Below are 144,179 nucleotides of genomic sequence, written 5' to 3'. Positions count from 1 at the left end.
AGTGCATATAACTTCAGTCTTGGGTGCATGGCCTTTGGCCATGCAACCAAGACTCTAGGCCTTGGCCACAACCACTGCAGCATATCACACTCATGGTGGCATATAAATTTGTGCTTATAACTTCAGTCTTGGGTGCATGGCCTTTGGCCATGCACCCAAAACTCTAGGCCCTGTGTAAAATCACCGCAGCATATTACACCCATAGATCACACCCATAGAATCAAACATTTTAACTGTCTATATGAGCCCACCCATATCACACTTTTTACAAAGTTTAGTGAGGATTCATCCAGGGAGAGCAAATTTATAACCCACCCATAGTGTCTTATAACTTGGGTCGGCCAAGAATCTAGGCCCTGGCCACAACCACCACAGAATATCACACCCATAGAATCATACATTCTAACTGTGGCATATGAGCAATGTTTATGTCCGCGGACACCGCGCGTGTCCTTAGAACAGTTTCAACTTGTCTGCGACCAGCACGGACAGGAATACTGTCCTTAGGACACCTCTCATTTTCACTAATTACAAACATCCCGGACAGCGCGGTCGTGGCAAATAAATCAGAGGCACCTCCCACCTAAACAAATACAGTATTTGATCCATCTCTTACTCCCCAAACCTCCCCAAGCACTCTTGCACACCAAAACACTCTCCAAAACTGCATTTCGCCTCTGTTCGCCCCCGAGCTGTCGGTGGATTCAAGATGGCGGGCGCATCGGAACAATCTGACGCATTTCACGCTCTTCACCATCCAATCAGCGAATGCGTCACATGTCCGCGGACATGACGCGAGTCGATTGGCCAATCGGTGTCCTGTCCGCGGAGCCAACAGGGAAGTGTGTCCGCGGAGCGGACATAGATATCACTAATTTTTTTAGACCTACTTTTTGATTGTTTTAAGAAAAATACTGGATGGATTTTCACCGAATTTACAAAAGCATGCTTTTGGGACCAAGCCGCTGCTCCTGCCACAAATCTGGTGAAAATACGTCCAGCGGTTTGGGCTGTAGGTGTGTGCAAAGTTTTTTCCCCATTCAGTCTATGGGAAAAAAGAAATTTTGGGACCCCGCCTATAACTTTGCCCCCCCTAGACCAAACCTCATCAAACTTTGCAAAAAGAATCAAAGTGGGCCCTATACTTTTTTATCAAAGTTTGGTGAGGATTCGACCAGGGAGAGCGAAGTTATAAGCCACCCAAAAAGTGCTCTTCCTATGGGATTAGCAACTGAACCATACCTACAAAGCCACTACCGTGGCTGTGTAATGTGTATATATATATATATATATATATATATATATATATATATATATATATATATATATATATATATATATATATATATATATATACACAGTTTGGTTTGTTTGTACCATGTTAGAGAAGAGTTGAATAAAATGTTGATTCAGAAGGAAACGATGAGTTGATAGCTTAATAAGGCTAACACAGTCATTTATTTTGCAAATTTGTGAGCTTTTGTGAAATGTCTCTACTTCCTTTTGGAATGAAACCTTTGAAAAACATCACAGCATTACAGCTTATATAGACCCTCCTGAATATACCCTGTTATCTGTGCCTGTCTCGACTGATTTGTAATTTTGCTCAGAGAGTCATGTATTGGATGTTCAACTGCCCCACACATTGCAATATATATATATATTATTATGCATTTGCGCAAGCATAATTATGTTTAAAACAAAGTATCTATGGAGAATAACTTTTCTGAATAGCTTTCGGTCAGTAATATTCCATGGCAGCTGCCCAAGCATGCAAATGTCAGAACTGTACATTAAAGTCTTCATAGTTTAGAAAATGTTACTTTATTCATGTTTGAACAGCTTTTAACATTATCATTTAGTCCATATATATCAAAATTGGCTGCAATGTTTGTCATGTGCCTAGATTTCATCAGTAATTGGTGCACTGAGCTGTGCCAAGAACATATGTGTTTCACAGTTTGTACATTACACCATTGCATTTTGGGAAGACAAATGATATGATATGGCATTTGTAACGCGCCTATACACAAGTGTTTCAAGGCGTGACGAGGCGTGGGGGGAACAAGGGGAGACAGACAATGATCCTACTAGGCCAGGTGTCATTCAGATCGTGCAAGTGCAAGGGTAGAGGGGAAGGGAAAGTGCAAGGGGGAAGTGGAGAGGGGAGAGTGCAGTACATGGTTAATAGCATACAGGATAAATAACAAGGGCCGGCTAGTGACAAGTGCGAGATAAGTGCAGACAAGTGCTGGGAAGGGGGGCTGTAGGGAGACAGACACAGTCCCGCAGTGAAGGGGGTAGCCTGGAAGGCAGTGCAGGGGAGAGTGACTGGGCAAAGGACCGGGAACGGTGAGTGGCCAGTTGCAGATTCAGTGCAGTTTCAGAGGTTTAGCAGGGGAGGGTGGGAGAGAAAGCGGAGGCAAAGAGGAAGGTTTTGAGGTGCTTCCACGTCAGGGTTGACGTTCATGTCCGTTTTCAGATGTGATTGCATAATGTATGAATTGTGAAACTCATAGGCCTCTTGCTACAGTTTGTGCACATTCATTCACATACAAAATAAATCGTACTTACAAAGTGTGCTAAGAACATGAGTTTCATAGTTCATACATCGCACTATTGCATTTTCTGAAAACTCACATAAAATGTAGGGCTCTCTTTGATGTTACTTTTTAAATGTAATTAATGTGCTCAAACTGTAAAAACTGACATATGAGATTTACAGTTCTTACATTAAGCAATTATAATCTCCTGAAAACTCACATAAAGGTGAGGTCTAACCTTGATGTCAGTTTTCTCGAGATTTCAATTGTGTGATGTCTGAACTGTATAGTTTGTGCACATTAATTCAAGTACAAACTGAGGAAGTCATACATCTACATATTGAAAACATGCATGACATTTAGGTTTTACATTAATGTGAGATTTCACACAGATAGGAGGCGTATAATTCATTAGCAGAATAAACGTACATGTTATATTAAAAGCCTACACATTTGTGTGAGATAAATATTTCATTTACCTACACAAATAACACACTCTTACTATGCATGCTCCTACCACACAAACTCCTGCCACATGTACTGATATGTGTCATGCACTGCCCTGAATGCTGTATCCTTGTGAGCGGTGGTCTGCAAATTAGATGCAGGGGACCGGGTCGATAGCTCCTGGCAGTGAAGAATGCTGGTCCATGTCCAGGGAGATTTCTGAAGGATGGGTGGGGTGGTCTCCGATGGGCGTGATGTCAGTCTCACAGAAATTCGAGCCCTCGGCAGAGGCAACTAACATGGGCACAACCATTGTGTTGGAATTGCGCATGCACAGAGGACGGGCACCCTGGCTCTGTGCATGCATGGGTGGAAAAGCATTCCCCTTAGCCTTGGCAATGCCACAGGGACAGTCCAGTCTCATTCCACTGCTGGTTGGGTATTTAAAACCTCAGCACAAATGCTGAGAGCACCTTATCACTCCTAGCGATATTTTTGCTTTCATTGGCTTGTCCAGTGCCCATTCTGTCTCCTGTTTATTATTTGCACATCTTTTGCCTGACCGGCATGCCCTGCTTGCCTTCTGGTTTCTCCATTGTCCATCTTGAATCTTCCTAGCCCTGTCCTGCCTGCCTCCTGGTTTTTCCCTTGTCCATCTTGTGCCTCAGCAGCCATGACCTAACTCCATTCTGCCTCCTAGTTTTTCCAATGCTCATTTTGTGCCTCGCCAGTACTGACCTGCCTCCCTCCTGCTTCCTGGCTTTTCCCTTGTCCATATTGTGTCTTGCCAGACTTGAGTGGCATTCTGGTTCCCTATGTGTCCCTGCCAGCCTGTGTCTTCCTCATGCCTGCCTGCCCTAGTCTGTTTCCTTACTCTTTGCCTTCCTCATCTGAGCATGATTTCTAAGTACCTACCTGTGTTTTTGGATAACAGCATTGACATCTCAGAGCTTCCTGAAAACTCTTGGCATCCCTGTCTGTATTCACACTGTCTTTACACCACGTAAGTCAGGGAAAATCCAGGTGTGGTGCAGGGAGATTACTGCCCAGTGTTTTTCACCATTTAGTGTGAGGATGCTTGGGGTTGTTTTATTGCATTGAGCTTTTTTCGACTGGCACCTTCCAGCTCAGAATAACTTTGTGGGACATCAAACTGGAATCAACTCATCTTTTATCAGGTATGAAACACATGCTGGATTTGACACTACGTCATGAGCTCCTACGAAACACATCACTATGACATATGCTTCAATGACATATGCTCCTGCCAAACATGCTCCTGCCAAACATGCTCTTACAACATAATCTTCTATGACACACTCTTACCACACACTTCTATAACATGTGCTTGTATGCCACGTGGTCCAACAAGCAACCCTTCATCACATGCTCCTATGACACAAGATCTAACAAGATATGCACCTATGGCAAGCACACCTGACATGTGCTCCCATGACATACACTCCTATGACAAGTGCTCCTGTGACATGCGCTCCCACAACATGTGCTCCTACAAACTGTGTTCCTACAAAATACCCTATTACCACACACTCATTGTTCTCCAATAACACATTATCCTATGACACAGACTCTTATGACAAGCTCTTGGTACACAAGGTCCTATGACCCACACTCCTACCACATATACTATGACATGTGCACCTTTGACATGTGTACCTACGACACCTTGTTCCCACACACCCCTACACCATGCACTCCTACATCACATTGTCCTATAACAACAACACACTGTACAACATGCTCCCACAACAAGTGATCCTACAACACACATTGCTATGGCATGCTTTCCCAAACCACCGATCATTGCGTATAAGAGGGGACGGAACTTCAAGGACCAGTTAGTTTGGGCAGAAAGACCACCAATAGATAAACAACAGAGATTGAGTAAGAAAAAAACTGGAACATGTTCCTGTCTAAATTGCTGCAACTGTAATAACATCATGAAAGGAAGTTACATAAGACACCCACACAATGGGAACACAATTTCTCTCAGGGATTATGCCACATGTGACACATGTGCCACATGTGACACGAAATCTGTTATTTATGGACTTAGTTGCCCTTATGGCATCTTCTACGTTGGACAAACTATCAGAAAGGCGAAAGAACGCTGGAACAAGCATAAGAGCAACATCCGGACAAAAAAAGGACAAGACACTTTGAGCAAAACAAACATAACATTGCCCAGCTGAAGGTAGTGGTACTAGAAATAGTGAAGAGATCAACAAGAGGGGGAAACCATGTGAAACATATGATCCAACGAGAAATCCATTGGATAGAGAAATTAAACAGCCTCACCCCAAATGGGATGAACGAGGACTTCAATCTAGGAGTATTTCTTTGAAATAATCTGTCATCATTATTCATCTCTATTATATCCTTCTTTTCCCAAAAACTATTTATATTGAAAAAAATACGCGTACATGTACCATTATGAGCATATACAATGGATTGAGCATTCAAGGTCCTTAGAAGTATAGAAGGTATATATTTAAATATGAAAAATTGTAAGTACATCAATTTATTGGATCTCATTAGAAAATTGCTCTACTAAGTACAAATGTATGCATCATGATTAAACATTGATATGAGAAAATGAGCATGGATAATAATCAATAACCTCCTGGATATATAATCCCTTACATCACTATCTACATGAAATCTGAACAGGATTTAATTATGCCAGCTCTTGAATCGAATGATTATGTACAACCACCAATGTACTATAACATGGTACTACCTCAAGACACACAGTTTTGTTATTCTCTTGTAGAGGAGAACGTAATTAATTGTTTCAAAAAAATCGATAATATAACGATTGAATAAGTCACTTGACTTTATTCTGTCTGTGCACAAAAAGAATACTTTTTTCTGCATTTTCTTGTGCTATGTACTATGTTTTTTTAACAAGAGTACGACCTTAAATGAATACAAACTGTAAGCTAAACTATAAATCCAATATGTAGATTGCAATCGAGATACAAATTGTAAAAATGACGTCACCAAGTTACGTGACGTATAATATAAACAATGCAGGATATAAGACGCCCATTTTGATTACCACTTGAATGCGGGCCACGGCATCTTACAGATACTCGGCTTGTGGAATCAGAAAATACAATATTAAGGCTTTTACACCATGCAAAGAGAAATACACCAACACGGGCTTGTAAAGATTCCCTGAATCTTTATTGCAACACTGAGCAGTTTACAAAACAAAGTACACACATAGCTATTTGGCCGTCAGTACTTCACAGAGACCACCAGCAGGTTCAATGTGAGCAGTGAACAGGAATTGCTAGCTGGACATCAGCATATTTATGCAGTTTCTTCGTAACGATGTCCAGCCTCCTACAAGTTAATCATGTACTGGGCTTGAGTTCGCGCCAGGTTCATTCCTAATTTACATATCTCGTGCATGTGGTTTACTTCTTAATGCATTTACTAACAAGTACTATTATTCTCTGGATGTGATTTTACACTCTTTACACATTTGCTTCAATGCAGGTCAAACAGATGTTTTGCATGTCATGTTTAAATAGCATTATTGTTCTTGTATACTTGTAGGTTAACATCGCCGATTCGAGTAATCCCCTTATCCCTAGGTCAAGAAAGGACAAGGTCTACATGACCCTAACATATAGCCTGCACGCAGTTTGGTCATTAACTCGCCTACAGAGGTTGAAGAGATTAAAGTGAAAACAAGAGGACACAGGTCGTCCATTTTGGGCCACAGGGTGACGATACACCAAAATGGCGGTCTAACCTAAAATGGAGGCTTGATTAACTTAAGGTCACGACCTTGCAATACAGATTTCCTTGCAAAGCGACTGGGCATAGGCCAACATATACAATGAAGACGAAACAATATTATATCAGTTTCGACAGGCTGATACTCTACAAACCAGGTATGTTTAGTCTATAGATTTGCATGGGATACTTTGAACTGCTTCTACTGAGGAGCCAGAGATAGTAACCTAAACAGGTTCACACATATATTCCTCTTAATTTACAGAGAAATCTGTTGCAGCATTATAGACATCCTTGCCAAGTTATCCCAAACAACCTTGACAGGCTGCCTCTTTTGGTGCCAACCCGGACCATGGGACTCCACTGGGTATTCCTAGATAGGAGTGACAAATAGGTGGTAAACTCTATATATATTCACTATTACAGAATCAACTTGAGATCATAATTCTGTATCTCAGACGCATTAAACCATGACTGATCGTTTCTAATGACCTAGAGCCACACATGATATGAAAATGTGATACCTCGTACTACTTGCTTCATTGAATTTACCACAATATACTCCTTTAGGTTAGCATTCTAATTGTGGTTTTAATTACGATTAACTTCTCACAAGGTTTCCCTGTTTTAATATCTAATGCTTAATATATATCCTTCATTTTAGGTACTTCACACTCCAAAATAGAACAAGCTAATAGAAGGCCACTGAATTTCATTGATCATCGACTTATATAGGCCAACCTATACACTGCACATCGAGGTGATTATGGATTAAAACATGACAGACTTATAATTAAATAATCTGTAAGAATAAGTATTGTATTAAAACACTATATTATCAACTATATTTCCTAGGTGGAAAGAAAAGAAAGGGTGAACAACTCCTGAAGAAGGGGATTCCATCCCCGAAACACATAGAATACTTAGACACACAAGAATCATTTAATGGGCAATGTTTTTATGAACTTGTTAATTGATTGATGAATTGAAAAGGTGTGTTTATTTGTTCACCTCAACAGAACTTTGGGTTCGTTGAGTTGAATGGAAAAGTGCTAAATTAAGAAGAAACTGTATACTTGTTACTAATATGTGAATTTATAACATTGTTAGGAATTGCTGTTTATTCAAGGAAGTCTTGTATGACTCAATAATATACTTTGGAAGAAAATAAGAATCACAATATTTTTACAAAAATCAAGTTATTGTTTTCTTTACAATAAGAGGGTTAATAACTACATTCTAAAAGTAATTACATGTAAAGAAAATGTTGGTTTGTTATATACAATACTATTTGGATGTGCAGGGGACGGGAGAGTTCCACAAAACTGTGGACGACTGCTGTTGTTACAATGCTTTCCTGCGACACACACTCCTAAGAAAGGCACTTTTAGGAAATATGAACAGTTACGATTGGCAGAAATAGTCAAGCGTGTTCCCCAGTGCGTGTACAAGTTATATCATGTAGCAACAAGGCAGCGGGTGTCTGGGGAGTGTGGGTATACTGCCAGTATACTACCACATTAAAAGAGCAAAAAACAAAATGGTTCCCAAAACACACTGTGCCAAAAATGCAATGATTGAAATACAGTCTGGTATTTATTCAGAATGGTAGATCAGCCTGACACGTGTTTCGAGCTTGACTGGCTCTTCATCTGAGGCTTGTGAAATACCATTTCTGATGGGAACAGATTGCCTAAAAAGATTGTCTCCTCTCATAGATGGGGTGAATGGAGTACTGTGGTCCTTAACTCAAAAAACATTGAGACCTAAGAAACTAAAATCACAAAACAGCAATATCGATGAATGTCACACCGTTGCCAAAACAAATGATGCAGTGGAGGTGTATCTCCAGAATAGTTGCATACCTAGTGTCACTGTTATATTAATGTGTCAAGACAAAATGCAGAGTGAAAATGAAAAATTACCTGTACAAATATACTTAGACCCAAGGAAAGAATGGCAAACTGCCATAGATGAGCACACCTTACGTTTTTATTTAAAAGAGAAGACATGCAGACAGAATACTGCTCCTAGAGCAGGTTCAGAAAAGCACATTACCACTCTTGCTGAAATACACATGGAAGATGAGCAACCATGGGTTCACATTGGTATACATGACTATTCTAAAACAACAAAAGCCACTTTAGCACTTGAACAGGAAAGGAGTTTCATTAATGAGAAATTGTTGAAAAAAATAATGCAGATGGAGGAGATCCCGAACTTTAGGATTAAAAACCAGTATGTTTCTGGTTTAGACAGTCCAGACTTTGAAAACCGAATTGCAGGAAGATGCATGTTAAAAATTAGCATTGGGCAGAAAACAATTCACCATAATGTTTGGATAGTGAGCGGGACACAGAATGATTTTTACATGGGTAATGATATCATGCACAGAATGTGTATGGTGTTAGATTTCCTTAATCAAAAAATATTGTCACGCCTAGGTGGGCCTGCACCTGAATTTGAAGACAAAAGAAGGGCTTATCATTGCGCACAGCTGGTCCCATATGCATTTGAATTACAACTGAGGAAGGATACTATTATCCCTGCATTCACCAAACAGGTTGCAATAACACTGAAATGCAAAAATGGACAGCAGTTGAAAGATTCTGATGCATATGTCTGCTTGAATGAATCCATAAAACAGCAAGGCCTGGATTATGAATACATTCCATTGGTAGATATTGGTGAAGGGTCTGTAAAAATCATGATGAATAATAAAAGTTGTCAAGATATTCATTTAGAGGAAAACTCCTCATTAGGAATGGCCATTTAAAAATCACATTATACTGCAGATCTGAACAACATGGTGATTGGAAATATACCTGAAAAATATGTAGATGCAAAGGGTGAGTTGCCAGAACACCTGAATTCTCAGCCCAAAGGAATATTTAAAATTCATTCTGTGTACCCTTATGATTCAAGTGAGACAGTGTGCTGTCATCAAGAGGATTGCATAACATTTAACTTAAATGAAAATGAAATAGAAAATCAGCTCATTGAAGTGGAAGCTGATATGCCAAAACATTTTAAAGTGGCAGCTTTACAAAGAGACACAGCCACACAATTAGATGATAGCGCCGAGATTCCACTGCCTGAACATTTTCCAGAATTCCCCAAAATGGTGGAGGAGCGGATTTTATCAGTGGATGCATGTGACAACGATGAGGATAGAAATGAACTGAGGAAGATGTTTATGGAGTTTAAAGATGTATTTGCAAAAGATGCTTATGATTGCGGGCTAACTGATTTACATGTGGCCACGCTACCGGAAGGTTGTAACAGAAGTCCAAAATGTGTGCATCAGTATAGATTACCACTGGCATGTTTAGAGTCATTGGCAGAGATTATTAAAAATGTGGAGTCGTGGGGAATCATCAGGCCCATTCATAGCACATCCAATACACCTATTTTAGGTGTGTTAAAGCCAAATGGTCAATGGCAACTGTGTGCAGATTTGAGGGAGTTAAATAAAAGAGTGCCAGTATCCAGATGGCCACTGCCATTCATTGATCAGGGATTAGCTCATGTACATGGTTCAAAAGTATTTACCACATTAGATATGACCTCTGGATATTGGTGCATGCCATTGGCAGAGGAGATACAGAATTTATTTTCCTTTTCATTTGATAAGACTCAATACGCATGGGTTAGAATTCCATTTGGGTACGTCAATAGTGGGAGTGAATTTGGCATATTTTTGAGAAAAGCTATGCCTGATGCAGCAGAAAGAGGAACCATAGTTTATGTGGATGATGTGCTGATAAAAAATGAAAGCTTGAAAAGCCATTTTGATGAAATAAGACATGTGCTTGGCCAATTGCAGAAAGCAGGCGCCAAAGTAACTTTACAAAAAGCACAATGGTGCAAGAAAAAAGTGAACTTTCTAGGCCATGAAGTGACTGAACATGGACTAAATCCACAAAAGAAAAAAATAGAGCCCATACAAAAACTAAAAGACCCTAAAAATGTGAAAGGGGTAAAAAGTTTATTAGGAATGACAGGCTATAACAGAAAGTTCATTGAAAATGATGCTGAAATCACTCAACCATTGACTAAACTGCTTAAACTGAATATACCCTGGAAATGGGAAAAAGAGCAGTCTGAGGCAGTGGCTAAATTAAAGGAATGTCTTGTAAAGGCACCATGTTTAGCATATCCCATAAAGGACAGGGATTTCTTTATAGAAATAGGTTTCTCTGAACATTGTATGTCAGCAGTGTTATCACAAAAAATGATTTGAATCACAAAACCATTGCCTATGCAAGTAAGGCGTTTTCCCAAGTTGAAATTAAATTCAATGAATGTGAAAAGGCCTTATTAACCACTGTGTGGGCGCTACAGCATTTCTGCCCCATTGTTCAGGGAGAAAAGATGATTATTGAGATAAATCATCAACCTTTGCAGTTTTTAGAGAGTAAAAGAATTAGGTCAGGTAATCTAGCACAGTCCAGAATCACTTCATGGATGCTGGCATTACAGGGTTTTCCTGTAGAAGTGAGATATGGCCAAAATAAAAAAAGCCCAATTGCCCAATGTTTAGCAGATTTACATGACTGTGCAGCTGAACAAGTATCAAACGAAACGGAAGTGGAACCTAATTTACAGGAATTTGAACAATCACCACACAAAGCTTTTGATGAAAAGACATGCAAGGCCTTGCCAACTGTATATGTTGATGGTTGTGCTTTCACATTGAAAATTACAGTAATAAACAATTAGTGTCAGGAATAGGAAATGTCTGGTTGAAATGTGAAGGCGTCCCTAGTATAGGGATAAGAATTGGAGCTAGGAGCAGTCAAGTAGCAGAATTGGCAGCCATTTATAAAGCAATTGCTACTGCGTTTGATAATAAATTCAGTGAAATTGTCCTGGTGACTGATTCTGACTGTGCACGAAAGCCACTTAAACATGGAAAAATGATACAAGCCATAGACAAATTGGTGTCAGAGAATGATTTAACAATATACTGGAGGAAAATTCGTGGGCATTTAAAAACTCCAGGAGAGGATAAGGAGGGGAATGATAAGGCAGATAACCTGGCTAAAACTGGGGCTGTGATGGGAGAATTGCTACCTATTGAACATTTACTTGGTGAAATACAAATTGATGCAGTAACACGTTCTAAAGCACCAAAGGAGGTAGATGAACCAGTAGCACAATGGAGTTATGATACATCAGACCAAGATCTGTTTGAGGCACAAAAGGATGATATAATTTTGGGAATATATTATAATCATTTGATAGATTCTGAACAAAACCCTTTAACAGAAAATGATTTAATAGGAGAAGAAGAGTTGAGGGTGCTATTAAAGATTACAAAATGAATTAGACTACAGGATGGACTCATGATTAGAGAGTCCATAACAGGACAGATACAGTGGGTGGTACCCCTTTCATTCAGAGGGCTAATGCTACACCATGCACATGATGCAATAACTGCAGGCCACAGAGGTTCACAAAAAACATTGGAAATACTAAAAGATTATGCTTACTGGCCACATATGTCCCAAGATGTAGAATTATATACTAGAAGATGTCTAGTATGCGCCCAATTTAAACCTGCTTCACCAATGCATAGAGCTCCATTAATGAAAAGAGGCCTAACTCTTCCATGGTCAGATTTGCAAATAGACTATGTAGGGCCTGTAAAGAGGTCGAGCAGGGGGAACTGTTATATTTTAAGTGTGGTGTGTTTGATGTCAAAATGGATTGAGTGTATTCCTGCACCAGATTGTAGTGCGCAAACAGCAGCCACATTACTGGTGAGTCATGTGTTTTCAAGGTTTGGGTTGCCACAAAGAATAGAATCAGACAGAGGAAGTCATTTGTTATTGTTATTGTTATTGTTATTTTGCATTTATATAGCGCCTTATATACCATTGGTATGGTCTGAAGGCGCTGGTAGGTTGAACGCCCTTGGGAACCGAAGTTCGGGTCAGTAGAGAGAGTAGAGAGAGTCCAAAAGGTGCGTGTGCGCACCAGGTATGTGTGCAGCTGGTGCAGAGTTCAAGTGGTAGCTGCTTCTTAGCGGTAGGTGTGGTGATTGAGAGATCAGGAGTATGTGTTCGCTCTGGCCGGCTTTATCCAGAACGAGTGTGGCTGCGTTAGGCCTGAGGAGAACGCCTGGCTGGGGGGTGTGAAACCAGCAATGTTTATTTAGAGTGATGTGGAGTGAGCGGGAGATGTAGATATGAGAACAGTTATACCGAATGGTGTCATAGTATCTCTGTGTTCTAGTTGAGTGGTGGTGTAAGGGAGAGAGTAAGCGTGGGGTGTGGTATGATGTATGTTTTTCTAAGTGCAATTGGGTACACTTCTAAATGCAAATGCAATTGGGTACGCTTCTAAATGCAAGTGGGAACAAATTCTAAATTTAACTTTCTCAGAGAGGCTATTGGGTGCAACTTCAAATGCAATTGGGTACACTTCTAGATTCAACTTTCTCAGAGAGGCTATTGGGCGCAGCTTCTAAATGCAATTGGGTACACTTCTAAATGCAATTGGGTACACTTCTAAATGCAAGTGGGTACACTTCTAAATTAAACTTTCTCAGAGAGGCTATTGGGTGCAACTTCAAATGCAATTGGGTATACTTCTAAATGCAAGTGGGTACAATTCTAAATTAAACTTTCTCAGAGAGGCTATTGGGTGCAACTTCAAATGCAATTGGGTATACTTCTAAATGCAAGTGGGAACAATTCTAAATTCAGCTTTCGCAGAGAGGCTATTGGGCGCAACTTCTAAATGCAATTGGGTACACTTCTAAATGCAAGTGGGAACAATTCTAAATTCAACCTTATCAGAGAGGCTATTGGGCGCACCTTCTAAATGCAATTGGGTACACTTCTAAATGCAATTGGGCACACCTCTAATTGCGATTGGGTACACTTCTAAATTCAACCTTCTCACAGAGCCTATTGGGGGCAACTTCTAAATGCAAGTGGGAACAATTCTAAATTCAACCTTCTCAGAGAGGCTATTGGGCGCAACTTCTAAATGCAATTGGGTACACTTCTAAATGTAAGTGGGAACAATTCTAAATTCAACCTTCTCAGAGAGGCTATTGGGCGCACCTTCTAAATGCAATTGGGTACACTTCTAAATGCAATTGGCTACACTTCTAAATTCAACCTTCCCACAGAGGCTATTGGGGGCAACATCTAAATGCAAGTGGGAACAATTCTAAATTCAACCTTCTCAGAGAGGCTATTGGGCGCAACTTCTAAATGCAATTGGGTACACTTCAAAATGCAATTGGGTACACTTCTAAATTCAACCTTCTCAGAGAGGCTATTGGGCGCAACTTCTAAATGCAATTGGGTACACTTCCAAATGCAAGTGGGAACAATTCTAAATGCAAGTGGGTACACTTCTAAATGCAAGTGGGAACAATTCTAAATGCAATTGGGTACACTTCTAAATTCAACTTTCGCAGAGAGGCTATTGGGCGCAACTTCTAAATGCAATTGGGTACACTTCTAAATGCAAGTGGGAACACTGCTAAATTCAACCTTCTCACAGAGGCTATTGGGGGCAACTTCTAAATGCAAGTGGGAACAATTCTAAATGCAATTGGGTACACTTCTAAATTCAACTTTCGCAGAGAGGCTATTGGGCGCAACTTCTAAATGCAATTGGGTACACTTCTAAATGCAAGTGGGAACAATTCTAAATGCAAGTGGGTACACTTCTAAATGCAAGTGGGAACAGTTCTAAATGCAATTGGGTAGACTTCTAAGTGCAATTGGGTACACTTCTAAATGCAAGTGGGAACAATTCTAAATGCAAGTGGGAACAATTCTAAATGCAAGTGGGAACAGTTCTAAATGCAATTGGGTAGACTTCTAAGTGCAATTGGGTACACTTCTAAATGCAAGTGGGAACAATTCTAAATGCAAGTGGGAACAATTCTAAATGCAAGTGGGAACAATTCTAAATTCAATTTTCCAGAGAGGCTATTGGATACACTTCTATAATTAACTTTCACAGATGCTATTGGTAGCGCTTCTAAATGCAACTCTCACAGAGGATATTGGGCCCATATCTAAATTCAATTTCCAACAGAGAGGCTACTGGGCGCACTATTAAAATCAATTTTCCAGCGAGGCTATTGGGAACACTTCTAAATTTCACACAGGGGGTATTGGGTACGCTTTCTAAGTGCAACTTTCATATGCTAACATTCACAATTCCATCCAAGAGTGGACATGCTAACATTCACAATTCCATCCAAGAGTGGACATGCTAACATTCACAATTCCATCCAAGAGTGGACATGCTAACATTCACAATTCCATCCAAGAGTGGACATGCTAACATTCACAATTCCATCTAAGAGTGGACATGCTAACATTCACAATTCCATCCAAGAGTGGACATGCTAACATTCACAATTCCATCTAAGAGTGGACATGCTAACATTCACAATTCCATCCAAGAGTGGACATGCTAACATTCACAATTCCATCTAAGAGTGGACATGCTAACATTCACAATTCCATCCAAGAGTGGACATGCTAACATTCACAATTAGTCAAAGCAGTAAGCCAACAAATAACCAACAGCAAAGATTTTGGCACAATTGAACCCCCCCCTCCCCCTCTGTGTGGTGCCAATGGAAGGGGTGGTCTTCGTCTTTGGCAAAGTTACACCTTTGCACTGGATTGCTGAATGGACAAAGCACTTCTTGTACAGTGTTTTGATGTCAGCTGCATTCATGTTATCAAGAAGTACCACAGTGTAATGCATTTCTTCAAGGCAACTATACTCTTCAGCTTCACATCTTGCCTCTAGGCAGGCGAGAGGCCTCGTAATGGGACACCTGCCTGCTAGTCATCCTCAGACGAAAAAAACAATGTGCACAAAGCATGCTTAGCTATGCCAAAATGTATATACGTTATGGAGGCAAGCCCCAGCACGCTCACACCAGACAAAATAATAACCCGCAGGGGAAAAGGTCCAAGACACCGCTAGCAAGAACAACAAGTTTTTATTCCAACAAAATAGGAGCACACCAGCAAAGCGCACTGCTGCTGCAGAAAGTTCAGCCAAATTGGGGGTGCACGGTAAGCTAACAGACCCCCTCGAGTCATCATGGTGGTTAGCACAGTGAGAAACCACGTGGCTGGTTGGCGAGACCCTATACATGTGTGGCCCACTCCATAGGGGATGCTAGGCCATCGGTCACAAGTGCTCTAATGAGTAAGGTATGGCAAATACTGGGTGTGAAAAGAAAATAACATATTGCATATCGGGCGGCTTCTTCGGGTGGAGTTGAATGCAGTAAAAGGTCTGTTGTGGACATATTAAAGAAATTTGTGGCAGAAGCAGGTTCCAGCTGGGATTTACGTTTACCTTTGGTTTTGATGGCAATCAGATCAACTCCTGCCAAAGCAACAGGTATTAGCCCCCATGAGGTTTTGACAGGTAGGAAATTAGTGTTACCACAACACCTGCTATACAGAACACATGAGCAGACACTTGTGAGGGTGTCGACAGTTCATGAATACATTGATGAACTGAGGAAGCATTTACAACATGCATTTGCTTTTGTACAGATAAATCTAGAGAGAGCTGCTGACAGTGCAAAGTCATATTATGATAAAAAAAGACATCAGTGAGAGAGTATTGTGTGGGCGATCAGGTGTATAAATTTCATTTTGGAAAAAGTAAACAGAAAAATTCCAAATTTCTAGCAGCATGGCAGGGGCCATTCCGAATTGTAGATAAGATCTCTCCTGTGGTTTATAACATTTTGAAGACTCAAGGTGAAACAGCAACAGAACAGTTTGTTCATGTGAATCAAATTAAACAATGCCACCCCAGACATGAGATTAAACAACTTGAGCGTGTAGAAACCGATAAAGTCCCTTGAACATAAAAAGGTAATGTAAATGGGTCTAGTCAGAAGGCAGCGGCAGAGAAGTTAAATAAAGATGGTTGATTATTATAATGGAACATAAATACTGTGATATATATATATATATATATATATATATATATATATATATATATATATATATATATATATATATATATATATATAAAAATAATGGAAGCTGAAATTAATGGAGTTGGTTTGCAAAATGAAAATATATTAAATATTGAATGCTATTTTTATGTATGTTTGTTTTTTCTTTAAAATGTGCTTAATTTCAGAAGGCGAGAGAAAAAGGGCAAAATGTTTTGCAAAGTATGTTTTATTTTTGGAAAAAGGGTGAAGTTAGTATTGTGCTAAGTACTTAATTTGTTTCTTTTCTATTTGATTTAGAATATTAACACATTTTGGCTTGGAGGTTACGGGACCGGAGGACACGGGAGGCGATGGAGTCCTGGAGCCCATGCGGACGGATTCCGGAGAAGCCCCGGAAGGGGGCGAAGACCAAGGCTGCAAAGCAATCAGCATTGATGATGACGCCAACAATATGGATAATTATGATGATATTCAGAGGGAACTTCAAAAATTTAGAAGCACAGGTTGTCATTGAGCCTGGACCAGCATCTGGTATTGCGGTAGAAGAAGCACCAGGATTCATCATGAGGGATAGAAGGATGATTTTGGAGAACATTTACATACCATTAAATCCTGATACTCTGATAGAAAAACATTTTAACAATACTGGAATTAAAGCTGAGCAGACTAAAGAGTGGCTGGAACTAAGAAAAGAGGACGCTAAGCAGTCAATAAGAGATATATTGATGCAATTGGAGAAAACATTTGTGAATTCAGCAGACATTAAGAAGAGGAGAGGAAAAAGAGGAGCAGTGATGCTTGCGATCTCATTGGTAATGTCTATAGTTGGAGCCATAATAGGTAGCACGATATCAACAGCCAATGCCATTTCAGTAGGGAGGCTGAGTACTAAAGCACAACAACTGAGTGTTGACCTGGAAACAATACAAAACACATTAGATGGGTTTAGAGGGGGATTAGATGAACAAGTAAGGTTCATAAATGAAACTGCGGTCATATTGAATGAACAAGTGGATGTAATGCAACAAGCTACTAAATTGATTATTAAGCATGGGAGAACACTTAGTGAAATCTTGAATATAATGAGCCCTGGTGATAGATTGTTAACCAATTATATGAGAGAAGTTCAAACTGCAATTTCACAATTGATTCAAGGAAATATACCATTGTACTTCGTTTCACAGGATATTATTCATCAAATGATAGAAAGGTTTACCAGGATGGAGATTGATGTGGTACAGGTAAAAATTGCATTTGAAATGACTTGGAAAGATTGGAAATAGGGTTTTTACTATGCATCCCATAAGTAGCTCCTGAACTCATTTATCAAACCAATTGGGTGCACAATGTGGGATTTTGGCAAGAGGACAAATTTATTAAGATTAAGACTCCAGAAGTGGTGGCATTTCAGTCATGGGAGCCTGAGGTTTACTTGATACCAAATTTGCAAACGTGTGTCAAATTTAAAGAACAAAATTATATGTGCCCAGGTAAACTGTTTATTCCTGATGCTACAGACGCTATTTGTGGTTTGAAATCTGACCCAAGTATATCAGAAGGATGTGAAGTAATTATTAGCAATATGGGGAGTGAAGAATTGGCACAAGCTAAAATGGTCATAGGTAAATGGTTGGTCAGCACCTGTTTAAAAAACTTGACAGTAGTACAGTTGAATCATGGAACATTTGTGGTCAAACAGGTGAAATATAATGTATTTTACTTACAGGTTCTAAAGGACACAATTGTGTCGATTGGAGGATTAACATTATTTCATGTTACGAATGACATTTGGGAAAGCCAAGTAGAAAATATTGATTTTTTCAAAGGGATGCATTTCCAATAGATCCGGATCTGGAGTTCTTATTGAATCATAAAGAGAAGCATGTAGTGAACATGAATCTAAGAAAGAACAATATTACAGTTAGTAACCTGGGTATAATAGAAGTGGAAAAATGTAATTGGGGAATCTGGGTGGAACGCTCGATAGTGGGTTTAGCTGTCCTGCTGCTAATGATGGGTGGATGGTTGATTGTTTTGTCAGTGAAGATGAAGATGTTGATCATGTTAGTAGATACAACGGGGAGAGAAAGATATCCCAATACGCATACATTTTAAAAGAAGAAAGAGAGCAAGTTGGGTTTCTTCCAATTGTGGCTTGGACCATGGCCAAATTCTCAGAAAAATGAGGGGATATGTAGTATAATTTAGCGTGTTTTGGAGAGCAGTGCCACTGCATGGGATCACATTATAGCTGTAAGGTGGTACAGCAAGTCATGTGTTGCCAGGGTAACATATGGACAGGTATATGAAGACAGGCTATCTATGAACATCATTTTTTTTTTCCATTTTTCAATACTTATTTTAAAAAAACACCATTTTTTTCTCAATTGAAAATGCCTCAATTACAGGAGACACATTAGATACTTGGGGGGTAATTCATAGAATCCAGCGCACAAGTGGCGCACACGGCTGGCGCACAGTGTGCGCATGCGAATCCCTGCGCCAGCCGCGTGCGCTAAAATCCAATTCCGCGCACAGCGTATTCATGGATTCCAGCCACCAAAACCAGCCGTGGCGCACAGTGGCGCAGCGACCCTGCAGCAGCGCCAGATACGCCCCCAAGAACGCCTTCCGCGCAGGTAAAAGCCATCAATATACCCAATCCAGCGCAAAGGGCTGCGCTAACCCTGTACCAGCACAGGAAGCGGGCTACGTGTATCACTGGGGTGCGCGGGAAGTACCTCACGCAATTCCATCAGGGTATGTGTATTTCGGGGTGCATGGGAAGTTCCACACGCGATATCAGCAGGGTACGTGTATTTCAGGATGCATGGGAAGTTACACACGCCATTACAGCAGGGTACGTGTATTCCAGGGGTGCGTGGGAAGTTCCACACGCGATTCCATCAGGGTACGTGTATTTCAGGGGTGCGCGGGAATTTCCACACACGATTGGGCCCGTGTGAGCAGGGTACGCGTATCTCAGGGGTGCGCGGGAAGTTCCACACGCGATTCCATCAGGGTACGTGTATTACGGGGTGCGGGGGAAGTGTCACACGCGAAATCAGCAGGGTACGTGTATACCAGGGGTGCGCGGGAAGTTCCACACGCGATTCCATCAGGGTACGTGTATTTCGGGGTGCGCGTGAAGTTCCACACGCGATATCAGCAGGGTACGTGTATTTCAGGGTGCAGGGGAAGTTACACACGCGATTACAGCAGGGTACGTGTATTCCAGGGGTGCGCGGGAAGTTCCACACGCGATTCCATCAGGGTACGTGTATTTCGGGTGCGCGTGAAGTTCCACACACGATATCAGCAGGGTACGTGTATTTCAGGGTGCAGGGGAAGTTACACACGCGATTTCCGCCGGGTACGTGTATTTCACGGGTGCGCGTGAATTTCCGCACGCGATATCAGCAGGGTACGTGTATTTCAGGGTGCAGGGGAAGTTACACACGCGATTACAGCAGGGTACGTGTATTCCAGGGGTGCGCGGGAAGTTCCACACGCGATTCCATCAGGGTACGTTTATTTCGGGGTGCGCGTGAAGTTCCACACGCGATATCAGCAGGGTACGTGTATTTCAGGGGTGCGCGGGGAGCACCACACGTGAATTGCACGTTTGGGTCCTCCCAGGTGTTCCCTCTACACCCTCCATGGCCCCTGCAGGTGGCTCACACCACAGGGGCCTACCCTGCACATGTCCTGCAGGCACCCCATCCACCATGGCCATGCCCCCCAGCCAACCCACATGTCAACTTGCACTACTGCCCACCAACGCATGTCCCCCTGCACCCCCAGCCACCCGGGGCACCCTCTACAGGCCCCCACCCATGTCTCCCAGCACCCCCACCCCCCAGCACTGTGGGGCACCTGCCAGCAGGCCCCCACCCATGTCCAACTCATTTTCCCCACCCCCCCACCACCCAGCACCGTGGGGCACCTGCCAGCAGGCCCCCACCCATGTCCAACTCATGTTCCCCACCCCCCCACCCCCCAGCACTGTGGGGCACCTGCCAGCAGGCCCCCACCCATGTCTCCCAGCACCCCCACCCCCCAGCACTGTGGGGCACCTGCCAGCAGGCCCCCACCCATGTCCAACTCATGTTCCCCACCCCCCCACCCCCCAGCACTGTGGGGCACCTGCCAGCAGGCCCCACCCATGTCCAACTCATGTTCCCCACCCCCCCCACCCCCAGCACTGTGGGGCACCTGCCAGCAGGCCCCCACCCATGTCTCCCAGCACCCCCACCCCCCAGCACTGTGGGGCACCTGCCAGCAGGCCCCCACCCATGTCCAACTCATGTTCCCCACCCCCCCACCCCCCAGCACTGTGGGGCACCTGCCAGCAGGCCCCCACCCATGTCTCCCAGCACCCCCACCCCCCAGCACTGTGGGGCACCTGCCAGCAGGCCCCCACCCATGTCCAACTCATGTTCCCCACCCCCCCACCCCCCAGCACTGTGGGGCACCTGCCAGCAGGCCCCCACCCATGTTCAACTCATGTTCCCCACCCCCCACCCCCCAGCACTGTGGGGCACCTGCCAGCAGGCCCCCACCCATGTCTCCCAGCACCCCCACCCCCCAGCAATGTGGGGCACCTGCCAGCAGGCCCCCACCCATGTCCAAGTCATGTTCCCCACCCCCCCAACCCCCAGCACTGTGGGACACGCACCTGCCAGCAGGCCCACACCCATGTCTCCCACCACCCCCACCCCCCAGCAGTGCAGGGGCAGCCTCCACCAGGCCCCCACTCATGTCCCCCTGCACCCAGGTCCTCACAATCCCCAATCATGTGCGTCATGGTCAGCCTCCACAGCCAAAAGGCCCTACCAAGTAACCCATTCACCCACATGGAAATGGAAATTACATGTTACACCCCCAATGTTCATAAAGCAAATGAACCCATGTCCGTCACACACAATGGTTGCAAATGAATGGGAAAACACCCAACTAGACATGCATGAAACCAATGAGATGATACCACACAGTGAAGTATGAAAACAAAATTGTATTAAAAAAAATTGAATGCAAATGAAATGAAACAATCTACAATGGCAATGAAAAAAAGATAAGCTGCATGTCCGTCCAAAAAAATCAAAACTACAAATCCAAATCCAAAAAAATGTTGTTCAAAGTCACATTAAAAATAAAATCAATCCGAGAGATAAAAATAAATGCAAAGAGCATTGCTCCATGGAGAATAAATCAAAAATAAAAAAATAAAACAATCCAATGAAGAACTATGTACAAAAAATCCAAGGGTCCATGAGCCCAACTGAACAAAGGAAACCTACAAAAAACCCTAACTAAAATGCAACTATATACAAAAAGTGGTGCTGTGTCCGTTGACTCCAAATCATAAGAAGAAACAAATGAAACCTAAAACTAAAGAACTATATACAAAGGCGGCGGGCAAGTCCAGCGGCTCACTCCGTGGTGTTCCGGGCCAGGGCATCATCAAACTCCTCGTCTATATCCCGGAGGCGGTCCTGTTCCATGGCCCCGAGGGTCCGCAGGGACGACGCCATCTGCTCCTCCAACCCCCTGCGGATTGCCTCGAGGCACTCGGCCCGCCTCAGGGCCCTCCGCATGGAGTTCTCCGCCCTGACCATCGTGAGCCGCGCCTCTTCTGCCCGCCGCCGCTCCGCACCTATCTGCTAGCCCAACCGCAGCCACATGGAAGACACTTCCTGTCCTGGGTCCTCCTGCCCTCCAGCCGATGCCTGCCCCTCCGATGTTGATGGCCCCGAGCCATGATGCCTCCCACGTTGACTCTGCTGCTGCCTCCGACGCAACTGCCTCTGCCAGCACAACGGCATCCAGGCTGATGGAATCCACTGACGCCATCATGCACGTGCCCTGCCTGATGATGCCGGCACATCCTCCATCTGCTGGGGTACAGTTGCTGTGGTGTCCACCCCTGCTGGACCTCCGACTCCCGACTGTGGCAGGGATGGGATCCCCACCGAGCTGGCTGCATTGGTCAGGGCAGGTCCACAGGGGGCCCTGGTGACATCTGGGCCGGAAGAAGGCAAGGAGAACGACTGGCGTATAGTCTCCACAGAGGAGGAGAGGGCCGCCAGATTGGCCGACACATGCAGGAAACCCCCGAACATGGACGATCCCAATTGGGCCACATCGGCACGGTGCTCTTCGTGATGACGTGCGTGCTCCTCCTGGGAAGCACGCACGGCATCACGAATCACAGCCGTGCGCATCGCGACCCCAATCAGGACCTTCTCCATACGGCCAGGGGTCCCCTCGTCCGCAGGTGGAGGGGAGTCAGATGACATGGACATCCCCTCTACCTGCGGACGGGCCTGGGACGGGGCATCCCTGCTGGTGCATGGTGGTGCACCCACAGGGTCAGGGACAGCGACATGCACAGGCCCCTCCACGGTGACCTGTGCTGCCTCCTGCCCCTGCCCCTGGACTGCACCACTTGCATAAGCAGGGATGCCCCCACCAGGCCCCATGTGCGCCTCAGTGGCGGCCTCCTCCTCCTCTGTGGAAACCACCAACCTGGATGGCTCCTCACCATCTTCCGCTGTAGCAGGCCCCTGTGGGGGCTCACCCACCCCTTCCGCTGCAGCCATGGGGGCATCCCTGCCGCCTTGCTCCACAGCGCCGTCTCCGCCCTCTTCTTCACTAGCCGCTGCGTAGAGGGAGACATAGAACACAAGCATCAGGGTACTGTACAATGGTCCCCTAGACAGGAAGCAATAGCAGATGAGTGCCACTGTCAAAGTACACTTCCATCATGTCCCTCCACAACACATGTGTCAGTCCAGGCAAAACACACACAGTGACAGTCATGGTGCATGCCATGGACATTTCCATACATGTCCAATGGACTCTCGAAACATACAATGTAATGGAACTCACATGCATCATGGGTCATGCCTATCACATGCACACACTTCACCTCAGTCACATCCATCTGGCCACGTACACCCCAATCACAGTGGATACAAGGATTACTTGTCAGTGAATCTGTACATTGTCACAGACATGTGTCATGCATCCATGGCATTCACAAGTCACAGACACGCAGGTCAGGCACACAGACATGCATACCATATATGTACCTGGCATCAGCACCCATCCCTCACCCCCACCCATGTCCAGGAACAGAGACTGCCATGCTCTCATGTGTACAATCTGCATAGGGCTCCCCATGTCGCATTTAAACACATGCAACAACCGTGCGGTTCACACATTACTGGTCGCACATGCATTACCATGATGTCCCTGCACACATACATGCGTACATGGCCTATTTCACACATACAGGCAAGTATCAGACAACCAGCACACTGCAACATGCCCTGTCTCACACAGCAATGCTTGGCCACTTACCGCTCAACTCCAGACGGGTCTCCCTCTCAAGTACCTGGGCGTGGAGCGCTGGGTGTAAGCGTTCCAGGACCCTCATCTGGATGGAACTCATGCGGCCCCTTTATGAGGGTCCTGGACCACAAATCCTCCCAGCGCTTCTTGACCTTCTGGATGGTGCGGGTTGCCACCCCCTCCGCGTTGATGGCAACCACACAGTCGGCCCAGATCCTCTCCCGTCCTTCCTTGTTGGCGCGGGATGATCCGAAGAGGGCATCATACTGCCCCAGGACTTGTTCCACCAGGACACCAACTTCGGTGGCAGTGAAGCTGGTGCCCCTCTGGCCGGGGGTTGCCACTGGTGCCAGATGTTGATGTGCCCGACATGGCAACCCCAGGGGCAGGAGTGGGTGGGCAACTGGGCCCTGGGGCTGGGCTGTGGAGCGATGTTATCCGAGTCGGGAGTCTTCTGTTCCAGCAGGGGTGGACACAGCAACTGGACCCCTGCAGATGGCTGATGTGCAGGCACCAAATGGCAGGGCACGGTGGCAGCAGGCAGGCAGGCAGGCAGGCAGCAGCAGATGGCACGTGGGAGGCTGCTCGGGGCACTGGGGGGCAGTAATTCGGCCTTCTGGGCAGGAGCGTGGTCTTCCGTGTGTTTTCGCGTGGCCAGCTTGATACGGAGTGATTTGGCACGTGAAATTCCTGCACGTTAGCGTGATATTCGAGGAAAGGCCCTTAGCGCGTAAGCGCGTCAGCACGTGTACGAGATTTCATTGGACCAAAGGCCCTTACAGTGTAAGCCCGTCTGTGACGTTTCGCGCATGGGCGTTGCCCTGGCAGGGCTTGGAGATCCTGCGTGCCTTTGACCTGCTCTGTACGTGCTTTTCGTGCGGTGCGTGTGTTTTCCATCCGTTGGGGTTCACACGCTATTACTTCACAGCGGGTGTTGGCTACGCGTTCTTCTACACGCAAGGCAGACGGTGAATGGTACCCCGCTCCCCCCCAGGCCCGATCGCGTGAAAAACTTCACGCGAACCCCTGAAATACACGTAGCCCGCTCCCCCAGGCCCGATCGCGTGAGAAACTTCACGCGAACCCCTGAAATACACGTAGCCCGCTCCCCCAGGCCCGATCGCGTGAGAAACTTCACGCGAACCCCTGAAATACAAGTAGCCCGCTCCTCCAGGCCCGATCGCGTGAGAAACTTCACGCGAACCCCTGAAATACACGTAGCCCGCTCCCCCAGGCCCGATCGCGTGAAAAACTTCACGCGAACCCCTGAAATACACGTAGCCCGCTCCCCCAGGCCCGATCGCGTGAAAAACTTCACGCGAACCCCTGATATACACGTAGCCCGCTCCCCCAGGCCCGATCGCGTGAAACACTTCACGCGAACCCCTGATATACACGTAGCCCGCTCCCCCAGGCCCGATCGCGTGAAAAACTTCACGCGAACCCCTGAAATACACGTAGCCCGCTCCCCCAGGCCCGATCGCGTGAGAAACTTCACGCGAACCCCTGATATACACGTAGCCCGGTCCCCCAGGCCCCACGCGAACCCCTGAAATACACGTAGCCCGCTCCCCCAGGCCCGATCGCGTGAGAAACTTCACGCGAACCCCTGAAATACACGTAGCCCGCTCCCCCAGGCCCGATCGCGTGAAAAACTTCACGCGAACCCCTGAAATACACGAAGCCCGCTCCCCCAGGCCCGATCGCGTGAAAAACTTCACGCGAACCCCTGATATACACGTAGCCCGCTCCCCCAGGCCCGATCGCGTGAAACACTTCACGCGAACCCCTGATATACACGTAGCCCGCTCCCCCAGGCCCGATCGCGTGAAAAACTTCACGCGAACCCCTGAAATACACGTAGCCCGCTCCCCCAGGCCCGATCGCGTGAGAAACTTCCTGCGAACCCCTGAAATACACGTAGCCCGCTCGCACAGGCCCAATTGCTGTATGTTGCCACTTTTGTAATGCGCAGGGACGCTACCGCCTGCCTTCGTGTGGCGGACGTGTTTCGGCTTGTGCGTGTCTTTGGCTGTGCGTGGCTTTGCCCTATTCGATTCCATGAATACGTGTGGTTCGAGTGCGTGTGGGCGTTCCGTCTGCTTCCCTGCAGTACATCCCCAGTTATGCCCTTATTTTTGCGCGTTGTTCCCCATTCCGCGCGTTACGCCCCGTGTCCCGCCCACTTTCTGGTGTATGCGCCGAGGTTGTGCGCTTTCACTGTGCGCGTCGCGCACGCCTTTCGGGATGTTGCAGTGACTTGTGCGCCATGCACGGGTTTGGCGCACATCCCGGGGTGTACACGCGCACGTTTGTTCCATGAATCGGCCCCTTGATTAATTAACTTAACAAATACTAATCACTAATACTAATCAAATAACATCATAATGTGATCTCCATATGAAAATGAGGTAGATCATTTTTTTTTCTCTGTTCACTGTGTTAGCTGGATGCAAAATCTGCATGCCAGGAAATGAATAGATACAGTTTCTAAACTGTATAAGCCAAGCCATTGTTGAAGAAGGAGGATAGCTTATTGTGTATTTTGATTGGTGACACGTCACCTAAGGGGCTGTAACAGAGGTTTCCTGAAGCAGCTCGGGGAGAGGGAGATTATTAGACATTTGGCGGTGCTGCAGTGAGTACTTGGCTGAAGCTGCTGAGGTCGCCTGGCTGGGCTGCTGACCTTCAGAGACTGGGGTTCCCCTGTCAATTAGCACCGGCTTGAGAACAGAGGATTGCAGATTGGAACTGTATGTTCTCGCTGGGGGCTTTAAAAAGAAAACCCAGGGCCACTTCTCAGAGGCAACAAGCCAGGAGATCGCGTGTGGGAGAGCTACAAATAGCTGGTAAATATACGAATGGAGTGAGTTTGCTGTGACGGACAAATGATTTATTATTAGGCAGGCAGTGTAGTGATAGTCACTATTGGGGAATCACTGTGTGTTTAAAGTCAATTGATGTACTGTTCTTTTTATTGTTGCAAAGAATTTGATGAAATGCCTTGAATTTTTGCAATTGTTTCTCTTCTGTTTATTCTAGAAAAGACTGCCTCGCAAAGCTGGTAATGTATGATTTTGAAATGAAACTGGTATAAATCACAACCTGTGTAAAGTTTTTTTTTTTTTTGCTTCTGTCTTTCTCTGGTGCATTTAACCCATATCACATAATAAAAGGGGAGGTTATTAGGTAATATATGTGCCAAACTGCCTATGTAGATAAAGTAATGTTATGAGCAATTATAAATAGCTGTGTGCGCGGTTCCACTCAGTGTATATGTATGTGTGTGTCTTCTGAGTGGAATATAATACAATAGTCTGCTTGGCGTATATGAATCAGCAGAGAGAGGCCTCTGGAAACATAGTCTCACTTATGTAAATAAATTAGTGATAACACCACATGTTATTGTGAATACTTTATGGAAGCATAGCTCACTGGTGTAGATAAATCAGTGATAACAGACATAAGTGGCACTCCATATGAAAATGTGGTGTTTTTGAATAATGTAGAAGCCTGAGGCCTCTAGAGATCACAAGAACAGTCTAAACAAAAGAAAGGGGTTTTGTACGTTGGGGCCACAAATAAAACAAAGAAATTATGCTCACCACTATACCACAATGAAATGTATACCAACCAAATGTATCTGTGTACTGAAATAATGCATAGCCACTATACCACTATAATACCAAACCCAATCTAAATACAAGGAGTGGTTATTACTAAATTATTTTGTTTTTGGCTGTAAGAAAATACCGCTAGGTCCCAAATCTACACAAAATATCCAACAGGCTTGTGATTGAAGTAGTGATTTCAATTTGTAAGGGCATAAATTGCCTATAATTGCTCTAATGCTTTGCATATGCGGTACAGGCTGAATCAGGTTGGAAAAGCAACAGGAAAGGGCCTAAATACCAAACTGTATTTCAATCATTGCATTTTTGGTGCAGTGTGTTTTGGAAACCATTTTGTTTTTTACTTTTTTCAACATGCTCTATCTATATGTGGTGCATGCCCAGAATGAAATTTCATCTTTCAAACCAACTGTGCTAAGAACGTATGAGACGCACAGTTCATGCATTACACCATTGCATCTTGTAAAAACTCACATGAAAGTCAGGGCTGACTTTGATGTCAGTTTTCAGATGTCATCAATATGCACAATCTGTACAAAAAGGTGTAGAGGTTTTACAGCTTTTACATTATATAACTTTAATCTCCTGAAAACTGTGAGGTCTGACTTTAATATCAGATTTCATGTCAGTCTCCAGATTTAAATTGCGTATTGTACAAACTGCAAAACTCTTACGCTTCTTACAGTTCATGCATATTAATTCAAGTACAAACTGTAAAAGTTACATATGCCTCCTGTACATTTTGAAAATGCACACCAAAGTTAGAATGAATGCATACATTATATCTAAAATGTACATGAACATGTAGCGTATGCACATTACACATGCACAGAATTAACATACAAATTCTATCCAAGATGTCCACAGAATGTACAGTATGTGCATTATGCATGCTCAGAATAAATATACAAATTCTATTTATAATATGTAAAGACATGTATTGTATGTATGTTTCACATGTTCCGAATGAATATACTTCTTCGATACAAAAGGTACACAGACATGTCCAGTATGTATATTACACAAACTCAGAACAAATGTACAGCTTCTATTCAAAATATAAAATTAAATATAGAGAACATACAATACATTTGCTCAGAATTAATTACAGCTTCTACATATAATGGATGTGTAGTGTGTGTGCAATACAGAAACTCAGAATAAATGTACAGCTTCAATACAAAATATACATGGACATGTAGAGAATGAACGTTACACGTCCTCAAAATGAATTCACAGCTTCTATATAAAATGTACATGGATGTGTAGAGTATGTACATTACATGCACTCAGAATAAGTATGCAGCTTCTATACAAAGAGGGAGGTTATTAGGTAATATATGTACATTATACCTGCTCAAAATAAATGTAAAGCTTCTATACAATATGTTGATGAACATGCAGAGTATGCACATTACACAAACTCAGAATGAACTTACAGTGTTTAAACAAAATGTACATCGATATGGGGAGTGTACATTACAAATCAGAAACAATCATGCAACAGTAAAATAAAAAAGTTGGAATTAGTTCGAAAAACACGATTTTACAAAATGTTTAGTGTTAAACCAACAAATACTTAAAGTCTAGCATCAGAAATTATAACGTTAAGGTAACAACATAATTAATTTTATCTATAAATTAAAAAAAATATTTATTAAAATCAAATATGGTAACCTTAACTCACCCATACAGGTATGCACACACAAGTTGCTTCTTAAGGTGCTGTTTGCTGTCAGGAGACGCTGACTCTGATACACTTGCATTTCGATTCTTGAATACTTGGAATCATGTGGACAGTTTTTCTGTTTTCCAGTGATCCCGCCTTCTTGTTTGGGCAAGCCCATATTACCCAGGTGAACACGCTTCAACATGCGCTTCACATGTTGCTTCTTAAGGTGCTGTTTGCTGGCAGGAGACGCCGGCTACGAGACACTTGCATTTCGATTCTTGAAAATATGGAATCCTGTGGTACAGAAATCCTTATAGACTTACAGCATCTTGAAGGATGATACAACTTTGTGGACTTTATGTTAGCTAACGTTTTATGTTAGCATTTTGCTAATTCGCTGTTGTTTGCCTCATTAAAGGACTGTTTTTCTGTTTCTCAGTGATCCTGCCTTCTTGTTTGGACAAGCCCATATTACCCAGGTGAACGCGCTTCAGCGCACGCTTCACAAGTTGCTTCTTAAGGTGCTGTTTGCTGTTCACTGCTCGCGGTCAGCCGCAGCCCACTTCATCCTAGTCCAATATAGCATAGTTACAACAATGGGAACTATTTTCAGACATGGCTCTCTGAACTATTCGAGCGTTAACACATCTTTTTATACAAAGTAAGTTGTTATATGAGGTTGTGAGCGGGCTTTTGATGCATTGTTAATACAAATGTTTTTATTTTTTGGCAAATTATCACTGTTTTGCTTTGTTGTTTTTTAGTAGTAAAAGCGACACTTGTATGAGGGTTATATACAAAATGTCTAAGAGACAAATGCTACCTGGCCCTTACACACTTAAGTCCAATATGCCTGGACAAGTAGGCTCTGTGTTGTTCTGTCCTAAACAAAAACAAATGGGCAGTACTCCATGAAAGCTTCCCATCGCACAAACACAAAGCTCTACGAGTGTTTAAGCAAATAATTCCCCCTTTACTGGAACCACTAAACAAACTTCAAATTGGGACATTAGACCTTTTTGTCACGATTTGGCAGCTACAACACCAATATACAAATTCAATTTTTCCATCTCTGCTCAAGAACAACGGATTACTAATCCAGCCTTTATGTCAGATATCACCTTGATGAAAGGCTGCAAAATTCCTCTTTTTACAATGAAACAGTGCGGGTATACAAACGAACTCTGTATTATTGTTGGTTCTCCTGCACCAGATCTATGTTCAGAATTCAAGACCATAGGATCGGTTACTTCCATGCCTGTCTATTCTGAAATAACCACATTACCTACTACTGAGCATCCACCTTTACACCCAATAGTCTCAGAACCAGCAGAAACAGAGCTGAAATCTAATTTACAGACAACTCCTTTTGAACCAGCTGTGATAGATTTGAACTCTAATTCTTCATTTGTTCTAGTTGGTGAAGAGAACGACTATTCTATGCATGATTCGGTGGTCTCCCATAGCCAAGCGGACAATGACTCAATTTTGGCAATGTCTTATGGTGTGCCAACACCGAGGAGAAATCTCCATTGCTCCCCATGTGCATCCACACCAACCCCTAACATCTCTTCTACTATTTTGATAGAGACTACTCTCCCCGCAATGAATTTGGCCATATCATCATTATTCAAACTATTTGAAAATCCAGATAGTAAGTTAAAGACTCAAGCCACGGAAGTTGACAAACTTACGAAATGGCAATTAAAACTATCTAATTCTTATTTAAATCACAATCCAAAAAAGTGTAACAATGTTGGTGTTGGTACAACTTCTATCTTTGAATTAGCACACAATGATGCTGCATCCGAACAAATTAATGTTGGCAGTGCTTTACCTTGTTTTGGGCAAATAATGAATGATGTGTTTTCTGAATCACACAGGGAGTCTGTCCAGACAGCCCAATCAGTATCCAATGTAAAGGTCCTCTCTGCCCCTGCAGAAATGAACTTGCTTAAGCAAATGTGTACAATATGCACTCCTCTTGAGCAAAATAAAATGGTCAGTAAAAAGAAGTCTAAAGGCTCATTACAAACAAAAAAACTAAAAACTCTAAAACACCCTCAACTAATACGCATGCTGCAACAAGACACTTCTTAAAAGCGATAACACTGCCTAGAAAGAATACAACAATGGCATCTGATGCGGTACAAAAAAATTCCTTCTCCTTGCCCAAACTAAAAGAGATCATCAAAAACAAACTACTAAAGAGGTTACGCACTATGATCCTCTTAATGTGCTGATCGAAGCTGCCATCAAATGCAAATGATGATCTTGCACAAAGACAATATGAAATTCACAAGGAGGTTGATAGTTACATGGCCTCCCAGAGAATACAGTCTACCTTAAAAAGCAGCCACTTCACCATTGATCTATCTGTCAACTCTACAGCTACTAACAAATAGGAGCACAATCAAGATGCTGCTCCTTCTTTGGAAGACTCTGGAAACAAACAACAAACAAAAAACATGATATCCAATTTTGATTTACCACATGATGATAAAAGACAAACAAAAGCAATTACCCTGGCAAACTTACCAGAAGCTCAATCTCCAAAGCAGGATCTAATACGGCAGGGTGTTGAACAATATATGTCCAATCAAAATACTACACTACAGACATATAAACTGCATAATGACAAGCTCAAAAGCGCCCAAAACGATATGATGGAAACTGTTTACAACAAACATTAGCCATTGCCCTTATTGGACCACACGAAAAGACACATAGGTGAATCCAGTAACCCAAGTATGAGACATACAAACAACGGTCATCACAACCAAGAAGTATCTCAGAAGGGGGGCCAACAAAAAGATCTTTACTACTTCATTATTAGATGTTGGCGGCCCCCTTATTCCAAATATGATCTTAATAGAAGCAGTTTTCTTGCAATCTTGGCGGAAATTGCCTCTTTAGAGGATATATAATCTCTTGATATTGATCAGATTAAATTTGTTAATAACAACAACCTATCCACTTCAAGAATTTGGAGACGTTCTAGAGTAGTCCTAAATGCTATATGGTTAGCTAAAAAAGAGTTGTTTGTATTGTGGTTTGAATTATTCCAGGATGAAATGGTTTCAATTAATCTAAATACTCCTAACATCATTAGAATTGAGAGCGGTGATGCAAGACAAGTGATGCGTAGTGGATCTAAAGTAACTTTTGATAAACCCCAAACTACCCGTATTTGTGGCCAATCTCAAGTATAACGAGAGGTGTAGTCTGTCACCTCATCCATTATCCAGCCCCTGGACAAAAGCACCACGAAAAAAGGCGCCTGCCCGAGCCTGTCTTCAGTGTGCCATTCCCATTCAGCCTAGGAAGGCTGCATCCGAGGCCAGCTGCAGCAGCAGCCCCTCACTCCAACACCTTGTATACCAATAAGGTAAACCATCAGGGCTATTGTGTCATTGACGTGCCCCGCTAGATACAAATCCTGCTTTGATGCTGATCCGACCCTAAAATTGCCTGCATTGTGGCCACCGTACTCTGATTGTGATTAGATGCGTACTTGCTAACAAGGAAGCCACTGCCGGTGCAATATCTGTATTCATCATCCAGCAACACACGGTTTTCCATGTCCAAGATGGCTGCCTAATTGGTCTACTCTGCGACCAACACCTTCTACCACTATTTCCCTGACATGATTGGATCTGAACCTGCCCATTAACCAATTGGGAGAACCGGTAGGCGTAAGCCACCCCCCCTACGAAGGCACCACAAAAAAGGCGCCTGTCCAAGCATGCCAGAGCTCGTCGAGTGCAGTGAGCCCACCACTTACCAGCCTTCTTTGTACAACGTAGCTCCCGACCCTGATTCAGCTGAATTATCCCAAGGTATACACCAACATGGTGAGACTCTGCCATGCACTCCATTGACTTTTGCTAATACAATGTTGTCCCTGCTGTGCCATATGCCTATTGCAAATCCGACCTTCGATAACTGTATCACTGAAGTTCTATTCGGTACCTGCTAGCCTAATATCCCTCCTCTACTTTAGAAGTATTTGCTTACTTGTGCTTGCGTTACTATCTACCCCACTGTTACAAGATATATGCATATGTTTGTGCATTAGCCACTAGACTCCCCCCTACCTGCTTTTACTGTCCGCATTACCCGTGATATGTTAAATGCTAGTAACTGTCTAATGCCTGAACAAATCCTGACCACTCACCCAAAGGCACTTGAGTCTTAAAATTACACCCGATAGTCACCTAGCGTACTGACTTCCCCAACCACCAAAGGTACACCTGCTACAGCCGCTTCAATGGTGCCTTATGTTTCATTTCTAACCGCTGATGATAATACTAGTTTCTCTGAAAGCAGACAGCATAACCAACCAAATATGTCTTCAATACCGCTCCTTTCCAGGCCTACTTTTTACCGACTATTAACTATATATCATTCCTGTTGTAACGTGCCAATACCTGTTGTGACCTGAATTTGCCTGTACTTCATTACTTTGCTTGCCACCTTGCATTGCATTGTCACCTGAATTGCTTGTAATGAATCACTCTGCTAGCCACATTGCATCATACTTAGCTGACCTGAACCACAGCTCTGATACTACAATATTAATGACAGTAGTCAAGCTTCACTTTACATGGTACCACACCTTCACTAGCAAGCTTACTAAGCCACTACAATGGCCCAACACGGCACAAAATATACACTATATTCCCAATATTGTTACTAATGTTAGGTCCCTCCAGGACTGCCCACCAGCATAGTCAACTACTACCCTACATAAGGGTTACCCTTGTCCAACCATGACTAAAGACTATGCAACTGAGATCAGAGCCACCCCTTTTCTACCTTCCTTAAATATCAACTCATTTAATACATAAATTAGACCTACCACATTCTTACCCAAGCTAAATCTTGACCAATATACTGCTATCAAAAATATCACACCTAATCCCATCACGCCAGCGTTGCCTACTAAGGACCCTACCATAGTGTTACATCTGACTGAGTCCACCACTGTATATTTGCCCAACTAACCTATCCATGATCAAGCCTTAATAACTCTCATTCACAGCCCATGCCCTACTTACTTCAGAAACTATAGACGCAGAACTAGATTAACCAGATGCAATATGCCTACATGTAACACCAACTTCAATAAATCCAAATCCAGGCCTATTATTTCAACCAGTCACTCGACCATGAATTTAGCTGCAAATAAGCTCATAAATAACCAGATGCAGCAACTTAAAAACCCTCCATGTAGTGTCATCACCTCCAATGACCCCACCCTAATGATTAAAGGAGCATTAATACATGCTAGGTTGTTGATAGCTCATGCTACTGGCATAGCAGACATCATACTAACACAAAATTTAGACTTTCTAGCGGTAACAGAATCATGGCTGCACGCAGCTGCAGGCCCCTCGCTACTACTCGCAGTACCAGACAACTATTCTATCATAAGAACGGACAGACCCGACTCCAGAGGAGGGGGTATTGCAATTATCTCCAAAACCAACCTCGACATCAGACTAGTCTCCTCACTGCCATTATCCTCCTGTGAACTGCTAACAGCCAAACTGCAGACCTCCCACACCAGCACAATCACAATACACTTAATCTACAGACCACCTGGGGCTATAGGCTCGTTTGAAGAAGACATGGTGACTCTACTCACTGAAAATTTTAAAACGACATCACAAATTTGAATACTTGGCAATTTCAACTAAGGTTACAATGACCCTCACGACCCCAGCGCACTAGCCCTAGCAAATGCTATCTCTGAGCAGGGCTTTGTGCAAAAAAATACCCATCCGTTTCAGGTAAAAGGGAAAACCCTTGACTGGGTAGTAGACTTGAATTGCAACATCGCCATCACAAGTATCTCACCTTTAATTTGAACTGACCACTACCTTATTTCATTCAAGTTTGCCATCAATAACCTACCAAACAAACCTACATTCACAGTACCACCATGCCCTACTAGAAATAAATGACTCATTAGTGCAGAGGCGGTCATGCCTCTGGTGATCCCTACTTTAAACTCTCTTCAGAACATTACAGACCCTAACTTACTGGTGGATGCCTACAATCAAACAGTGACCAAAGCCTTAGATGCTGTTGCCCCACTTAAACTACTCAAAGGTAAACCTAGAGGACACCTAAACTCCCGGTTCACCCCAGAGATAAAAATTGTTCAAACAGAAAAAAGAAAATTGGAAACTATCTGGAAACTCACCCCATCATTAGAGAATAAATATAACCTTATCATTTTCTCTGCCAAATACAAAGCCGAGATTATCAGTACCTAATGGGACACCTACAACAACAGGATAGACCAAGCAAGCTCCAGTACTAAAGAGCTCTTCAATATCCTAAAAGAAATGGAGACGCCCAAACCACCCACTGATCTGTGCACCAAAGACAAACTCTGGTGCATGAATATTCAAAATGCCAGCGCTAATACAATTGTCACACTGCAAACGGAAATAAATGACATTCAACCTAATTAATCTAGACTTCATTCCCCAGCCCCAAGAGCCTTGCACCCAACATTCCCAAGGTTTTAAGTTTTCAAAAGTGTCAGTAGTAGAGGTCCAAAAAATCATTGCCTCCCTGAAACCGTCCAATTGTCAAGAAGTCAGCTGTCCTGCACAGATCATCAAAGACGCAGCCAGAGACCTAGTCCCATTCAAAACAAAATTAATAAACCTCTCTTTCACCGCAGGCATTGTCCCCAGTAACTTGAAGGAATCATTGGTCCTACCACTACTTAAAAAACAGACATTAGACCCTTACATTCCTACAAATTACAGGCCAATCACCACAGTCCCCTTTCTATTGAAGATCTTGGATAGAATGCCTAGAGACTAGAAAGTTATTGGGGATTCGACAATCTGGCTTCAGACCTCAACACGGGACGAAACTGCCTTGATTGATCTAAAAAGCCAGATTAATGAACTCAGAGACAAAGGTAAAATTGCAATTGTTTTTCTACTCCTAGACCTAGTGGCCGCGTTTGACTTGGTGGACCACAAAGTTCTCTGTAATCACTTGGCCTCAGCAGCCCACTTCTCCCAATCGGCTACCACTTGGATAGAATCTTTCCTCAACAACAGGGCTATGCATGTATTCTCACCGTCAGCAGCAGCAGACCCCATACCTATCACATGTGGAGTGTCTCAGGGATCGTGCGTATCACCGACCCTGTATAACATTTTCACAAAGCCACTATCCGACAAGCTGGACCGTCTGAGTGTCACCTACACAAGCTATGCCCAGATACTCCTCCCTATAACTGGCATTTATGACACTGACGTAAAACTTGTGAACAGAGTATGTCATCATTCTGGCATGGATGGCCACACATTGCCTCTGCCTGAATGATGACAAAACCGAACTCTTGTTGATAGGCTCGCCAGCTAACATCAACAAGATCAGCCCAAACTCTGACTTACTCAACATAGACGGACATAATATACGAGTAGCCAAACAAGTAAAAACACTTGGTTTTTACCTTGACACCACACACAAGTTACATAAACAAATTAACATGACCACATCAGCTACCGCCTACACCATCAAGCTCATCAGAGCCTGTAGAACATTTGTCTACAAACAGTTGTCTCACCTTAGCTAGCGCACTCATACTGTCCAAACTTGACTACTGTAATGGACTTTAGTTAGATGCTAGCAAGTTTGTGCCCAATAAATTACAAATCATGCAGAATAATGCACTCAGAGTCGCATTAAATATACCTGGGAATGAGCATATATCTGCAATAAGAAAACAACACAAATGGCTCTCTGTCAAGGAAAAGATTGAGCTAAAAACGCTGTGCCTCAAATTCAAATCCTTGAACAACAGTGCCCCTCCCTACCTGACTGAAAAGTTCACTGTCAGATCTTCCACTCAGGTCACCAGGTAAGCTAACAAATGCTCTCTAGTGGTCCCCAGATATAAACTAAAAAAAAAAAACAGGAGGGAGCTGCTTCCCTGTTTTAGCAGCCCAACTTTGGAACACACTCCCACCCTCCATTAAGAACACTCAGCACTTTACCAATTTCATGTGTAACCCCATCTTCTGTTAGTCAGTAAGAATTAATCTACTTCCAATCTGTATATATCTTCTAATGCTTATGTATGTAATTATTGTACTACTCCTATGTCTCATTCAAATGTAAATGTAACCTGACTATGCACCCATGTCTGTAACGTTCCTCTATGCGCACAGATCCCTTAGGGTCAGGTGGCTATAGAAATAAATAAAACAAACAAACCTACTTGACAATATTGAAAACCCATACAATATAAAGTATTGTACATGCAGCCAAACTAACCTACATAATAACACAGAAAACCCAGATAGCACAAAGTATTATGCATATAGCCAAACGTACCTGCATAACAACACTAAAAATGCATATAGCCAAACTGCTATGCATGACAATACTGAAAAACAAGATAATAGAAATTATTGAGCAGGTAGCTTGAAAGATGGTACTGTAACAAAGAAGATGGCCTGGAGTACAAATATTATTCACTAGCAACCAAACAAGAGTTCTAGTTTCCAAAGGAGAGCGAGTTTCTCTAAGGAATACATCAGTCCAACGCATGAGTTCCATCAGAGTTCAAGCTCAGGCTCAAAGAAAAGCATCAGGGAGACGCGAGAGAGGGAGAGATGTCCCCCCAAAGAGGAAAAGCGGTAGTCAGAACCGGATGGGAGACAAAGTGCAGAAGGAACAAAATGTGCGACCAGAGAGAAGTCTTAGTCTGCAGGGAGGCTGTAGAACCCACATGATGCCCGAACGCTGCCGGGGCCTCCTGGAAGGAGACAGCTGCCTACTGACTGCTGCAACTGCCAAGAAGGAGGCATGTAGATACGCGTGTCACCCAGTAGCATTAAGAGGTCCAGGGAAGCATAGGGATGAGCTAAGAAGCTGGAGTAAGAGAGTATGGGACCCTACACCAAAGAAGAGACCCTTGTATACTTGACTGACAGGAGAGTGAACCAAGCGGACACAACTGAACAGTGTGAGCCTGGGACACACACCCACGAAAGAGAGAGGGTCTGCGACCCTGAAGTGAATAAAAGACATTTGAATATTTGGCAGGTGAGTGAACCAAACAGATACAACATAACTGTGTTAGTCTGGGACCCACAACAAAAATCTAAGACGGTATGGGACCATGAAACGTATGAGAGAGAGAATTGCATAGTTGGCAGGAGAGTGAACCATGTGGATACAAGACAACGTTGCAGGTCTGGGACTCACACCCACAATTGAAAACTAACTTCAAAGCCAATATGGTCTTGGACCCCAACAGAGAAGAAAGATAAAAGTGTCAAGAACCCTAGGAATGGGTACAGAGGAATCCTACACTGGTAGGATACAAGAAATGTGAGCCGAAACAATAGTTCCTCAACTGTTATTCAGCGACTTAACATAAGAAGGAAGCTAGGAGAATGGAGTACATCCCTATTATTGGAATTTTGGAACACTATTTTTGCAGTACACAAAAAACACGTTTTCCTTTGAAAAGAGGTCAACCTTCCAGACTTATATTACATTGTTAGTATTAGGGACAGAAGTAGGTTTCTGGGACATGACAGTGACAGACAGACTTTTTAGTTTTGGATTTCCTGACAATCTCATTCATTGACTTTGAGGTAGGGAAACCTCTCTTAGCTTTAGGAATAGAGAGGCAATTTCCAACCCACTTATTAATAAAAGTCTATATCCAAAAACATGCCACCATTGTGTTTGAGCCTTACTTCTGCACCCTTACAATAACCATAAATATTGAAAATGTATACCACATACCCAAAGGATATATTTTTTTTTACAATAGTGTTGAAGATGGTGATTCTGCAGTGGCATAAAAAAGACGGAAAATCCTACATCCCTAATATCCATGACTATGCTCAATATGATACCATACGCCATGATCACATTAGGATTTATTTGCAGGCACGACTTGGACTGACGTGAAAAGAAGAATTATTTGTGTGGTTGATAGTAACTGTATATCATGGTGTGGCCTTTAACAACGCAGAGCAAATAGGCTGACAATATATGGCTTTTATCATGCAGAAAACACACACTTTATTTTAAAGTATGATGCAGATTAGTCACATTGCAACGGCATGGAGGCACTGAAGTGGTACAGACTAAGTGTTCCACAAATCTTCAATACGTCTATGGCAAAAAGAAGTTATTTGTTTTTATATATAGTGATCTCAATCTATGTCTGTCTCTATATATCCACCCACCTTTTTTTCTCTGTCAGTATCCATGCATCTGTATATCTCGCTGTATCGATTTGCTGTCCTTTTCGATCTGTGTTTGTATGTCTCTGTATGAACACTTACATCGCACTCCATCGTTTTATCTGTGTATATCTCTATTGATGTTTACAGATGTATATGAATCCCTCCATGTACCTATATCCATCTGTGCCTCTGCATCGTATGCATACTTAGGTCTCTATCAATTTGTCATGTACATTTGTCCTAAAAGGCCATACGCATATTTATATTCATCTATCTTTTTGTTTCTCTGTATAGACTGACATCGCTTCACATCTGTATATAATTTTTCTATATATTCTGTATGTCTATATGCAGGACCAGCAATGCTTCTCTCATTTATACCTAGTTTTCTATGCATTTATCTATCCATCTGCCTCCTTTACCCCCAACTCGCACAGGTGAGTGCTGCCCCTGTTGGGACCCCCAATTTTGGCCCCGATTGTGAATAAAAAAAAAGGAACTTCAGCCACACGTGCCCGCATCCCCTCCTTCTCTCCCTTCCTGCTTTCCACTTGCTCCTGCCTCCCCAGCCCACCCTGTGACCTGATTGGTCAATCTGTTCCAAGTATGTAGGTCTAGTGTGCCATGCTAGCCTTCCTGCCTTCTTTACCTCCAACTCGCACAGCTGAGTGCTGTGCCTGTCGGGACCCCCATTTTGGCCCTAATTGTGATTTTTCTTTTAAAGTATGTTAGCCCTGTGTGCCCACATCCCCTCTTTCTCTCCCTTCCTGCTTCCCACCTGCTCCCGCCTCGCCAGCTCACCCCGCAACCTGATTGGTCAATCTGTTCCCAGTATGTAGGTCTAGCGTGCCGCGCTAGCCTTCCTGCCTCCTTTACCTCCAACTCGCACATGTGAGTGTTGTCCCTGTTGGGACCCCCATTTTGGACCTGATTGTGAATTTAAAAAAAAAGTATCTTTAGCCATGTTTTCCACAACCCCTCGTTCTCTCCCATCCTGCTTCCCACCTGCTCCCGCCTCCCCAGCCCGCGGCGCGACCTGATTGGTTCTCCAGCTAGGACATTACTGACCACTCCAGGGCAGCCCTCTGTGGCCACGGCCCCCAAGGCAAAGGGCGGCTCCAGAAAGTGTCAGCAGGTGTCCTCAGGGGAAGCCAGTGAAGGCAGCAGCAACCCAAAAGTAAGTGTGGTATGGGCGAGGAGTAGCGCAATTAGTTTACTCCGGAAAACCCTGCCACTTAACATTACCCCTTACCCCAGAATTATGAATGTGAGCAATGCCGTTAGATTTGTTAAGACTTAGTTAGACTGTGAACATCAGCCTGTGTCGCATCTAGATAGGATTGAGATTGTTACCAATACCTCAACTACTTAGAATTGTGAACACTAGCCTGCATCGCATCTAGATAGGATTGTGATTGTTAGCAATGCCACACTCAACTCGAATTGTGAACATTAGCCTGCGTCACTTCTAGATAGGATTGTGATTGTTAGCAATGCCCTGCTTAGTTAGAATTGTGAACATTAGCCTACGCCAGACCCAGACAGGATTGTGATTGTTGGCAATGCCACACTCAGCTAGAATTGAGAACATTAGCCTCTGTCACATCTAGATAGGATTGTGAATATTAACAATGCCACACTCAACTAGAATTGCAAACACTAGCCTGTGTCACTTATTGATGGGATTGTGATTGTTAGCAATGCCACACTTAGTTAGAATTGTGAACATTAGCCTACGCCAGATCCAGACAGGATTGTGATTGTTAGCAATGCCACACTTAGTTAGAATTGTGAACATTAGCCTGTGTCACATCTAGATAGGATTGTTATTGTTAGCAATGCCACACTTAGTTAAAATTGTGAAAATGAGCCTGTGTCACATCTAAATGGGATTGTGATTGTTAGCAATGACACACTCAGCTAGAAATGTTAACATTAGCCTGCGCCGGACCCAGACAGGATTGTGAATGTTAGCATTACCCCACCTATTTAAAACTATGAATATAAGCCCGTGTCGCATCTAGATAGGATTGCGAATGTTAGCAATGCCACACTTAGTTAGAATTGTGAGCATTAGCCTACGCCAGACCCAGACAGGATTGTGTTTGTTAGCAATGCCACACTTAGTTAGAATTGTGAACATTAGCCTGCGTCGCATCTAGATAGGATTGTGATTCTTAGCAATGCCACACTTAGTTAAAATTGGGAACAATAGCCTGAGCCAGACCCAGACAGGATTGTGAATGTCAGCAATGCCAATTCCGCATTTAGTTAGAATTGTGAACATGTCCCACAACTTGGGTGGAGCTGTGAACATTAGCATGAATCAAATCTGGATAGAAATGCACATTTAAATGTTAACATGCCCCTCACGTTGCTTTGTATCACTGTGTACACTGCTTTCCTGTTCCCCATGCAGTTGCTATTTATCCGTATCCCCCCTCCTGTCGCTGCAAGCCCAGACCCATGTCTCTGTGTCTGTGTGTCACCCTGTTCCCTGCCATCTGGTTCACCTGCCTGATCACAGGCATTTTAAAGATAGCCATCATATCACATCACTACGCTTAATCTCTACCATACACCATCATTCACTAGAGCACAGCTATACCCGTGATTAATTCGGCCTAGCTGTTCACATACGAACATGGCCCCATGAACACCTCATCACCCTAATAAAACGCAGCTAGCCAAGCACATTCTAACATAGCTTCTCACATATGCGTCCTTTAGGCTTAACGCAGCCAGAGCCGTATCTGGGCGTCCACCCACCAGTCTGCACACATCCAACTGATATCTTCAGTACCACACCTAATGCTAGGATGCAGCTACCATCCAGCAATTACATCAGCTGCCCACATATCTGGTGCACCCACGCACCCTATGTCACTATCTCTCTCTACTGACCAGAACTACGGTTCCTGAGGGCGTTCAACCTACCAGCGTTTTGAGGTCATACCAATGATCTATAAAGTGCTATATAAATGCCATGTAACATAACATTTCCCTGGTGAGTTTGAATACCAGGCATTTTTCATATTTAATAAAGAATTCAACAACCTCTCTGGAACAGCATGCTATTGTCCTACTTCAGGAGATATGGTTAATGAATAGCCCTTCTTGGAATAACTACAGTGTAATTTTAAACCCTGCTATATGCTCTGACAAAGGACGGCCTATGCCGGGCCTTTTGGCTGCCCTAAAAATTAGCGCTGGAATTTCTGTGGAAGCTAGCCCTGCTCCAATTCCATTTATGCAACTAGTCCAAATCAAAATCAAAGAAGTTAGGTTCTCTATACTTATCATCCGGTTGCGATTACAGTAGACAGCAAAAAAGAATTCCTTATCTTTACCCGAAGAGCTAAGATGGTCTGCTTTGAAATTGGTTAAAATAAAGATATAAAAACTGGATTTGGGCATACAAATCTACCTTATATCAAAAAGATGGAGAATGTATGTTAAATGCAACATGTGGAAAAAATTCTGCTCAAATATGGGCCTTAATTAACAGTGTCAATCCTGACTACCAGAATTTGTCACAAATTAACAATGTTTTTGCAACACAGTGGATCGCCCACTTCTCTAAATTATACGGTATTCCATAATCCTTTGTGCAACCAAATCTAGCCGTTCTTGTGCTCCTGGGCCCGGTCGTTTATCTAATGTGATGTTGAAACAATTTCCCAAATTGTGGGAAACAATTCTATATAATCTATTCTTGCAGATCCTACAAACTCAAAAATTACCTAAATTGTGTCAACATTCCATCGTCATCCCAGTGTTGAAGAAGGGCGATAGACAAAATCCATCTAATTATAGAACTATCACCCTTCTTGATACGCCGGGTAAAATTGTTGTCCGTATTATTCTAAACGATCTGCAAGGGTGGATTAGAACTTCTGGGAATCATGACCCCTCTCAAACGGGATTTGTAGTAGGTAAGGGAACTGCGATTAACATTATAACTATCAATACAATCAAATCTCTCTACCAAAATCAGAAACAACCATTATATTTGGCCTTTGTTGATTTCAGGGCAGCATTTGACTCCATTGATAGATCACTGCTAATAAGCAAACTGAATAACCTCAATTGTCCATGCTCTATAGTCAATTTGATTGCTCTTTTACATGCAAATACATCTATGCAAGTGAGATTGACACTTGACTATCAAATGATGTCGATTTTTCCAACTTTCCGTGGTTTAAAACAGGGGTGTATACTCTCCTCTACTCTATTTAATTTATTCATATTAGATATTGGAGAACGATTTAGCAATATAAACGCTGATGCTCCTAAAATGGGATCTCAGCAAATCACTTGGCTTCTTTATGCTGATGATCTCATTCTCTGATCTAAAACTCATGGAGGTCTTCAGAGATTAATTGAGGGACTTAGCCTACACATTCAAGATAATCGAAGTTGGAGCGAAATGTCTGAGAATTGTCTTTATTTCCGGCCAATTTCAGAGACATTTCCCTGTGGCCACTCACCGAAACACGTCGTCAACAGCAGATGTCCTACCTTCTCGTGTTCCCACAGGTGTCCCGACGAAAAAGGTACCTCGCATGTGTGGGTGCACCTACCGGGGGCGCAAAAGGAAAAGGGTAACCCGCTGGTAACCCCAAGCCTTTCACCACTGCCCATTTTGTTCATGTGGGTAACCTACAGATTTGGGCCTAGGGTGTCGAAGCCAGCAAGGAAAACAGGGAACCCCATGCATTTCCCAAAAGAGGACCCCAGTGGGAATGCACAGAGGTCTGACTTGCGTGAAGCGGCCCAGAATTTACTACCCAGAACCCCAGACAAAGTGAACATTGTGTTTTTTCCCCACCAAATATCACACTTTGTCGGGGATTGTGGCTAATAAAAACTGGGGCAATTTGCGCAAGGCAGACCTCTGTAGATTCCCACGGGTGTCCTCTTTTGGGAAATGCATGGGGTTCCCCATTTCCCTTGCTGGCTTCGACACCCTAGGCCCAAATCTGTAGGTTGCCCACATGAACAAAATGGGCAGTAGCGAATGGCTTGGGGTTCCCGGTCGGTTACCCTTTTCCTTTTGCGCCCCCGGTAGGTGCACCCACACATGTGAGGTACCGTTTTCATCGGGACACGTGTGAGGACGCGTGAAGGTAGGCCACGTGTTGTTGGCGGTGTGTTTCGGTGGGTGGCCAGAGCAAAATGTCTGAGAATTGTCTTCATTTCCGGCCAATTTCAGAGACATTTCCCTGTGGCCACTCACCGAAACACGTCGCCAACAGCAGATGTCATACCTTCTCGTGTTCCCACAGGTGTCCCAACGAAAAATGTACCTCGCATGTGTGGGTGCACCTACCGGGGGCGCAAAAGGAAAAGGGTAACCCGCTGGTAACCCCAAGCCTTTCGCCACTGCCCATTTTGTTCATGTGGGCAACCTACAGATTTGGGCCTAGGGTGTCGAAGCCAGCAAGGAAAACAGGGAACCCCATGCATTTCCCAAAAGAGGACACCCGTGGGAATGCACAGAGGTCTGACTTGCGCGAAGTGGCCCAGAATTTAATACCCAGAACCCCAGACAAAGTGAACATTGTGTTTTTTCCCCACCAAATATCACACTTTGTCGGGGATTGTGGCTAATAAAAACTGGGGCAATTTGCGCAAGGCAGACCTCTGTGGATTCCCACGGGTGTCCTCTTTTGGGAAATGCATGGGGTTCCCCGTTTCCCTTGCTGGCTTCGACACCCTAGGCCCAAATCTGTAGGTTGCCCACATGAACAAAATGGGCAGTGGCGAATGGCTTGGGGTTCCCAGTCGGTTACCCTTTTCCTTTTGCGCCCCCGGTAGGTGCACCCACACATGTGAGGTACCGTTTTCATCAGGAAACGTGTGGGGAAGCGGGAAGGTATGCCACGTGTTGTTGGCGGTGTGTTTCGGTGGGTGGACAGAGCGAAATGTCTGAGAATTGTCTTCATTTCCGGCCAATTTCAGAGACATTTCCCTGTGGCCACTCACCGAAACACATCGCCAACAGCAGATGTCATACCTTCTCGTGTTCCCACAGGTGTCCCGACGAAAAAGGTACCTCGCATGTGTGGGTGCACCTACCTGGCTGGCAAGGGGCAAGCCGAAAATGCAAGCAACCCCCAGCCTGTTTGCAGAGGGGAACCTCAGCCATTCTGCCGACCGGCACAACGTACAGATATGGGCCTCGGGTGTCCAAGCCACCGAGGAAAACAGGCAACCCCATGCATTTCCGAAAAGAGGACACCCGTGGGAATCCGCAGAGGTATGATTTGCGCACATCGCCCCAGATTTTATTACCCAGACAGCCCTGGAAAGTCTGAAATGTGGGGAAAAAAATGCTTTTTCCGCACATTTCGCTCGACGCACCCATCGAAACACGCCCCCAACAACACATGGCCTACTGTCACGCATCCCCACAGGTGTCCCGATGAAAACGGTACCTCACATGTGTGGGTGCACCTACCTGGCCGCCAAGGGGAAAGCCTAAAACACAAGTAACCCCAAGTCTGTTTTCAGAGGGAAATCTCAGACATTCTGCCGACCGGCACAACGTACAGATATGGGCCACGGGTGTCCAAGCCACCAAGGAAAACAGGGAACCCCATGCATTTCCAAAAAGAGGACACCCGTGGGAATCCGCAGAGGTATGATTTGCGCACATCGCCCCAGAATTTATTTCCCAGACATCCCCGCAAAGTCCGAAATGTGGGGAAAAAAACACCTTTTCCGCACATTTCGCTCGACGCACCCATTGAAACACGCCCCCAACAACACATGGCCTACCGTCACGCATTCCCACAGGTGTCCCGATGAAAACGGTACCTCACATGTGTGGGTGCACCTACCTGGCCGCCAAGGGGAAAGCCTAAAACACAAGTAACTCCAAGTCTGTTGTCAGAGGGAAATCTCAGACATTCTGCTGACCGGCACAACGTACAGATATGGGCCTCGGGTGTCCAAGCCACCGAGGAAAACAGGGAACCCCATGCATTTCCGAAAAGAGGACACCCGTGGAAATCCGCAGAGGTATGATTTGCGCACATCGCCCCAGAATTTATTACCCAGACATCCCCGCAAAGTCCGAAATGTGGGGAAAAAAACGCATTTTCCGCACATTTCGCTCGGCGCACCCATTGAAACACACCCCCAACAACACATGGCCTACCGTCACGCGTTCCCACAGGTGTCCCGATGAAAACGGTACCTCACATGTGTGGGTGCACCTACCTGGCTGGCAAGGGGCAAGCCGAAAACGCAAGCAACCCCCAGCCTGTTTGCAGAGGGGAATCTCAGCCATTCTGGCGACCGGCACAACATATAGATAGGGCCTCGGGTGTCCAAGCCTCCAAGGAAAACAGGGAACCCCATGCATTTCCAAAAAGAGGACACCCGTGGGAATCGGCAGAGGTATGATTTACGCACATCGCCCCAGAATTTATTACCCAGACACCCCCGCAAAGTCCGAAATGTGGGGAAAAAAACACATTTTCCGCACATTTAGCTCGGCGCACCCATCGAAACACGCCCCCAACAACACATGGCCTACCGTCCGGCATTCCCACAGGTGTCCCGATGAAAACGGTACCTCACATGCGTGGGTGCACCTACCTGGCTGGCAAGGGGCAAGCCGAAAACGCAAGCAACCCCCAGTCTGTTTGCAGACGGGAAACTCAGCCATTCTGCCGACCGGCATAGCATACAGATATAGGGCCTCGGGTGTCCAAGCCACCGAGGAAAACAGGGAACCCAATGCATTTCCGAAAAGAGGACACCCGTGGGAATCCGCAGAGGTATGATTTGCGCACATCGCCCCAGATTTTATTACCCAGACACCCCCGCAAAGTCCGAAATGTGGTGAAAAAAATGCATTTTCCGCACATTTAGCTCGGCGCACCCATCGAAACACGCCCCCAACAACACATGGCCTACCGTCCCGCGTTCCCACAGGTGTCCCGATGAAAATGGTACCTCACATGCGTGGGTGTACCTACCTGGCTGGCAAGGGGCAAGCCGAAAACGCAAGCAACCCCCAGTCTGTTTGCAGAGGGGAATCTCAGCCATTCTGCCGACCGGCACAACATACAGATATGGGCCTCGGGTGTCCAAGCCACCAAGGAAAACAGGGTTTCCCATGCATTTCTGAAAGAGGACACCCGTGGGAATCCGCAGAGGTATGATTTGCGCACATCGCCCCAGAATTTATTACCCAGACAACCCTGCAAAGTCCTGGGCACATTTCGGACTTTGCAGGGGTGTCTGGGTAATAAATTCTGGGGCGATGTAGGCAAATCATACCTCTGCGTATTCCCACGGGTGTCCTCTTTTCGGAAATGCATGGGGTTCCCTGTTTTCCTCGGTGGCTTGGACACCCGAGGCCCATATCTGTACGTTGTGCCGGTCGGCAGAATGGCTGAGATTCCCCTCTGCAAACAGGCTGAGGGTTGCTTGCGTTTTCGGCTTGCCCCTTGCCAGCCAGGTAGGTGCACCCCCACATGTGAGGTACCATTTTCATCGGGACACCTGTGGAAACGCGTGACGGTAGGCCATGTGTTGTTGGGGGCGTGTTTCGATGGGTGCGTCGAGCAAAATGTGCGGAAAAGGTGTTTTTTTCCCCACATTTCGGACTTTGCGGGGGTGTCTGGGTAATAAATTCTGGGGCGATGTGCGCAAAAAATACCTCTGCGGATTCCAACGGGTGTCCTCTTTTCGGAAATGCATGGGGTTCCCTCTTTTTTCCTCAGTGGCTTGGACACCCGAGGCCCATATCTGTACGTTGTGCCGGTCGGCAGAATGGCTGAGATTTCCCTCTGAAAACAGACTTGGGGTTACTTGTGTTTTAGGCTTTCCCCTTGGCGGCCAGGTAGGTGCACCCACACATGTGAGGTACCGTTTTCATCGGGACACCTGTGGGAACGTGTGACGGTAGGCCATGTTTTGTTGGGGGCATGTTTCGATGGGTGAGTCGAGCAAAATGTGCGGAAAAGGTGTTTTTTTCACCACATTTCGGACTTTGCAGGGCTGTCTGGGTAATAAATTCTAGGGCGATGTGCGCAAATCATACCTCTGCGGATTCCCACAGGTGTCCTCGTTTCGTAAATACATGGGGTTCCCTGTTTTCCTTGGTGGCTTGGACACCCGAGGCCCATATCTGTATGTTGTGCCGGTCGGCAGAATGGCTGAGATTTCGCCATGAAAACAGACTGGGGGTTGCTTGCGTTTTCGGCTTGCCCCTTGCAAGCCAGGTAGGTGCACCCACGCATGTGAGGTACCGTTTTCATCGGGCACCTGTGGGAACGCGGGACGGTAGGCCATGTGTTGTTGGGGGCGTGTTTCAATGGGTGCGTCGAGCGAAATGTGCGGAAAAGGTGTTTTTTTCCCCACATTTCGGACTTTGCGGGGGTGTCTGGGTAATAAATTCTGGGGCGATGTGCGCAAATCATACCTCTGCAGATTCCCACGGGTGTCCTCTTTTCGGAAATGCATGGGGTTCCCTGTTTTCCTCTGTGGCTTGGACACCCGAGGCCCATATCTGTACGTTGTGCCGATCGGCAGAATGTCTGAGATTTCCCTCTGAAAACAGACTTGGGGTTACTTGTGTTTTAGGCTTTCCCCTTGGCGGCCAGGTGGGTGCACTCACACATGTGAGGTACCGTTTTCATCGGGACACCTATGGGAACGCGTGACGGTAGGCCATGTGTTGTTGGGGGCGTGTTTCGATGGGTGTGCCGAGCAAAATGTCTGGAAAATGCGTTTTTTTCCCCACATTTTGGACTTTGCGGGGGTGTCTGGGTAATAAATTCTGGGGCGATGTGCGCAAATCATACCTCTGCGGATTCCCACGGGTGTCCTCATTTCGGAAATGCATGGGGTTCCCTGTTTTCCTTGGTGGCTTGGACACCCGAGGCCCATATCTGTACGTTGTTCCGGTCGGCAGAATGTCTGAGATTTCGCCATGAAAACAGACTTGGGGTTACTTGTGTTTTAGGCTTTCCCCTTGGCGGCCAGGTAGGTGCACCCACACATGTGAGGTACCGTTTTCATCGGGACACCTATGGGAACGCGTGACGGTAGGCCATGTGTTGTTGGGGGCGTGTTTCGATGGGTGCGCCGAGCAAAATGTCTGGAAAATGCGTTTTTTTCCCCACATTTTGGACTTTGCGGGGGTGTCTGGGTAATAAATTCTGGGGCGATGTGCGCAAATCATACCTCTGCGGATTCCCACGGGTGTCCTCTTTTTGGAAATGCATGGGGTTCCCTGTTTTCCTTGGTGATTGGACACCCGAGGCCCATATCTGTACGTTGTGCCGGTCGGCAGAATGTCTGAGATTTCCCTCTGAAAACAGACATGGGGTTACTTGTGTTTTAGGCTTTCCCCTTGGCGGCCAGGTAGGTGCACCCACACATGTGAGGTACCGTTTTCATCGGGACACCTATGGGAACGCGTGACAGTAGGCCATGTGTTGTTGGGGGCGTGTTTCGATGGGTGCGCCGAGCAAAATGTCTGGAAAATGCGTTTTTTTCCCCACATTTTGGACTTTGCGGGGGTGTCTGGGTAATAAATTCTGGGGCGATGTGCGCAAATCATACCTCTGCAGATTCCCACGGGTGTCCTCTTTTCGGAAATGCATGGGGTTCCCTGTTTTCCTTGGTGGCTTGGAAACCCGAGGCCCATATCTGTATGTTGTGCCGGTCGGCAGAATGGCTGAGATTCCCCTCTGCAAACAGACTGGGGGTTGCTTGCTTTTCGGCTTGCCCCTTGCCAGCCAGGTAGGTGCACCCATGCATATGAGGTACCGTTTTCATCGGGCACCTGTGGGAACGCGGGACGGTAGGCCATGTGTTGTTGGGGGCGTGTTTCGATGGGTGCGCCGAGCGAAATGTCTGGAACATGCATTTTTTTCCCCACATTTCGGACTTTGCGGGGGTGTCTGGGTTATAAATTCTGGGGCGATGTGCGCAAATCATACCTCTGCGGATTCCCACGGGTGTCCTCTTTTCGGAAATGCATGGGGTTCCCTGTTTTCCTCGGTGGCTTGGACACCCGAGGCCCATATCTGTACGTTGTGCCGGTCGGCAGAATGTCTGAGATTTCCCTCTGAAAACAGACTTGGGGTTACTTGTGTTTTAGGCTTTCCCCTTGGCGGCCAGGTAGGTGCACCCACACATGTGAGGTACCGTTTTCATCGGGACACCTGTGGGAACGCGTGACGGTAGGCCATGTGTTTTTGGGGGCGTGTTTCGATGGGTGCGTCGAGCAAAATGTGCGGAAAAGGTGTTTTTTTCCCCACATTTCGGACTTTGCGGGGCTGTCTGGGTAATAAATTCTAGGGCAATGTGCGCAAATCATACCTCTGCGGTTTCCCACGGGTGTCCTCTTTTCGGAAATGCATGGGGTTCCCTGTTTTCCTTGGTGGCTTGGACACCCGAGGCCTATATCTGTACGTTGTGCCAGTCGGCAGAATGTCTGAGATTTCGCCATGAAAACAGACTTGGGGTTACTTGTGTTTTAGGCTTTCCCCTTGGCGGCCAGGTAGGTGCACCCACACATGTGGGGTACCGTTTTCATCGGGACACCTGTGGAAACGTGTGACGGTAGGCCATGTGTTGTTGGGGGCGTGTTTCGATGGGTGCGCCGAGCGAAATGTCTGGAAAATGCGTTTTTTTCCCCACATTTCGGACTTTGCAGGGGTGTCTGGGTAATAAATTCTGCGGCGATGTGCGCAAATCATACCTCTGCGGATTCCCACGGGTGTCCTCTTTTCGAAAATGCATGGGGTTCCCTGTTTTCCTTGGTGGCTTGGACACCTGAGGCCCATATCTGTATGTTGTGCGGGTCGGCAGAATGTCTGATTCCCCTCTGCAAACAGACTTCGGGTTGCTTGCGTTTTCGGCTTGCCCCTTGCCAGCCAGGTAGGTGCACCCATGCATGTGAGGTACCGTTTTCATCGGGACACATGTGGGAACGTGGACGGTAGGCCATGTGTTGTTGGGGGCGTGTTTCGATGGGTGCGCCGAGCGAAATGTCTGGAAAATGCGTTTTTTTCCCCACATTTCGGACTTTGCGGGGGTGTCTGAGTAATAAATTCTGGGGCGATGTGCGCAAATCATACCTCTGCGGATTCCCACGGGTGTCCTCTTTTCGAAAATGAATGGGGTTCCCCGTTTTCCTTTGTGGCTTGGACACCCGAGGCCCATATCTGTACGTTGTTCCGGTCGGCAGAATGTCTGAGATTTCGCCATGAAAACAGACTTGGGGTTACTTGTGTTTTAGGCTTTCCCCTTGGCGGCCAGGTAGGTGCACCCACACATGTGGGGTACCGTTTTCATCGGGACACCTGTGGAAACGTGTGACGGTAGGCCATGTGTTGTTGGGGGCGTGTTTCAATGGGTGCGCCGAGCGAAATGTCTGGAAAATGCGTTTTTTTCCCCACATTTCGGACTTTGCGGGGGTGTCTGGGTAATAAATTCTGCGGCGATGTGCGCAAATCATACCTCTGCGGATTCCCACGGGTGTCCTCTTTTCGAAAATGCATGGGGTTCCCTGTTTTCCTTGGTGGCTTGGACACCTGAGGCCCATATCTGTATGTTGTGCGGGTCGGCAGAATGTCTGAGATTCCCCTCTGCAAACAGACTTCGGGTTGCTTGCGTTTTCGGCTTGCCCCTTGCCAGCCAGGTAGGTGCACCCATGCATGTGAGGTACCGTTTTCATCGGGACACGTGTGGGAACGTGGACGGTAGGCCATGTGTTGTTGGGGGCGTGTTTCGATGGGTGCGCCGAGCGAAATGTCTGGAAAATGCGTTTTTTTCCCCACATTTCGGACTTTGCGGGGGTGTCTGGGTAATAAATTCTGGGGCGATGTGCGCAAATCATACCTCTGCGGATTCCCACGGGTGTCCTCTTTTCGAAAATGAATGGGGTTCCCCGTTTTCCTTGGTGGCTTGGACACCCGAGGCCCATATCTGTACTTTGTGTCGGTCGGCAGAATGTCTGAGATTTCTCTCTGAAAACAGACTTGGGGTTACTTGTGTTTTAGGCTTTCCCCTTGGCGGCCAGGTAGGTGCACCCACACATGTGAGGTACTGTTTTCATCGGGACACCTGTGGAAATGCGTGACGGTAGGCCATGTTTTGTTGGGGGCGTGTTTCGATGGGTGCTTCGAGCGAAATGTGCGGAAAAGGTGTTTTTTTCCCCACATTTCGGACCTTGCGGGGGTGTCTGGGTAATAAATTCTGGGGAGATGTGCGCAAATCATACCTCTGCGGATTCCCACGGGTGTCCTCTTTCCGGAAATGAATGGGGTTCCCTGTTTTCCTAGGTGGCTTGGACACCCGAGGCCCATATCTGTACGTTGTGCCGGTCGGCAGAATGTCTGAGATTTCCATCTGAAAACAGACTTGGGGTTACTTGTGTTTTAGGCTTTCCCCTTGGCGGACAGGTAGGTGCACCCACACATGTGAGGTACCGTTTTCATCGGGACACCTATGGGAACGCGTGACGGTAGGCCATGTGTTGTTGGGTGCGTGTTTCGATGGTTGCGTCAAGCAAAATGTGCGGAAAATGCATTTTTTTCCCCAAATTTCGGACTTTGCAGGGGTGTCTGGGTAAAAAATTCTGGGGCGATGTGCGCAAATCATACCTCTGCGGATTCCCACGGGTGTCCTCTTTTCGGAAATGCATGGGGTTCCCTGTTTTCCTTGGTGGCTTGGACACCCGAGGCCCATATCTGTACGTTGTGCCGGTCGGCAGAATGTCTGAGATTTCCCTCTGAAAACAGACTTGGGGTTACTTGTGTTTTAGGCTTTTCCCCTTGGCTGCCACGTAGGTGCACCCACACATGTGAGGTACGGTTTTCATCGGGACACCTGTGGGAACACGTGACAGTAGGCCATGTGTTGTTGGGGGGGTGTTTTGATGGGTGCGTCAAGCGAAATGTGCAGAAAATGTGTTTTTTTCCCCAAATTTCGGACTTTGCACGGGTGTCCGGGTAATAAAATCTGGGCCGATTTGCGCAAATCATACCTCTGTGGATTCCCACGGGTGTCCTCTTTTCGGAAATGCATGGGGTTCCCTGTTTTCCTCGGTGGCTTGGACACCCGAGGCCCATATCTGTACGTTGTGCCGGTCGGCAGAATGTCTGAGATTTCCATCTGAAAACAGACTTGGGGTTACTTGTGTTTTAGGCTTTCCCCTTGGCGGACAGGTAGGTGCACCCACACATGTGAGGTACCGTTTTCATCGGGACACCTATGGGAACGCGTGACGGTAGGCCATGTGTTGTTGGGTGCGTGTTTCGATGGTTGCGTCAAGCAAAATGTGCGGAAAATGCATTTTTTTCCCCAAATTTCGGACTTTGCAGGGGTGTCTGGGTAAAAAATTCTGGGGCGATGTGCGCAAATCATACCTCTGCGGATTCCCACGGGTGTCCTCTTTTCGGAAATGCATGGGGTTCCCTGTTTTCCTTGGTGGCTTGGACACCCGAGGCCCATATCTGTACGTTGTGCCGGTCGGCAGAATGTCTGAGATTTCCCTCTGAAAACAGACTTGGGGTTACTTGTGTTTTAGGCTTTTCCCCTTGGCTGCCACGTAGGTGCACCCACACATGTGAGGTACGGTTTTCATCGGGACACCTGTGGGAACACGTGACAGTAGGCCATGTGTTGTTGGGGGGGTGTTTTGATGGGTGCGTCAAGCGAAATGTGCAGAAAATGTGTTTTTTTCCCCAAATTTCGGACTTTGCACGGGTGTCCGGGTAATAAAATCTGGGCCGATTTGCGCAAATCATACCTCTGTGGATTCCCACGGGTGTCCTCTTTTCGGAAATGCATGGGGTTCCCTGTTTTCCTCGGTGGCTTGGACACCCGAGGCCCATATCTGTACGTTGTGCCGGTCGGTAGAATGTCTGAGATTTCCCTCTGAAAACAGACTTGGGGTTACTTGTGTTTTAGGCTTTCCCCTTGGCGGCCAGGTAGGTGCACCCACACATGTGAGGTACCGTTTTGATCGGGACACCTGTGGGAACGCGTGACGGTAGGCCATGTGTTGTTAGGGGCGTGTTTCGATGGGTGCGTCAAGCGAAATGTTCGGAAAATGCGTTTTTTTCCCCAAATTTCGGACTTTGCGGGGGTGTCTGGGTAAAAAATTCTGGGGCGATTTGCGCAAATCATACCTCTGCGGATTCCCACGGGTGTCCTCTTTTCGAAAATGCATGGGGTCCCCCGTTTTCCTTGGTGGCTTGGACACCCGAGGCCCATATCTGTACGTTGTGCCGGTCGGCAGAATGTCTGAGATTTCCCTCTGAAAACAGACTTGGGGTTACTTGTGTTTTAGGCTTTCCCCTTGGCGGCCAGGTAGGTGCACCCCCACATGTGAGGTACCGTTTTCATCGGGACACCTCTGGGAACGCGTGACGGTAGGCCATGTGTTGTTGGGGGCGTGTTTAGATGGGTGCGTCGAGCGAAATGTGCGGAAAAGGTGTTTTTTCCCCACATTTCGGACTTTGCGGGGCTGTCTGGGTAATAAATTCTAGGGCGATGTGCGCAAATCATACCTCTGCGGTTTCCCACGGGTGTCCTCTTTTCGGAAATGCATGGGGTTCCCTGTTTTCCTTGGTGGCTTGGACACCCGAGGCCTATATCTGTACGTTGTGCCGGTCGGCAGAATGTCTGAGATTTCGCCATGAAAACAGACTTGGGGTTACTTGTGTTTTAGGCTTTCCCCTTGGCGGCCAGGTAGGTGCACCCACACATGTGGGGTACCGTTTTCATCGGGACACCTGTGGAAACGTGTGACGGTAGGCCATGTGTTGTTGGGGGCGTGTTTCGATGGGTGCGCCGAGCGAAATGTCTGGAAAATGCGTTTTTTTCCCCACATTTCGGACTTTGCGGGGGTGTCTGGGGAATAAATTCTGGGGCGATGTGCGCAAATCATACCTCTGCGGATTCCCACGGGTGTCCTCTTTTCGAAAATGCATGGGGTTCCCTGTTTTCCTTGGTGGCTTGGACACCTGAGGCCCATATCTGTATGTTGTGCGGGTCCGCAGAATGTCTGAGATTCCCCTCTGCAAACAGACTTGGGGTTGCTTGCGTTTTTGGCTTGCCCCTTGCCAGCCAGGTAGGTGCACCCATGCATGTGAGGTACCGTTTTCATCGGGACACCTGTGGGAACGTGGACGGTAGGCCATGTGTTGTTGGGGGCGTGTTTCGATGGGTGCCCCGAGCGAAATGTCTGGAAAATGCGTTTTTTTCCCCACATTTCGGACTTTGCGGGGGTGTCTGGGTAATAAATTCTGGGGCGATGTGCGCAAATCATACCTCTGCGGATTCCCACGGGTGTCCTCTTTTCGAAAATGCATGGGGTTCCCTGTTTTCCTTGGTGGCTTGGACACCCGAGGCCCATATCTGTACGTTGTGCCGGTCGGCAGAATGTCTGAGATTTCCCTCTGAAAACAGACTTGGGGTTACTTGTGTTTTAGGCTTTCCCCTTGGCGGCCAGGTAGGTGCACCCACACATGTGAGGTACTGTTTTCATCGGGACACCTACGGAAATGCGTGACGGTAGGCCATGTTTTGTTGGGGGCGTGTTTCGATGGGTGCTTCGAGCGAAATGTGCGGAAAAGGTGTTTTTTCCCCCACATTTCGGACCTTGCGGGCGTGTCTGGGTAATAAATTCTGGGGAGATGTGCGCAAATCATACCTCTGCGGATTCCCACGGGTGTCCTCTTTCCGGAAATGCATGGGGTCCCCTATTTTCCTTGGTGGCTTGGACACCCGAGGCCCATATCTGTACGTTGTGCCGGTCGGCAGAATGTCTGAGATTTCCCTCTGAAAACAGACTTGGGGTTACTTGTGTTTTAGGCTTTCCCCTTGGCGGCCAGGAAGGTGCACCCACACATGTGAGGTACCGTTTTCATCGGGACACCTGTGGGAACGCGTGACGGTAGGCCATGTGTTGTTGGGGGCGTGTTTCGATGGGTGCGTCAAGCGAAATGTTCGGAAAATGCGTTTTTTTCCCCAAATTTTGGACTTTGCAGGGGTGTCTGGGTAAAAAATTCTGGGGCGATGTGCGCAAATCATACCTCTGCGGATTCCCACGGGTGTCCTCTTTTCGGAAATGCATGTGGTTCCCTGTTTTCCTCGGTGGCTTGGACACCCGAGGCCCATATCTGTACGTTGTGCCGGTCGGCAGAATGTCTGAGATTTCGCTCTGAAAACAGACTTGGGGTTACTTGTGTTTTAGGCTTTCCCCTTGGCGGCCAGGTAGGTGCACCCACACATGTGAGGTACCGTTTTCATCGGGACACCTGTGGGAACGCGTGACTGTAGGCCATGTGTTGTTGGGGGCGTGTTTTGATGGGTGCGTCGAGCGAAATGTGCAGAAAAAGTGAGTGTTTCTATGCACTCCAATCCGCTCCATGCGCTCCAGTCCACTCCATGCGCTCTGCTCCAGTTCACTCCACGCACTCCAGTCTGCTCCACGCACGCCAGTCCGCTCCACACACTACAATCTGCTCCACGCACTACAATCTGCTCCACGCACTACAATCCGCTCCTCGCACTACAATCTGTTCCACGCACTCCAGTCCGCTCTATGCACTCCAATCCTTTACATGCATTCGAGTCTGTTCCATGTACTCCGATCCGTTCCGTGTATTTTAAGTTGTTTTATGCACTCCATCCACATATTTCACCTGTACCATCCACATACTTCATCCATTCCATCCACATATTTCACCTGTTCCATTCACATACGTCACCTGTTCCGTCCACATACATCACCCGTTCCATCCACATACATCACCCATTCCATCCACCTACATCACCCGTTCCGTCCACATACATCACCCGTTCCATCCACATACATCACCCATTCCATCCACATACATCACCCGTTCCATCCACATACGTCATCCGTTCCATCCACATACATCATCTGTTCCATCCACATACATCACTCGTTCTATCCATATACTTCACCAGTTCCGTCCGCTCTATGCATTCAGCGGCTCTACGTACTCATCGGCTCTACGCTCTCATCGGCTCTATGCTCTCATCCGCTCTATGCTCCTATTCACTCTAGGTACTCATCCACTCTAGGTACTCATCAGCTCTACATGCACTTCCGCACACATCTACCTCTTGGGTTGCCAAACAAAGCCTAAGTGGAGAATGCAGTATGACTTGTGTTTGCAAGAAGAATTAAAAAAATAATGTGCCCTGTAGCATAAATCCCTTAAAGTTTCCAAATTGGCTTATTTCACAAATTTTATCCAATCTTCAGTTCACACACCAAATAAATGTTTTCAGATAGTGAAAGAGCTCTCCAACCCCAGCATGTCTCCTGCAGCCTTAAGCTACCAGGTGATGTGCAATCATTGGTCTGATAACTTTATTAAGAAAATTGAAACTAACGGGCCAATATTTCTAATATTACAGTGAATAATCCAGTGAGTACTCCATCTGAAGTTCTCCACGAAACACCACTACTTAACAGTAGGGCAGCTAGTTCTTTTTCTTTCTTTGAGTCCACCAATGTCTCTTATTATATTTGTGTTTGGACAGGTCTGAAACATGCATCACCTCTTGATGACATTCCCCTGCATTTGTTTAAATCGGCTTCTGGGAGCCATGATGAGGTTATCTCAGAGGCCGTCAATTCCTCTTTTTCTTTTGGATAGATCCCTGCTATATTGAAGAAGGATTTAGTGATCCCTCTATTAAAGAACAGGTAACTGGAGGCTTCTGCTTTTCTAATTACCGTCCAATTTCATTGCTCCCATTCCTAATGATGGTCCAATAAGCTGTTGTTATCCCCCAGTTAAGATCCTTTCTGGAAGAACAGAATGTTCTGGATCCATATCAAATGGGCATTCACCCTTTGATGGGGACACACTCAGGCCTTGTTGCGACAATGGATGATCTCACCATGATCAAGGATAAAGGTGGTACGGCATATCTTATTTTACTGGACCTGTTTCCCGTCTTCGATACTGTTGATCATGAGATCCTTGTTTCAAGGTTGTAGTACACAGGAATGTCAGTGTCAGTGCTGGATTGGTTTTGTGCATTCTTGGCCTCCCGAGTACAAATGGTCTCTCTCCCACCTGATAAGTCGCCACCAGCAGTTGTGACCTGAAGGGTCCCACAGGGCTCAGCCCTGTCCCTGCAGATTTTCTCCTACGCAGACGATACCAAAGTGTTGTTTACAATGGACCTTGACCAGTCAGGGACTGCTGCCAAGCTGAGACTGTGCCTTGATGCTATCAGAAGCTGGATGGAGGACCACTATATAAAGCTTAATGGAGAAAAGACTGAAGTTTTAATCATAAGTTCCGCCGGGGCCTCTGATAGCTGGACCTCATATTTTTGGCCACTGTCACTGGGCTCATTGCTGGTCCCGGCGTGTGCAGTCTAGAATCTGGGTGTAAAAATATCTTTGCCTTTAGTGATGGAGAGCCACATGCGCTAGGCTTCCTTAAACTGAAGCAGCTCAATAAAGTCCTTCCTTTTATTCATGAGGATCTTCACGCTGAGGTGGTTGCAGCTTTCCTTAATGGCAGCATGGATTAGTGTAACACCATTTATCTTTCACAGCATACATACCTAATTCACTGTCTACAGGTCTTGCAAGATATGGCTGTTTGCCTGGTCAGGGGCATTCCTTATGGTCATCATGTCACGGCAGCTCACCAATCCCTGCACTGGCTACCTGTTTCAGAACAAGTCATTCTTAAAACCCTGTGTATTATCCACAGGGCCTTAAATGGGAAGGGTTGACTGGCTATCGAGGACAAACTACAACGCTGCTGGCTGGGGTGTTCGCTTAGATCTACAGATGCAGTGCTACTGAAGAAACCTAGCTATCGCAGAGAATTAGTGGGAGGTACAGCATTTTCCATCACTAGCCCAAAACTCTGGCATACACTGCCGGTGGTACTACGGCACACTAAAGATTTAGAGTTATTTAAAGGTAGAATAAAATCCCATTTGTTTGCTCGAATTGACGTCTCTCTTCTAGAATCTGTGCTGCATCATGATGCCTTTGGTAATAGTGCACACTGTAAATACATGATTGATTGAATGATTGAATGATTGATTGATTGATTGATTGATTGATCGATTGATTGATTGATTGACAAAAGCATGTGTATATTTGGTACTCCTCTAAATTGATATTCTTTTCTCCAAAAGAAGTGCTCCACTGCTCTGAATGGAGGTGCCATTTTATTGCAGATGAAGTACAGCATAGCAATGAAGTTTGGGTGAAAGTACCTTGATACATTGACAGGGTCAAAAGAACGTAGTTCTGTTGGAGTTTTTATATCTATTCCCTCTTTATTTTGGTTTGCACTGCAAGTCATCCCATGCATATTCTTCACAACATAAAGTAATAAATCATGTGGGTGGACCTTGGTTCCTTAGCATAAAACGTACATCTGCATGACGTTGGAGCCAGTATTCTTTTGTTGCACACATTTTTGCCAAGAGAGGTGTTGTACTTGACTGCAAAACTTCATTTTAGTCTTTCATCTTTTTAAGCATTTGGGTAGCGGACACGTTTAAAAAAATATTGAGCCTGTATTTAATGTGTGTGCAACTCCATAACATAGAGTTGCTAATTCACTTTCAAACATGAGATGAAAAATGTATTCTACATTCTCAGCCTCATCATGAGTTGGGCGGTAACCCTTTAATGTGGCTGCCATGCTATTACCGCTGCATTTAAGGAGCCTCCCAATCACAAGTCTGGCAGCATTTACCCCCAGCTCCAAGCTGGAGATAAATGCGCCAGATGAATTCCCATTTTTGGGCGTAATTAGCGCTGCGCTATTAGCATTGGGGAATGGGGAATTACAGTTACCGCCCAACCCTTGATCTGACGCTAATAGCGCCGCACCGGTTGGCAGTAACGATATTAGCTCGGCGGTAACCCGGTGGTAATACTGCCGGTTTACTGCCTAACTCATGATGAGGCCCTTCTTCAGAATACATTTATGAAGAGCAATGTTCTGATGCACTAATTTGGGTGGATCTTTAATCATATCTACCTCCTTTTCCTATAGGAAACAGTAGAGGAAAAGATGTGCTTCTACACTTTTCTCCAAAATGCTCATTGCGGATCCTTTGGCTTGACCCATTTGATATGTTTCTAATGCATCTTCTATGGTGTCTTTGGAGCATAGTGGGTGAATTGCATACTGGTCTAAAATGTTGGTTGCAGTAACAGGATCTACACGTTCAAATTGGCCACTTTGTGGCGAATCTTTAATTATTTGGGTGGTTTCTCTTAAGTCTTCCTCTATGCTTATATCTTTGTAGTATTCATTGTTTTCTTTGAGATATTGTAGTGCTTGTCTAACTTTATTTAAGTCAACTAGTTGTTGACAAATATCTTGTCTTTTGTTGGTATGCCATTAACTGGTACAATCAAATATTGATCTATTGACCTTTGTCCTCCTAGAGCTTCTAGATGTTCTTTAAGATCTAATGGAAAATGTGCTACTTTGCCATGAATGCCTTTTAGTAACTCAGATGGAGGCAATTTGGCTATTTTCGGTTGAAGGCATATTATAACTTGAGATTAATGTACTGTTTGGATTATAATGTTTGCATACAAGTTAACTTGTTGGAGAGCTTGTGATGGTATTTGTTTATTGTCAAGCTGTGCATTGCAGTATGTGCAAACTATTGAGGGGTCCATTTCTTTTGTTTTTATTTTCTTTTGTTTGATATAAAGCTAATTGGAACCATTGGGATTCTTCTTTGTCCTCTATTTTGTAGGCCATATCTGCTCTTTTTGTTCTCTTGTTTATAAAAGGTTCTGCGACAACAGACACATTCTTGGTTTGGTATTTCACCAGATGTGTTTTTAAACTTAGCTATTTCTTTTTTGTATGTGTTTGTAAAGAGTTTGGTGTTTGTGAGGTTCTCATTCATTATTCTAAAGTTAATGAATTTTCTAAGTCGACTTCAATTCCAAAATATTTACTTTGGATCTGCTGCATGTCTTGAAGGAGTTCTTGGGCTGTTCCATGTAGGAGAATGTTATTTAAATTGTGTAGTTCTAGAGCAGGAGATTGTGCATATCACAGTCCCTGCAGGAGATTCTGTATAGCATAATGTTGTGTTGCTAAAATAGTTATGTGGTGGAAGCTGCTTTTGCAAGCAGTTCCTGAAATGCAGGCTAATGAAGGTCCTTACATTCCAGTGTGGATTTGCACTGGGTAGGAGTCCATGGTTTGTAAAGTTTTTATTTTACTTGTGTCTTTTAGTTTTACATAGTGATTGCAAATTGTTGCAAAGATTTGAAGGATTGTGGGCATACTTTACATATTTATCTGCACATCCATGTGTACACTGAACGGTTTATTTGGGCAAAAGTAACATTTGGATGAAGGTTGTTGGGATTTTATTTTTTCTATAAGGGTTTCATTTACAATAATGGTGTCTCCTACCATGTCATACTCTTGCCCATTATTGCCTATGGCAATTGTTTGTTTTTTACTTGATTATAAGCGGCATCATTGAAATATGGTTCTGTGCTGCTTGTGTGAATCCATTCACCTTCACAGAAGGTTGAAAGGTATCTATATTGACATTGTGCATGTTTAGAAGCACTTTTTGTAATGTATTGATTAATTTAGTTAGCTGCCAATTACTGCTTCGAGGATTCATTTTTTGCAGTAGTTTTTAGGGGAACTTGTGACTTTTTAGCTGTCTTTTTGAGATTGTTCAGAAATCTACAGTGGAAATTACTTTGTAAAATAATTTTTTTGGATTGCTTTTCTGTGGCTACGTTAACATTGGTAGATATAGTCTTAAGTCTGGTTTTGTTTGCACATGTTTTTTACTTTTAATTTTTACAAGAGGGGGCTTACTTTTTTGTGGTGGCTGATTTAATTTTGTTGAGTGAAGTCACTAGTTGTTTTGTTTTAGTGTTTTCTATAAATAGTTTTAGACGTGGATGGCTATATGGCTTGGTTTTATTTGTATCTGCTCTTTGTTTTCTACATAGTTGGTTTTTAGTAGGCATTCTGTTCTGTCTGTTGGGAAAAAAGAATGTACAGGTGGGGTGGGCTTGGATTAGTGAGTAAGGGAGTGGTGGTGTGATTGAATAACAGTGGTTATTATAATGGTGTGATTTAGTGTATAGGTATGAGGGTTGTGTTGGTGTAATGGAAAAAGGGTGAATAGGTGTGTGCATTTATTTATTTTTATTTATTGTTTATTTATAGAACACTTATACACAGGTGAAATGATTCATAGTGCTTCAAGGAGGGAGGGGAACACGGGAATACAGTAATAATTCTTAGGCCTTGAGAATTCTGAATGATCTAAACAGAAATAAAGCATACTAGGCCTGACGACATTTCTCCTAGTGCAAGAGCATGAAGTGGTACAGTTGAGACCAAGCTCGGGAGGGGGGTGACAATCGTTCGGGGGGGGGCAACAGGACAGACACACTAACTGGTCCTAGTACATTTAGGTCATGCATACGTACAGACAGAGGTGCAGTGGTGCAGAGATGGGGGAGGGTGGGGCTGAACAAATGTCCGGTCCAGCAGGGCCCTGGGTTGAGTGCAGGAGGTTGCCCCACTCAAGGAGCATAAGCTGAAGTGCTGTAATGTAGCACAAGATGCAGCAGCCTGAATCTCTAGGCTCTGGAGGTGACCCAGGCAACCAGTCAGCAAAAATCTAACAGAGTTAGGCAGGAGAAGGTGTGTGGAGTGTGGAGAGAAAAGAAAGTAGGTGAGCAGGGAAAAGGGAAAGAGAAGGAGAAAGAGAAAAGGAAGGTCTTCAGGAGTTTCTGGAAGTTAAGGTGCTCCAGCTCAAGACAGAGAGAGGAAGGGAGGCTGTTCCAGAGGGTAGCACCTGCAGAGGATAAAGATCTGCCCCAATTCTCTGTTTGTGAAACTGACTCACTTGCACAGAGTTGGAGGACGACGAGCAAAGGGGCTCCAGAGGGAGAGTATTTAGGAAGAGATCATTGTGGATAGTGCAGGCCCCGTCCCCAGAAAGCCTTGTGTATTATGCAGAGTGTCTTCAATTTGATCCTTGCAGCCACGGGGAGCAAGTGGAGGGATTTCAGCACCGGAGAGATGCAGTCACAGGGCTTGAGGCCAAGGATAAGTCTTGCGGTTCTGTTCTGGATGAGTTGTAGAAGACGGAAAATAGAAGTAGGACAATTGAGAAAGAGGCTGCTGCAATAGTCTGGCCTGCAGAGAACCAGCGCTCTCAAGGTAATGAGCCTCTGGGGGAAAGTAAGAAAAGGTAGAATACCTCTGAGGAGGTGCAGTTGGTAGTTGGAACTTTTGGAGATGTCTGAGATGAAGAGAAGGAGAGAGTAGAGTCAAAAATGACCCCAAAAAGTTGTGCCTCGTTGGTAGGTGAGGGCACAGGGCCAAGGGAGGCAGGCCAGTGAGAAAGTGGGAAAGCTGGAGCAGGGGTCCCAATGAGGACTATCTCTGCCTTACTGGCATTCGGCATAGATCGTTAGCAGCACACAAAGCCTGAATTGCAAATATACAGTCAGAGATGAGCGAGGAGGAAGCAGAGGGTAGCTTGAAAGAGAACTGTTTGTCATCTACATAATACTGAAAGTTAGAGGTAAAGGTTGAGATCCTCTGGGCCAATGGGGGCCATGTAGATATTGAAGAACCAGCGGGAAAGGTTAGTACAAAGTTGTTGAGTAGAAAAGAATACTCTCGGCAAATATATAGTGAAACTACATTGTTTCAATTAGAGAGATATACCTGCTATATTAATGTACTTACTGAGTAGGATGTTACGAGTGTTCTTTCTTAAGAAGCTGTCTTTGTCACACTTCTTTTTTTGTGAAACTGTAAAAGAATGTGAGTGAGTAAATGTGGTAATGGTGAAGTACTTTAGTAAGATTGTTTGTTATTTATTAATTTTGGAGGAGTTGCTGGAAAAATAGTTAATAAAGTTGTGTTATGAGTGGTGTAGTAAAATATGTTATTTATGTTGTTAGAACAATGGAACTAAGACTAGTGCTGTTTGCGACATTATAAGAAACAGGGAAAAGTAGGTGTGTAAAAAAGATGCATATCTAGGTTATTTGTTTGCTGGGGATTTTAATGAGGAGTGATGTGTTTGTGGTGCAATGTAAGAATAGACAAACTGTGGCCTATTGGTAATGCAATGGCATATTTTAGTTGGAGAAGTGTTTGGTGTCTTATAATAGTGGTTGGAAAAGAACAGTAATTTATATCTAAAGTGTAGTGTTGTATATAGATGCTTTGGCAGTATACACATGTGTGTGAGCAGGTGGTGAATGGTGGAACTGTAAGGGATGTAATGAGAAAGGTTGGAAAGTATAACATTTATATGGAATGAAAAATTTAAAATGATGTGCATTTAAACATGTTCTTTTAGGAGCATTTTGTGGAAACTTAAAAAATGCATATTTGTGTTTACAGCAGCACTATGTGTAACTTTTTTTCTAAAAAGAAAGGAAAAACAGATGCTATGGATTTGTAAGACATTTTTAAGTGGCACTTGGTGTGTGGGATTTTAAAATATTGGCAGTAAGTAACTGCCACTTGATGTGACCAGTTGCAGAATGCTGCAACACATGGCATTCGATAAAGTGGTTAAAAAAAATGTAAATGCTTATTGAGAACCTTGTTACATGGTAAGTGTCAGCAACCCTGTTTATATATATATATATATATATATATATATATATATATATATATATATATATATATAAAATGCAACTTTATGGTTACAAGTAAAAACCTCAGAAATGTGCCAGTTATGGTAAGCTAAGCAACTGCAACTCACGTCACCACCGTGCACTGCTAAGACTAACACCCAGGACATCACAAATGTCATTGATGATATCACATATCACTGATGACATCACAAGTGACATTAATTCTGCTGAAAAGTCTCTACAAGGGGTTGTGTTTATAATGTTGGTTTCATAATGTCAGGGGTGATTGTGTAATGTTAAACATGTAATAACTAGATAACAATTCAAGACATACTACACACTTGTGCTAGTACAAACAATACATATGAAGACCCACAATGCATACACATCAGAGGCACATACAGGGAAAACAGCATCATCAGAAAATGTTAATAGCATTAAAGATGATCTTCATGCATACCAATGAATTGTGTGGTTGAGGCCTGCCTATTGCCCCATGTACTTTGCACCATGAGCTGAGACCAAACCCTAAGGAAAGTACTTTAAGAACATATGAAAAGGTTAACATCTAGCTATACAGCAACTTTTGAATTTTAATATTCTGACTGTCAGTGAACAAAACCAGCTGGCCTAGATATTTCAGTGAACAAATACAAGTGATGCCACCAGTGCATGGTGGTAGTGCGAATGTCTGAGGTTTTTCGGTTTTACTTCTAACCAAAATGTCCCTTCAACAATGTTTTTTTCATTGAATTTCATAGGATTTTATTAGTGCAACTTAACCAAAACAACCCTTTAACAAAGTTTTTTCAATGAATTTCATGGGTTTTTACCAGTGCATGCTATTGTCCTACAACTTACTAATATTCTTAACCCATTATAGCAACACTTCTGTCCAATTTACAATGTTTCAACACTTCTATACACTTTTTTTCCAGCTTTTTCCACTGTTTTTGTATCCGTCGACGTCTGCAATCGTCTGATGTCATCACAGACCTTCAGGACAGTGCCACGTGACCATGCGCTCGCACGCAGCATAATGACGTGTCTGTGAAGGGGTCAGAACTTCGTGATCAGGTCTGTGCTTCGAGGACTGTTTGGAACTGCACTGTTTGACTGATCTAGGAACTTTCAAGCTCAAAATGTACCCTTGCACAGCTCCTACACCCATACTTACTCATTATCCATTAACATTCTAGTACAAAGCACATAATTGGAAGAATATTAGCAAAACTGCTATTTCTCTTAAACAAAAAAAGCCAACACCAGCTGGAGGACATACACAACAAAAAAGTGCAGTACTTCCAAAGAAATTGAAGAGGACCAAGAACATGAGGTGGAGGAAGTGCCTACCTCTAGCACCCAGAGAGAATCATGGGTGTAGCAGTTCTTTACCACTGTTGGGAGTGTACCGAAGGCTAAAGCTACCAAAGTGAAATGCAACTTTGTACTCAGTCGTGGACTACCTAGACAGTACTCCTAAGGGACCACCTCCATGCGCTGCCACACCAAATCCAACCGCTGCAATGCTCTCAGAAAGGTTGTTCCTTTTTTAGCAAATAGTAGGCTGTCGTCCTCCACTTCATCTTCCTCAACCAATACTGTAACCACACAGCCTACTTCTATGGGACACAAAATACCACCAGCTACCCTACAAGCAGTAAAAGTGGCTGTTGATCCATATTTTTCAAAGACAACAGTCCTCTGTATATACTGCAACACACCACTCTGCAGGGGAAGCCATTTCAAAGTGCTTTTGAAGTTGTAATCAAGGAGCATGCGAAATGCTGCCCCCTACCATAGAAGTAACGTACACGCAACACCTTCCCCTGTCCACCTGCCCCTCCATATTAGTGCTTGGTGCCTCTTCCCACCTTTCCCTCCCCACCTTACGTTCTAACCTCTCCAGCAAAAATAAATCAAAAAACAACAAAAGAAAGGTTCCTTTAGGAACCACCTTTCACAGTTAAAACATTGAATTAAACATTTTTTTTTTATAGACTCTATCTAATTTACATTTATCAGTAAAATACATAGACTCAATAAGATTTTCCAACATTTCCATTAACATTTTGTGCTTTGCTAATGGGAATAATGTGGCAATCATCCCCCGTTCCAGGGACAGGAATGGGGATAACGGCCAACACGCCCAAGTTATTGTCCCAAGCGAAGCCAGGCCGGATAATGAGGGCTCTGGACTATTAGTCTTCCATTCCAGCCCTTCAAATGTGGGATGAAAGGCGTTAGCACTCCAGGTTCCAAAAGCAGGAACCTATGGTGCTAAAATAAAAAATAAAAATAATTGGTCTTCCTACACTGAGGCGCCTATGGTGTCCCTCTGTAGGAAGGAAAATCCTTTTCCAAGATGGCCACCAGTGAAAGGGAAGGTGGGGCTCCATACACAACCTCTCTTCCCTTTCATTGGCAGCCTGCAGAAGGCAAAGAGAGAACACGATGTCTATAATACCACAAGCACATTTTTTATCTCATTCAAACCTATCCCACTTTCGAATAACTTTACCACATAGCTCATCCCAGGTGGACATGGCCACTTTAACCACATTTGTCGTCCCTCATGGTCATGGCCAGTAGCCAGATTTTCAGGGTCATGACTTTATGCCATGACCCGGACAATCTGGCCACTGCCCATGGCCACAGGCTACACCTCAGTCACCAAAGTTATATTACAATTTTTTGTACCTGCATTATGACACTTGTCAAAAAAGAATACATGGGCACATTTGCAAAACCATGCCTTAAGTTCCTTGCCAATGCTCCTTACATGAGTTTGCTGGAAATCCGCCCATGTTATATTTTTCTGAAAGTGTCAAAATGTATGTACATACAATAGTCATATAACTTAGCCCCCACTTGACAAAATCCATTCATTTACAGAAACATTCAAGGTTGGGTCTATATTCTTTCTGAAAACTTTCGTCCATGTTGATCAAACATCAACAAAGTTATTAGCTATCCAAAAACGGATTTTCACCAACCCTGTAATGCAGATATAGGCACAGATGTCCCAGGACATCTGAAGTGTCTTTGTACAAGACAGGACTGTCCTAGGATGTCTGGAGTGTTCACAGACACCGGCAAAAGTCGGACGCATTTCACGCTTTTCCCTATCCAATCAGTGGTCTCGCCCGATGTACCCAGACTGCACGTCGCCAGATAGGCCAATCAGATGCCGGTCCGCTGACCGAACAGGGAAATGGGTCCACGGAGCGAAGCCAGATATCACTGATTTGTTTTGATCTACGTTTTGGTTGTTTAAAAAAAAAGCTACTGGACGGATTTACACCAAATTTTCAAAAGCACACTTTCGGGACCAAGCCGCTGATCCTGCCGCAAGTTTGGTGAAAATCCATCCAGTGGTTTGGGCTGTAGGCGTGAGCAAAGTGTTTTTTCCATTATGTGTGTGAGTAACTTAACCATAACTACACGCCAGATACAGCAGGCCATGTAATATAGGTAACGCTATTGGCCGTGTAGTTATGGTTAAGTTGTTCAACTCATAGTAAGAGCACTTTTTGGGTGGCTTATACCTTCGCTCGCCGTGGATGAATCCTCACCAAACTTTGCAAACAAAGAATATGGGCCACAAACATTTTTTTTCCATAGACTGAATGGACAAAAACTTTATGCACGCGTACAGGTCAAACCGTTGCTTTTGTACATTTTCTGATACTCGGTCCAGTACATTTTTTTTTATAAATTAGGTGAAATGTACCTCTCAAAAAATTAGTGATATCTGGCTCCGCGGTCCCATTTCCCTACTCACTCCGCGGTCACAAGTCTGATTGGGCTGGGTTGTGACTTGATGTCGGCGGACATTGGACACGCCCAGTGGTTGGCTGGAGGGAAGTGTGATGTGCGCCATAATTTTCAGTAACGCCACCATGTTGTATCCGAGGACAGTGTGGTGCCGAAAAGGGGCTGCAATACATGCTTTGCGGCATCTGGTGGTGGGAAGAGGGGATGCAAAGGGTGGGGAAGTGAGAAGTGAATAATCTGATGTATTTCATTAGGTGGAAGAAGACGGCGGTGTGGCAGCGATATCAGTGTGTGCTGCTGCAATTCATGGATACGTCCTCAGGCGAGTACCTTGTGTAGTGAATGCGGATAGCCTTCGTTAAGGCTGCATAGGTGCTGAGGCAACCTCTTTCTGTTGTTACTAATGGCAGGCTCCATTGTAGATGTATTTCCATTGGTAGCAAGTACCTTTCACATGTTTGCCTTGGGTGTGTGGTTTGGCAGCATTGTACATATTGTTGTTTGGTACTGGCAGGCTCAATTGTAGATGGCGAGTGCATAGCACATGACATGAACATTTTTACATAGGGTGTAGTATGCTTTGTTGTGTGTGGTAAGCTCCTAGTGCCTTGGGTGCATGGCGGCAGGCCTTGAATGCATGGCTCCAGCCCTTGCACTGAAAAGTATGTCCATGTGTTGCAAGTATGCTTCAGATTGTTGCCTTGGGTGTGTGGTTTGTCAGCATTTTACATATTGTTGGTTGCATGGGAGTGGTGATTGTTAGCACAATCTTCAGTTTTGGGTACATGGCTGGAGACGTGGAGTGAACATTCCTGCGGTGTGTCCACTGGGCAAAGTGTTGAAGTACTGTGTGTATAGAAGTGTATAGGGTTCCAGTGGATGGTGTATGTGGTTGGGTTGTTGCCATCGTGCAGATTACTCAGTACTGAACTGTAATATGCTGTAGTGGTTCTTTCTAGTCAATAGAGTGTTGGGGCCAGGGGCAATGTTGTGAAGATTCTGTGGTTTGGTTGGAAGTAGTAAAAAGTTATGTGAATGGAAGTCAGTAGGGGTGCCAGAGACTGTATTATGTTTGTGGGTTCTGGTACCGGGTTACATGTTTGCATGCATGCTGCATTATGTTGTGTGGGTTGGGTAGGCCTGCTGGTATCTGTGCTGTGTTTCTGGATTGTGGTACCTGGTCACATGATGGCATGCATAGCTGCATTACGCTGTGGTGGGTGTGGTCAAGACCTAGGTTCTTGATTGCATGGCTGAAGGGTGGGCGCCTTTACAGAATGGTTGTGAAGGACATTTTACACTTGCTGGAGCAGTACAAATGAGCTGTTAAGCGTACAATTCTATATGGTGTAGGTTACAGTACTTGTTCCAAATTAGGGAGAAATATGGCACTACTTGCGTTTGCTGTTGTTAGTCCCTGGAGAGACCCTTAGTGTATGCAGTGCAATAGGCTATTGCGCAATGAAAGGAGTTGCTCTGTATCACACATTTAGAACATGCAAGATGTACACAGCCACCCACATATAGTTGCAGTTACGTAGAACTTACTTTTACCTACATGGAGAGAAGCTACTACCTTCCACATGATGCAATAAATGTACAGCTGCTACAGTATATCAATGTACATTTACAGGCCCTATCTGCTATCTCTATGTGAGCGGTCTTATGACTGAACGGTGTTGGTTGGCTGACTGCGTGTGCGCAATGGCTACACACATGTTGATGGTACGTCCATCTTATGCACTGAAGTGCCTTTCAGTAAGGACATTTCATGCCCTTTTGTTCACAAAAGGAAAAAACATTACTTTATAACTCATTTACCGATTGTACTTCATTTCCAATGTCTGCTTTGCAGTGAACTGCACTGATTGGGTTGCCTGTGTGGTATATTATGGCCATTGGTGAAAGGTTTTGTTGGCAAGTGGTACCTGTCAGAGTGTAAAGGTTGTAAGCAGGAAGTGATTTTTGTTTCCATCTGCATTATATGTTGAAAGCATTCTTATTATGTATTGCCTATGTGACTGTATATGTAAGGTGGAACCAATACCGGAATTGTAAGGCCTACACAATATGGTATGGTTTGCATTTAGTCCACTTGCTAAAATGACATGGAAACTCAGTTAGGCATAGATATATAGAGAAGGCTTTTGTTCAGGACTTGTTCTGGAATGACATGATTGCAGAGAGTGCATGCATGTTTCCACATGTAGGAAGTCTCAAAAATGTCATGTATCGGTATGTTTTTGTTTCCCTATATTTGTACTAACTAGATGAGAACATTCTGTGCATCCCCTTCTCTATTTAACGTGGCCTTACCATTCTAGCACAGTAGTCCAATTCCTATCTTAATCCTGAGATTCTACAACTGTGTGTAGGATTCTTTGCAGCACTTCTGTGCAGGAGTACCATTTGTAAACACAAGTGGTGAGAGCCGCTTACAGAACTGTTTTCAAAAATTGCTGACTGTGACATTTGCATAGCAATGTGCACCACTTGTAATGCAAAATTTGAATGTCCCAAGTACTTTTGTGTTTGAGTACTGTTTCCTTAGTAGACTTTACAATGGTTTGTTGCTACCAATTTCATATGGTGGAAGGTACTTTTGCAAGGTGGTTCAGAAATGCAGCTCAACAAGTGTACTGGTACTCCTGTGTATTTCTGCACTGGACAGGAGTTAAGAGTGTGTAATATTTTGTCATTTCTCGTTGCCTTTCATATGATGGTCGAGGAACTGCTGCAATGACTTAGTGGAGGTGTGCCGCCCGTTACACATTGATGTGTACTCTGGGTTGCATTTTCAAGGTGAAACGCCACTGCCTTTCAGAACAGAGGTGGTTATGGCAACTGTGAAAGAATATAGTTAGAAAATATATTTCTTAATGGCATACTGGGTGCATTTGCAGACCACAGTACTTAAAATGGTTGGGGGATGTGTTGGTAGGAAGGCGTAGGGCCTCATTACGAGGTAGGAGGTAGCCAAGGTGCTGTTATCACCATAGCTACCCCCTTATCGCATTCCGGGTCTGGGTTCCTGAAATAGGGACTTACCGGGTGATTCCAACCTTGGAGGACCCAGTAAGTCCCCATTCCCGGAACCATTCCCCATTCCCATTTGAGCCCACATAGGGCTCAATGGGAATGGGGATGGAGCTAATAACGGTACCGCAATTTGCGGTACTGTTATTAGCTCTGAAGTCCCTTGACGGGTCCCTTCCATAACGCCTGGTAAAACCAGGCATTAAGGAAGGGACCCGCTAAGGGACCTCGAATAGGGTGGTAAGGGATTACCGGCACCAGTGTCCTTACCAGTGCCGGTTATCCCTTACCACCTACCTCGTAATGAGGCCCTTGGTGTGTATATGTAATGGGATGGCTTTGTATATGAATGGTAACTTGGCAGATTTAGTACTGTTGGTGAGGGGGCAAAAGCTTAACTTGTGAATGTGTTGTACGATGTGCAGTTTAGCAGGTGTGTGCATTGCTGTACAAGTATTTCATTTGCAAACGGGTGACTTGTACTTGTAGAAGGGTCGGAAAAAGTTACGGAAAGTTGTTCAGCTTGGAAGGGAAAAGGTTTTCGTGTGTGAAATTTCATTACCTTTTTTGCTTATATATGCTTTCTACATGAGTGGAGCAATTATTTCACTTGTTAGTTTCATTTATCCACATTTACGATTGCTAGTGTTGTGGAAGCACAGATACTATTTTCTGCTTGTATACGTAATGTCATACTCTGTGCAGTGTGCAAGGTAAGTGGCAGGCACCCTGTCCTCATACATGCAATGTATGTAGTTGGTTTGGATCGGTAGGGTGCATTAGGTGCTCCTTTTCTGCAACCATTTTACAAATCTTATACGAGATATGTTAGTGCTGACAACAGTTGCACAATTGCCAGGACGAAAAGAAGAGTTAACTATTTGGATATTGCAGTGGTTGATATGGGTAAATGAAACATTTGAAAGCCCATACCATTGCAAGTAGTTTTTGATTTTAGGTGATGGGAGAAAAGCGCGTATGTTACCTGAGTAGCTTAGAGACAGTTATACCAGATGTGCAAAAGTACTGTATACAATATATTGATACCTGTCCTTTGTGCTGGTGGGTGGGGATGTGCATTAATCTGGATGCATACATTTTGCATACTTTTACAGAAGTTTCTACTGCAGGTGCTTTACAATTACACTAGACATGTACTGTGAATGGTTTATGGTACATATGGCGTGTTGCATAGAAATGATATTGTTAAATGATGAGGTGTTGTATGTGATTGGTGGATGCGTGTGTAACTATTTAACAGTACACTATGAGCGAGTGCTGGCAAAAGAGTAGTGGAAAGGGACGAAACACTGACACTGCTTCACTAGGGCACGGTCTTTGCAGTAGTTGGGGAAGCACATGTGCCACATCCTGAACTTGTCAGCATGCTGGGCATGCAAATGGGACTGTGTGGTGTATCCAATCAGGAAGTGAGGGTGTGCCACACTGGAAGGGCAGTAACACCTTTTTCATTGCTCTGTGTAGTGAGGATGGCAGAGATCACGAGACACACTGTGTTGCTAGTGGGTGATGCCTTTGTGCAAGATCTGAACAAGTATGCCCTGGAAAGAGGCATTGCTGAAAATGTCGATATGGCAATAGTGGAGGCTTTGTGGTGGGGTGTGCGTCTATGAAGCTTTGGCACTGTGGTTGCACTTTGCAGACATGTGGCCACTGTTGCTACTGTTCATGTTGTCGCTGTGCACTATGGGGCCTTGCATTTGGGTTACATGCCTTGTGCACATTTGCTGCATCAACTCAAGAAGTTGCTCAAAGCAGTAAAGTGGATTTTCCCCACTGCCACTGTCCTTTTTTCATGTATACCACCAAGAAGAGTATGGGTTTATCCAAATGTAATGTGTCTGCAGCCAGAGGTCGGAAGGTGTCTCATTAACAGAAGCATGTTTACATTTTTGTGTGCAGCTGGGATGTTCTACTGTGACAATGACATCCTTCATCCTAGAAATGTGTACTTTTGCTATGCTAATAGCATTTCTTTGACCACCATTGGAAATGGAATTTAGTTTTAGAATCTAAAGAAAACTTTGCAGAGGTTCCTGTAAGAATGTGAATGTAAAGAGAAAAAAAGAAAGTGTTTGCTTGCAAGTACCTGTATATAAAAAAAGCTCTTTTCAGAGCCACCACTACAGACGAAATCTGCTACCCTGGTTTAAATGTTTTCCCCCACACCCGTATATAGAACGATATGTCTGCGGATAGCACTGTATTTGAAGGAACGCACATGCAGCATCCAGGGTTTTTCAGGGTAGTAGACATGGCAATGGGACTGTGCAACGGATTGGTCAGTCAGGTATCTGGGTGTGGTAGGCAGTGTCACAAACTTGGCAATGTTCTCCCGGCATTTAGGGGAAATCACGGCCCCCTAGTGGCTTGAAAAGCGGTAAAATGTCGATATTTTCTGCCATTGGTTTGGAAACGTACAGTTTTTTCGATTCCTTTGCGATCACTACAAAAAAAGTAGGTCGATTTTTTGGCAGCCGTGTAGCTAGTAGTTGCCCATTGTTTCTGAGTGACTAGTGCATAAACTGCACAAGATGCATCACATTTTATTAAAAAAGGCACTTGCATGATATTGAAAAAGTCTGGCACAAAAAAGATGGAAGAGACATTGCAACTGTGGCCCACTTTTTCATTGGTGCCTGAGACAATTCTATGCCCAGTTCAAATGTGATGCTCACCTAGCAGGGTGTTCTGCAGATCAGAAGCAGATCAGAAGTAGCTAGATGAGGTGCTTGGGCAGAGCAGTGCATTGTGTCAGTACTGGAACTGTCAAATTTTTGGCTCTTTGAAGTTCCATTAGTGTTCACACCTGTACAGCTATTTAGGGCTGAACTACTTTCTGGGTTGAAAGTGGACAAGGGCCCAGCACAGGCATTTTATATGTTTTTATTGATTTCCTCCACATTACACGGCCCGTGGTAGCGGTCGTGTAGTTATGGTTAACTTGCTAATCTCATAGGATGACCACTTTTTGGGTGCCTTGTAACTTCGCTCACCCTGGGCGAAATTGTATAAAACTTTGGAAAAAATAACTATATGGCGCATTCAGATTTTTTGGGGGAAATTGGGTGACGTTTCGTGGAGGGGGGCACAAGTCCAAATGGTCCAGAAAGCGTGCATTTGTGAATTTGGTGATAATTAGTCCTGTACTTCTTATAAAAGTAGGTAAAATGTACGTGTAAAATAAATTGTGATATCTGGCTCCGCTCTGCGGTTACATTTCCCTGTTTGCCTTGTGGTTGACATGCTTTAGCCGAGGTTAATGCAGCGCTGAAAGGGGCTGGAAAACATGCGTTCTGGCATATGGTGGTGGGAAGATGGTATGGAAAGGGACGGGGAGTGTATCCATGCGTACTGCTCCAATTTGCATGGACCTCCTCAGGCAACCAGCTTGTATGGTGTCTGCAGGCAGCCTACGTTATGGCACGATACGTCCTGAGGCAACCTGTTTGTGTGGTGAGTGCTGGCTGCCTTGATTGAAGATAAGGAGTGCATTGCACATGACATAAGCATTTTGGCATAGGGTGTACTAGGCTTGTGTGTGGTAAGCACCTAGCACCTGTGATGTATGGCTGGACATGTGATTGTGCATTTCCGATATTGTGGCCATTGCGCATATTACTGATTACTGCATTGTACTATGATGTATTGATTCTTTGTACTTAATAGACTGCTGAGAGGAGTGTCAATGTTCAGAAGATGTTGTGGTTTGGTTGGCAGTAGAAAAATACTATGTGAGTGGAAGTGGGTAGAGGTGCTGGAGGCTGTTATGTTTGTCGATTTTGCTAACTAACTACATGTTTCGATGCATGGCAGTTTTTTGGGGCAGGGATTGGGTAGCAGTGCCGGTGGATGTGTTATGTTTGTGGGTTGTAGTACCTGGCTACATGTTCACATGCATGGCTGCATAACGTTGCTGTAGGTGTGGCCAAGGCCTAGGCACTAGGATGCATGGCCAAAGGCCGTAGGCCGTAGCAGTGCTGGTAGTTGGATAACATGAGTGGGTGCTGGTACCTGGCCATATGTTGACATGCATGGCTGCATAACATTGTGGTGGGTGTGGCCAAGGCCTTGGCTCTTGGGTGCATGCACACCCACTGCAATGTTATGCAGCCATGCATTGTAACTGTCTGGTACTGGTCTATGCATTTTCTTTCGAATTGCCTAGAAGGTCTACATTTGGCGCAAAACATGTGTTCCACTAAAGCCTATTTTACAATGAGCTGTACCCATGGTGATAGAAAGGTATGGCAGGGTTGCAGTTCCTGCCACCATGCAGCTAGATGGACAATGTCAGGCGGCAATGTGTTACCATGTCATTGTGAATTTCCGCTGCAAAGTACGCCGGTTAAATACACCTTCTTCATGCACTAGTAGCAAGTAGGTTTCACATTGTTGCCTCGTATGTGTGCTTTGTCACCAATGTACATATTGTTAGTTGAATGGGTGTGGTGATTTTTGTTCCATCCTACAGTTTTGCGTCCATGGCTGGAAATGACCGTGTCCACAGTCCTGCAGTGTGTCCACTATGTGATGTGTTGGAATATTGTGTTTATAAAAGTGCGTAGGGTTCCAATGCAAAGTTTATGTGGTTGTGTTGTGGCTATTGCACAGATTACAGAGTACTGCACGGTAATATGCTGTATTGGGTGTGTGTACTTAATAGACTGCTGTGCGCAGGGCCAATGGTCTGACGATTGTGTGGTTTGGTTAGCAGTACAAAAATACTATTTCAGTGGACGTGGGTAGAGGTGCTGAAGGCTGTGTTATGTTTGTGGATTTTCCTATCAACCTACATGTTTGTATGCATGGCTGTATTATGGTGCGGAGGTTGGTTAGGAGTGCCAGTGGCTGCATTACGTTTGTGGGTTCTGGTATCTGGCCATTTGTTTCTAATCACTACAAAAAAGTAGGCCATTTGTTTCCTAGGCTCTTGGGTGCATGAGCAAAGGCCGTAGGCCACACACTGAAGACGGTAGTCCTTGGCCACACCCACCACAACGTTATGCAGCTATGCATGCCAACAATGTGATTTTGTTTTTGATTTGTATCGAGCCTGTACATTTGGCACAATTCATGCTTAGCACTGAAGCCTATTTTACACTGAGCCATTCCCCTATTGATAGAGAGGTATGACAGGTTTTCATTTACGGCTACCATGCAGTTATAAAGACAAAATGAAGGCAGCAATGTGTTATTATTTGATCATGCATTTCCAAAGCTAAGTACTCCAATTATGTACAAATTCTCTTTACCTAAATGGAGACATGTTGGTACATTGTACATGGTGCACTGCATGTACAGCTGACACAATATATACATGTACATGTATGGCCCCTATCTACTATTTATATGTGCAGTGAGTTACTAATCACCAGTGCATGTTGGCAGACTCTGTGTGCAATGGGTGCACATACGTGGGTGTCAGGGCCATTTTATGGACTTTAGTGCCTTTGGGGAAGGTGATTTTTGGGCCTGAGCTTCATGAAAGTAAACTAATTCCTTTAGAACTGTTTGAAAGATTGTACGTGCTTGCTAATGTACGAAGTGTAGTGACCTGACCTGGTTGTGTTGCCTGTGTGCACATCACGGCTATTGGTGTGAACGTTTTGTTGCCAAATGACACGCGTATGTGTGTGAAGGTAGTAAGGTTGCACATACTTTTTTTCCCATCCCCATTGTACGTGGAAAACATTCATGTTATGTGTTGCCTATGGTATTGTACATGTAAGGTGGAATGATTAGCGGAATTGGAAGGCCAACACAATATGCTATGGTTTGCATTTTGTACCACCTGTTGAAATGTAATGGAATCACAGTTAGGTATAGCCACAGAGAGAATGGGTTTGTTAGGACTTCTTCTGGAATGACATGCTTAGAGAGAGTGCATGGATGTTTCCACATGTAGGAAATCAGAAAGATTTCATTTATGGGTATGTTTTTGCTTTTCAATATCTGTAGTAAGTACATTACCACTTCCTTTGGATTTACTTGTCTATTTAATCTCAATTTTCTATTAGAGCACAGCACTCCAATTCAAGCCTCAATTCTGAGCCCCTGTAACTGTTTGCAGGATTGTGTGCAGCATTTTTGTCCAGCCCTATTATTTGTAAACACAACTGGCGTGAGCCGTTTCAATACATGCTTTAAACACTTAGTGCCATTTACAATACGCCATTGCTGGGTGTCGAAGTGGATGAATCTGGATGCACACATCTTCACAGAACTGTGTACTGGGATTGCCCGAGACTTGCACTCTGAATGTCTACCATCATATATGGGGTGTTGTACAGAACTCATAGTTTTACATGATGATGTCTTTAATGTGATTTGTGGATGCGTGTGTTACTATTTAACGATAACCGAAGAGGGAGTGCTGCAAAGAAGCTAGTGGAAAGGGAAGAAGGACTGCTGCTGCTTAACTGGGGCGCCACCCTTGCAGTACTTGGGGAAGCGCACATGCCACATTCTGAGCTTCTCAGCATGCTGGCCAATGCGAATGGGACTGTGAGGATTATCCAATCAGTTACTGAGGGTGTGGTTCACAGGAAGGGGCGGTAATACTGTTGTTCATCACTCTGGGTAGTGAGGTGGGCTGACACAGAGAGACGCATTGTGTTGATTTTGGGTGATGCATTTGAGGTAGATCTGCACATGTATGCCCAGAAAAGAGACTTTGATGGGGATTTCAGTTCGGAAGGAATGGAGGCATTGTGGTGCGCTGTCCATGTCAGCAGTTTCGGTGCTATGCTTGAACTTTGTAGAGAAGTGACCAGTGTTGGAACTGTTCATATTGTTACTGTGCACTATGGCGGCATGCATTTGGGTTATGTGGCTTGTTCACGTGTGTTCCATCAACTGAGGAGGTTGATGAATGCACTGAAGGGGCTTTCATCAACCACTGTGCAGGTGGTTTTCTCAGCCATACCACCAAGAATAGTATGGGACTATCCTAATGTATGTTGTTTCCATTCAGAGGCGAGAAGGTATCTCATCAACAGAAGCATGTCTGTTTTTTGTGCACTGGTGGGATGTTCTTCTGAAACAATTACATCATTAATTCTCGAAATGCAGAGTTTTTCCATGCAAATGGCATTTCTTTGTCGAGCATTGGTGATGGTCTTTTGTTTGGCCATCTACAGGAGGCGTTGAAAAGTTTACTGTAAGAATGTGAGGAGGAGAAGAAAACAGAAAACCCTATGAAAATAAAGGTGTTTCTCCAGCAGCATCTGAAAAAAGGCTCTTTTCAGAGCCACCACAAAAGATGAAATCCCCTACCCTGGTTGCAATTTATTCCCCCAGTCCGCGCACAGCACGAAAGCCACTTCTGAAAATGGGACTGTGGAGGCTAAGGGATTGCACAATAACATTTCTGGGCGTGGTGTCTATGCAGAGGAATGATGTACAGAACTGATAGTGTTACATGGAGAGCCCTTTAATGTGATTGGTGGATGTGTGTGTGGCAATTGAACAGAATCCAATGAGGGCATGCTGGAAAGAAGATAGTAGAAAGGGAAGAAGGACTGTTCCTGCTTTACTGGGGCATGGCCCTTGCGGTACTTGGGGAAACGCACGTGCCACATACTACCATTTTCAGCATGCTCCCCATGGGAATGGGACCGTGGGGATTATCGGTACTGAGGGTGTGGTTCACAGGAAGTGCCCTTAATACTTGTCTCCATTACTGTGCGTAGTGAGCCGGCCTGACATGGTTGCCATTACTTGCAAAGGTAATGTAGCATAGCAGAATTGATCCGAAATCAATTACAGCTCAAAGCTATGTGGCCGCTACTCTGTTGTGAAAAGCTACAAATAGAATGCAGTGCAGCTCTGCGGAGTGGCCTTTTGTAGGGCTGCTGTGGAGACCTTGCAACTGGAAAAGAAGCCTACATCGATCAACCAAACACATACATGTACAATGGCATACTGTGGGGGGGTTGTAAGCATGTATGTTCCCATTAAAACTCCATAGATTGCAGAACATAGCACTTTTCTGCTGTCTGAGGGTCCGGATCGTTTCTGCAAAATAACGGCTCATGCGCTGTGTGGGTCTGGTCGTATGGTGACATTGCAAATGTTCTCGATTGGGACGGATGTTCGCAGGATGCGTTTTGGGCAGAATACGTTGTGCGCTTGTCCTATGCACAACATTGGGATCTCTGGACTGGTTAATAGTGCGACACACGTGCGCCAACCATATTGGGACACGCTGGGTGTGTGTAGGGTATAGTAGGTGGGATGTTTATGTGTACACCTACCTGTGGGACGTGGGTGGGTGCCTCAAACTACTTAAAGTGTGTCACAAGTTTCTGTGCATCTATTGGACAGGGGCGGTGTTACCAGCAGACAGAGGAAGAGATACGCATACGCGTACTTGTGCAACGGACAAACGTCTGCTCCCACAACTAATAATAGGTGGTTCAAAAGATGCGGACATGCGGTTCGTACTGGCGCTATACGGATGTCTCCATTGTGATTGCGGATAGGCCGGGCAGATGCAGTGTCCTTAGGACAACTCCCTTTGCTTAATTGTGGTCATTCCCACCAGTACTGTGTGCCGCTGAGTCATAATGGGATTTTAAAGACTAAGGAAAAGCCACATATACACTGAACAATAATTTACATATCAACCTTTGTTTCCACACATTCATAGATACCATTAGGAAAGGGAAAGGATAGCAGAAGTGGATAAATATTGTGGGGGAGGAAGGGATTGAGGTATCATCATAACGTCTCTGATCAGACAGATTTTGAGGGGATGGCGGGCTGTGAAATGGGGAAGGGGTACAGCTGTAGGTCGGGCTGTGGTATTTTTTTTTGTCCATAATATGTCCTTGAACATAATCTTTTAAGGCGGCAAAATTGTTCACCAATTCCTCCATTTTGGCTTCCTGGCTGTCCACTTTCCCATTTGCAGTTTCTTTCCTTTCCTGTGCCCGTATGCTGTTGTGGAAGGTGTGCCGCTTATGCTGCATAAAAAAAAGAAACCTTATGGTTATCTATTTATATTGTATACTGCACCACCTGTGCAATTTTCAGACAAACTTTGGTTTGCTTACTACCTTTTAGTGATGTTGTGGTGTTAGAACCTTCCAGTCGTTACTCTAGCCGTTCGTTCTTTGTTCCTATGTAAAGCAGCAGTGTGGTAAGATTGTTGAAGGCAGATGTCACTTCTCGTGTTGGTTCATTCCATTATGGTGTACTCCCTATGCCTTTGTTCTGTTTCTTTCCTAAGTACACAGTTTGTGGACCTATTCTATTTTCCCTTGCAATTCACGTACATGGTGCTGTTTGTATATGTTCTTTGTGTTTGCTGAATGGTACCACTATGTAAGAGAACCTCTGCCTTTCTGAGCAGGTTGGATGCCACCCGATGTCTGCAACCAGACGCATACTCTGTGACTGCTGTGCTCATTAACATGGTGCCAGCGGGTTCAGTATGTGTCTGGTACACCTTTACAAACTAAGGGTTTCCTGGTAAAAACCTATGCAATTGGGTGAAAAAATGTAGTTAAAGGGGCATTATGGTTAATTACACTACTTGCACAGGTAAAACTGAAAAACCTCAAAAATTCACCAGTTATGGTAAGCTAAGCAACCATAACTCATGCATGCCACCATTGTGCACTGCTAAGACTACACCCAGGACATCAAAGATGACATCACAAATCTCATTGATGACATCAATGATGACATCACATGTGAAATTAATTTTGATGAAGAGTCGCTACAAGCGGTTGTGTTTACAATGTTGGTAACAAGATGTCAGGAGTGATTGTGTAATGTTAAACATGTAATAACTAGCTAACAATTCATGAGTTACTACACACTTGTGCTAGTACAAACAATACATCTGAAGACACACAATGAATACATATGAGAGGCACATATAGGGAAACTAAAGTAAGGAAGAAAGAAACAGCATAATCAGCAAATGTTAATAGCATTAAAGTTTATGTTTATGTATACAAATGAATTGTGTGTTTGAGGCCTGCTATTGTCCCATGTATGTGCACCATGAGATGAGACCAAACCCTAAGGAAAGTAATTTAAGAACATATGCCAAGGTTAACGTCTAGATATACAGCACCTTTTGAATGTTAATATGCTGAATGTCAGTGAACAAAACCACCTGGCCTAGATATTTCAGTGAACAAAAACAAGGGAGCCAGATATGTAATGTCATCAATGACATTAGTAATGTCATCTTTGATGTCCTGGGTGTTAGACTTAGCAGTGCACAGTGGTGGCATGAGTTATGGATGCTTAGCTTACCATAACTGGCGAATATCTTAGGCTTTTCCGTTTTACCTGTAACCATAACGTCCCTGTAATACTGTTTTTCCATTGAATTTCATAGATTTTTGCTAGTGCAACTTGACTATAACGTACCTTTAACAATGTTTTTTCACTGAACATATATATTCACTACCAAAATCATTGTTAAAGGGACGTTATGGTTAAGTTGTTAATAAAAACCTATCACCTTTACTGAAAAAAACTATGCTAAAGGAACATTCTGGTTACAGTGCCCTACTAAAAACCTATGAAAAACACGGACAAAAAACGTTGTTAAAGGGACGTTATCGTTCAGTTTTCCTAAGAAAAACCTATCAAATACAGTGCAACAAGTACATGAATGGAACATTATACTTACTTTGCACTATTAACAACCTATCCATGTCATGGTTACAAGTAAAACCGAAAATCCACAGAAATTCGACAGATATGCTAAGTTAAACAACAATAACTCACACCACCACTGTGCACTGCTAATACTAAGATCCATGACATGAAAGATGACCACAAATGTCATTGATGACATCACATATGACATCACATGTGTGTGTCCCTCTTTTTTTTGTTCACTGACATATCTAGGCCAGGTGGTTTTGCTCACATACAGTCAGGAACTGAAAATTCAAAAGGTATTATAAAAAGGTAAAAGGTATTATATTTGTAGACCTTACACTTCTTACATGTTCTTACACTACTTTTGTTAGGTTTCAGTCACAGCATTTGATACATATACATAGGGGGGAAAAGGAAGGCCGAAAAAAGGTATTATAAAAAGGTAAAAGGTATTATATTTGTAGACCTTACACTTCTTACATGTTCTTACACTACTTTTGTTAGGTTTCAGTCACAGCATTTGATACATATACATAGGGGGGAAAAGGAAGGCCGAAATACAGCAATCATTTTGGTGCATGAAGATAATCAGTTAGGTTATGAACATTTTTTGGTAATAATGGTGTTTTTTTGCCTTACTTTATTTTCTGTGTATATATGCTCATATTTGAATGCATTGTGCGCTCTTTATGTTTTGTGTCTAGTAGTACAATTATGTAGTAAGTGAGGCATTATTGTGTACTTACTGTATGTTGCACAGTACAGAAAACTCTGAAACAAAATCATTCATCATTTTACTATCGAACATGACATGATTTTCAAAATGTACCCTCTATGGTGCATGCTGCAGACATTTCCTACGTTTCTACATGAGTAGGTTCATGGAATGGAAAGAACTCTTTAATGTAATGGTGTTTATAGCAATGCATTGCTTAATGAACTGTGTATGTCATTATACTTCTAGCAATGAACTCTGAAAGGTTTCTGCCAATATTATAATGGCAATCCCTTGTGGAGGCTTTTCATGAAAACCAAATGAACATATTATGTCATCAATGACATTTGAGATGTCATCTTTCATGTCATGGGTGTTAGTGTTAGCAATGCACAGTGGTGGCATGGGTTATGGTCGCTTAGCTTACCATAACTGGTGAATTTCTGTTTTTTTTTGGTTTTACTTGTAACCATAATATGGATAAAGTTGTTATTAGTGCAAAGTAAGTATAATGTTCCTTTCATGTACTTGTTGCACTTAATTTGATATGTTTTTCTTAGGACAACTGAACCATAACGTCCCTTTAACAACGTTTTCTGTCAATGAATAGATGTACTGTACAGCATGCTGAAGCCGGTGGGTCTATACTAATAAGCACAATTGTTGCGAACAGTGCGCCTGTTCGCGGACATCGGGTGGAGTCAAACCTGCCGAGAAAGGGAGGGATGGACACCATACAAATATGGGCCTCGGATGTCCAAGCCACCAAGGAAAACAGGGAACCCCATTCATTTTTTCGAAAAGAGGACACCAGTGCAAATCCGCAGAGGTCTGACTTGCGCAAATCGGCCCAGGATTTATTAACCAGATACCCTGGTAAAGTCCGAAATGTGGCAAAAAAAAACCCATTTTCCGCACATTTCACTCGGCTCACCCACCGAAACACGTCGCCAACAACACATGGCCTACCGTCCTGCGTTCCCACAGGTGTCCTAATGAAAACGGTACCTTACATGTGTGGATGCACCTAAATAGGCACCAAGGGAAAAGCCGAAAACCACCCTAACCCCAAGTCTTTTCCGACAGCTGAATTTCCAGACGGGCACACCATACAGATAAGGGCCTGGGTTGTCCAAGCCACCAAGGAAAACAGGGAACCCCATGCATTCCCGAAAAGTGGACATCCTTGGGAATCGGCAGAGGTCTGACTTGTTCAAATTGGCCCAGAATTTATTCTCCAGAAACCCCGGCAAAGTCCAAAATGTGGCAAAAAAATATTTTCAGCATATTTCACTTGGCTCACCCACTGAAACACGCCGACAACAACACATGGCCTACCGTCTCACGTTCCCACAGGTGTCCTGATCAAAACGGTACCTCACATGTGTGGTTGCACCTACCAGGGCGCCAAGCAGAAGCCGAATACCGCCCTAACCCAAAGTCTTTTCCGACAGCTGAATTTCACAATTGTTCCAGACGGGCACAACATACAGATATGGGCCTCTGGTTTTCAAGCCACCAAGGAAAACAGGGAACCCTATGCATTTCCGAAATGTGGACATCCATTGGAATCCACAGAGTTCTGACTTGCGCAAATCGGCCCAGGATTTATCACCCAGAATCCCTGGCAAAATCCGAAATGTGGCAAAAAAACAATTTTCTGCCTATTTCATCGGCTCACACACCGAAACATGCCGCCAACAACACATGGCCTACCGTACTGCGTTCCCACAGGTGTCGTAATGAAAACGGTACATCACATGTGTGGGTGCACTTAACTGGGTGGCAAGGGAAAAGCCGAAAACACCCCTAACTACAAGTCTTTTCCAACAGCTGAATTTCACGATTTTTCCAGACGGGCACAACATACAAATATGGGCCTCGGGTGTCCAAGCCAACAAGGACAACATTGAACCCTATGCTTTTCCGAAAAGAAGACAGCCGTGGGAATCCACAGAGGTCTGACTTGTGCAAATCGGCCTAGAATGTATTACCTAGAAACCCCAGCAAATTCCAAAATGTGGCAAAGAAAACATTTTCTGCACATTTCACTCGGCTCACCCACTGAAACACGCTGCCAACAACCCATGGCCTACTGTCCTGCATTCCCACAGGTGTCCCGATGAAAACGGAACCTCAGATGTGTGTGTGCACCTACCTGGGTGCCAAGGGGAAAGCTGAAAACACCCCTAACCCCAAGTCTTTTCCGACAGCTGAATTTCACAATTTTTCCAGATGGGCACACCATACAGATATGGGCCTCGGGTATCCAACCCAACAAGGAAAAGAGGAAATCCCTATGCATTTCCAAAAAGAGGACACCTGTGGGAATCCTCAGAGGTCTGACTTGTGCAAATCGGCCCAGAGTTTATTACCCAGAAACCTTGGCAAAGTCCAAAATGTTTCCAAAAAAACCCATTTTCCGCACATTTCACCGGGCTCAACAACCGAACGAAACATGCCGCCAACAACACATGGCCCACCATCTCGCGTTCCCACAGGTGTTTTGATGAAAACGGTACCTCACATACTTACGGCTTGGGGTTACCAATGTGAGGTACCGTTTTTGTCGGGAAACCTGTGGGAACGCGGGAAGGTATGACATGTGTTGTTGGTGACGTGTTTCGGTGAGTGGACAGAGGGAAATGTCTCTAAAATTGGCTGTAAATAACGACAATTCTCAGACATTTTGCTCTGGCCACCCACCGAAACACACTGCCAACAGCACATGGGCCCTCATTACGACCCTGGTGTTAAGGGGTTAACGGCACTGTAAAAGGTGTTGGCGCCGTTAAACCCTTAACGCCTGATTGCGAGGTCCCTTTGCGGCTCCAGACCTTAACGGCTGTCTGGACATGTCGTTAAAGTAGGGTCCCGCAAAGGGACCTTCGAGGTATTCACGGTACTGCAAATTGCGGTACCGTAATTACCGCCTTCCCAAGTCCCATTGAGCCCTATAGAGCAAAAATGGGACTGGGGAATGGCCAATGGTAAATGGGGAATTACCGCCCCACCAACCTTGGAATGGGGTGGTAATTCCCCCTTTACCATTGACGGAATCGGTAAGTTACTGGCGTTAACCATGGCGTTATTAGCACCATTGGTTAACGCTGGAGTCGTAATGAGGGCCATGGCCTACTGTCCTGCATTCCCACAGGTGTCCCAATGAGAGGCAGACCTCTCATGCGCAGGTGCCGTACCTGAGTGACAATGGGTAAATCATTCGTACAGTAATTTCTCTTTAGTGCGCTCAGGAAACAGTAAAGTACTGTCAGTAAGCCATTTCACATGCACCTTTCCTCACACTTCTCATACATACCAGTCACAATGCAGTTGGACAGACAAGGTGAGATTTAGCACAAGGACAAACCTCCTTGTGTAGCACAAGAAGGATCATCCTTGTGAGCAGTGATGCCACGACAAGGCACCCACCGGATCACTGTCCATTCGTATCCCCTTTGTGTCTGCAGTCAGTTGGCATCCATTTCAGCAGTCACACTTCTACCCCCACATAAGCATATCTATACACTTATACCAGGTGGACATGTGCTCACAATGCAACTGTGTCTCTGGCAATGTCTTGACCATCATTTACCAGCAATTGCATAGCAACTGTGTCTGCATTCAAACTTTATGTGCCTGCAATCATATATGGACACTTGTAGCAAGTGCATACTGGCTCACTTGGCTACCGTGCCCTACATGTGCTATCTTCCACACCAACTTCGAGTATGCCCATAGCAACTCTGTGCAAACATTCATATGTTCAACTGCACCCACACTAAACACATGCCCTGCAAAATGGCAATAATTTCTGCTGTGCTGGGAAAGTGCATTCACAGAAATGACATCTGCATGTTCTATGTAGCTTTACCTCATTCACACACCAATTGTATCCAATTAATTCCTACAGGAGACATGTCACTTACATCACACATAACATTACTTGCAGTAAAACAATAAATAAGGCAGGATGTTATGAGGTATGCAAGACACTGCCTCCATACAGTTGGTGTCCAAGTACCAATTTCATGACACTTAGACCTCAAGGGAGGGAGCCAAAATGGCGTGTATTATTTTCAAAAGACACCCCTTGAGTAGGGGGAATCTTAATGGCGTTCCGGTCTTCCCCAACGCACCCCTCGTGTAGAGGGAGCAGCACTAGCATTTCTTTGCATGCCAAACCTTAGGTGGAAGGAGCCGGATTCGGGTTCCTTTCCAATGTACGCCGGAAGCGGAGGGGGCTTCCACGATGTTTTTTACTATGGCAATCCCGAACATGAGCAAGCTGTACTAGCGTGCCTTGCCAAGACACCCCAAAGGGGAGTGACCCAGGGTGCTCTACCCTTCTTCTCCATGGCCCGCCTCAAGTGGAGGGGGTGGAGTGGCATTAATTTCAAGGTGCGCCTGAAGTGGAAGGAGCCTAAATTGCTTTACTTTTTAAGGCACACCTCGTGCAAAGGGAGCTAGACTGATTTTTCCTTTTGAGGCAGGCCTGAAGTGAAAGGTACAGGGGTGATGTCCCTTTCCCAGGCAGACCTCAAGTGGAGGGAGCATGGCTAGAATAGCCTGCCAAAGCACACCAAAGGGGAATGGCTCGCAATGGAGTTCCTTTCTTGTGCATGGCACGACTCGAGTGGAGTGATCCGTAATGATTACCATTTTGCAGGCACGCCTCCAATGGAAGGAGCCTAATTTGTGTTCCTTTGCAAGTCACGCCTTGAGCTGAGGGATCTAGACTGATGTTTATTTCATAGCCAGGCCTCAAGGGAAAGCTACGGCTGTGGTATTCTTTTCCAAGACGGGCCTCAAGTGGAGGAAGCAGGACTAGCAATGCTTGTGAAGGCACGCTAAATCAAGTGAAGTGAGTTGACATCCTGTTGCATTTTCATTGAAAGTACACCTCCAGTGCAGGGAGCAGGAGTGCCATTCCTTTATAAGACATGCACGAATTCAGAGGCTAAGGGTCCCTTTCCAGGAATGATGGAGATGTTCAGAAATCAGTTGATCTCCCAATATTTCTCCTTTGTATGATACAAAAGGAAACAAGGCTGAAAACAGAGGGCAGGCTGGGAAGAGCACTGGGGACAGTACACCCAAGTACCCTTCCTCTTTCCTTGTTTTGTACACGCCTTACATTTTTGGTAAGGTTGTGCCTTTGTGGCATTGCAAGGAACATCATTAGCAAAGTGTTGCTCTTGCAATCTGGCCACATCTTCTACCTCTGGAAAGGAGGGAATTTGTACATGAACCATAGGCAGCGATTGAACAATTGCTAATTCAAAGTTCATAAAGGAGAGGTTGTTTTGTGGAGTAGCTGCACGGTACACCACATAAGCATTATACGTTGCCATATGCACAATGTGTGTGGCTAACATTTTGTACCAGAAACGCGACTTGCATTCAGCACGGTATGACTCAAGCACTTGGTCATTTTTGTCTACTCCACCCATGTACTTGTTGTACTCCAGAATACAGTTGGGCTTCCACACTTGCCGAGTCTGCATGCCCAGAGTGACTGCTGAAGTACTTTCATCGTGAATAGTACTTAGCATGTACACATCCCTTTTGTCACAGAATTTCACTGCCAACAGTTCATCCCGCCGCAATGCCATACATTATCCCTTGGCCAACTTGTTACACACAAGCCTTTGTGGTTACTGCAGATTGTACCGCATGCCAGTGTGCCCATATTTCAACAGTGGAATTCCTGTGTAGAAATCGTCCACATACAAATGGTGACCCTTGTGGAGCCATGGTGCAAGAAAATCCCAAACTATCTTCTCACTTGTCCCCAAATGTGCTAGGCAGCCTGGAGGGTTAAGGGTAGAGTCTTTACCAGTGTAGACTCTTATGCTGCAGACATACCCAGTGGTACGTTCACACTACATGTACATTTTGATTCCATATCGTGTTCTCTTGCTTGGAATCTATTGTCTGAACAGTAGCCGACCTTTATACAACACCAATGATTCATCAATGGATATGTTCTGGCTAGGAACATACACCTCCACAAATCGGTGAGTGAAGTGGTCAAGAAATGGCTGGAGTTTGAAGAGCCTATCAAAGTTTGTGTCAGTTCTGGGTAATGCTGCCGAGTTGTCATTGAAGTGCAACATACAGCACAGTGCTTGAAAGCGATTTATGTTCAATGTAGCTGCAAATAATGGGCAATAAAGTGGAGCTACAGTAGATCAGTACATCGAGACAGACGGCTTGTGGGAAATTCCCATGAGCAGAATGAGACCCCAAAATGTTCTCATTTCAACATCGGTTGTGGGAACCCATTCTTGTGCTCTGGACTGGGTTTTCAGAGTGGGACGCCTTGACCTCAAGAACTGTGCAGCATATAACTTGGTTTGATGAACCACATCTCCAATGAACCCATCAACAAAAGTTGAAAAAATCAACAGGCTGAAACCCATCTGTAATCACTGTGCACCCTGATATACCAGTGAAAGGGGACACAACAGACTGAGCCATTGCTGGAGACTTTTCAGCCATGTCAGGAACTGTCACATTGCGTGGACATCCTGCACATCCCCTCCCCTTACAGGTCCCCTGTGTGTTGGAAGTGTGCAAAAAGGTGGATGCACCCTTTCTTCCTCTTCGTCATCAGATGATGACGATGATGAGCTGGAGGAGGAACTTTCATCAATGGACAACCCACTTCCCCAATCACTTCCCTCCTGACCCTCAGAATCACTATCTGTTGCAGGTTGCATATCCAACTCTGTGCCTTGCTCTGAGCCAGACTCCATCACTGCAGCTAAAGCCTCCATTGATCAACGAGAAGCCATGAGTGCTGTCGCTATGGAACCCTCCACTGCCCGAAAACCAGATGAAGACTGTAACAATAAGTATGTGTGCTTCTCAAAGTATGGAACATAGCAGAGTAAGTGGTATTCAGTGCCACAAACCTACTCCACACAAGTACACAAAAAGTTGAAGACTCTGCTCACAAACTGTAGCAGCCCTCTACAATATGACATACTCCCTGCACACTACAATAAACGGAGTACTACTTTGCAAACACTCTAATGCTAAAGACCAGCTGACTGTTTTCCTACAAGTGGGTAGACAGCTACAACACACCTGCACCTAAAAGAATTTGGGGTGGGGGGTGGGTGTGCCACCAAAAATTATGGGACAGGCCTCCCAGTGGGTGGGGCAGTAAGATATGGGTACCCTGGGGCCAGATTGGCACACCAATGTGCCCCTCTGCACCAAGGCAAGTTTGGTAAACAAAGAAAACAATTGAAAATAGCAGGCTGCACTTTAAGGGGTGCTGAGGGGCACCCTACCCCGCCAGGGAATTTTGTAATGTAAATGAGGGGTTCACCTCTCCACCCCCACCCCAATTGGAGGAGCAGCACATCTCATTTAGCCCTCCCAGGGGGCAGATATGGAGGGTACTGTCCTGCACTCCTCCCTGTGTTCAGGTGTCGCTTCCTAGGAGCAGATATATTCCCCCAGGGAGGGCTGCATGACATGGCCCCCACTCCATTGCTGGTGGGGGCTAGAGGGGCACCACCCCTTCCCATTAGAAAATTCCCTATCGGTTTAGGGTGCCCCACAGCCCCCCTCCCTAAAATTCTGTCTCCCATTTTCACTTTTTTCCTTTGGTTACCAAACTCCCCTTGGCGCAGATGGGCCCAATAGTGTGCCAATCAGCCCAAGGGTGCCCAAATCCTACTGCCCCACCCATTGGGGGGCCTGTCCCACATTTTGTGGTGGACCTCTCCGCCTTCACCCCAAATGGGTGGCAGGAGCACCTCATGCAGGCCTCCCAAGGCCTCTTTCAAATGGCTGCGTGAGGTACACCCCCCTTACTTTGGGGTAGGAGACGGCCACCAAAAATTGAGAGACAAGCCCCCAGTGGGTGGGGCAGTAAGGTTTGGGCACCCTGGGGCCAGATTGGCACACCAATGTGCCCCTCTGTGCAAAGGCAAGTTTGGTAAACAAAGAAACAATTCAAAATGGCAGGCACCCTTTAGGGGGGGTTGAGGGGCACCCTAAACCACTAATGTAACGGTGGGTGACCCTCTCCCCCCCACACCAAATGAAGGAGGGTCAGCTCATTGAGGCCTCCCTGGGGGGGCAGATAAGAGGGGAGTTCTCATGAAGCCCTTATTCAAGTTACATGCCCCTTCCCAAGAGCAGATAACTGCCCCCAGGGAGGGCTGCATGACATTACCCCAAGTCCATTTTGGGTGGGGGGGGGACAACTCACTTCCATAAAAAAAATGCCATTGTGGTCCAGTGGGGGGGCACTTCCCCAAAACCAGCCGTGATATTTTTATTTTTTATTTTCTTTGCCCCCCACTTCTGGGGGCAGATGGTCACCCATCTGCCCCCAGGGATCTCCATACATGTGGCCCCATGCTTTGAGGCCTCGGGGGGCAGCTTACCTAGTAAGCAAACCCCCTCCCCCACTTTCAAAAGATATCCCTGGTGTCTAGTGGCATTGCTGCCCAAGGATCGAGTGCCCTGTGCCTGATCTGGGAGCAGCAATGCTTACATAAATGGTGTCGTTGGAAAGGGGAGAACTTGCCCTTTCCAAAGACACAATCACAAACACATTCTGGTGTCTAGGGTCCCCAACACCCTCCCCCTTCCCATAGCTTTCTTTTCTGGTGTTTTTTTTTTTTTGGCCCCCCACTCCTGGGAGCAGATGGTCACCCATCCGCCCCTAGGCGTCTCCATACATGGGGCCCCATGCTTTGGGGCCTTGGGGGGGAGGGGACGCTTACCTAGTAAGTAACCCCCTACCCTGTGCTGAAAAGACATCCCTGGTGAGCCGCAATGCTTACACAAAGGGTGTTGTTGGAAAGGGGAGAATCTCCCCTTTGCAAAAACACCTGCCTCGATCTCCAGCTTGAAATACAGCCAGAGCTCGAGGCAGAGGGAGAAGGGCACACCCCTTCTCCTTCACTGCGCAGCCGAAAATTGCTGCCACTGTTAATTTACTTTCAGTTTCACGCCGACCGCCGGCCGACGTGAAACTGAAGGTAATCCCGCCCCCTGGATGTGAAGGGGGACCTCCCCCTCACATAGGGCCTCATCACGAGTTTGGCGGTAACCCTTAAATCCAGCGGTCGGGCTATTACCGCTGGATTTAAGGGTCCGCCAAATCAGGGCTTCAGAGGATTTCTCCCCAGCTCTGAGCTGGGGGGAAATCCGCTGAAAATTCACGCTATTACCGCCGGCGGGAAATCCACCGGCGGTAAGAGCGCAAAAATTCCCCATTGAGCCCAATGGGGAATAGGGCATTCCCGAATGGGCTCAGTGGGGAATGGGGAATTCCATTACCGCCAAACCCGTGATCCGGGGCGCTAAGAGCACCAGGGTTTGGCGGTAGGGCTAATACCGCCGGTGGTAATACTGCCGCCGTTACTGCCCAACTGGTGATGAGGCCCATAGCACAGGGGTTGGATTACAGTTTTGAGCGATCCCTTCTCTGCAGGGATCGCTCAAAACAGAGTGCCAAAAAGGACGAGCTATCTCGAACTTGGCACTACGGAGGTAATGTCAAGGACGAGATATCTCATCCTTGGCACTTAAGGGGTTAACAATGATTAGTTGAACAATGTATCAGCAATAGCTGCCAACCACACACCTGACTGCTCAGACGACTGAGCTCTAGTCAATCCTGAACTCGCTTGCCTGCTCATTGCTCTTAGGTGCCCCTAAATCCAAGCTCACTACGATACTGAGATTTGCCCATACCACTGATCCATCACGCTAGACATACTGTATTAAGCATACCTGCCTCCAATGCCAGTCAAGCTCACAGGCACTCCCGCTGAATCTCACACTGCTGAGTGGCACATTTTAGCCAACTGTTGAACTAACCTACTCGATTATCATCTTTGCCTGCATTGTTAAACCAAGTTCTATTACTGTGATGCCAGATCCTAGCCTTTGCTGTACTAGCACATTTCATTACTGTTACTGTCTTTGTCATTGCCATTGTTAAACCAACCAGTACCCGACTATTACTTCTGTCTGCATTTTTAAACCAACCTCTACTACTGTGATGCCAGATCGTAGCCATTGTTAAACCAGACCACTGTATCAACATTACTGCCTGTACTGCCAGACTAGCCTATCACAACTCTTGAATACTAGTTTCCAGTTAAAATTGAAATAGCCTACTTGCCCACTATCTCCACTATTAACTTATCTCGTCTTACTCCTTAGCATAGTATGTTTACCACAGCACACAGCCCCTGCGTTATCAGCATATTATCTATACTCTACATCCTAGTGTGTCTAATGCAAACCCTTCTTACCGACGTAGAAATCCACACCAGAACCATTACAGTGTCAGCAAACCTACCTACCACTGGACAAGTGAACTTTGCTACACCTGGCTCACTCCCAAGCAACCCGTGCACCTTAGGCGCTAGGAACTCCAGACTCCGTACCAGATTACCCAAACCTTTTGAACCTCTCACCACATCCTTGCCATCGACAAACAAGAGAACCAACTGCCCTATCAACCAGCAAACCACTTGCAATAACCGCACCACTGCGAGCCTAGATCCCTATACCACACCTAAGCACAGTAAGGTGTACAAACCCAAAAACGTCTATCCAACGACCAGCCCTGCCACTGTCACCAATTCCCTCAAAGGAGCTTTAATAAACACCACATTTTTGATTGCTCATGCCACAGAAATTGCTGACTTGATATTGTTAGACAACTTGGACTTTCTGGTCATTATGTAGTAATGGCTGTATGAAGCGGCAGGCCCTATATTATCGTTAGCAGACCCCGACGATTATACTATACTTAGGCAGGACAGAGATAACGCTTGATGCAGAGGTATTGCCATTGTCTCCAAATCTTGCCTTTCTATGAGACTATCTCCTGCCCTAAATGACCAGTCCTGCAAAACTTTATCATTCAAACTCCCGCTAATTAACTCCCAAACCCTCACGATCCACTTGATTTATAGACCTCCCAGTTCAATCGGTACATTTGAAGAGGATATCTACACCCAACTCTCCAACAACCTCAAAACTACTTCCCAGCTACTAATCTTAGGTGACTTTAACCTGGGCTTTAATGACCCTTTAGATAAACATGCCAAAACCATATCTAACATTTTAACTGTACTTGGACTATCCCAAAAAGTTTGTGAACCTACCCATAACAAAGGGAGAACCCTTGACTGGGTGGCGCACTATAATTGCACCACCAACATCAGTTCCATTGCTCCTCAACTCTGGACAGACCCATTCCTCCTGTCCTTTGCACTCTCCATGTCTAGACCACTCCCGTCAGTTAGCCCTATTGCCCCACCCTGCCTGACTAGAAATAAAAAGATTATTACAGTGGACAAAGTGATGCCTGCTATCCTCCCTACCCTGAACTCGCTTGTCGACAACCTTGACCCTGGTACACTTGTCGACGAGTTCAACAAAATCATGCAAACCTCCCTCAACACCATTGTCCCTCTTAAACTTAGAGCTAGCAAGCCCAAAACTCATCTGAACAAATGGTACACCCCACAGCTAAAAGACTTAAGACAATTAAAGAGGAGTTGTGAAACCTCCTGGAGATTACTCCCCTCAGAAGCCAATAAAACCAAATTAACAGAAATTTTGTCCCAATCTGCCTGGCCAAACAAAACTCATATAATAATCTAATTTCCAACACCAACTCAAGCATGAAGCAATTATTCACCATCCCTAAGGAACTAGAGTCTCCAATTCCCACTCCTGACATCTGCACTAAAGATAAAACTTGGTGTTCCGACATTCAACAAGCACTCACTAATAAATCGCTACCCTCCAAAACAAAATAGCCCTGAAAAAAGCCTCACTTATCTCCCATCCTAATAAAATGCCACCTGCCCCTCCCACTAAGGACATCTCACCCGACTCTTTCACCCGGTTTAACTTCTCCAAAACAACTATTCGCGAGGTAGAATAAGTTATTCTCTCACTAAATCCATCCAACTAACAGGGTGACCTCTGCCCACCCCAGCTTATAAAGGATGTGGCAAGAGATCTGGCACCCTTTATCTCCAAACCTATCAATGCCTCATTCACTTCTGGCATCATACCCACCAATCTTAAACAATCCCGGGTTCTCCCTTTGCTCAAAAAACAACCCCTTGGCCCACTTATACCCACCAATTACTGTCCTATCACGAAAGTTCCTTTCTTATTACAAATACTCGACAAGGTTGCCTTGCCTACCTTCAAATTCAAAAATTCCTGTAAACTCACAAATTATTAGGGACCTGTCAATCAGGCTTATCGGTACTGAGGGTGTAGTTCACAGGAAGTGCCATTAATACCTGTCTCCATTACTGTGCGTAGTGAGCTGGCCTGACATGGTTGCCATTACTTGCAAAGGTAATGTAGCATAGCAGAATTGGTCCGAAATCAATTGCAGCTCAAAGCTATGTGGCCGCTACACTGTTGTGAAAAGCTACAAAGAGAATGCAGAGCAGCTCTGGGGTGTGGCCTTTAGTAGGGATGCTGTGGAGACCTTGCAACCGGAAAAGAGGCCTACATCGTTCAACCAAATACATACATGTACAATGGCATAATGTGGGGGATTTGTAAGCATGTACGTTCCCATTAAAACTCCATAGATAGCAGAACATAGCACTTTTCTGCTGTCAGAGGGTCCGGATCGTTTCTGCGAAATAACGGCCCATGCGCAGTGTGGGTCTGGTCGTATGGTGACATTGCAAATGTTCTCGATTGGGACGGATGTTCGCAGGATGCGTTTTGGGCGGAATACTTTGTCCGCTTGTTTTATGCACACCATTGGGATCTCTGGACTGGTTGATAGTGCTACACACGCGCGCACACCATATTGGGACACGGTGGGTGTGTGTAGAGTATAGTAGGTGGGATGTTTATGTGTACACCTACCTGTGGGATGTGGGTGGGTGCCTCAAACTACTTAATGTGTGTCACAAGTTTCTGTGCATATGCTGGACACAGGCGGTGTTACCAGCAGACAGAGGAAGAGATACGCATACGCGTACTTGTGCAACTGACAAACGTCTGCTCCCACAACTAATAATAGGTGGTTCAAAAGATGCGGACATGCGGTTCGTACTAGCGCTGTACGGATGCCTCCATTGTGATTGCGGATAGGCCGGGCAGATGCAGTGTCCTTAGGACACCTCCCTTTGCTTAATTGTGGTCATTCCCACCAGTACTGTGCGTCGCTGAGTCATAATGGGATTTTAAAAACTAAGGAAAAGCCACATATGCACTGAGCAATAATTTACATATCAACCTTTATTTCCACACATTCATAGATACCATTAGGAAAGGGAAGGGATAGCAGAAGTGGATAAATATTGTGGGGGAGGAAGGGATTGAGGTATCATTGTAACGTCTCTGATCACACAGATTTTGAGGGGATGGCGGGCTGTGAAATGGGGAAGGGGTACAGGTGTAGGTCGGGCTGTGGTATTTTATTTTGTCCATAATATGTCCTTGTATATAATCTTTTAAGATGGCAAAATTGTTCACCAATTCCTCCATCTTGGCTTCCTGGCTGTCCACTTTCCCATTTGCAGTTTCTTTCCTTTCCTGTGCGCGTATGCTGTTGTGGAAGGTGTGCCGCTTGTGCTTCATTGCTTTCCTTTCCAATATGTTTCCTTAAAGAAAGAAAAATCTATTAGGTCTACATGAAGCAATAGATATTATATATTTTACGTTTCAGACTGCGGTGCGTACCAATGGGGTTACTATCGTAAGTCATTTCTTCATGAGGGAAATTCTCTTCCAGGCACTCTAAAGTCCTTGCATTGCTGCATAAAAAAAGAAACCTTATGGTTATCTATTTATATTGTATACTGTACCACCTGTGCAATTTTCAGACAAACTTTGGTTTGCTTACTACCTTTTAGTGATGTTGTGGTGTTAGTACTTTCCAGTCCTTACTCTAGCCGTTCGTTCTTTGTTCCTATGTAAAGCAGCAGTGTGGTAAGATTGTTGAAGGCAGATGTCACTTCTCGTGTTGGTTCATTCCATTATGGTGTACTCCCTATGCCTTTGTTCTGTTTCTTTCCTAAGTACACAGTTTGTGGACCTACTCTATTTTCCCTTGCAATTCACGTACATGGTGCTGTTTGTATATGTTCTTTGTGTTTGCTGAATGGTACCACTATGTAAGAGAACCTCTGCCTTTCTGAGCATGTTGGATGCCACCCGATGTCTGCAACCAGATGCATACTCTGTGACTGCTGTGCTCATTAACATGGTGCCAGCGGGTTCAGTATGTTGTCTCGTACACCTTTACAAACTAAGGGTTTCCTGGTAAAAACCTATGCAATTGGGTGAAAAAATGTTGTTAAAGGGGCATTATGGTTAATTTGCACTACTTGCACAGGTAAAACTGAAAAACCTCAAAAATTCACCAGTTATGGTAAGCTAAGCAACCATAACTCATGCATGCCACCATTGTGCACTGCTAAGACTACACCCAGGACATCAAAGATGACATCACAAATCTCATTGATGACATCACTGATGACATCACATGTGAAATTAATTTTGATGAAGAGTCGCTACAAGCGGTTGTGTTTACAATGTTGGTAACAAGATGTCAGGAGTGATTGTGTAATGTTAAACATGTAATAACTAGCTAACAATTCATGACTTACTACACACTTGTGCTAGTACAAACAATACATATGAAGACACACAATGAATACATATGAGAGGCACATATAGGGAAACTAAAGTAGGGAAGAAAGAAACAGCATAATCAGAAAATGTTAATAGCATTAAAGTTCATGTTTATGTATACAAATGAATTGTGTGTTTGAGGCTTGCTATTGTCCCATGTATGTGCACCATGAGATGAGACCAAACCCTAAGGAAAGTAATTTAAGAACATATGCCAAGGTTAACGTCTAGATATACAGCACCTTTTGAATGTTAATATGCTGAATGTCAGTGAACAAAACCACCTGGCCTAGATATTTCAGTGAACAAAAACAAGGGAGCCAGATATGTAATGTCATCAATGACATTAGTAATGTCATCTTTGATGTCCTGGGTGTTAGACTTAGCAGTGCACAGTGGTGGCGTGAGTTATGGATGCTTAGTTTACCATAACTGGCGAATATCTTAGGCTTTTCCGTTTTACCTGTAACCATAACGTCCCTGTAATACTGTTTTTCCATTGAATTTCATAGATTTTTGCTAGTGCAACTTAACTATAACGTCCCTTTAACAATGTTTTTTCACTGAACATATATATTCACTACCAAAATCATTGTTAAAGGGACGTTATGGTTAAGTTGTTAATAAAAACCTATCACCTTTACTGAAAAAACTATGCTAAAGGAACATTCTGGTTACAGTGCGCTACTAAAAACCTATGAAAAACACGGACAAAAAACATTGTTAAAGGGACGTTATCGTTCAGTTTTCCTAAGAAAAACCTATCAAATACAGTGCAACAAGTACATGAATGGAACATTATACTTACTTTGCACTATTAACAACCTATCCATGTCATGGTTACAAGTAAAACCGAAAATCCACAGAAATTCGCCAGATATGCTAAGTTAAACAACCATAACTCACACCACCACTGTGTACTGCTAACACTAAGACCCATGACATGTAAGATGACCACAAATGTCATTGATGACATCACATATGACATCACATGTGTGTGTCCCTCTTTTTTTTGTTCACTGACATATCTAGGCCAGGTGGTTTTGGTCACAGACAGTCAGGAACTGAAAATTCAAAAGGTATTATATTTGTAGACCTTACACTTCTTACATGTTCTTACACTACTTTTGTTAGGTTTCAGTCACAGCATTTGATACATATACATAGGGGAAAAAGGAAGGCCGAAATACAGCAATCATTTTGGTGCATGAAGATAATCAGGTAGGTTATGAACATTTTTTGGTAATACTGCTGTTTTTTTGCCTTACTTTATTTTCTGTGTATATATGCTCATATTTGAATGCATTGTGCGCTCTTTATGTTTTGTGTGTAGTAGTACAATTATGTAGTAAGTGAGGCATTATTGTGTACTTACTGTATGTTGCACAGTACAGAAAACTCTGAAACAAAATCATTCATCATGTTGCTATCGAACATGACATGATTTTCAAAATGTACCCTCTATGGTGCATGCTGCAGACATTTCCTACTTTTCTACATGAGTAGGTTCATGTAATGGAAAGAACTCTTTAATGTAATGGTGTTTATAGCAATGCATTGCTTAATGAACTGTGTATGTCATGATACTTCTAGCAATGAACTCTGATAGGTTTCTGCCAACATTATAATGGCAATCCCTTGTGGAGGCTTTTCATGAAAACCAAATGAACATATGCAGGCCGATTCATGGAATAAATGTGCGCCGAAAATCCCGGCGCAGAGGGGCCAATACGTGCGCTGCGCCGAAAATCAGCGCAAAGCGCAGGGAAACCAGCGCACGTCGATTCATGGAAGTCCCTGCGCAAGAAAAGCAGAGGACGTGCGCGGAAAAAATGCGCGGCGCAGGCCGGCGCACAGGTCAACCAACGTCGTGCGCCACGGCCACTGCGCCATCACTCCGAGCGCAGCGCACAGCTCTAAAGTAGGCGGGACACAGGGCGGGACACTCGGAATGGGGAATAAAATGGGGCACAACACTCGGAATGGGGAAGAATGTGGGCGGCACGGGGAAAGTTTAGGAGGCAAGTGCGCGGAACGCCCACACGCTCGCATACAACACGTATTCATGGAATAGAATAGGGCAAAAAAGCGCACGCTCAAAGCAGCGCACAGGCACAAACAGGCACAAACACGACCGCCACAAGAAAGCAGGCGGTAGCGTCTCTGCGCCTGCAAGAAATGTGCGCTAAAAGGTGCGCCAACAAATAGCACCTATATACAGACATGATCAATGTCCAATACTGTGGCCCTCCAGGACAAAAGACGTACAAAGGGGTACCCACAAACACACACACGCGCAGAGAGAAAAAATAAACGTGTGCGTGCATACCGGGGTGCGCGGTAAGTTGCACACGCGATATGGCCGGGTACGTGGATTTCAGGGGTGCGCGGGAAGTTCCACACGCGATATGGCCGGCTACGTGGATTACAGGGGTGCGCGGGAAGTTCCACACGCGATATGGCAGGGTACGTGGATTACAGGGGTGCGAGGGAAGTAGCACACGTGAAAAGGCCGGCTACGTGGATTTCAGGGGTGCGCGGGAAGTTGCACACGCGATATGGCCGGCTACGTGGATTACAGGGGTGCGCGGGAAGTTCCACACGCGATATGGCCGGCTACGTGGATTACAGGGCTGCGCGGGAAGTTCCACACGCGATATGGCAGGGTACGTGGATTACAGGGGTGCGAGGGAAGTAGCACACGCGAAAAGGCCGGCTACGTGGATTTCAGGGGTGCGCGGGAAGTTGCACACGCGATATGGCCGGCTACGTGGATTACAGGGGTGCGCGGGAAGTCCCACACGCGATATGGCAGGGTACGTGGATTACAGGGGTGCGAGGGAAGTAGCACACGCGAAAAGGCCGGCTACGTGGATTTCAGGGGTGCGCGGGAAGTTGCACACGCGATATGTCCGGCTACGTGGATTCCAGGGGTGCGCGTGAAGTTCCACACGCGATATGGCAGGGTACGTGGATTTCAGGGGTGCGCGGGAAGTTCCACACGCGATATGGCCGGCTACGTGGATTACAGGGCTGCGCGGGAAGTTCCACACGCGATATGGCAGGGTACGTGGATTACAGGGGTGCGAGGGAAGTAGCACACGCGAAAAGGCCGGCTACGTGGATTTCAGGGGTGCGCGGGAAGTTGCACACGCAAAATGGCCGGCTACGTGGATTTCAGGGGTGCGCGGGAAGTTGCACACGCGATATGTCCGGCTACGTGGATTCCAGGGGTGCGCGTGAAGTTCCACATGCGATATGGCCGGCTACGTGGATTACAGGGGTGCGCGGGAAGTTCCACACGCGATATGGCAGGGTACGTGGATTACAGGGGTGCGAGGGAAGTAGCACACGCGAAAAGGCCGGCTACGTGGATTTCAGGGGTGCGCGGGAAGTTGCACACGCGAAATGGCCGGCTACGTGGATTTCAGGGGTGCGCGGGAAGTTGCACACGCGATATGTCCGGCTACGTGGATTCCAGGGGTGCGCGTGAAGTTCCACACGCGATATGGCAGGGTACGTGGATTGCAGGGGTGCGCGGGAAGTTCCACACGCGAAAAGGCCGGCTACGTGGATTACAGGGGTGCGCGGGAAGTTCCACACGCGAAATGGCCGGCTACGTGGATTTCAGGGGTGCGCGGGAAGTTGCACACGCGATATGGCCGGCTACGTGGATTACAGGGGTGCGTGGGAAGTTCCACACGCGATATGGCAGGGTACGTGGATTGCAGGGGTGCGCGGGAAGTTCCACACGCGAAAAGGCCGGCTACGTGGATTACAGGGGTGCGCGGGAAGTTCCACACGCGATATGGCAGGGTACGTGGATTACAGGGGTGCGAGGGAAGTAGCACACGCGAAAAGGCCGGCTACGTGGATTTCAGGGGTGCGCGGGAAGTTGCACACGCGAAATGGCCGGCTACGTGGATTTCAGGGGTGCGCGGGAAGTTGCACACGCGAAATGGCCGGCTACGTGGATTTCAGGGGTGCGCGGGAAGTTGCACACGCGATATGTCCGGCTACGTGGATTCCAGGGGTGCGCGTGAAGTTCCACACGCGATATGGCAGGGTACGTGGATTGCAGGGGTGCGCGGGAAGTTCCACACGCGAAAAGGCCGGCTACGTGGATTACAGGGGTGCGCGGGAAGTTCCACACGCGAAATGGCCGGCTACGTGGATTTCAGGGGTGCGCGGGAAGTTGCACACGCGAAATGGCCGGCTACGTGGATTTCAGGGGTGCGCGGGAAGTTGCACACGCGATATGTCCGGCTACGTGGATTCCAGGGGTGCGCGTGAAGTTCCACACGCGATATGGCAGGGTACATGGATTGCAGGGGTGCGCGGGAAGTTCCACACGCGAAAAGGCCGGCTACGTGGATTACAGGGGTGCGCGGGAAGTTCCACACGCGAAATGGCCGGCTACGTGGATTTCAGGGGTGCGCGGGAAGTTGCACACGCGATATGTCCGGCTACGTGGATTCAAGGGGTGCGCGTGAAGTTCCACACGCGATATGGCAGGGTACGTGGATTGCAGGGGTGCGCGGGAAGTTCCACACGCGATATGGCCGGCTACGTGGATTCCAGGGGTGCGCGGGAAGTTCCACACGCGATATGGCCGGCTACGTGGATTCCAGGGGTGCGCGTGAAGTTCCACACGCGATATGGCCGGGTACGTGGATTGCAGGGGTGCGCGTGAAGTTGCACACGCGAAATGGCTGTGTGCTCCCAGGCATTACCTGTACACCCTCCACGGCCCCTGCAGGCAGCACACACCACAGGGAACTACCCTGCACACCTGCTCATGTCTCCCACCACCCCCACCCCCAGCACTGTGGGGAACCTGCCAGCAGGCCCCCACCCATGTCCAACCCATGTCTCCCACCACCCCCAACCCCCATCCACCAGGGACACCCTCCACCAGGCCCCCACCCATGTCTCCCACCACCCCCACCCCCAGCACTGTGGGGAACCTGCCAGCAGGCCCCCACCCATGTCCAACCCATGTCTCCCACCACCCCCAACCCCCATCCACCAGGGACACCCTCCACCAGGCCCCCACCCATGTCTCCCACCACCCCCCACCCCCCATCCACCAGGGACACCCTCCACCAGGCCCCCACCCATGTCTCCCACCACCCCCACCCCCAGCACTGTGGGGAACCTGCCAGCAGGCCCCCACCCATGTCCAACCCATGTCTCCCACCACCCCCCACCCCCCATCCACCAGGGACACCCTCCACCAGGCCCCCACCCATGTCTCCCACCACCCCCACCCCCAGCACTGTGGGGAACCTGCCAGCAGGCCCCCACCCATGTCCAACCCATGTCTCCCACCACCCCCAACCCCCATCCACCAGGGACACCCTCCACCAGGCCCCCACCCATGTCTCCCACCACCCCCCACCCCCCATCCACCAGGGACACCCTCCACCAGGCCCCCACCCATGTCTCCCACCACCCCCACCCCCAGCACTGTGGGGAACCTGCCAGCAGGCCCCCACCCATGTCCAATCCATGTCTCCCACCACCCCCAACCCCCCATCCACCAGGGACACCCTCCACCAGGCCCCCACCCATGTCCCCCTGGCCCCTGGTCCTGACGATACACAATAATGGCAGTAATGGCCAGCATACCCAGCACAAACACCCAGGCAAGGATTGCATGCACCCACATAGTGAATGCAATCACATGACACAACCCCAAAGGCAAGTATGCAAAAGAACACATGTCCGCCACACACACATACACAACGGGTGCAAGTGAATGTCAAAACCCATATCATGACATGTAAGAAACCAAAGAAAAAATGACACAAGTGTAAGATAATATAAAAATGTATTACAAAAAATATCAAGTAAACTATTACAACTATCTGGCAAAGCAAATAAAAGGTCCATGTCCGGGAACAAAAATGAGAAACCAAAAAACAAAGGATAGAAAAATCAATAGATTTTGTCCAAAGTAAACACATGTAGTATGAAATGAAAGAAAAACCATTACGACATGGTGTAAACAATATGAAAGTAAAAAAATGTACCTCCCAAAAAATAACAATATATACAGGATTGTTCAAGGGTCCATGAGCCCAACACCACTAATGAAACCTAATACTAACTAATTAAAAAAATATGTACAAAGAAGTGGCCATTGTCCAAGCGGTCCAAAATAATATAAAGAAATAAAGGAAACCTAGCACTAACTAACTAAAAAACTATATACAAAGGCAGCGGGCTAGTCCTGCGGCTCACTTGGTGATGCTGGCCAGGGCATCCTCGAACTCCATGTCAATGTCCTGGAGGCGGGACTCAGTCCTGGCCCCGAGGTCTCGCAGGGACAACCCCATGTGCTCACCAAATTCCCTGCGAGCCTCCTCGAGGCACTCAGCCCGCCTCAATGCCTGATGCATGGAGATCTCCGCCCTGGCCATGGCGAGCCGCTCCTCTTCCGCCCGCTGCCGCTCCGCACCTATCCGCTGGCCAAACTCCTCCCACACGGAACACACTGCCATGCCAGGGTTGCCCTGCCCTCCGGCCGATGCCTGCCCCTCCGATCTTGATGGCCCTGAGCCATGATGCCTCCCACGTCGAGCCCGCTGCTGCCTCCGACGCCACTGCCTCTGCCAGCACGACGGCATCCAGGCTGATGGTAACCACCGACGCCGTCGTGCACGTGCCCTGCCCGATGATGCCGGCACATCTTCCATCTGCTGGGGTCCACTTGCTGTGTCGTCCACCCCTGCTGGACCTCCGACTCCCAACTGCGGCAGGGATGGGATCCCCACCGAGCTCGCTGCATTGGTCGGGGCAGGTCCACAGGGGGCCATGGTGGCATCTGGGCCGGAAGACGGCAAGGAGAACGACCGGTGGATAGCCTGCACAGAGGAGGAGAGGGCCGTCAGATTGGCCAACACATGCAGGAACCCCCCGAACATGGCCGATCCCAATTGGGCCACGTCGGCACGGTGCACTTCGTGATGACGTGCGTGCTCCTCCCGGGAAGCACGCACGGCATCACGAATCACAGCCGTGCGCATCGCGACCCCAATCAGGACCTGCTCCACGCGGCCAGGGGTTCCCACGGCCGCAGGTGGAGGGGAGTCAGTTGACATGGACATCCCCTCTACCTGCGGACGGGCCTGGGACGGGGCATCCCTGCTGGTGCATGGTGGTGCACTCACAGGGTCAGGGACAGCGACATGCACAGGCACCTCCACGGTGACCTGTGCTGCCTCCTGCCCCTGGCCCTGGACTGCACCACTTGCACCAGCAGGGATGCTCCCACCAGGCCCCATGTGTGCACCAGTGTCGGCCTCCTCCTCCTCTGTGCAAACCACCAACATGGATGGCTCCTCACCGTCTCCCGCCGTAGCAGGCCCCTGTGGGGGCTCACCCACCCCTTCCGCTGCAGCCGTGGGGGCATCCCCGCCGCCTTGCTCCACAGCGCCGTCTCCGCCCTCTTCTTCACTAGCCGCTGCGTAGAGGGAGACAAAGGACACAAGCATCAGGCTACTGTACAATGGTCCCCTAGACAGGAAGCAATAGCAGATGAGCACCCCTGTCAAAGTACACTTCCATCATGTCCCTCCACAACACATGGGTCAGTCCAGGCAAAACACACACAGTAACAGGCATGGTGCATGCCATGCACATTTCCATGCATGTCCAATTGACTCTTGAAACATTCAATGATATGTAACTCACATGCATCATGGCTCATGCATATCACATGCACACACTTCACCTCAGTCACATCCATCTGGCCCCAATCACACCGAACAAAGGCAAAACAAGGGTAAGTTGGGTGCGTCACTGAATCTGTGCATTGTCACACACATGAGTCATGCATCCATGGCATGCACAAGTCACAGACATGCAGGTCAGGCACACAGACATGGCTACCATATATGTACCTGGCATCAGCACCCATCCTTCACCCCCATCCATGTCCAGGTACAGAGACTGGCATGCTCTCATGTCCCAAATCTGCATAGTGCTCCCCATGCCGCATTTCAACACATGCAACAACCATGTGGGTCACACATCACTGGTCGCACATGCATTACCATGATGTCCCAGCACACATACATGCATACATGGCCCATGGCACACATACAGGCAAGTATCATAGAACCAGCACACCGCAACATGCCCTGTCTCACACAGTGATGCTTGGACACTTACCGCTCAACTCCAGACGGGTCTCCCTCTCAAGGATCTGGGCGTGGAGCGCTGGGCGTACGCGTTCCAGGACCCTCTTCTGGATGGAACTCATGTGGCCCCGGCCCCCCTCCACGAGGCGCCGGGCCTTCACAAGGGTCCTGGACCTCAAGTCCTCCCAGCGCTTCTTGATCTTCAAGACGTTGCGGGTTGCCACCCCCTCCGCGTTGATGGCAACCACACAGTCGGCCCAGATCCTCTCCCGTCCTTCCTTGCTGGCGCGGGACGATCCAAAGAGGGCATCATACTGCCCCAGGACATGCTCCACCAGGACACCAACTTCGGTGGCAGTGAAGCTGGTGCCCCTCTGCCCCTCTGGCCTGGGGTTGCCACTGGTGCCAGATGTAGAAGTGCCCGACATGGCAACCCCAGAGGCAGGTGTGGGTGGGCAACTGGGTCCTGGGGCTGGGCTGTGGAGCGATGTAATCCCAGTTGGGAGTCTTCAGTTCCAGCAGGGGTGGACACAGCAAGTGGACCCCTGCAGATGGCTGATGTGCAGGCACCAAATGGCAGGGCACGGTGGCAGCAGGCAGGCAGGCAGGCAGGCAGCAGCAGATAGCACGTGGGAGGCTGCTCAGGGCACTGGGGGGGCAGTAACTCGGCCTTCGGGGCAGGAGCGTGGTGTTCCGTGTGTTTTCGGGTGGCCAGCTTGATACGGAGTGATTTGGCACGTGAAATTCCTGCACGTCAGCGTGAAATCCGAGGAAAGGCCCTTAGCGCGTAAGTGCGTCAGCACGCATACGCGATTCTATTGGACCAGAGTCCCTCATCGCGTAAGCGCGTCTGACGTGATCCGCACGGGCGTTCCCCACTCAGCACGTGAAGACGGAGCACACGTGGAAATACTGCACGTCAGAGTGTCATCGCGTGTAATTGGCCAAAAGTGCGCGTACACGCCATTGGCCTATGTACGTGTATTTCATCGCGTGTAATTGGCCAAAAGTGCGCGTACGCGCCATTGGCCTAAGTACGTGTATTTCAGGGGCGCGCGGCCACTTACACAAGCAAGTACGTCAGCGCACCTGTATGCCTGCTGCGTGGGAATTTCCACACGCGATTGGAGTGGGAACTCGATTCCAGGGGTGCGAGGCTCACACGCTCGCCTACAACACGCGCAAGGCATTATTCTGCGCACTTTTCAATAAACAAGCCAGATGCCAGGATGAACATACCGTTCCTAGCAGCAGTGGCAGTGGGCTACCAAAGGAGGAGGAGGAGGAGAGTCAGGGCCAGAATATTCACACCCAGAACCAGCCTATTCGGGATGCCTGATGACCAGGTGTATGGGAGGTACAGGTTTCCAGCACACATCATACTGGACCTGGTCAGTGAGTGGGAGGATGACCTCACATCACCCACCCTGTGCTCCCAAGCACTCAGCCCCCTGCAGAAGGTCCTGAATGTACTGCACTTCTTGGCCACTGGATCCTTTCAGCGGACAAGTGCCATAGTGGGTGGTGTGTCACAGGCCACGCAGTCACGCTGCCTACACCAGGTCTTGAACATCATCACTGCACGGCCATCAGTCCGCAGGCACATATATCTCCCCAGGACTCATGCAGAAAGGCGGACGTGCATCCAGGAATTCTATGGTGTGGCTCAATTCCCCAAAGTGCTTGGTGCAATTGACTGCACACATGTGGCTCTACGTCCACCCAGGGCAACAGAGCACATCTATAGAAACCGCAAGCACTGGCATTCCATCAACGTGCAAGTTGTATGCAATGCCAAGGGAATCATCACATCAGTATATGCCAACTATCCAGGGTGCACCCACGACAGCTTCATCTACAGAATGTCTACCCTATGCCGGGACCTAGAGGCTGGCCAGCATGGAGATACATGGCTGCTTGGTGAGCATGAATGCCACTGCACATGCATGCATGTCAGATACTGGGTCATGACACAACACCACTAATGATACCCATCACCACCTCCGCAGGGGACAGTGCCTACCCTATCAGCCCCCACATGATGACCCCAATCCGGAACCCCACCACGCCACCCCAGGTAAGGTACAACACAGCCCACATTGCAACACGGGGCATAGTGGAGCGCACATTCGGAGTGCTGAAGTCACGCTTTCGCTCCCTTGACCGTTCTGGCGGGCAGCTGTTATATGCTCCCCGAATAGTGTGCAGGATCATAGTGGCAGCATGTGTCCTGCACAACGTTGCAACACGCCGGGGCCTGCCCGTGGACATGGTGGTGCCCCCACATCCACAACCACATGCACGCCCGCTGCACATGGGAGGGGAAAGGGCACGGGGGGAGGCAGCCCGTACGCAACTGGTGGCCAACTTCTTCACCTAGGAATCACAGTGCTGGCTAGTGCACACTGCTCTGGCACATACCATCTGACAATCAATGATGACACTACCTGACAATGTCTGAAAATTACTTGACAATAAACAGTCAGATACACATCAGCCTGAGATTGTTAACATGGAAGTGTCAATATGTGTGCACCCCTAGCTACACATACACCAGCAATGCATCACAACGCAAAGACACAACTCCATCAATCTAATATGCATTGCCACAGGCGATTCACTACATGACAACATTGCCATGTCAACCATTCCCTTCACAGTCCCGCCACTGAGGACACCATGTCATGGTATGTGACAGCAAACAAACTGGCCATCACAACATGACACCAGTGTCACAAATAGCAGTGCCCCAAATGGAACATAGCCGCACTTGAGCAGCTAACCGCCCTGGAGCCACTACTACACACCTGTGTAAGAGTATTTTCAATCAAATTACACACCAACCCACCCTGAAGCCCACCCAAACAAGACACATTGGGCCTCATTAGGACCCTGGCGGAGAGGGTTTTACGCCAGCGTAGTGCATGGCGTACCTCTCCGCCATACTACGAGTTCCCGTAGCGCCATGGCGGCCTTTTCCGTCTGGTTTTACCAGGCGGAGAAAACCATGGCGCTACGGGACCTCGTTGTTAATTACGCCACCGTATTTTACGGTGGCGTAATTAACTCCTTCCCCACTCCCATTATACCCTATGGGGCAAAAATGGGAATGGGGAAGGGCAGAATGGGGATTGGGGATTTACCGCCCCGCCAAGGTCGGAATGGGGCGGTAAATCCGCCAACCCCCATGGCGCTATCGGCGGCTTTCCGCCATGCTTCGCGGTGCATTTAGCACCGCGAAATCCGCCTGGGTCCTAATGAGGCCCATTGCATGTAATCAATGGTAGTCTCATTACCTGATTCTGCTGGTATGTCCTCACCGTCCAGATGTACAGTGATGGCGCCATGCAAAAGTGTCAGTGCACATCTACCGACATGTAGTCTGACTCCAGAGAGTATGCCCTTGTGAAGATCTGTGTGAAATACCTGCAAAACATGAGCAACATATGTAAGTAGAGGCACATATCAAACCATCATGCATAGTTAGGTGCAACAACAATGAACACTATGAATGTCTACACAGTATTGACTATGGACTGGCCAACAGCTCATGGGAGTCCAATGTCACCGTGTAATTTGCTGTCACTTGGGCACACCCTTTGCAAGCCCATGGAAACGGAAGCAGGAGGGGTGTGGATGTCTGCTACCCAAGCATCGAAACCAAACTCAGGACAAGCCTGCATGTGCCCAGCCACAATACAGTGTATGCCCAGGTACCCACACAAGGCAACACTCTTGCAAAATAAAAATAAAAACGAGAAAAAATGGCCATGAAAGGGCCGGCGGGGGGGGGGGGGGCACCTATGAGGTCCGAGGACAGGATGCACGCCACAATCCACCTGTGTGGATCATGGGAAAGGAAAACACCCCATAGGCTCGTGGCCCACACGGCTACTCTGTTGTGGGAGATGAGTCGCTATGGCTCTGGCCAGACCCTGCAGCTGACTCTGGAGGTGGGGGAGCTGCCTCAGAAGATGGTGTGACAATGGGAGGCAGCCCACGCAAAACACGAGTTTGCTCCTCCATGGCTGCAAGCAGGCGGGTCTGGTAGTTCTGGTTCTGGGTTATAATCATGCAGAGGTCCCCATGCAGTAACTCCCGGGATGACCTGACCTCCGCACGAGTTGCCTGCATCTCGGCCGAGAGCGTCCGTGTCAGACGCTCCAGCTGCTCCTCTGTCCTTCTATGGGATGAAGCCTCAAGCTCTAACAGGGTCGACCTGAGGTGACGGAGTTCTTCCCTCAGGCCTTCCCTGTGGCGCTGGGACTCCATGGAAAGTGATTCCCGCAGAGTCGCCAGTGCCGCCCGCCTGTCCATGTTGGACGCCAACATATCCTCCCTGTGTGCCTGGCAGATGGACTCTGTAGCCTGCTCCAGTCGCTCCATCAGCCTTTCTGGGGGGACAATGGAAGTGGCCACCCTATCCATGGCCTGTGCAATCATCTCGGATGATGCTGCCTGTTGGGTGGCCATACCGTAGATGGATTGCTCCCAAACGGTATTGCCAGGTGGCATACGGCCACCACGTTGACGGGCACCACACCTGCCTGGGGCAAGGCGGACTGCGCCTTGCTGTGCCGGCAAGGCCTCAGGCTGCAGGACTGCATTCCCTCTCTGATCTGCAGCCCCAGGAACAGGATCAGAGATTGGGTGGTGTGGCCCTGCATCCGTAACCACCGGAGGCTGATCTGCCGACACTGACATCCCCATTGAGGGCAATGGCCCGGCTGCAGGTGGGTCGGACAGAGGAGATTCTCTCCCAAGAACACTCACCTGCGACTGCACATAGGTGTCATCCTCCGAGTCTACACCTGAATACTGCTCGGGGGAGGAACCCCCAGAGACACCCCTCGACAGCACGGCCTGCAGCACTTGTGGGTTTTCACCCACAAACACACCACGTCCCTCACTTGTGGTAGGTCGGCCCGGGTTGCCCTCCTGGGACGGCTCCACCACCACATCCCCAGCATCAACAAGTGCTTCGTCCCCTGCAAAGACATGAAAGAGAAAAATGGAAACAGGCATTAGCACCATGGCATGCACCAAGGGCTGATGAACAACAGAGGCAGTAGTTCTACATGTCCAACATCACTGGGAGACCTCCTATGCATTCACCATCACTGGGTCTGTAGGGGAGGCTCAGGGCATACAATGTACAGATTGGAGAGCAACGCCTGCTCACCTTGCTGCCTAGCACTGCCATCACACATTGGCCGGTGATTGGCATGTCAAAGGCACATGCCATCACACACATGGCATGTGACATAGCCACCAAGTGAAGAGGGAGAGGAGGGCTACTTTTTTGGATTTCAACCACTCTGGTCCTGACATTGCATCGTCACATCCATAAGTATACATGTTGTACATGGATCTGCTAGTCCAAATTGGCAACGATGCACAGTGCCTTGTCTACATCAACAAAATGCAGTAAACAATGTGATTCCACCTCCCCATCACCTGTAAAGGATTCATATTGCATTCGTGAAGCACCGGTCAAGTAATGTATGAAGGTACAGCGGAGCACTGAGGGGTGGTGGGGCAGAAGGGGATGCCAGTCAACAATCCTACTGGTGCTGGTGTCATTCATGTCACGCAAGTGCAGGGGTGGGTGGCACAATGAAGTGCAAGGGGAAGTGGCGGCTGGAAGTGCTGTACAAGGTAAGTAGGACTTGACGTCAAGGGCAGATGGTGTTAGGCGCAGACAAGTGCTGGGGGGGTGGCCTATAGGGGTACAGAGACAATCATGCAGTGCTGTGGGCTCGGAGGGGACAGGGGAGGTACACACTGCTTCTGGCTCGGCAAGGTCCTTTCAGATTTCTATGTGTCCTGCAGAGTTGTCACATGCCGCAGATATGTGCCCTTGGATTGGGGATCTCATCTTGGTGAAAAGGGTGAGGCGCTATTGCCTTTGGAGCATGTGGCAGGCCAGTTTGCCAGAGGATGGCCATGATGCAGGACATTCCCTCTCTGCCACCCGGCACCTGTGGTTTGGGTTCACAAGATCCGAGTCATGCCAGGACTCTGCATTGGCATGGGGCTTCAGACAGGTGGTCATGACCGTGGCAAAGACATCCAGTGTACCTGACATGGAGTGGAGCATGGAGTGGGCCCTGTCAGGATGGGAGTGAGCCTAAGGGGGAGCTGGATGGGGGGGAGATTTTGGCTGCATGAGCCTCGACTGACACACACTTCATGGGTCGGAATACCAAGAAGGTGTGTGACAGTGGTGAGGGTGGCATTGCCTGTGGGGTGGTGAGGGTGAGCTGGGAGGAGAGGAGAATGTGATCACTCCAGGAGAGAGGAGTGCAGAGATGGACGGAGAGGGGAAAGTCAGATGAGATCAGAGCATCAAGAGTGTGCCCTGCAGAATGAGTAGGGACAGACGGGAGTCTAGAGGGTGAGAGGGAGTTGCTGAGGTCACAGAAAGGTCACGTGGGGGCGTCAACAAGCATGCAGGTGGATGCGTACAGCACCAAGGATGAGGATTTCTGTGTCTGGGGACATGAGTGAGGAGGAGAGGTGAGGACACTCAGAAAGGAAGTAGTACATTTGACCAGTTTTCCCAGACACAGTACGCACTGTTTGAGAATGTCAAGGTGTGGTGGAGAGAGACCTCACACAAGCCATTCCAGAGTGGAGTAGGTCTAAGTAGGAGTGACAGTGGCAGGAATACCCTCAGGGAAGCCAAGGGCACACCCCCCCTGCACAGTAGTGGCGGGCCAAGGAGAGGGTCAAGGATGCAGACAGAGCTGGCCGTCAGACATGTTTCCATGAGACCAAGGATGTCAAGGTGCATAACCTCATGTAAGTGACAGATATCGGAGGAATGCCTGATGCAGCCGCAGTGAAAGGAGTGTAATTGTGGAGGAGGTTGACAGCCTTGGAGGACTTACGGGGAGTGCTAGAGATCAGAGGTGCAGCATGTGTAGGAGTTGGAGTGGGAGGCGGAGAAGGTTCATGGGAGGGTGCAGGGAGGCAGTGCAGGATTGATGAGGAGAGAGGAGGGGGGACAGCAGGAGAGGTAAGGAAGTTGATGAGATGTGGGTAGCATTTCTCAAGGAGATTGAGGTTGGCCTAAGGGACTTGGACTGAGACGCTCCCATTACCATGCACATCAATAGTGGCCTCTGAGGATTGGAAGGAGGCCAGGAGTACACCCCAACGGGTCCCACCAATGATGGTGGAAGAGGAGCAAGGAGAGAGGACAGGGACCATGTGAAGGGTCTATGGGACAGGCAAAGGCATGTATGAGCAGATGTCAGTGAGAGTTAGCTTAGAGTAGGCTCAGATGCACTGGTCAGCAATAGGGTGGGTCGCATTGGAGGGCAGGGTGCCCTCATTTGACTTTTGGCAAGCAGGTGTCGTGAGTAGGGCACGATGGTCTGAACTGTAGGAGTCATGGAAGATAGACCATGAAGAGCAGCATGGAGTGTGAGGGAATGGGGCTCGAAACCAGACGGTACCAAAGCCCACAGGTGGGAGGTGGATGTCAAGGCAACATCCACAGTATGACAGCATGTTGGTTGGCATTTATATACAGAGGACGCATTAGCATGTGGTATCATTGCATGTCAGGCATGTGAAGATGAAACTTTAATGGCTGGGGGAAAGGATAGGAATGGTATGTAAGACATCAGATGAATAGACAGGGGAGTATGAGCAACAATGTAGTGACAAAATGACAATTCAAGGGCAACTTCCATGGTGTCGGCCCATATGTGCACTGTTGCCAGTAGGGGTAGTGCTGTGGCCAGATGGTGTTGCACTGAACATACTGGATGAGGCACATGGGTGCCACTATCAACTCTGCCACACACCCCCTTGACAGGCACCCAACATGAATGCTTCACACACACACCATGCACATGGATAATACACACATGCATGTGCACTCACCGGATGATGCCTCGTAATCAGGGAGGTCTCCCACACCTTGGAGTTGTCCCTCGGTGACGTAGGATCCAGCTACAGACTCGTGTGGTGTGAGTTCTATATCCTGTGCTGGGGACCCACCTCCAGTCACCAAGGTTGCGGCATGACTTGAGGCCAGCTTATCCTTTGCCCTGCGCTTAAGGTCATTCCAGCGCTTCTGGCAATCACTAGCTGTGCGCCTCACTACTCCAAGGGCACTTATTCTGTCAGCAATGGTCTGCCAGTGTGCCTGGCGTCTGGCATGTGTGGTCTTGGACCCTGCAACGATGACCATTTCCCTATCATGATCTGACACATACTGAACAAGTGCATTCAGTTCGGCGTCTGTGAAGCTTGGCTTCCTTGATGGGCCGGACTGTGCAGCCGTGCCTGGGGCATCAGCCTGTGCCGGACGTGCACTCTTCCTCTTGCGCTTGGAAGGGGGTGGGGATCCAGAGTGTCCTACGCCGCTGTGGACACTAGGGGCAGGAGTCGTGGTGGACTCAGTACTGGGTGTGTGGGATTGCCCACTCAGCATGGGAGTAGGTGCAGGCATTGGGGGTAGTGGGATGGGGTCAGGCCTGATCTGAGGTGCATGAACTAGGACCGACACAGTCTTGGCAGGGTGTATGAGAGGTGGGGTGGATGGAGCCACACCCTGGCTACGGGGGCCAGCAGATGACCTATCTGGCATAGATGCGCGTGCCCTGATGACACCAATGTGCACCGTTGCACGTGCAGTGGACCTGCTGACCTGGATGTCAGCGATGGGATCACCCTCGGACAGGTCTGGTGCCACAATGGCCTGGTCCGACAAGGGCTGATCAGGGTTGGTATCAGCCACATGACTCTCAACTGGGGGGGGGGGGGGTTCATGGGTGTCCCTGACTGGTCCTCCAGACTGGGGGGGACAGGGGCACCCTGCAGGTCACAACCACGTCCCCTAGTGGATCCTCCACGGCCACCACGTGTGGCTCGGCCACCTTTGCCACCCTTACGGCTTGCACGCCTCCCAACCATGGCACTGATGGTATTGTGCGTATGGGAGTCGGTGTGCACAATTGTCCCGGGCAATTGGGTGTCAAAGGGGTTGGGTACCAGATGGTATTCGTACCCTAGTGCAGTGGCAAGGCTATATGACACCCCTGGGGAAAGATGACGGGTCACGCAACGCACAGGCACCCCAAAAAAGTTAAGGAACGTGCACAATACCCCTCCTAGACCACGTGTGCTGATGGAAAACCCTGCACTACGCTGTGGCATCCAGTAACACAATGAACGTATGCGTGTCACACGCAGCCTAGATTGACCTCTGAAGGGGTAGGCTACACACGGGGCAAGCACAGATGTTAGATACGTGCGTGACTCACCGTCTGCCAGGTAAAAGAGCGTGAAAAATGAGCGCTTTTGGTTGGCAACACCCCCGCCAAAAGAAGATGTGTAGGCTGTCTGAGGAGACAGGACAACAGTAGAAGGGGACACTGTTTGAGGGAACAGGCCCAGGTAAACCAGTACAAGAGGAAAAAGAGAAAAAGCTGTCAGAGGTAACAGGGAGTACGAACTGGAAACGCCGTGAAGTAAATCGCGTGTGAAACGACAAGAAGTACAGAATTCACCCACTCGCTCTCCACGAAAAGCACGTACAAGGAAATGGTGTTCAACACTACCTTTTATACAGGCCCACACGTACAGCGTCACTTACGGCGTGTACGTGCTTGGCCCATGTTCACCAATCACACGCTTTGTCACTCCTGCGTGTGGATCCTTTTTCACCAATCACACGCTTTGACACTCCTGCGTGTAGCTCACTTTTCACCAATCACACGCTTTGTCACTCCTGCGTGTAGATCCATTTTCACCAATCACACGCTTTGACACTGCACGTGCAGGTAACTATTGACGCACATATGCTGGTGACGGGTTTTCGCGCGATTCGCTGAGTGTGGGGTTTTCACGTGCAAAATCACTCCCTATCAGGCTGTCCACGCGTTCAAACACGAAAGACCAGGCTCCTGGCCAGGAGGCCAAATTTAAGTCCCCCAGAGCCCTGAGCACGCTCCCACCTGCCATCGGCTGCTGCCTGACTGCCTGCTGGCCACGTGCCCCACAGTGCTGGTGGGTGGGGGTGGTGGGAGACATGGATGGGGGCCTGGTGGAGGGTGCCCCTGGTGGATGGGGGGTGGGGGTGGTGGGAGACATGGATGGGGGCCTGATGGCAGGTGCCCCTGCACTGCTGGGGGGTGGGGGTGGTGGGAGACATGGGTGGGGGCCTGGTGGAGGGTGCCCCTGGTGGATGGGGGTGCAGGGGGACATGAGCAGGTGTGCAGGGTAGTCCACTGTTTTGTGGGCTGCCTGCAGGGGCCGTGGAGGGTGTACAGGGTACACCTGTGACGGGCCCACCCAGCCTATTCGCATGTGATAATTCCCACGCACCCCTGTGATACACGTACCCTGGCCAATCGCGTGTTGAACTTCCCGCTACCCCTGTAATACACGCACCCTGGCTGTTCGCGTGTGATAATTCCCGCGTACCCCTGTGATACACGTTCCCTGGCCTATCGCGTGTTCTACTTCACGCGTCCCCCTGTAATACACGTTCCCTGGCCAATCGCGTGTTGAACTTCCCGCTACCCCTGTAATACACGCACCCTGGCTGTTCGCGTGTGATAATTCCCGCGTACCCCTGTGATACACGTTCCCTGGCCTATCGCGTGTTCTACTTCACGCGTCCCCCTGTAATACACGTTCCCTGGCCAATCGCGTGTTGAACTTCCCGCTACCCCTGTAATACACGCACCCTGGCTGTTCGCGTGTGATAATTCCCGCGTACCCCTGTAATACACGTTCCCTGGCCTATCGCGTGTTCTACTTCACGCGTACCCCTGTAATACACGTACCCTGGCCAATCGCGTGTTGAACTTCCCGCTACCCCTGTAATACACGCACCCTGGCTGTTCGCGTGTGATGATTCCCGCGTACCCCTGTAATTCACGTTCCCTGCCTAGTCGCGTGTAGTACTTCCCGCGTACTCCTGATTTGAAGATTGCCCGCTTTTCTTTCCTTGTTTGCCTGCCCTGTGAAGTGGTCCAGGGTTAGCGCAGCCCTTAGCGATGATTTAGCGATTTTGATGGCTTTTCCTTGCGCGAGGGCGTTCTTGGGGGCGTTACTGGCGCTGCTGCAGGCTCGCTGCGATTCTCTGCACCACGGCTGGTTTGGGAGCTTGAAATCCATGAATACGCTGTGCGCGGAAATCTGTTTTAGCGCACGTGCCTGGCGCAGACTATCGCAGTGCGCCAGCCGCGTGCGCTACTTGTGCGCTGGATTCTATGAATTAGCCTCATGATGTCATCAATGACATTTGAGATGTCATCTTTCATGTCATGGGTGTTAGTGTTAGCAATGCACAGTGGTGGCGTGGGTTATGGCCGCTTAGCTTACCATAACTGGTGAATTTCTGTTTTTTTTTGGTTTTACTTGTAACCATAATATGGATAAAGTTGTTATTAGTGCAAAGTAAGTATAATGTTCCTTTCATGTACTTGTTGCACTTAATTTGATATGTTTTTCTTAGGACAACTGAACCATAACGTCCCTTTAACAACGTTTTCTGTCAATGAATGTTATAGGTTTTTAGTAGGGCACTGTAACCTCAATGTTCCTGTAGTATAGTTTTTTCAGTAAAGGCGATAGGTTTTTATTAGCAACTTAATCATACCGCCCCTTTAAAAATGTTTTTTATTAGTGAATTTCATAGGTTTTTAGTAGGGCACTTTATCAATAACTGTCCTTTATCATAGATTTTTTAGTAAAGGTGATAGGGTTTTAGTAGCGCAACTTAACCATAATGTGCCTTTAACAATGTTTTTAACAACAGGATACTCTTAGTGTCAATGAATGTTATAGGTTTTTAGTAGGGCACTGTAACCTCAATGTTCCTGTAGTATAGTTTTTTCAGTAAAGGCGATAGGTTTTTATTAGCAACTTAATCATACCGCCCCTTTAAAAATGTTTTTTATTAGTGAATTTCATAGGTTTTTAGTAGGGCACTTTATCAATAACTGTCCTTTATCATAGATTTTTTAGTAAAGGTGATAGGGTTTTAGTAGCGCAACTTAACCATAATGTGCCTTTAACAATGTTTTTAACAACAGGATACTCTTAGTGTGAATAGATGTACTGTACAGCATGCTGAAGCCGGTGGGTCTATACTAATAAGCACAATTGTTGCGAACAGTGCGCCTGTTCGCGGACATCGGGTGGAGTCAAACCTGCCGAGAAAGGGAGGGATGGACACCATACAAATATGGGCCTCGGATGTCCAAGCCACCAAGGAAAACAGGGAACCCCATTCATTTTTTCGAAAAGAGGACACCAGTGCAAATCCGCAGAGGTCTGACTTGCTCAAATCGGCCCAGGATTTATTAACCAGATACCCTGGTAAAGTCCGAAATGTGGCAAAAAAAACCCCATTTTCCGCACATTTCACTCGGCTCACCCACCGAAACACGCCGCCAACAACACATGGCCTACCGTCCTGCGTTCCCACAGGTGTCCTAATGAAAACGGTACCTTACATGTGTGGGTGCACCTAAATAGGCACCAAGGGAAAAGTCGAAAACCACCCTAACCCCAAGTCTTTTCCGACAGCTGAATTTCCAGACGGGCACACCATACAGATAAGGGCCTGGGTTGTCCAAGCCACCAAGGAAAACAGGGAACCCCATGCATTTCCGAAAAGTGGACATCCTTGGGAATCGGCAGAGGTCTGACTTGTTCAAATCGGCCCTCAATTTATTCCCCAGAAACCCCGGCAAAGTCCAAAATGTGGCAAAAAAATATTTTCAGCATATTTCACTTGGCTCGGCTCACCCACTGAAACACGCCGACAACAACACATGGCCTACCGTCTCACGTTCCCACAGGTGTCCTGATCAAAACGGTACCTCACATGTGTGGTTGCACTTACCAGGGCGCCAAGCAGAAGCCGAATACCGCCCTAACCCAAAGTCTTTTCCGACAGCTGAATTTCACAATTGTTCCAGACGGGCACAACATACAGATATGGGCCTCTGGTTTCCAAGCCACCAAGGAAAACAGGGAACCCTATGCATTTCCGAAAAGTGGACATCCATGGGAATCCACAGAGTTCTGACTTGTGCAAATCTGCCCAGGATTTATCACCCAGAAACCCAGGCAAAATCCGAAATGTGGCAAAAAAACAATTTTCTGCCTATTTCATCGGCTCACACACCGAAACACGCCGCCAACAACACATGGCCTACCGTCCTGCGTTCCCACAGGTGTCGTAATGAAAACGGTACATCACATGTGTGGGTGCACCTAAATAGGCACCAAGGGAAAAGCCGAAAACCACCCTAACCCCAAGTCTTTTCCGACAGCTGAATTTCCAGACGGGCACACCATACAGATAAGGGCCTGGGTTGTCCAAGCCACCAAGGAAAACAGGGAACCCCATGCATTTCCGAAAAGTGGACATCCTTGGGAATCGGCAGAGGTCTGACTTGTTCAAATCGGCCCAGAATTTATTCCCCAGAAACCCCGGCAAAGTCCAAAATGTGGCAAAAAAATATTTTCAGCATATTTCACTTGGCTCACCCACTGAAACACACCGACAACAACACATGGCCTACCGTCTCACGTTCCCACAGGTGTCCTGATCAAAACGGTACCTCACATGTGTGGTTGCACCTACCAGGGCGCCAAGCAGAAGCCGAATACCGCCCTAACCCAAAGTCTTTTCCGACAGCTGAATTTCACAATTGTTCCAGACGGGCACAACATACAGATATGGGCCTCTGGTTTTCAAGCCACCAAGGAAAACAGGGAACCATATGCATTTCCGAAATGTGGACATCCATGGGAATCCACAGAGTTCTGACTTGCGCAAATCTGCCCAGGATTTATCACCCAGAAACCCTGGCAAAATCCGAAATGTGGCAAAAAAACAATTTTCTGCCTATTTCATCGGCTCACACACCGAAACATGCCGCCAACAACACATGGCCTACCGTCCTGCGTTCCCACAGGTCTCGTAATGAAAACGGTACATCACATGTGTGGGTGCACTTAACTGGGTGGCAAGGGAAAAGCCGAAAACACCCCTAACTACAAGTCTTTTCCAACAGCTGAATTTCACGATTTTTCCAGACGGGCACAACATACAAATATGGGCCTCGGGTGTCCAAGCCACCAAGGACAACAGGGAACCCTATGCTTTTCTGAAAAGAAGACAGCCGTGGGAATCCGCAGAGGTCTGACTTGTGCAAATCGGCCCAGAATGTATTACCTAGAAACCCCAGCAAAGTCCAAAATGTGGCAAAGAAAACATTTTCTGCACATTTCACTCGGCTCACCCACTGAAACACGCTGCCAACAACCCATGGCCTACTGTCCTGCATTCCCATAGGTGTCCCGATGAAAACGGAACCTCAGATGTGTGTGTGCACCTACCTGGGTGCCAAGGGGAAAGCCGAAAACACCCCTAACCCCAAGTCTTTTCCGACAGCTGAATTTCACAATTTTTCCAGATGGGCACACCATACAGATATGGGCCTCTGGTATCCAACCCAACAAGGAAAAGAGGAAATCCCTATGCATTTCCAAAAAGAGGACACCTGTGGGAATCCTCAGATGTCTGACTTGTGCAAATCGGCCCAGAGTTTATTACCCAGAAACCTTGGCAAAGTCCAAAATGTGTCCAAAAAAACCCATTTTCCGCACATTTCACTCGGCTCAACAACCGAACGGAACATGCCGCCAACAACACATGGCCTACCATCTCGCGTTCCCACAGGTGTTTTGATGAAAACGGTACCTCACATGTGTGGGTGCACCTACCGGGGCACAAAAGGAAAAGGGTAATCTACTGGTAACCCCAAGCCTTACGGCTTGGGGTTACCAATGTGAGGTACCGTTTTTGTCGGGAAACCTGTGGGAACGCGGGAAGGTATGACATGTGTTGTTGGTGACGTGTTTCGGTGAGTGCACAGAGGGAAATGTCTCTAAAATTGGCTGTAAATAACGACAATTCTCAGACATTTTGCTCTGGCCACCCACCGAAACACACTGCCAACAGCACATGGGCCCTCATTACGACCCTGGTGTTAAGGGGTTAACGGCACTGTAAAAGGTGTTGGCGCCGTTAAACCCTTAACGCCTGATTGCGTGGTCCCTTTGCGGCTCCAGACCTTAACGGCTGTCTGGACATGTCGTTAAAGTAGGGACCCGCAAAGGGACTTTCGAGGTATTCACGGTACTGCAAATTGCGGTACCGTAATTACCGCCTTCCCAAGTCCCATTGAGCCCTATAGAGCAAAAATGGGAATGGGGAATGGCCAATGGTAAATGGGGAATTACCGCCCCGCCAACCTTGGAATGGGGTGGTAATTCCCCATTTACCAATGACTGAATCGGTAAGTTACTAGCGTTAACCATGGCGTTATTAGCACCATTGGTTAACGCTGGAGTCGTAAAGAGGGCCATGGCCTACTGTCCTGCATTCCCACAGGTGTCCCAATGAGAGGCAGACCTCTCATGCGCAGGTGCCGTACCTGAGTGACAATGGGTAAATCATTCGTACAGTAATTTCTCTTTAGTGCGCTCAGGAAACAGTAAAGTACTGTCAGTAAGCCATTTCACATGCACCTTTCCTCACACTTCTCATACATACCAGTCACAATGCAGTTGGACAGACAAGGTGAGATTTAGCACAAGGACAAAACTCCTTGTGTAGCACAAGAAGGATCATCCTTGTGAGCAGTGATGCCACGACAAGGCACCCACCGGATCACTGTCCATTCGTATCCCCTTTGTGTCTGCAGTCAGTTGGCATCCATTTCAGCAGTCACACTTCTACCACCACATAAGCATATCTATACACTTATACCAGGTGGACATGTGCTCACAATGCAACTGTGTCTCTGGCAATGTCTTGACCATCATTTACCAGCAATTGCATAGCAACTGTGTCTGCATTCAAACTTTATGTGCCTGCAATCATATATGGACACTTGTAGCAAGTGCATACTGGCTCACTTGGCTACCCTGCCCTACATGTGCTATCTTCCACACCAACTTCGAGTATGCCCATAGCAACTCTGTGCAAACATTCATATGTTCAACTGTACCCACACTAAACACATGCCCTGCAAAATGGCAATAATTTCTGCTGTGCTGGGAAAGTGCATTCACAGAAATGACATCTGCATGTTCTATGTAGCTTTACCTCATTCACACACCAATTGTATCCAATTAATTCCTACAGGAGACATGTCAATTACATCACACATAACATTACTTGCAGTAAAACAATAAATAAGGCATGATGTTATGAGGTATGCAAGACACTGCCTCCATACAGTTGGTGTCCAAGTACCAATTTCATGACACTTAGACCTCAAGGGAGGGAGCCAAAATGGCGTGTATTATTTTCAAAAGACACCCCTTGAGTAGGGGGAACCTTAATGGCGTTCCGGTCTTCCCCAACGCACCCCTCGTGTAGAGGGAGCGGCACTAGCATTTCTTTGCATGCCAAACCTTAGGTGGAAGGAGCCGGATTCGGGTTCCTTTCCAATGTACGCCGGAAGCGGAGGGGGCTTCCACGATGTTTTTTACTATGGCAATCCCGAACATGAGCAAGCTGTACTAGCGTGCCTTGCCAAGACACCCCAAAGGGGAGTGACCCAGGGTGCTCTACCCTTCTTCTCCATGGCCCGCCTCAAGTGGAGGGGTGGAGTGGCATTCATTTCAAGGTGCGCCTGAAGTGGAAGGAGCCTAAATTGCTTTACTTTTTAAGGCACACCTCGTGCAAAGGGAGCTAGACTGATTTTTCCTTTTGAGGCAGGCCTGAAGTGAAAGGTACAGGGGTGATGTCCCTTTCCCAGGCAGACCTCAAGTGGAGGGAGCATGACTAGAATAGCCTGCCAAAGCACACCAAAGGGGAATGACCACCAATGGAGTTCCTTTCTTGTGCATGGCACGACTCGAGTGGAGTGATCCGTAATGATTACCATTTTGCAGGCACGCCTCCAATGGAAGGAGCCTAATTTGTGTTCCTTTGCAAGTCACGCCTTGAGCTGAGGGATCTAGACTGATGTTTATTTCATAGCCAGGCCTCAAGGGAAAGCTACGGCTGTGGTATTCTTTTCCAAGACGGGCCTCAAGTGGAGGAAGCAGGACTAGCAATGCTTGTGAAGGCACGCTAAATCAAGTGAAGTGAGTTGACATCCTGTTGCATTTTCATTGAAGGTACACCTCCAGTGCAGGGAGCAGGAGTGCCATTCCTTTATAAGACATGCACGAATTCAGAGGCTAAGGGTCCCTTTCCAGGAATGATGGAGATGTTCAGAAATCAGTTGATCTCCCAATATTTCTCCTTTGTATGATACAAAAGGAAACAAGGCTGAAAACAGAGGGCAGGCTGGGAAGAGCACTGGGGACAGTACACCCAAGTACCCTTCCTCTTTCCTTGTTTTGTACACGCCTTACATTTTTGGTAAGGTTGTGCCTTTGTGGCATTGGAAGGAACATCATTAGCAAAGTGTTGCTCTTGCAATCTGGCCACATCTTCTACCTCTGGAAAGGAGGGAATTTGTACATGAACCATAGGCAGCGATTGAACAATTGCTAATTCAAAGTTCATAAAGGAGAGGTTGTTTTGTGGAGTAGCTGCACGGTACACCACATAAGCATTATACGTTGCCATATGCACAATGTGTGTGGCTAACATTTTGTACCAGAAACGCGACTTGCATTCAGCACGGTATGACTCAAGCACTTGGTCATTTTTGTCTACTCCACCCATGTACTTGTTGTACTCCAGAATACAGTTGGGCTTCCACACTTGCCGAGTCTGCATGCCCAGAGTGACTGCTGAAGTACTTTCATCGTGAATAGTACTTAGCATGTACACATCCCTTTTGTCACAGAATTTCACTGCCAACAGTTCATCCCGCCGCAATGCCATACATTATCCCTTGGCCAACATGTTACACACAAGCCTTTGTGGTTACTGCAGATTGTACCGCATGCCAGTGTGCCCATATTTGAACAGTGGAATTCCTGTGTAGATATTGTCCACATACAAATGGTGACCCTTGTGGAGCCATGGTGCAAGAAGATCCCAAACTATCTTCTCACTTGTCCCCAAATGGGCTGGGCAGCCCGGAGGGTTAAGGGTAGAGTCTTTACCAGTGTAAACTCTTATGCTGCAGACATACCCAGTGGTACGTTCACACAACATGTACATTTTGATTCCATATCGTGTTCTCTTGCTTGGAATCTATTGTCTGAACAGTAGCCGACCTTTATACAACACCAATGATTCATCAATGGATATGTTCTGGCTAGGAACATACACCTCCACAAATCGGTGAGTGAAGTGGTCAAGAAATGGCTGGAGTTTGAAGAGCCTATCAAAGTTTGTGTCAGTTCTGGGTAATGCTGCCGAGTTGTCATTGAAGTGCAACATACAGCACAGTGCTTGAAAGCGATTTATTTTCAATGTAGCTGCAAATAATGGGCAATAAAGTGGAGCTACAGTAGATCAGTACATCGAGACAGACGGCTTGTGGGAAATTCCCATGAGCAGAATGAGACCCCAAAATGTTCTAATTTCAACATCGGTTGTGGGAACCCATTCTTGTGCTCTGGACTGGATTTTCAGAGTGGGACCCCTTGACCTCAAGAACTGTGCAGCATATAACTTGGTTTGATGAACCACATCTCCAATGAACCCATCAACAAAAGTTGAAAAAAATCAACAGGCTGAAACCCATCTGTAATCACTGTGCACCCTGATTTACCAGTGAAAGGGGACACAACAGACTGAGCCATTGCTGGAGACTTTTCAGCCATGTCAGGAACTGTCACATTGCGTGGACATCCTGCACATCCCCTCCCCTTACAGGTCCCCTGTGTGTTGGAAGTGTGCAAAAAGGTGGATGCACCCTTTCTTCCTCTTCGTCATCAGATGATGACGATGATGAGCTGGAGGAGGAACTTTCATCAATGGACAGGCCACTTCCCCAATCACTTCCCTCCTGACCCTCAGAATCACTATCTGTTGCAGATTGGATTGCATATCCAGCTCTGTGCCTTGCTCTGAGCCAGACTCCATCACTGCAGCTAAAGCCTCCATTGATCAACGAGAAGCCATGAGTGCTGTCGCTATGGAACCCTCCACTGCCCGAAAACCAGATGAAGACTGTAACAATAAGTATGTGTGCTTCTCAAAGTATGGAACATAGCAGAGTAAGTGGTATTCAGTGCCACAAACCTACTCCACACAAGTACACAAAAAGTTGAAGACTCTACAATATGACATACTCCCTGCACACTACAATAAACTGAGTACTACTTTGCAAACACTCTAATGCTAAAGACCAGCTGACTGTTTTCCTACAAGTGGGTAGACAGCTACAACACACCTGCACCTAAAAGAATTTGGGGTGGGGGGTGGGTGTGCCACCAAAAATTATGGGACAGGCCTCCCAGTGGGTGGGGCAGTAAGATATGGGTACCCTGGGGCCAGATTGGCACACCAATGTGCCCCTCTGCACCAAGGCAAGTTTGGTAAACAAAGAAAACAATTGAAAATAGCAGGCTGCACTTTAAGGGGTGCTGAGGGGCACCCTACCCCGCCAGGGAATTTTGTAATGTAAATGAGGGGTTCACCTCTCCACCCCCACCCCAATTGGAGGAGCAGCACATCTCATTTAGCCCTCCCAGGGGGCTGATATTGAGGGTACTGTCCTGCACTCCTCCCTCTGTTCAGGTGTCGCTTCCTAGGAGCAGATATATTCCCCCAGGGAGGGCTGCATGACATGGCCCCCACTCCATTGTTGGTGGGGGCTAGAGGGGTACCACCCCTTCCCATTGGAAAATTCCCTATCGGTTTAGGGTGCCCCACAGCCCCCCCCCCTAAAATTCTGTCTCCCATTTTCACTTTTTTTCCTTTGGTTACCAAACTCCCCTTGGCGCAGATGGGCCCAATAGTGTGCCAATCAGCCCCAGGGTGCCCAAATCCTACTGTCCCACCCATTGGGGGGCCTGTCCCACATTTTGTGGTGGACCTCTCCGCCTTCACCCCAAATGGGTGGCAGGAGCACCTCATGCAGGCCTCCCAAGGCCTCTTTCAAATGGCTGCGTGAGGTACACCCCCCCTTACTTTGGGGTAGGAGACGGCCACCTAAAATTGAGAGACAAGCCCCCAGTGGGTGGGGCAGTAAGGTTTGGGCACCCTGGGGCCAGATTGGTACACCAATGTGCCCCTCTGTGCAAAGGCACGTTTGGTAAACAAAGAAACAATTCAAAATGGCAGGCACCCTTTAGGGGGGGCTGAGGGGCACCCTAAACCACTAATGTAACGGTGGGTGACCCTCTCCCCCCCACACCAAATGAAGGAGGGTCAGCTCATTCAGGCCTCCCTGGGGGGGGCAGATAAGAGGGGAGTTCTCATGAAGCCCTTATTCAAGTTACATGCCCCTTCCCAAGAGCAGATAACTGCCCCCAGGGAGGGCTGCATGACATTACCCCAAGTCCATTTTGGGTGGTGGGGGGACAACTCACTTCCATAAAAAAAATGCCATTGTGGTCCAGTGGGGGGGCACTTCCCCAAAACCAGCCGTGATATTTTTATTTTTTATTTTCTTTGCCCCCCACTTCTGGGGGCAGATGGTCACCCATCTGCCCCCAGGGATCTCCATACATGTGGCCCCATGCTTTGAGGCCTCGGGGGGCAGCTTACCTAGTAAGCAAACCCCCACCCCCACTTTCAAAAGATATCCCTGGTTTCTAGTGGCAGTGCTGCCCAAGGATCGAGTGCCCTGTGCCTGATCTGGGAACAGCAATGCTTACATAAATGGTGTCGTTGGAAAGGGGAGAACTTGCCCTTTCCAAAGACACAATCACAAACACATTCTGGTGTCTAGGGTCCCCAACACCCTCCCCCTTCCCATAGCTTTCTTTTCTGGTGTTTTTTTTTTTGGCCCCCCACTCCTGGGAGCAGATGATCACCCACCCGCCCCTAGGCATCTCCATACATGGGGCCCCATGCTTTGGGGCCTTGGGGGGGAGGGGACGCTTACCTAGTAAGTAACCCCCTACCCCGTGCTGAAAAGACATCCCTGGTGAGCCGCAATGCTTACACAAAGGGTGTTGTTGGAAAGGGGAGAATCTCCCCTTTGCAAAAACACCTACCTCGATCTCCAGCTTGAAATACAGCCAGAGCTCGAGGCAGAGGGAGAAGGGCACTCCCCTTCTCCTTCACTGCGCAGCCGAAAATTGCTGCCACTGTTAATTTACTTTCAGTTTCACGCCGACCGCCGGCCGACGTGAAACTGAAGGTAATCCCGCCCCCTGGATGTGAAGGGGGACCTCCCCCTCACATAGGGCCTCATCACGAGTTTGGCGGTAACCCTTAAATCCAGCGGTCGGGCTATTACCGCTGGATTTAAGGGTCCGCCAAATCAGGGCTTCAGAGGATTTCTCCCCAGCTCTGAGCTGGGGGGAAATCCGCTGAAAATTCACGCTATTACCGCCGGCGGGAAATCCACCGGCGGTAAGAGCGCAAAAATTCCCCATTGAGCCCAATGGGGAATAGGGCATTCCCGAATGGGCTTAGTGGGGAATGGGGAATTCCATTACCGCCAAACCCGTGATCCGGGGCGCTAAGAGCACCAGGGTTTGGCGGTAGGGCTAATACCGCCGGTGGTAATACTGCCGCCGTTACTGCCCAACTGGTGATGAGGCCCATAGCACAGGGGTTGGATTACAGTTTTGAGCGATCCCTTCTCTGCAGGGATCGCTCAAAACAGAGTGCCAAAAAGGACGAGCTATCTCGAACTTGGCACTACGGAGGTAATGTCAAGGACGAGATATCTCATCCTTGGCACTTAAGGGGTTAACAATGATTAGTTGAACAATGTATCAGCAATAGCTGCCAACCACACACCTGACTGCTCAGACGACTGAGCTCTAGTCAATCCTGAACTCGCTTGCCTGCTCATTGCTCTTAGGTGCCCCTAAATCCAAGCTCACTACGATACTGAGATTTGCCCATACCACTGATCCATCACGCTAGACATACTGTATTAAGCATACCTGCCTCCAATGCCAGTCAAGCTCACAGGCACTCCCGCTGAATCTCACACTGCTGAGTGGCACATTTTAGCCAACTGTTGAACTAACCTACTCGATTATCATCTTTGCCTGCATTGTTAAACCAAGTTCTATTACTGTGATGCCAGATCCTAGCCTTTGCTGTACTAGCACATTTCATTACTGTTACTGTCTTTGTCATTGCCATTGTTAAACCAACCAGTACCCGACTATTACTTCTGTCTGCATTTTTAAACCAACCTCTACTACTGTGATGCCAGATCGTAGCCATTGTTAAACCAGACCACTGTATCAACATTACTGCCTGTACTGCCAGACTAGCCTATCACAACTCTTGAATACTAGTTTCCAGTTAAAATTGAAATAGCCTACTTGCCCACTATCTCCACTATTAACTTATCTCGTCTTACTCCTTAGCATAGTATGTTTACCACAGCACACAGCCCCTGCGTTATCAGCATATTATCTATACTCTACATCCTAGTGTGTCTAATGCAAACCCTTCTTACCGACGTAGAAATCCACACCAGAACCATTACAATGTCAGCAAACCTACCTACCACTGGACAAGTGAACTTTGCTACACCTGGCTCACTCCCAAGCAACCCGTGCACCTTAGGCGCTAGGAACTCCAGACTCCGTACCAGATTACCCAAACCTTTTGAACCTCTCACCACATCCTTGCCATCGACAAACAAGAGAACCAACTGCCCTATCAACCAGCAAACCACTTGCAATAACCGCACCACTGCGAGCCTAGATCCCTATACCACACCTAAGCACAGTAAGGTGTACAAACCCAAAAACGTCTATCCAACGACCAGCCCTGCCACTGTCACCAATTCCCTCAAAGGAGCTTTAATAAACACCACATTTTTGATTGCTCATGCCACAGAAATTGCTGACTTGATATTGTTAGACAACTTGGACTTTCTGGTCATTATGGAGTCATGGCTGTATGAAGCGGCAGGCCCTATATTATCGTTAGCAGACCCCGACGATTATACTATACTTAGGCAGGACAGAGATAACGCTTGATGCAGAGGTATTGCCATTGTCTCCAAATCTTGCCTTTCTATGAGACTATCTCCTGCCCTAAATGACCAGTCCTGCAAAACTTTATCATTCAAACTCCCGCTAATTAACTCCCAAACCCTCACGATCCACTTGATTTATAGACCTCCCAGTTCAATCGGTACATTTGAAGAGGATATCTACACCCAACTCTCCAACAACCTCAAAAATACTTCCCAGCTACTAATCTTAGGTGACTTTAACCTGGGCTTTAATGACCCTTTAGATAAACATGCCAAAACCATATCTAACATTTTAACTGTACTTGGACTATCCCAAAAAGTTTGTGAACCTACCCATAACAAAGGGAGAACCCTTGACTGGGTGGCGCACTATAATTGCACCACCAACATCAGTTCCATTGCTCCTCAACTCTGGACAGACCCATTCCTCCTGTCCTTTGCACTCTCCATGTCTAGACCACTCCCGTCAGTTAGCCCTATTGCCCCACCCTGCCTGACTAGAAATAAAAAGATTATTACAGTGGACAAAGTGATGCCTGCTATCCTCCCTACCCTGAACTCGCTTGTCGACAACCTTGACCCTGGTACACTTGTCGACGAGTTCAACAAAATCATGCAAACCTCCCTCAACACCATTGTCCCTCTTAAACTTAGAGCTAGCAAGCCCAAAACTCATCTGAACAAATGGTACACCCCACAGCTAAAAGACTTAAGACAATTAAAGAGGAGTTGTGAAACCTCCTGGAGATTACTCCCCTCAGAAGCCAATAAAACCAAATTAACAGAAATTTTGTCCCAATCTGCCTGGCCAAACAAAACTCATATAATAATCTAATTTCCAACACCAACTCAAGCATGAAGCAATTATTCACCATCCCTAAGGAACTAGAGTCTCCAATTCCCACTCCTGACATCTGCACTAAAGATAAAACTTGGTGTTCCGACATTCAACAAGCACTCACTAATAAATCGCTACCCTCCAAAACAAAATAGCCCTGAAAAAAGCCTCACTTATCTCCCAGCCTAATAAAATGCCACCTGCCCCTCCCACTAAGGACATCTCACCCGACTCTTTCACCCGGTTTAACTTCTCCAAAACAACTATTCGCGAGGTAGAATAAGTTATTCTCTCACTAAATCCATCCAACTAACAGGGTGACCTCTGCCCACCCCAGCTTATAAAGGATGTGGCAAGAGATCTGGCACCCTTTATCTCCAAACCTATCAATGCCTCATTCACTTCTGGCATCATACCCACCAATCTTAAACAATCCCGGGTTCTCCCTTTGCTCAAAAAACAACCCCTTGGCCCACTTATACCCACCAATTACTGTCCTATCACGAAAGTTCCTTTCTTATTACAAATACTCGACAAGGTTGCCTTGCCTACCTTCAAATTCAAAAATTCCTGTAAACTCACAAATTATTAGGGACCTGTCAATCAGGCTTATCGGTACTGAGGGTGTAGTTCACAGGAAGTGCCATTAATACCTGTCTCCATTACTGTGCGTAGTGAGCTGGCCTGACATGGTTGCCATTACTTGCAAAGGTAATGTAGCATAGCAGAATTGGTCCGAAATCAATTGCAGCTCAAAGCTATGTGGCCGCTACACTGTTGTGAAAAGCTACAAAGAGAATGCAGAGCAGCTCTGGGGTGTGGCCTTTAGTAGGGATGCTGTGGAGACCTTGCAACCGGAAAAGAGGCCTACATCGTTCAACCAAATACATACATGTACAATGGCATAATGTGGGGGATTTGTAAGCATGTACGTTCCCATTAAAACTCCATAGATAGCAGAACATAGCACTTTTCTGCTGTCAGAGGGTCCGGATCGTTTCTGCGAAATAACGGCCCATGCGCAGTGTGGGTCTGGTCGTATGGTGACATTGCAAATGTTCTCGATTGGGACGGATGTTCGCAGGATGCGTTTTGGGCGGAATACTTTGTCCGCTTGTTTTATGCACACCATTGGGATCTCTGGACTGGTTGATAGTGCTACACACGCGCGCACACCATATTGGGACACGGTGGGTGTGTGTAGAGTATAGTAGGTGGGATGTTTATGTGTACACCTACCTGTGGGATGTGGGTGGGTGCCTCAAACTACTTAATGTGTGTCACAAGTTTCTGTGCATATGCTGGACACAGGCGGTGTTACCAGCAGACAGAGGAAGAGATACGCATACGCGTACTTGTGCAACTGACAAACGTCTGCTCCCACAACTAATAATAGGTGGTTCAAAAGATGCGGACATGCGGTTCGTACTAGCGCTGTACGGATGCCTCCATTGTGATTGCGGATAGGCCGGGCAGATGCAGTGTCCTTAGGACACCTCCCTTTGCTTAATTGTGGTCATTCCCACCAGTACTGTGCGTCGCTGAGTCATAATGGGATTTTAAAAACTAAGGAAAAGCCACATATGCACTGAGCAATAATTTACATATCAACCTTTATTTCCACACATTCATAGATACCATTAGGAAAGGGAAGGGATAGCAGAAGTGGATAAATATTGTGGGGGAGGAAGGGATTGAGGTATCATTGTAACGTCTCTGATCACACAGATTTTGAGGGGATGGCGGGCTGTGAAATGGGGAAGGGGTACAGGTGTAGGTCGGGCTGTGGTATTTTATTTTGTCCATAATATGTCCTTGTATATAATCTTTTAAGATGGCAAAATTGTTCACCAATTCCTCCATCTTGGCTTCCTGGCTGTCCACTTTCCCATTTGCAGTTTCTTTCCTTTCCTGTGCGCGTATGCTGTTGTGGAAGGTGTGCCGCTTGTGCTTCATTGCTTTCCTTTCCAATATGTTTCCTTAAAGAAAGAAAAATCTATTAGGTCTACATGAAGCAATAGATATTATATATTTTACGTTTCAGACTGCGGTGCGTACCAATGGGGTTACTATCGTAAGTCATTTCTTCATGAGGGAAATTCTCTTCCAGGCACTCTAAAGTCCTTGCATTGCTGCATAAAAAAAGAAACCTTATGGTTATCTATTTATATTGTATACTGTACCACCTGTGCAATTTTCAGACAAACTTTGGTTTGCTTACTACCTTTTAGTGATGTTGTGGTGTTAGTACTTTCCAGTCCTTACTCTAGCCGTTCGTTCTTTGTTCCTATGTAAAGCAGCAGTGTGGTAAGATTGTTGAAGGCAGATGTCACTTCTCGTGTTGGTTCATTCCATTATGGTGTACTCCCTATGCCTTTGTTCTGTTTCTTTCCTAAGTACACAGTTTGTGGACCTACTCTATTTTCCCTTGCAATTCACGTACATGGTGCTGTTTGTATATGTTCTTTGTGTTTGCTGAATGGTACCACTATGTAAGAGAACCTCTGCCTTTCTGAGCATGTTGGATGCCACCCGATGTCTGCAACCAGATGCATACTCTGTGACTGCTGTGCTCATTAACATGGTGCCAGCGGGTTCAGTATGTTGTCTCGTACACCTTTACAAACTAAGGGTTTCCTGGTAAAAACCTATGCAATTGGGTGAAAAAATGTTGTTAAAGGGGCATTATGGTTAATTTGCACTACTTGCACAGGTAAAACTGAAAAACCTCAAAAATTCACCAGTTATGGTAAGCTAAGCAACCATAACTCATGCATGCCACCATTGTGCACTGCTAAGACTACACCCAGGACATCAAAGATGACATCACAAATCTCATTGATGACATCACTGATGACATCACATGTGAAATTAATTTTGATGAAGAGTCGCTACAAGCGGTTGTGTTTACAATGTTGGTAACAAGATGTCAGGAGTGATTGTGTAATGTTAAACATGTAATAACTAGCTAACAATTCATGACTTACTACACACTTGTGCTAGTACAAACAATACATATGAAGACACACAATGAATACATATGAGAGGCACATATAGGGAAACTAAAGTAGGGAAGAAAGAAACAGCATAATCAGAAAATGTTAATAGCATTAAAGTTCATGTTTATGTATACAAATGAATTGTGTGTTTGAGGCTTGCTATTGTCCCATGTATGTGCACCATGAGATGAGACCAAACCCTAAGGAAAGTAATTTAAGAACATATGCCAAGGTTAACGTCTAGATATACAGCACCTTTTGAATGTTAATATGCTGAATGTCAGTGAACAAAACCACCTGGCCTAGATATTTCAGTGAACAAAAACAAGGGAGCCAGATATGTAATGTCATCAATGACATTAGTAATGTCATCTTTGATGTCCTGGGTGTTAGACTTAGCAGTGCACAGTGGTGGCGTGAGTTATGGATGCTTAGTTTACCATAACTGGCGAATATCTTAGGCTTTTCCGTTTTACCTGTAACCATAACGTCCCTGTAATACTGTTTTTCCATTGAATTTCATAGATTTTTGCTAGTGCAACTTAACTATAACGTCCCTTTAACAATGTTTTTTCACTGAACATATATATTCACTACCAAAATCATTGTTAAAGGGACGTTATGGTTAAGTTGTTAATAAAAACCTATCACCTTTACTGAAAAAACTATGCTAAAGGAACATTCTGGTTACAGTGCGCTACTAAAAACCTATGAAAAACACGGACAAAAAACATTGTTAAAGGGACGTTATCGTTCAGTTTTCCTAAGAAAAACCTATCAAATACAGTGCAACAAGTACATGAATGGAACATTATACTTACTTTGCACTATTAACAACCTATCCATGTCATGGTTACAAGTAAAACCGAAAATCCACAGAAATTCGCCAGATATGCTAAGTTAAACAACCATAACTCACACCACCACTGTGTACTGCTAACACTAAGACCCATGACATGTAAGATGACCACAAATGTCATTGATGACATCACATATGACATCACATGTGTGTGTCCCTCTTTTTTTTGTTCACTGACATATCTAGGCCAGGTGGTTTTGGTCACAGACAGTCAGGAACTGAAAATTCAAAAGGTATTATATTTGTAGACCTTACACTTCTTACATGTTCTTACACTACTTTTGTTAGGTTTCAGTCACAGCATTTGATACATATACATAGGGGAAAAAGGAAGGCCGAAATACAGCAATCATTTTGGTGCATGAAGATAATCAGGTAGGTTATGAACATTTTTTGGTAATACTGCTGTTTTTTTGCCTTACTTTATTTTCTGTGTATATATGCTCATATTTGAATGCATTGTGCGCTCTTTATGTTTTGTGTGTAGTAGTACAATTATGTAGTAAGTGAGGCATTATTGTGTACTTACTGTATGTTGCACAGTACAGAAAACTCTGAAACAAAATCATTCATCATGTTGCTATCGAACATGACATGATTTTCAAAATGTACCCTCTATGGTGCATGCTGCAGACATTTCCTACTTTTCTACATGAGTAGGTTCATGTAATGGAAAGAACTCTTTAATGTAATGGTGTTTATAGCAATGCATTGCTTAATGAACTGTGTATGTCATGATACTTCTAGCAATGAACTCTGATAGGTTTCTGCCAACATTATAATGGCAATCCCTTGTGGAGGCTTTTCATGAAAACCAAATGAACATATGATGTCATCAATGACATTTGAGATGTCATCTTTCATGTCATGGGTGTTAGTGTTAGCAATGCACAGTGGTGGCGTGGGTTATGGTCGCTTAGCTTACCATAACTGGTGAATTTCTGTTTTTTTTTTGTTTTACTTGTAACCATAATATGGATAAAGTTGTTATTAGTGCAAAGTAAGTATAATGTTCCTTTCATGTACTTGTTGCACTTAATTTGATATGTTTTTCTTAGGACAACTGAACCATAACGTCCCTTTAACAACGTTTTCTGTCAATGAATGTTATAGGTTTTTAGTAGGGCACTGTAACCTCAATGTTCCTGTAGTATAGTTTTTTCAGTAAAGGCGATAGGTTTTTATTAGCAACTTAATCATACCGCCCCTTTAAAAATGTTTTTTATTAGTGAATTTCATAGGTTTTTAGTAGGGCACTTTATCAATAACTGTCCTTTATCATAGATTTTTTAGTAAAGGTGATAGGGTTTTAGTAGCGCAACTTAACCATAATGTGCCTTTAACAATGTTTTTAACAACAGGATACTCTTAGTGTCAATGAATGTTATAGGTTTTTAGTAGGGCACTGTAACCTCAATGTTCCTGTAGTATAGTTTTTTCAGTAAAGGCGATAGGTTTTTATTAGCAACTTAATCATACCGCCCCTTTAAAAATGTTTTTTATTAGTGAATTTCATAGGTTTTTAGTAGGGCACTTTATCAATAACTGTCCTTTATCATAGATTTTTTAGTAAAGGTGATAGGGTTTTAGTAGCGCAACTTAACCATAATGTGCCTTTAACAATGTTTTTAACAACAGGATACTCTTAGTGTGAATAGATGTACTGTACAGCATGCTGAAGCCGGTGGGTCTATACTAATAAGCACAATTGTTGCGAACAGTGCGCCTGTTCGCGGACATCGGGTGGAGTCAAACCTGCCGAGAAAGGGAGGGATGGACACCATACAAATATGGGCCTCGGATGTCCAAGCCACCAAGGAAAACAGGGAACCCCATTCATTTTTTCGAAAAGAGGACACCAGTGCAAATCCGCAGAGGTCTGACTTGCTCAAATCGGCCCAGGATTTATTAACCAGATACCCTGGTAAAGTCCGAAATGTGGCAAAAAAAACCCCATTTTCCGCACATTTCACTCGGCTCACCCACCGAAACACGCCGCCAACAACACATGGCCTACCGTCCTGCGTTCCCACAGGCGTCCTAATGAAAACGGTACCTTACATGTGTGGGTGCACCTAAATAGGCACCAAGGGAAAAGTCGAAAACCACCCTAACCCCAAGTCTTTTCCGACAGCTGAATTTCCAGACGGGCACACCATACAGATAAGGGCCTGGGTTGTCCAAGCCACCAAGGAAAACAGGGAACCCCATGCATTTCCGAAAAGTGGACATCCTTGGGAATCGGCAGAGGTCTGACTTGTTCAAATCGGCCCTCAATTTATTCCCCAGAAACCCCGGCAAAGTCCAAAATGTGGCAAAAAAATATTTTCAGCATATTTCACTTGGCTCGGCTCACCCACTGAAACACGCCGACAACAACACATGGCCTACCGTCTCACGTTCCCACAGGTGTCCTGATCAAAACGGTACCTCACATGTGTGGTTGCACTTACCAGGGCGCCAAGCAGAAGCCGAATACCGCCCTAACCCAAAGTCTTTTCCGACAGCTGAATTTCACAATTGTTACAGACGGGCACAACATACAGATATGGGCCTCTGGTTTCCAAGCCACCAAGGAAAACAGGGAACCCTATGCATTTCCGAAAAGTGGACATCCATGGGAATCCACAGAGTTCTGACTTGCGCAAATCTGCCCAGGATTTCTCACCCAGAAACCCAGGCAAAATCCGAAATGTGGCAAAAAAACAATTTTCTGCCTATTTCATCGGCTCACACACCGAAACACGCTGCCAACAACACATGGCCTACCGTCCTGCGTTCCCACAGGTGTCGTAATGAAAACGGTACATCACATGTGTGGGTGCACCTAAATAGGCACCAAGGGAAAAGCCGAAAACCACCCTAACCCCAAGTCTTTTCCGACAGCTGAATTTCCAGACGGGCACACCATACAGATAAGGGCCTGGGTTGTCCAAGCCACCAAGGAAAACAGGGAACCCCATGCATTTCCGAAAAGTGGACATCCTTGGGAATTGGCAGAGGTCTGACTTGTTCAAATCGGCCCAGAATTTATTCCCCAGAAACCCCGGCAAAGTCCAAAATGTGGCAAAAAAATATTTTCAGCATATTTCACTTGGCTCACCCACTGAAACACACCGACAACAACACATGGCCTACCGTCTCACGTTCCCACAGGTGTCCTGATCAAAACGGTACCTCACATGTGTGGTTGCACCTACCAGGGCGCCAAGCAGAAGCCGAATACCGCCCTAACCCAAAGTCTTTTCCGACAGCTGAATTTCACAATTGTTCCAGACGGGCACAACATACAGATATGGGCCTCTGGTTTTCAAGCCACCAAGGAAAACAGGGAACCATATGCATTTCCGAAATGTGGACATCCATGGGAATCCACAGAGTTCTGACTTGCGCAAATCTGCCCAGGATTTATCACCCAGAAACCCTGGCAAAATCCGAAATGTGGCAAAAAAACAATTTTCTGCCTATTTCATCGGCTCACACACCGAAACATGCCGCCAACAACACATGGCCTACCGTCCTGCGTTCCCACAGGTCTCGTAATGAAAACGGTACATCACATGTGTGGGTGCACTTAACTGGGTGGCAAGGGAAAAGCCGAAAACACCCCTAACTACAAGTCTTTTCCAACAGCTGAATTTCACGATTTTTCCAGACGGGCACAACATACAAATATGGGCCTCGGGTGTCCAAGCCACCAAGGACAACAGGGAACCCTATGCTTTTCCGAAAAGAAGACAGCCGTGGGAATCCGCAGAGGTCTGACTTGTGCAAATCGGCCCAGAATGTATTACCTAGAAACCCCAGCAAAGTCCAAAATGTGGCAAAGAAAACATTTTCTGCACATTTCACTCGGCTCACCCACTGAAACACGCTGCCAACAACCCATGGCCTACTGTCCTGCATTCCCATAGGTGTCCCGATGAAAACGGAACCTCAGATGTGTGTGTGCACCTACCTGGGTGCCAAGGGGAAAGCCGAAAACACCCCTAACCCCAAGTCTTTTCCGACAGCTGAATTTCACAATTTTTCCAGATGGGCACACCATACAGATATGGGCCTCTGGTATCCAACCCAACAAGGAAAAGAGGAAATCCCTATGCATTTCCAAAAAGAGGACACCTGTGGGAATCCTCAGATGTCTGACTTGTGCAAATCGGCCCAGAGTTTATTACCCAGAAACCTTGGCAAAGTCCAAAATGTGTCCAAAAAAACCCATTTTCCGCACATTTCACTCGGCTCAACAACCGAACGGAACATGCCGCCAACAACACATGGCCTACCATCTCGCGTTCCCACAGGTGTTTTGATGAAAACGGTACCTCACATGTGTGGGTGCACCTACCGGGGCACAAAAGGAAAAGGGTAATCTACTGGTAACCCCAAGCCTTACGGCTTGGGGTTACCAATGTGAGGTACCGTTTTTGTCGGGAAACCTGTGGGAACGCGGGAAGGTATGACATGTGTTGTTGGTGACGTGTTTCGGTGAGTGGACAGAGGGAAATGTCTCTAAAATTGGCTGTAAATAACGACAATTCTCAGACATTTTGCTCTGGCCACCCACCGAAACACACTGCCAACAGCACATGGGCCCTCATTACGACCCTGGTGTTAAGGGGTTAACGGCACTGTAAAAGGTGTTGGCGCCGTTAAACCCTTAACGCCTGATTGCGAGGTCCCTTTGCGGCTCCAGACCTTAACGGCTGTCTGGACATGTCGTTAAAGTAGGGACCCGCAAAGGGACTTTCGAGGTATTCACGGTACTGCAAATTGCGGTACCGTAATTACCGCCTTCCCAAGTCCCATTGAGCCCTATAGAGCAAAAATGGGAATGGGGAATGGCCAATGGTAAATGGGGAATTACCGCCCCGCCAACCTTGGAATGGGGTGGTAATTCCCCATTTACCATTGACTGAATCGGTAAGTTACTGGCGTTAACCATGGCGTTATTAGCACCATTGGTTAACGCTGGAGTCGTAAAGAGGGCCATGGCCTACTGTCCTGCATTCCCACAGGTGTCCCAATGAGAGGCAGACCTCTCATGCGCAGGTGCCGTACCTGAGTGACAATGGGTAAATCATTCGTACAGTAATTTCTCTTTAGTGCGCTCAGGAAACAGTAAAGTACTGTCAGTAAGCCATTTCACATGCACCTTTCCTCACACTTCTCATACATACCAGTCACAATGCAGTTGGACAGACAAGGTGAGATTTAGCACAAGGACAAAACTCCTTGTGTAGCACAAGAAGGATCATCCTTGTGAGCAGTGATGCCACGACAAGGCACCCACCGGATCACTGTCCATTCGTATCCCCTTTGTGTCTGCAGTCAGTTGGCATCCATTTCAGCAGTCACACTTCTACCACCACATAAGCATATCTATACACTTATACCAGGTGGACATGTGCTCACAATGCAACTGTGTCTCTGGCAATGTCTTGACCATCATTTACCAGCAATTGCATAGCAACTGTGTCTGCATTCAAACTTTATGTGCCTGCAATCATATATGGACACTTGTAGCAAGTGCATACTGGCTCACTTGGCTACCCTGCCGTACATGTGCTATCTTCCACACCAACTTCGAGTATGCCCATAGCAACTCTGTGCAAACATTCATATGTTCAACTGTACCCACACTAAACACATGCCCTGCAAAATGGCAATAATTTCTGCTGTGCTGGGAAAGTGCATTCACAGAAATGACATCTGCATGTTCTATGTAGCTTTACCTCATTCACACACCAATTGTATCCAATTAATTCCTACAGGAGACATGTCACTTACATCACACATAACATTACTTGCAGTAAAACAATAAATAAGGCATGATGTTATGAGGTATGCAAGACACTGCCTCCATACAGTTGGTGTCCAAGTACCAATTTCATGACACTTAGACCTCAAGGGAGGGAGCCAAAATGGCGTGTATTATTTTCAAAAGACACCCCTTGAGTAGGGGGAACCTTAATGGCGTTCCGGTCTTCCCCAACGCACCCCTCGTTTAGAGGGAGCGGCACTAGCATTTCTTTGCATGCCAAACCTTAGGTGGAAGGAGCCGGATTCGGGTTCCTTTCCAATGTACGCCGGAAGCGGAGGGGGCTTCCACAATGTTTTTTACTATGGCAATCCCGAACATGAGCAAGCTGTACTAGCGTGCCTTGCCAAGACACCCCAAAGGGGAGTGACCCAGGGTGCTCTACCCTTCTTCTCCATGGCCCGCCTCAAGTGGAGGGGTGGAGTGGCATTCATTTCAAGGTGCGCCTGAAGTGGAAGGAGCCTAAATTGCTTTACTTTTTAAGGCACACCTCGTGCAAAGGGAGCTAGACTGATTTTTCCTTTTGAGGCAGGCCTGAAGTGAAAGGTACAGGGGTGATGTCCCTTTCCCAGGCAGACCTCAAGTGGAGGGAGCATGACTAGAATAGCCTGCCAAAGCACACCAAAGGGGAATGACCACCAATGGAGTTCCTTTCTTGTGCATGGCACGACTCGAGTGGAGTGATCCGTAATGATTACCATTTTGCAGGCACGCCTCCAATGGAAGGAGCCTAATTTGTGTTCCTTTGCAAGTCACGCCTTGAGCTGAGGGATCTAGACTGATGTTTATTTCATAGCCAGGCCTCAAGGGAAAGCTACGGCTGTGGTATTCTTTTCCAAGACGGGCCTCAAGTGGAGGAAGCAGGACTAGCAATGCTTGTGAAGGCACGCTAAATCAAGTGAAGTGAGTTGACATCCTGTTGCATTTTCATTGAAGGTACACCTCCAGTGCAGGGAGCAGGAGTGCCATTCCTTTATAAGACATGCACGAATTCAGAGGCTAAGGGTCCCTTTCCAGGAATGATGGAGATGTTCAGAAATCAGTTGATCTCCCAATATTTCTCCTTTGTATGATACAAAAGGAAACAAGGCTGAAAACAGAGGGCAGGCTGGGAAGAGCACTGGGGACAGTACACCCAAGTACCCTTCCTCTTTCCTTGTTTTGTACACGCCTTACATTTTTGGTAAGGTTGTGCCTTTGTGGCATTGGAAGGAACATCATTAGCAAAGTGTTGCTCTTGCAATCTGGCCACATCTTCTACCTCTGGAAAGGAGGGAATTTGTACATGAACCATAGGCAGCGATTGAACAATTGCTAATTCAAAGTTCATAAAGGAGAGGTTGTTTTGTGGAGTAGCTGCACGGTACACCACATAAGCATTATACGTTGCCATATGCACAATGTGTGTGGCTAACATTTTGTACCAGAAACGCGACTTGCATTCAGCACGGTATGACTCAAGCACTTGGTCATTTTTGTCTACTCCACCCATGTACTTGTTGTACTCCAGAATACAGTTGGGCTTCCACACTTGCCGAGTCTGCATGCCCAGAGTGACTGCTGAAGTACTTTCATCGTGAATAGTACTTAGCATGTACACATCCCTTTTGTCACAGAATTTCACTGCCAACAGTTCATCCCGCCGCAATGCCATACATTATCCCTTGGCCAACATGTTACACACAAGCCTTTGTGGTTACTGCAGATTGTACCGCATGCCAGTGTGCCCATATTTGAACAGTGGAATTCCTGTGTAGATATTGTCCACATACAAATGGTGACCCTTGTGGAGCCATGGTGCAAGAAGATCCCAAACTATCTTCTCACTTGTCCCCAAATGGGCTGGGCAGCCCGGAGGGTTAAGGGTAGAGTCTTTACCAGTGTAAACTCTTATGCTGCAGACATACCCAGTGGTACGTTCACACAACATGTACATTTTGATTCCATATCGTGTTCTCTTGCTTGGAATCTATTGTCTGAACAGTAGCCGACCTTTATACAACACCAATGATTCATCAATGGATATGTTCTGGCTAGGAACATACACCTCCACAAATCGGTGAGTGAAGTGGTCAAGAAATGGCTGGAGTTTGAAGAGCCTATCAAAGTTTGTGTCAGTTCTGGGTAATGCTGCCGAGTTGTCATTGAAGTGCAACATACAGCACAGTGCTTGAAAGCGATTTATTTTCAATGTAGCTGCAAATAATGGGCAATAAAGTGGAGCTACAGTAGATCAGTACATCGAGACAGACGGCTTGTGGGAAATTCCCATGAGCAGAATGAGACCCCAAAATGTTCTAATTTCAACATCGGTTGTGGGAACCCATTCTTGTGCTCTGGACTGGATTTTCAGAGTGGGACCCCTTGACCTCAAGAACTGTGCAGCATATAACTTGGTTTGATGAACCACATCTCCAATGAACCCATCAACAAAAGTTGAAAAAAATCAACAGGCTGAAACCCATCTGTAATCACTGTGCACCCTGATTTACCAGTGAAAGGGGACACAACAGACTGAGCCATTGCTGGAGACTTTTCAGCCATGTCAGGAACTGTCACATTGTGTGGACATCCTGCACATCCCCTCCCCGTACAGGTCCCCTGTGTGTTGGAAGTGTGCAAAAAGGTGGATGCACCCTTTCTTCCTCTTCGTCATCAGATGATGACGATGATGAGCTGGAGGAGGAACTTTCATCAATGGACAGGCCACTTCCCCAATCACTTCCCTCCTGACCCTCAGAATCACTATCTGTTGCAGATTGCATATCCAGCTCTGTGCCTTGCTCTGAGCCAGACTCCATCACTGCAGCTAAAGCCTCCATTGATCAACGAGAAGCCATGAGTGCTGTCGCTATGGAACCCTCCACTGCCCGAAAACCAGATGAAGACTGTAACAATAAGTATGTGTGCTTCTCAAAGTATGGAACATAGCAGAGTAAGTGGTATTCAGTGCCACAAACCTACTCCACACAAGTACACAAAAAGTTGAAGACTCTACAATATGACATACTCCCTGCACACTACAATAAACGGAGTACTACTTTGCAAACACTCTAATGCTAAAGACCAGCTGACTGTTTTCCTACAAGTGGGTAGACAGCTACAACACACCTGCACCTAAAAGAATTTGGGGTGGGGGGTGGGTGTGCCACCAAAAATTATGGGACAGGCCTCCCAGTGGGTGGGGCAGTAAGATATGGGTACCCTGGGGCCAGATTGGCACACCAATGTGCCCCTCTGCACCAAGGCAAGTTTGGTAAACAAAGAAAACAATTGAAAATAGCAGGCTGCACTTTAAGGGGTGCTGAGGGGCACCCTACCCCGCCAGGGAATTTTGTAATGTAAATGAGGGGTTCACCTCTCCACCCCCACCCCAATTGGAGGAGCAGCACATCTCATTTAGCCCTCCCAGGGGGCTGATATTGAGGGTACTGTCCTGCACTCCTCCCTCTGTTCAGGTGTCGCTTCCTAGGAGCAGATATATTCCCCCAGGGAGGACTGCATGACATGGCCCCCACTCCATTGTTGGTGGGGGCTAGAGGGGCACCACCCCTTCCCATTGGAAAATTCCCTATCGGTTTAGGGTGCCCCACAGCCCCCCCCCCTAAAATTCTGTCTCCCATTTTCACTTTTTTTCCTTTGGTTACCAAACTCCCCTTGGCGCAGATGGGCCCAATAGTGTGCCAATCAGCCCCAGGGTGCCCAAATCCTACTGTCCCACCCATTGGGGGGCCTGTCCCACATTTTGTGGTGGACCTCTCCGCCTTCACCCCAAATGGGTGGCAGGAGCACCTCATGCAGGCCTCCCAAGGCCTCTTTCAAATGGCTGCGTGAGGTACACCCCCCTTACTTTGGGGTAGGAGACGGCCACCTAAAATTGAGAGACAAGCCCCCAGTGGGTGGGGCAGTAAGGTTTGGGCACCCTGGGGCCAGATTGGTACACCAATGTGCCCCTCTGTGCAAAGGCACGTTTGGTAAACAAAGAAACAATTCAAAATGGCAGGCACCCTTTAGGGGGGGCTGAGGGGCACCCTAAACCACTAATGTAACGGTGGGTGACCCTCTCCCCCCCACACCAAATGAAGGAGGGTCAGCTCATTCAGGCCTCCCTGGGGGGGCAGATAAGAGGGGAGTTCTCATGAAGCCCTTATTCAAGTTACATGCCCCTTCCCAAGAGCAGATAACTGCCCCCAGGGAGGGCTGCATGACATTACCCCAAGTCCATTTTGGGTGGTGGGGGGACAACTCACTTCCATAA

The sequence above is a fragment of the Ambystoma mexicanum genome, chromosome 10 (genome assembly GCF_040938575.1).
Source record: "Ambystoma mexicanum isolate Mex_15411 chromosome 10, UKY_AmexF1_1, whole genome shotgun sequence".
Taxonomy (NCBI): domain Eukaryota; kingdom Metazoa; phylum Chordata; class Amphibia; order Caudata; family Ambystomatidae; genus Ambystoma; species Ambystoma mexicanum.
This window is presented reverse-complemented; position numbering follows the sequence as displayed.